Consider the following 125,474-nt stretch of genomic DNA (forward strand, 5'->3'; position numbering starts at 1 on the left):
AATGGTCTTCATTCCCCTTCATCCCTACTCCTCTCCTTGTGCCCTTCATTATTTTCTCAATCATCTGCCTATGCCCCATTACCCCTAGTATCTCTTCCTTCCCTGTTCTCTGAGGTTTCTCCTCCTTGGAATGTCCTCCTTTTTCTTTCTTTCTCCCTTTCATTTTCTTTCTTAGACATCATTTGTACCAGACTTTCTACTTCACAGACTCCCAGCCAGCAGCTTTCTACATTCCTCATCTTTGCTTCTGATAGTTGCTGGGTATTAACCTCTTGGAAAAAAAATCTCTTCTCTCCGATATCCTGTAACCCACTGCATCTGGAAGCTGATGCTGACACAGCTGCAGCCACAGCAGAGACCTCTAGCAAGCTGCCCACTCTTACGGCTACTGCTGCAGCCTCACAGCTGCTACTCTGCTTCCCAACTCCAAGGCTGAGGGGTGTTTTCTTTCTTTTTGTGAGTTAGGATGGGGGTACTTTGAATTTTGCATCAATTGTAATTCAGTGGTTACTCCTGAACTGCTCCAACTCAACAGGAAAGGAAACTAAATGCAACTGTGCTGATCCCGGATTTGCAACCTATATCCTTCAAAAGAAATTTAAGAAGTCATGCGCATATGGCAGTGAAGAACAATCACAGAAAGGGATAGCATGTTACACAGTAAATATTGACAGATATGCAGCAGATATTTATCCCACTCCTTGCTTTTGCTCTCTCTCTTCCTCTCATCATTATTCTATCTCAACAGCCAGCCCTGTTTCTGCTTTCTTCCATCTGGCAGCTCTCAGAATAATCTCACCCACCTGTTAAATGAGAGAACGTCAAGTTAAATTTACAGCAGGGCCTGGAAACAGGATGCTACAGAAAAGTATTTTAATTAAAATCCTCTAATTGAATGCATGTTTCCTTGTGAAAAGGGAGCTGCCAAGAAGGGCCTGATGTCACCACCTCTACTCCCATTTGCCACGAAGGGGGGCAATTGAAACCAGCTCTCAAGGTGGAGAGAGGAAAGAGCATTTCCAGGGAGTCTTCCAGGGTCGTCCCTGCAATGCTGCTGGACGGTTCATGGAAGGCTTGCCCTTGTACCAGAATCAGAGCAGACGATGATACAACAGCTCTGCTTCTTCTGATCATTATCTTTGCAGAGTAACAAGCTGCCACATGTGTAAGGATGTGGGGTGATACCTATGTGAAACCTGAACTCTGGATAGAAATCCAGCAAATACAAAGCCTGGCTCTGACTTGGAGATAACCATGGTGTGAGCTCTCCTGGGAATGTTTCATAATCAGCTTTGTTAGGCAACCAAGAGGGATTTCAAGACCCATCTTGCAGAAGTTACTGGAATAGATGCACAGACAGGGAGCAACATTTTCACACAGAGAGATGGATATTGACAGCAAGAGACAAAAGTCCGGGGCTACCATTGGAAGAGCCTGAATTGCCATGTGTGATAATGGGTGGGGACAGCGGACCCTCATCTGGACACACTGTCAGCATGGGATCTGCTGCAGGATGTTAAATGCGGTGTTAAACTGCAATTGTCCACTAACTGCACAGCACTCAGAGAAGGAAATAACAGACCAGCTATGTTCAAACAAATGAGAGTGGGAGCCAGAAGGAAGTATTTGGGAAGAAGAGGGAATTAGCAAGTGCTGTAGAACTGCGTCACTGCAGTGTAACTCTAACTCTTCTAAATACTATGCAAATCCACTGACATGATATACTTCCTGTAACCACAACACCTCTGGCTTTTCTTTCCTTGTTGTACAGTAGTTAACTGTTATGAAAAAAAAAAAAAAAAAAGAGTTAGAATTAAAAAAATTTTTTAAAAAAAGAGTTAGAGTTAGTGCATAGAATAAACGCACAGTACATGTCTCTATCTGTAGTAACAATTCACAACATTCTGCAATATTTACAGTTTTTTCCATTAAGTTGTCTACAACACGAGGAGGGGAAGTTTGGCACCACTGCATTCCTCTGTCTCCCGGCTGGTAAAGGTCACTTCCCGAGAGCCTCAGGTCACAGAGGAGAAAAGTTCCCGGCGCCTTCAGGTGTTTGCCAGCCCTCCTTCCTTGACAACAGAGAATCCTTTCATAAAACACGTTCATTTTATGTTTTGATATTTTTATGCTTCATTGGCCTATTTAGAAATCGGAAAATCTTACATCCCCTCTTGAGAAATCTGGCAGGCATGTTTGGCTCATGCTGGGAAAGCAAAACCACTGGCAAACCCTCCAGCCTTTGCCAAAATGTAAAATGGAGAGTCCAAGGGCTAAAGGCATTTTGAACATCCGTTGGGAATAGTGGGGCATCATGCATAAAAGACTGAAGACCTAGGGAAGGGTAAAAGATTTTTTTGCACAGAAAATTCCAGGGTGCAAGAGTGACTTTCAGAACAATGGTGCAGCTCCCAAAACCAGTAGGTAGGTCAGGTTTTTAGGGCAGTGGGAACAGAGAAACCAATACTTGTACTTTTTGCCTTTTGAGTGTCACCTACATTCTTGTCAGATGGAGCTGCTGCTGCCTTGAGAAAGTGCTGTTCAGTCTAGAAATGCAGTAGCTCTTTGCACACCAGGACCCATATTTAGCTATTTGACAGCAATTCACCAAATGTGCTCTGGAGAATGCACAAGCATTGATTCATTGATGGACAGCAGAGCTGGTGGACCAGGCGTGCAGATCCAGGGCAGCAAATGTGGGGGTGTTGAGACTAGAGATAGGGGTTGAGACTAGAGATAGGGGTTGGAGAGAAACTCTTGGGATGGTTTGGAAAGAAATTGCTGATGATAGAGTTTACTCTGCCAGGCAGAGCTCAAAATGGGTATTTGTGTACACATAACAACTTATAGAATGCAACATAATAGAAATGTCCCATGAGATGCTTACCATAGTTTTTTAAGAAACACCTTGTAAACATGCTCCATGGTATGCAGAACAATCTCAGTGTTGAACAAGTGCACAAAAATGGAGAAAAGCTGCTGAGGGGCCTAAGATTTCCTATTGCTCTATAGCTGCATTACCCAAAGTGTATTGCTAAAAGTATTAAAAGAACCTGGAAGTGGGATTCAAATCCTCAGCTGATGAAAACATTTCTGTAGTTTGCAAAATTTGCATTTCACTTCCTGCTAAAATGTCTCAGAAGAGTGCAGACACATGGGAAAAAGTTAAGATTCTGCCTAAAATCCTTTAAGTAATCTACAACACCATGAGTGTTCAGCTGTAAACTTAATTTGGAACAGATGGACCTCATGAGTAATTTTGAAGCAATCAGAAGGTAACAGCTCAAGATCAAGAGACAGAAAAATACAGCTAGTGCCATACTTCAAGCTTTGCACAGTATACTCACTTGGAGTGCCAGGAATATCCATTCCTGCCCAGTTGTTATCAGGCTGTTAAGCTGATATATAAAAGACAGTGAGAAGTGTTGTCACTTGCAGCAGGGATCAACAAGGCTGACTGAGCTCCAGAGCAGCAACTATAACTGGAAGAGTCAGTGTCATTTTCAAGGGAGTTTTAGAAGCAGAATAGATGATAGAAAAAAAAAAAAAAAAAAAAAAAAAAAAAAAAAAAAGCTAAAAGAGACCAAGGTTGAAAGGAACTTCCCAGCAATCATTTAGTCTTTCCCTAATGCGCACAGTGGGGAAAACCTATGCAAGACCAGGCTGCTGTTTCAATATAGCAAATATTCACCTGGGAAAAAGAGTGCCCAGCTGAGGAAAACTGCAAAGGGCGGTGAGCTGGGCCAATGACTGCTTGTTTTGGGTCTCTTGTTAAAGCTCAGCCCTGCGCTGTAGTTGGCCTGGAAAAGCAGCAGGGTGGCAATGAAAGGGGTTCCAGTTGGTAGATACTTGTAAGAGACAAGCTTAGCCAGCATGTGGTGATGCTATCTGGCTGACTTCTTGTGGCTTTTGGCAGCCTCAGTAATTGCAGCCAGCATCTGAAAAAGTCGTGGAGACTGAGCTCGACATTCACTTCAAGTTGTCACTCCAGGTTGGCTGTGAGGCCAAGCTGTGTGGCCAGAGCCCTGTGTGGATGTGAGAAGCTGGCCCTGCCTTTGGTTAGCTTGCCTCTGCTCCTTGGAGACATGGCTCCAATTTTTAACTCTGCCAACATGGAATGTCTCACTGCTCTGCTGACCATTTTTAAGGAAAATGTTAATCACATGTATTAGTTACAAAGAAAAGACTCTACAGTCCAAACCACTCAGGTTAGTAGCATTGTTACTGGCACACTGCAGAGCCTAAGGCATGTCTGAGTCATTACCGTCAGCTAAATGAATGTAATATTTTTAGTGAGGGAGTGTTGCGTTTTGCAAACATTAAGGCTTTTAATGGAAGAACCTGTCTAATGTGAGTGCATCTCTGGGGATACCACATTGTCACGTATGAACTGTAAAATAGAGGTTTGGGTTCTCCAGAAGCTAAAAAAAAGGATAGCTCTGGCAGTCACTCACCCAATTATCTGTGTGACACCACTGAAGACCTCCTTTAAAGAGAAAAGTATCCAGGCTTCACACAACAGCAACTGGATGTGTGCCTACTACCAGAAGGTAACAAAGTGCTTGAACACTTTGGGGTGCTTGAGGTCTGACTAGTGCACACGTACTTCCCATTGCTTAGCAGCTGCTTACCCCTCTCCCAGAAGTCTGTAGGAGCTCAAGGAGTGTGCTGGGCCTGTCTCTTCCACTGCCAAGCAGTCAAGCAAAAAAGTCTTCCCCATTTTACTCTTAGTAAAGTATTACTCAGCTAAGGGTTGGTGCGCTCCTGAAAATGCATTCAAACAGGGACTTCTGGAGACAGATCATCTACTCTTCCTGTCCTGTCCCAAAACTGTGATAGAACCTACCTACTCCGAGCCATGCACTAAGCTGTGTAGGCCCACAGCTAGTCAGGGGAGGGGAAAAAATGTCCCACCTCAGGCATTACTACTCCAGGAGTCTGTACCAGCCCTACAACTCCTTCTCCAAATCCCCTTTGCACTGACATTGGTTTAAGCATCATGTAACTAACACACAGCTTTCATTGCTTTCCCCTATTTCTTCATTTTCTTGCCCAAAGGGACAATTTCCCAGCTTCTGACTTGTATGTGGTTGTTTCAAGATCAAAATACATCTGTCAATCCCACATAAAACAAGGGCTCCATTTCCTGTTCTTTTCTTCCCTGGAGAGAGAGGAGTTGCTGCTTTGTCTTTGTGCTTTTACCCCACTCATACTGCATCCCCTTCTACCTCTTCATAGTTCCTCCTTAGCTTTTTCCACAAATTTCCTTACTGCTGTACTCCCCTCCTCTCCTCTGTAGCTCTTTGATTTTCATGTCCTCATTCTGGACCACTCTGCTCTCTGTTTTGCTTTGCCTCTGCATTTCTCTCTGCATTCCCTCAAGTTTACCCATGCCCACTGCATTGTTTTTGGCATCCTCTTCCCTCAGACTCCTTGGGCTCTCTTGTTTATCCCCAGCTGTGACTATAGCTAACAACAGCTCTCCATGTCACTCTCACTCCCCTCCCTAATTCCCTGCCCGCCTTTCCAAGAACCTGCCCCTTTCGTCTACCTTTCCAGGCTCATTCTTCTGTATCTACAAGCAGCCTGCCAGCCTCCTGGGGGCTTTCGTTTCTGGGCGCATCTGGCTGTTGGAAAGTTGTTGCCATCTTGGCTGAGGACCAGCTCAATACAAAGTTACTGGGAATGACTGCTCTGTTAGTTGAGAGCCTGATAGAAAATGCTGAAAGACGAAGCCGTTCTGGGTAATGTGGATTTGTGTCAGCAAATCCTGAGGGGAAAATATCAATATCAGGTAATTCAAGACTCGTTCGATATGTTTAGAGGGTGTGTCCTCTTTCTTGTTCCTTTCTTGGGTTCCTCATTTTCTCCTGAAAGTTGTTCATCCTTTACTCTGTACCTGATGACTTCTGCTTTTCTTTTTTTTTCTATTTTTTTTTTTCCATACCATTTTTTCCTCCCTAGTGTTTAGGTTATAATCAGGGGTAAATTAATTGAATCGACAAGAAAGAAAAAATAATGAGTCTCAAATGAGTCAAGACAATATCCAATCACAGGTACATAAAAATCTGATCTTCAAATACCTGTGAAAATCATGGAAAAGAACTCAAAACCAAACTGCATGTGAAACTGCAAACAGGATGGAGGTAGGGGGGGAGCAAAAGGAAAATGCATGACAAATCCACATGAAGTGTCCCAGACAGCTTTTGTCTGCACAGAAATGGTTTTATGGGATTCTCTGCAGAAAAAGGAACAAAAAAATTAAGGAGTTGAGTTCAAAAGATCAAGTTGCATTTTCATTGATCTTAGACTTGTAAGAGCTACCCCATCAATCACAGTTGCTTAAAAATTCCTATTAATGGTCTCAAGTGCTGGGGCTGCCCATATGGTTCATCTTTGTAACATTTGGGCATCTCCCTGGGAGCAGTGTGAGATCTGTCAGTGTCAGAGCCAGACACTCTGTGCTCATCCCCACATCCCCACAAAAGCTGTAAGGAAAATACTGTCACTGTAGGCCTGAATACCTCCATATGATTCCAGACAAAAGTAGCAGCAGAGAATGAGAAAAGAATAAAGACCAAAGGATTTGTCTTTCATAGATGCTGGGGACTGCTGCAGACCAACATACAAAGACCACTGTCTGTTCCAGAACGTGTATGGGACAGCTTCAAGCTAAGGTTGCCCAGAGAGGTTGTGGAGTCTCCCTCCCTGGAGATATCCAAAAGGTGCCTGGACACAGTCCTGTGCAATGTGCTCTAGATGACCCTGCTTGAGCAGAGGGGTTGGACCAGGTGATCTCCAGAGGTCCCTGTCAATCTCAGACATTCTGTGATTCTGTGAAGGTGCTGCATGAGATGAAGTAAACATGCCCAGGGGTACTAGATGTGTTTTTACTCAGTTGAAGAAGTTGTCTGGCTGTGGGCTTTGGCATATGGACATCCCTATTAATATGGACAGAAATTAGGAATGTGCTTGATGCTAAACACACATTAAAGCCTTTCTGCTATTTCAGACTAACCTATCTAGCCAAGCTGACTCCGAACCCTTAATGTCATCAGTTTTCCCTAGAGGCAACTTACTTCTAAAGCCAAAATTCAACAAACAAATTATTCCTTCTAACAGGCATAAATTTCTCTTGGTAATAGGTTCTCCTTCTTTCTTGTATTGAAGAAATTGTCATGAGGATGCATTTCTGGACTGGATCTTCATCTTAGGTTTGCATGTACATCTTAGGGAAATGTACACTGAAAGTAATTGTGCTGTAGCCTGACAATTATGAATTAGAGCATCCACTTTGCCACTGTTGTCCAAGAAGATGTTACAGAGCAAGTAGGAGCCATTAATATGGCCAGGAGGTCCTGAGTTTGGTCCAGCTTTCTAGAGAGAAACCTACAGTGGTAGGAAAATATTCACAAACCCTACTTCTCTCACGCTCTTGGTTTCCCCAACTGGATCACAATTTGTTTTTAAAAAAGGGAATTACCTGTAGCTAAACAAGGTCAATGCAGTGTCAGAGACAGTGTGGCCACTTCCTCTGCAGGGGGGATGAGAATTACATGGGATGCAAAGCTCAGGTGCTGCTCACACAGGGCCAGGGCTGAACGATGGTCTGCCTCCTGAGGGGCAGGGGAGGTCTAAGCAGTGATAGTATGAATTATGATATAACAGAAATAGTTTTCTGGAGAAGTAGGAATAGAGCTGAGATGTCAGCAGTGTCAGCCTTCCCTCCTCGAAGACCCAATCTGCTGCAACAAAGTATTTGCAAGCACTTTGGATTAAAGTTCAGCTTATTGAATGGAGGCCTGGCTCAGGCCAAGCGTGCAGGGACTTTTTCCTTCTTCTCATTCTTTTTATACACATACAAGTAAGCTTTTTGCAAGCAACAATGCTGAATGACAGTGTAAATTCACTATTTCTCACATTGTCATCTGGTCTCCCTTACGCATCAAATTTTTGAGGGGACAAGAAAAGTGGTCTGCATTTTCTGCACATCTGTTTCTTTCTGGTTCTACAAAGTTTCTCTCTGTATCTTCAAGAAACCACTTTGGTTATTTTCTCCTGGCCAGTTTGAGCCTGCCTCAACTGTGCTCAGAGCAGCAAGAACACTTTTTCTGGTGGCTGCCTTTGGATCCCGGCAAGATGCCATAGTCAGTGAGATGAGAAATGGTGACCTCATGAATAAAGGGAGGGAAAAGAGGGGGCGAGACTGAATTTTTGGTTTTCTACATTTAAATCCCATCAGGCTTTGTGTTTTCATTTCAAATTCTTTCCAAAATACTGTATCTATTTTCCTCCAAGATACTATGACTGAAATGACTTTATGTTTTGCATCTACTGATTATTTTTCTAAATAGAAAGAAGTTATTTGTCTTCAAAAGCATTTAAAACTCAACACCCCCACTAGGAAAAAAAAAAAAAAAGGACAAAACTGACTTAGAAATAAAGCAAAAAACTGAGAAGATGTGAGTAGTGCTGTAGAAACAGGCAGGTCACAAAAGAGTTAAAGTTCTTTACATGTGGCCAAGTGAAGTAAGACCTGGAGGGACACATGGCTCTCCCTTCAGCACCTCCTGGACTCTGGGGTGTGGGCTTATGAAATGCCTGGGAGGCAAAATTGGCCCCCATTGTGTCTTATTTAATTTGGCTCTTTGAAGGACTTTTTTTTTTTTTTATTTTTATTTGGCTTTTCCTATAGCTCTCACACCTTACTTTAACTCAAGCACCCTTTACATTTCAAACGTGCCTTTTCCCCAAGTTTCCATATCATATTATTTGGACAACTGTCTTTTCCTCTGTGCACTTACACAATGGGTGTTGTTGCAAGCGTAGTATGAGAATTACTGCTTGGACTACCAATGCTTGGTGGTGTCAAGCAGCACGTGACAGTCTCTTCCTCCCACCTGACTTAAGTGTTGGAAGTATAAATGAAGCAACATTACTTTTAACGCAGTACCAAACTGGCAGAGGTGGAGCTTTTGTCGTCACTTCTACCAGTGATTACAGTCTTGCAAGAAATGGAGTAGAGACTGGCATAGGGTATACATGGCCTTAGGCAAATCTTTTTTTCTGTTCCTATGGTCTGTAAAATGGGCTATGCTGCCTTGACAAGCAAGGGAGATGCAGAGATTGCTTATTTAAAACCTCTAGGTGCTATGACTGTGGAAAGCAGAGGAAAAATTTTCAAGTGCTATTGCAAACAGGAGGATGTAGGTAGTTTTCTGTCTATATAAAACAGCAAAAAGCCTCTTCAAAGTTACTCACCATAAAATAAAATTTAATAGAAAATCTGTATTAAGTTTTCTTGCTACATGATAATCTTTATTAAGAAATGAATGTTGAACAAGTTTGCTGAAAAGCAGTCAACTCATTTTTGCACTGAAGGAGAAGCAATCTGTACTTGCAGCATTAGAAATGTGTTCACCCTCAAGTAAGTACTTATCTAAAAGGTCTGTCATAGAATAGGCAGAACAAGGCCTAGAGTGGATGAGAAAAGTGCACAAAAGCCAGAAGTGCCAGCTGTTGAGACCAGGCCAGAAGGTTGTGGGACCACATCCGTCCTTGTCACTGCAGACTGTCATTCAATGGTAACTGGGTCAGGAAGCACCATAGTTTACAGCACTTTCCACGTGTAGGGATTGCATCAAGGACAGAACTTCTTTCTGCTTAGTGCCACCAAAAGAGTCCTAGAAAGGAGGTTCTTGCTGCTACACCTCTTTGGAGATTGAACACCAGCAGCCAATAACATTTTTCTTTCTGTTATTGCTATGAAAAAAAAAAAATCCAGAAGGAAATCTGAAAAGTCAGGAAATGGAAATGAATGGCTGGACACTGTGGGATTGCTACAGGCAGCTCTGGTTCAGTGAGCTTTGCTGAGCTGCTGCTTTACTGGCCTGGGAGATACATTATAAGATGATATTTAGAAATCATAAATAATCTCATTATATTGCAGCTGCTAGTGTTCTGGGAAATATGGATAAAAGCAGTGGAGAACTGAATTAAAGAACCCCCCAGCGGCACAATTGTGGCAACAGCTGAAGGAAGAAAAAACATAGATATTATGGATGAATGAACCTAGAGAATTTTTTAGGTTTGGATTCAAGCTCAATTGCATCTCAGCTGCTCTGAGAAATTGTGAACTCCTCACTTTTCCTCTTAGGAGCAAGTCATAGATGCTATATGTTGCTCCTTCTGTTGTAGAACTCTTGGACTAAGAAGTGGAAAACAGCATTAGCATTGGGCATCTAGCTCACAGACCACCCAGGACCACTCCTGCAGTACTTTCCTGAGCTTTAGAGCTGTGACAATTCCACAGCTAAATTCGGCTTGTCAAGCTACTTTACTTGATATTTTCCCTTTCTTTCTTTCTCTCTTTCTTTCTCCCTTTCTTTATCTATTTCTTTCTTTCTTTCCTATTTTTTGAATGTTTAGAGTATTAATACAAAAAATCTAATAGACCGTATTTTTTGATTTCAGAGAGAATGTTTACTTTCAAGGGCTGATTTTTTGCTGATATAATTTTTATTTTTGTAGTCAGAAGCTGAAGAATCACCATTTCCTTTGGACTAGTTCATATCTTCCATTCAAGAGGAAGAACAATTTATTATGTGTTATCCATAGATAATATCTGAGCTACTAACAGATTATCCTTCCAGATTCTATGTCGTCATTTTTCCTATGTGTGCATGACTAGTTCTTTATCATTTTTGATAAGTGCACTTTATTTTTCTTTTCTGTGTAAATTTCTTCAGACCAACAACCTCCTTTTGTATAATCTTTTATTCTCTTACCCCTCCCCCCCCCCTCAGTTCACTAAAATTTGGTGTTGATATTTTCTGGTCTTCTGTAAAGTTTGAGACTTCTCCCATCTTCATAATATTCAAAAAGTAAGAAGTTTAAAGTATTTTATGGATAATACTACATGTAGAAACATGTTACAAAACTGAGCACAAAAGTGTACGAAATTTTTGTGATTTTTATTTAGTTTTCTAAAGGAGGTAACACTGCCAACTCACACACCAGATTCATGAGCTCCAACACGTGCACCTCCAAGTATTATGGGCAGAATCACCTGCATACAAGGGATGATTACCATTGAACCTTCCTTTCATCTTCTGGCTTTCTTCTGGACAGGTCTTTTACACCTTTCAGAATCCATACCCATCATAAATCTTAGATGACATTGCTGCACTTCATCTTCTCCTTCCTCATTTTGGGTAGCTTGCTATTAAAGCTTGTCTTCTTGTTGGTTTACAGGAATATAAAAGTCACACAGTGTGCAGTAGCATTATTGCCACCCTTCCATGGCCAGATTGCAGGTTTTCTGCTGTTAAGTCATTGGTGCTGTGATGCTGGTGAAAACAACACATTCCTCAGTATTTAACAGTTTCACTGCTGTTGATCATGTCCCTGGCAATCAGTATAGGTCATTATCTGAATCTGTACTCTTGTACTTCTCTAGTTCTTTTTTATACACACATCTGCATTCATACTTCCTTTTAACTAATCTTAATATTTCCATATACAGACCTTTGCATAGCAACATAATATAAACTGTGGAGTATAGTGCTGGCCCTGCTTTGGATGGTGTTGGCAGGCTGTACTTAAATTTATGCTGAGTTAATTGCACCACAGCTTGTTCCAGCTTTACTGGGAGAGGCAGATGCAGGTAATTACATCAAGCCTCCAATCACTAGACCATATTATTTATTTAATATATCAAATTGGCTGCAGTTTTTCTTTATGTTCATTTCTGAGCCAGTAACACCATCTTAAAATGCAATGGTATAAATGTGCAATTACCTGAATGCACATTAAGGGAAATGTTATAAAACAGTTCAGATAGGAGAGAAACTAGAAACCATGTCACCCCTCCTGACGTCCTGATTCTTACAAACGAAATACTGGGAAGGCAGTGAGTGCTGCAGTATGTCCCAAGGACTGTCATTGGTGTGATCTGGAGGTGAAAACCCATCCTTTAGTGAAGGCACCTACTGTAAGAACTTGTATGGGCAGCCTTGCCTGAATCAGCACCAGCTTCCTCATCATCCTAAAAGAAGGGCTAATGCTTTCTGCTCACAGCCCCAGATAGGTCAGTTCTGGGTCTCTGCAGTATTGCTGAGTGCAGTCAGCTGGAAATAATGTCCTGAAGTATGCTCAAGGGGATACATGAACTATCAAGAGCCCTGTTTGTGAAAGTGTCCAAGAGGAGCCCACAGAAGTCACTCAATATCAGCAGAGAAGGGTATTATCCAGCTGAATGGCAGAGCTTTCAAAATGCTCTGCAAATTTAGAACATTACTGGGATAAGAACAGCATCTGTAGGAACTTCAACCAGTGTAAAATTACACAGGCTCCTAATCCTTCTCCCCCACAGCATGCAATGAGTTCCATATTGAGACAGAAAAAGACTAGCTCGGTGTTCCAGAGATAGACTATTGCACAATTAACCCTGATGTGGAGGTTTATTGCTCCTCCCTGAATCAGCTGATGCTGACCACTATCCAGCACAGGAGCAATGCTCATCACTGGGCTGTCACAAAACAATGACAACTGCATGCAGCAATATAAGCTGCTGTTTTCCAGTCTAACCCCCCATTCAGGCATATCAGAATTATTGGGGATTTTTACTGTGGACAGGAGTTAATATTTAAAGAGGTATACATAGCATATTGCTCACATCATCTATGTGAGAATTTGAGAGACCATGACTGTATTCTATACAGGTTGCTAGATAACAATTACAGAAAAACTAGAAGGAGCATTCAGAAAACTGAGTGAGCCACAATCCCAGCAAAAGTTTTGTGGGCCAACAGCAGGCTACACAAATCCCTCCTCAGCAGAGCAACACATGTAGTTGTGATTGTCTTAGAAATGGTCCTGTCAATGAACTCAAAATGCTGGGTTAAAGACCTGGCCAAAATGCCTGGGCCTGGAGGCTGATTCTCTAAAGAAGAAAAAATGCTGAAGGAGTCAGCTGTTCCTTGGGTGGAACTGGCTTATTTATAGTAAATAATCCCTTAACCACACCAGCACCCTCCTCACAAAGTTCTGTCACTGCTTTTATAGCTGCACTCCTGGTGTTCCTGTAGCATAAAATTGGCATGCTCAGGAATTCCTCTGCCTCGGGTGCACTTTCATGTTCTTGTTTTGTTTAGAATGATGTCCAACAAGCAATGTTGAAAAAAATTCATCTGCTAGTGCAGGATAGTGTCTAACATGTTCTGGGTGTGTTGAAAAACAAAAACAAAAACAAAAATCTGAATATATTATTATTATTATGGCAAATGACTGTCTGTCATCCCTTACCTACATCATCAGTAAAGCTTCAATTAGTATGCAATAAATCAGCTGCACTGGAAGATAATCTGCTGTAATTTTTGCCATAGTATATTTAATTTATTGTCACAGACTGTGTACCTTAATTTATTTTAATGTCTGTGCCCTGAGTATCTTGCTCGAGTACACAGCACTCACATTTCCTCCAAGAACACTATGTTGCACTGGAGTGCAATGTTCACAGCTGCACTGACTGTGCTCACAGTAATATTTCTGTCCTGAGCCTGTCAGTGTGTTAAGGAATGGAGCTAAATAAGTGTTCAAGGCTTGCTTACAAATCTGCTGCAATTGTTTTTGCTTCTATCCTCTTCATTTTTGTAAAAATTTGCAAGGTTTGCATTTGGAACAACCTGTGCTGTAGGATGAGGAATCTCCTATCGTAGATATTCCCACTATGTTTCTTGGCATTTGGATTGGACTTTTAGAAAAGGGCTCTTCTTCCAATAAGTACAAGATGTTTTGCCTTCTAAATCTGCAGCACCTAACTGGGAGATGCAGACACTTCCCTTCTGCACTGGAAGCCAGAAGCCTGCATGGGCTAAGAACAAATGGGTGAACCCAGGAGCAGTGGAATAAAGACCTCTGGTTTCTGCAGTATTTGGCTTCTTCGTAGATCCTCTGGTGTTTAACAGCATGCATATGCCAAATGAAAATTGTTGGGGGTGCATGCAAGTTTTCTGGGGGTTGATGAAGCTTTAAGCAGGTTGTCTATTCAGGAGAGAGTTATGCTGAGAGGATTTCACTTGTGCACCTGTGCATAACACTAAGTGATTTATTTTAATGTGCTTTAGCCTGTTATTTTTGATGCTGCACTCCGAACACTGCTCTACTTTTGCTTTGTTAAGTGACAACCAAGGAAAGAGTTTATTACATTTTTCCCAATTTCAATGTTAGCTTGTTTTTAATCCTCATAGAAAGTCAGTATAAATTTCACACACAGTCATATTTGCGTTATAACTCTACATCACAGAACATACAACCCTTGCTCAGCTTTTTTTCCTATCCTGTTTCAGTCTTGATGCTGAATATTCTGGTCCTGGGTCAGCAAAACACATCTTCCATATACTAAGATGAAAAAATAACTAAGCTGTCTCATTTTTAATATGTCACATAGCTATATAAGACCTAAATATATATAAAGAAAAAAACTGACCCTGAGGTCAGTAATTTTTGTACTGAAGGCAATTGGACAGAGTAACATTACCTCAGCATGCTGAAGAGCTTGGCAGGATCAGGGACAGCCTGCTCAGTACCTTGAAGGATCATATCATTGAAGAGTCTAGGTGACAATTTTAAAGCTCTCCCAGTGGGTTGCTATTAAAATGCACGGAAACCGGGAGTCTAGTTCTTCATGCTAATATTGAAGGCTGTGCCCTACATCTGTCTTTTGCTTTTTTAAGTTACAATTTTTGATGGAATTCATTCTTTGTTTTAATGAAGATTAGAAACATAAATTTTGATATTGAGAAGGATTTTAATTTGGTCAGATCACATTCTATTATTAGCTGAAAGACAGGCTTACTCATAAAGATTTAAATGGAATAAATATGAAAAAGCAATACTTTGGTCTTGAACAGTATGATTTCTTTCCATGATACTCAAAAGGCTGCACCATCCAGATGTATGAGAAAGTTTTTCAGCTAACTTATTAGGCTGAAAGGCAGTGAATCAGATGGGTGTAAGGAAGGCACTTGAGTGATAAGCTGCCAGCAGCATGCTAGTGTTGCCTGTTACATATTTTGATCACAGCAAAACATTAGCACTGGAGATCAGGTCATTCCATAAACAGCTTCAAAGTTAAAAATTGCTTCTACCACTTGAACAGGAATTGAGCAAACAGCTCAATCAGCTGATTGCACTTGTAGGAGAAACCAAGCTGAAAAAAGTCAGCTTTAGCAAAATTTGTTAGAAAGCTCTGAAAGACTGAGCCAAACAAAGAGAACAGGCAATACGACTGTAATGACATAAATATAAAACAATGGATACTGAAAGAAGACCAAATGTTTCATAAATCTATCTAAAATTTTCTTTAGTTTTGTCTGTTCAGAGTGAGTCTGGATGTGGCAGGGTACACCTCACTAATGACCTAGCCCCAGTGTGAGGCAGCAGTTAATCAGTGAACAGTTCTCTCCCTCTCCCCCCAAAGTCCTGAAGAAGTGAGGGTGAATAAAGGAGGGTTGCAGGTGCCACACCATGCCATATGATAACTGAAAAACTCTCCTGCATGCCATATGCCAAGCTTATACGTGCTCATGGTACCATATCTCCAAACAGACATTGGAATCAAAGAAAAAACTTCATGGGTCAAGGAAAAGCTATTTTGAAAAACTGAGTGTGTCTTCGTGCTCAGGTTGTGAGACAAGAAGCAGAGAACCTTCCTGATCTGCATGTGTGTATCATTCATTATCTTTGGAATGAAACCTTTCACGGTCACGGCCTTCATACATGACTCTCTTACGTAATGCAAGCAGACAGCAGAAGGAATTATTTGTTCACACTACTATTAAACTGTAGAAATTATTGCCACAGGATGGAATCAAACCCCAAATCACATCAAAATTCAATGCACAGAATGAAGAGTATTTCTGAAAGATTCTGAAAGGATTTTAGAACAGTTTTTAAAACACCCTGTTTCTAGTTTAAATCCAAAGTCGATTATTGGGAGTAAACAGAAGACAACAAGGGGATGGACGCATTCTCTCTCATGAGAAGTCCCTACAGCTTTTTTTCTGAAACCTCCCAGACCAGACACAGTAAAAACCACAATACAGTCAGACAGACTAGGCACAGTACTGGGAATGGTATTTGTATATTTATTTTCCCCTGTAAAAATAAAAATGAAGAAATGTTGCAGAATTTATCTTTCAAGATCTTTCTACCTTCCTGGTGTTGTTATTTTTTTATATTATTATTTTTATTTCTTTTTATTCAGAAAGGAAGTTTACTGACACAAGGAAAACTGTAAATTCTACAGTCATAACTCTTACAGCCAGGTCTGTGGGGCTTCAGCTCCCCTACTGCTTTCAGTATTAATGTCTCAATCTCATGTTAGAAATGCAGTGCAAATTAAAAGATAAAAAATACCCAAAAATGATATCTTAAATGAAATAAAAATTATATGATTATTTGTAACTATCATTTTTATATATTAACTGTGAAAAATGGCTCTGAAGAGCTTTTTCTTAGAGTTTAACAATTAAGATAACAACTCTAGCCGTCCTTACGACACACTCCTGTGAAGGCAGGCATCTTACATATCCCAAGCACTCGATTTAAAAAATAAAAACAAAAATGAGAAGACAGAATTTTTACTGTAATAGAACTCCCTGGGAATGTTTGCTCATTTCTGAAGCAGATCAGATCACTAAAAAGTGATTTTTTTTTTAAAAAGTCTGATTGTGAACTGTATCAGGGGTTTCAGTTGTGTAATGTATCATGGCTTTAGTGAAATCTTCCCAGTAAACAGATTTCTGGGCTGGTAGCTGCCGAGCAGTATTTCTGACTGCTCACACTCCTCCTGAGTGGTTGGCTTACAACTTCCCAAACACACATCCATGTACATGCTTGTGCTCCCTTTAAGTGTTGTACCTGGACTTCATAATTTTGTACCATTTCCTCTATGATGTAAAACATGCATGGCAGTACTTTGAAAATGTCTGTCTTTAGAAGACCATCAAGGAAGCCTCATAGGTAGGAAAAAAAATGAAAAAGGGAAAAGAAAAAAAAAAAAAGAAGAAAAAAAATAAAAGAAAAAAACACAAAGGGAATAATTGCAAAGATTTATTTAGCGCATTCTGTGCTTGGCACTTAGAAACAGAGTTCCGTGCATAGGGCAAATCTTTATACACCTTTTTCTTCATACATATTTTACATACCATTTTTATTGCCCTCTTTTATATTCATAATATTGACTCCCCCACTAGGCATATAAATACATTTATCTACAACACCTCACAACAAATCTCAATAATATCTGTATTCTGTTACTTGGTATTTGCATTTTCACACAACTTAAATGCATAGCTTGCACCAAGCTACAATTGTTTTCTTATTTTTAAAGGATTTGAAGAAAAAAAAAAGGAAAGAAAAAAAAAAAAAACAGAAAAGAAAGTTGTCGAAAGGTGATCTATTTTCTATTTGGTTAAACAGAGGTCACATGGCAGGCAGGAGGTTGGAGAATACTCAACCTCATTGTTACTGAAATGCTAATGGTTTTCTATGGCAACTCTTGCATGCAAGGTAAGGGAGGCCAGCTGTACTGCTGCAGAGCAGAGCTCTCGTTTCTCATTGCTCTTCCCTGTGAGCTCAGTCTGGAGAATTTCCTCCCATTGAATTGAGTGCTAGAGGACACATGTTTCCAACAGAGACTGTCATTCTTTTGGTTTGGATGCATCCCTTTGGGTAATGTCAACAAGAGCTGAGCTCTCTCTCCCCCTGTGCATCTTTCCAAAGATGCTTGTGTGAAGCTTCCAACTCTGCTTATGTCTGAGGTTCACTTAGAAGTTACAACTTTTCTCTCTCCTCTCTCTCTCATCTCTGTCTGCAGGCTGAGTGCTGGTAGGCTTGACCCTCACAAGGAAACCAGCTGTCACAAAAATACAGAAACCTTTTTGGGAAGAGAAGCTCCAGTTCAGCAGTGCCAATCCTGTGCTACAGTAGGAGAAGGGGTCACAGGCCACTGATGGCTTCAGAAACAGGCTGAGCGGCTCCAGCAGTGCAGAACAGTTCGGGAAGGGAAAGGCCTTTAAAGCTTTGGCCCCTCATGAGCAGTGCTGCTTCGAGAGGGCAAAATCTTGGGAGACTGCCTTTGTTCAACACCCAGAGAAAGCAACACAAGGACACAGCTCCCTCCACACCAAGAGCTCACACTAGCTGAGAGTTAATGCATAAACTGTATATTTGGTTGCTTCACTCCAGCTTCTCACGAAGTCATGCCCTTCTCTCTGCAATGTCCAGAAAGAGCAGACACTCGATGGCAGCTCCGTAGGCCCTGGGTTACAACAAGCTGCAATGGCTGTCAGTGGAAGCTTTCCACAAGGTTTGGTGGTGCATATCTAGATGGTGGTGTTCTTATTTATCATTACAACATTAGTTCCTCTATAAGTTTGAAGGCAAAAAGGTACTGGGGTGGGTATACCCATAGAAATAATGAAGGTCCAGCTGCCTTCGATGCCAAGGAGAGGCACAGCTTGTTAGACCATGTGCACAGACATCTGTGATGAGGAGCCCTGAACAGCACCGTACTGTCTGTTGTCGCAGGCATTGGCTGTCTGTTGGTTGCCAGAGGGGGGGCTGATCATGTGCATCCCATGCTCCATCCCTGTTGAAAGGTATTGCCTCTCTCCGAAAGCCCCCCCAGATGGGGAAGAGCAGAGTAAAGTGCTTTGGGAAGTGGTGAGTTTCTCTGGGCTTGCCGCCAGCCTTGGGGAAGCCGGGAAATTGTATCCATAGAGGTTGTAGGGATTGTGCAGGGAGAAGGCGTTGTAGGAGCTCTGCTGCATGTGGCTGCCACCAAACATGTGTGAGGAGGAGGAGGTGGACGCAGGGTTGCCTGCTTGCATGACATACTGAAACTGGGAGCTGGGGAAGGACCCCAGCTGGCTGCCATAGGCCTCCATCTTGCTGTTGCTGGGCAAGGAAGAAGGAGTCGGCATTCCTGAGATCAAAGATGGAGTCCTCTGAGGCATGAAGGTTTCGGAGGGCTGTGAGGCAGAAGCAGTGCCGCTCTGCAGCCGGTTGTAGCTGCTGTCACCGAGGCCCGGGTAGCTCTGCAGGGCAGCCATGTTGCTTCGGGCACACGGGGGGTAGTCGGACAGGTTGAGGTTGCAGAGCTGACTCTCCCGGCAGCCAACGTTGAAAGTGTTTGGGGCCAGATGAAAGGCTGGAGGGGAGCAGGATGGAGAGAGAAGGTGAGAGGAAGCAGAGGGTGACGGAGTCCCTGTGCTGGAGGTTGTTGGGGAGGTGCCTGTGCTGCCTCCTGCAAAACAAAACACATGGGAGTATGTTCAGAGCCTGGGATCACATGTGCAAAACAAGACAGTCTCATTAAGAAACAGCTTAGTTTAATAAAGAAACAAGGGTGGTAAAATGGCCGCTGGAAAACTCAGGCTCTCTTGGCAAGGGCCTTCATTTTATTAATAGCATCCCTTGGTCTTTCCTGCTGCTTTTTTTGTTATGATTTTGCTTTTCAATGGGGTTTTCTTTCCTTGTAAAATAGGAGAGGGAAGCAAGCAAGCCACAGAGCATTGCAAGCAGGGGGGAAATCTGCAAGGAAGTACAGCTCCATCAGTCAAGAGATCTGCCTTGTCTCCTCTCCTGGTCTCCAGGAAGACCACCAGTCAGCAGACTGTATGGCCCCACTACAAACATGCTTTATCATCTGCTCTGGGGGCTTGTGGCAGGAAGTGACTGAAAACATGTTGGACTTCTACACTGTTCAACAGCTTTCTTGGATGGTTCGTGATGCCGCGGTACTGATTTAAGCCAGAAGTAACACTAAAATGAATGGACACGGTTTCAAGCTATAGCCTGTTCCATGGAGCTAATGAAGAGGATGTGTCAGGATTTTCACTCATGTTTTAGCTTTAAAATGGATTCCATATGATATATCACTGATGTTAACAAAATATTGATGTATATGCTTGTCTGTGGTTTCTATATATATATAAAAAATACATTATTGTTACAAATGGTAAAGTTAATTATTTTGCACAGCAGGGACGTTCACATGTTCTTACTTGGGGAAAACAATAGTATGTAATACCGCCAGTAACATGGAAGGTATGTGATATGAAGAAGATGATGTCACAATTCTGAATTTGAGAAGAGATAATTACAGCCAAGATTATGAGTTAGAGAAAGTTTCTCTGGTCAACCAGGAAAATCAGTTCTCTGCTTAAGGGAATGATGCTTTCTGGTGTGAAACTTTTTTTTCTTTTTTCTTTTCAGTTGAATGATTCTCTTTGTATGAGCTTCCATTTCTGCATTACAGCAACTAACACTGAAGGTTCTTGTAAAAGGAGCAAAGAGGTTCTGGTGAAGTGAGTTGACTAGTGGATCAGAAGTATGAGTGTAACTAGGAAAACAACTGGTAAGGCAGCATTTTGGAAAGGCTAGAAGATGACAGGTGAGAGACTAAGGGATTAGAAAAGAGTGGGTGACTGGAATTTAACCAAGGCAGAAATTGCACATTGATGGTCCAAAGTAAGGGGCAACTTTATTTTGGGTTGCCTTGTGGATACAAAGCAGGATTTTGAGACCAGTCTAGGTCTGATGCAAAATGGGGAGGAAATGAGAACAATGCTATGTGATGAAAGGAGATGGTGTGATGGTTGGGATGGACACTAGAAGGACCAGTTCTGCGTCACTATATGGTGGTGACAATTATATCTGATTCTTTCTGACGCTTCTAAGATAAAACTTAATGGGTCATTAGGGTGAAAATGTAGCTTTGAGAAATTAATGATCTTTTTTTTTTCTTTCTTTTTTTCTTTCTCTCTCTCTCTCTCTCTCTTTCTCTCTCTTTCTCTCTTTCTCTCTCTTTCTGTCTTTCTGTCTTTTTTTTTTTTTTTTTTTTTGAAACAAAAGCCGTAAAAAAGAAGAAAGGCAGCCTTGGGTAAGCACAGCCTGGACTGGCTGCAGTGACACAGGTAGCATCAAGAAAATGCAAGTTTCTGTGCTTCTAAGTCAATAGTAGTCATTCCCATTACCAGTCACGGGGATGAATACTTATTGCTGACTCTTTTGCCTTTTTCGTCAGAAGCCTAAAAGAGAAACATTGTGTCAAATCTCTGGTAGAATTAAAAAGAAATTTTCAAATTTCAAATATCATCATGAATTCTCTATATTCTCTTCTTGACAATGCTGAAATGCTCAAGCCTGCTACTGCATTATAAGTCCAGAGTCCAAAGATGTTTTGTGTGTTTCTAATTGTGTATTGATTATAAAAGGTACAATTCCCTGGTTAATTTAAAGTCTCTGACAGATAATCTCTGATTCATTTTGTTGTAGTAGGTTAAGAGAATACCTCCTTCAGCCTTTTTCCGTCTCTCTGCTATGGGTAGTCAAAACTGCAACAGGGTTGGCAGAAGGGAATGTGTACCCCTACATAAGCAGTTTCATTATGAAGTCTATTTTAGTTCTGGCAAGAGGGAGGTAAAAAGGAGAGCATCAATGCCAAGGGAGTCTGAAGCAATTGCTCATGGAAAATTATCTGGGATTTCTCATATGAATGACACCACACTAGTCAATTGACCCCCAACCTCCTTTGTCTGAAAGGCGCACATAAACCATACTTTGGACTCCACCACAGTGTACTTTCCTTGCTAATATTTCCAGACATCAGTTCCTGTTATCATCTGCAGAGCTTCCTCCCTTCAGGGACTCTCAGTCCATGAAGTCCTTACCTAGTGCACAGGAGGTGAACAAGCACAAGCTGAAGCTACATCAAGGCCATGCCCTGTACAACAGCAGAGTCTCATCAGACAACTGCACAGAAGACCTTTAGAGTAGTTTGAGAAATTACTGCCCTTCAGCTGATTGCAGGTAACTGCACACATGCCCAGACAATTAGAAGAACAAGTAAACCCAGTCAGTTTAGCCTGCCTTCTATGAAAAACTCTTAAATCTAAACATTGGGTAAAGAGCTTTCCTTTTAGCACCACTCACAGGGAGCTATGCAACACCTGGCTGCTGCTCATCTCAGCTGAGTTAGCCTCTCAGTCCCCTACTCCAACTTGATCACTGCCATTATCTGACTGTATCAGCTGCCTCCAGCTGTTGGTATGGCTGGACTCAGACAGACATAATTCAGTATTCCCTGTCTCTGTAAGGACAGGTGTGGCTGAGGGTTCTCAGAGCCTGTGCCATAACTTTCTAACAAGGGTGGGAACCCCAAGATGCTTTGTCTTTAGGATTTTACAAAGTACATGTACAAAGTGATTCTCTCTCCGAGTGCAAATGCTTCTTAAACAGCTCAGCATGCTTCCATGTATGAGCTACTTTAGCCTAGCAGGTCTACAGATGGGGGTGACAGGTTCAACATGGCCAGCTTAAAGCCTGGAGACTGTACTCAGCCCAGCAGGACAGTGTTTGGCACGCAGCCTCAGCCCCACCATCTTTTTCCCCCCAAATGTGAGCACGGCATAGCCTGAAGGCCAGACAGTTGGGAGCCATCAGTGCTGCCTTAGAGGAACAACAGCCCCTTCTCTGACACACACTTGACCTACTGGTATCTTCACCATGTGATAGGCATGTGCCTGAGCACCTGATGGTGCAGGATAGGGGCTGGAGCTACTAGTCATTCATTTGGCTTGCAGTTCTCCTCCTGGCACTTTGCTTGAGCTAATAAGCCCTCCTGAGAGGCAGCTTATATTCACTTGGGCACAGAGCCATGCTAATACAGCTCTCCAGCTTTCCAAATGGAGCTGGCTGGGAGCTGGCATGTGTCTGGCCAGCATGGAGCACAGACAGGGGAGCCTGCCCATGTAGATGTACCCTAAGTTACTCCTGAAATGTCTGGACATGTACATATACATAAAGTGTTTTTCTAAAGCATAGGAGAACCCAACTCTTCGTGGGTTTTCACAATGTTCTACTCTTGGACACAGCAGTAAATTAATGTGGTGGTATGCATGCAGGAAAACGAATTTGAACAAAGAAGTAAAATTCCTTTCCCATTCTGTGTACTCGTGTGTGTGCACTCTAAGTATAGCTTACAAATCTTTCTCTCCATCTTCCAAGTTCCTGTACCTCTGGTGGAAGAATAAAAATGAAGTTTTTTGTCCAAAGATAGAAATCTGAGATTGTTATAAAGGAGAGATTGTGCAGATTGCCAGGTGATCTGACAGACTGATAGATTATGAGGCCAGAGGGAGCTACTATAAATCAACTGATCTCATGTCCTTTAAGATCCAGGCCTCGCACTAGCCTGGATTTAGTCCTGTTTCACGCATCACATTCCTCAGTCCTGGTTGATGCCTACTTGCATCTCCAGGTGTCTAAACACCACCAAATCAGGTGCCACTCCTGCTTCCACGTTTCCTGACAACTTTTGCCTTGCAAGCATAACTGACACTCTGAGGTCTTCCTCCCATTCCTGTTTTTCCAGAGCTCCAATCTAAAACCCTTAGGAGGACTGAAAAGTCCTCCTTCTTATGCCACCACTAAACTTTCTGAGTTCTCCTGTAACCGCTTTGGAAAACTAACAACTTTGATGTCTCCTCCTAGGTCTCTCACCGAGGAATGGCAGGGCCACCTGGTACATAACATGCTGCAGTCTCCTCTCATTTTTTCCCAGTATCAAGGACTGAAAAATTCCCTCTTCCAGGGGAAGGAGAGCTATTTCTGTCTTCACAGTGTAGCTGCCTTTTTCTCTCTAGAGCCTTTGGCCAATTATCAAATTATGAAACTGCTGGTAAAATCTTTAAGAGGCTCAAAAGAGACCCAAAAGCAATCGCATGTTAAATTGTTGTGTTGGTAGGGGAAACATAAAGACTGCTTTGTACTTCTTTGAGATATAACTCACAGAAAGAATGGTTACAGCAATAGAATTAAAGGGGAAAATATGTATTATATGGGACAAAAGACAGGAATGAAAGGAAACTTTAAGTTCAGTGAATCATAGAGAAGGATTTTTTTTTTTAATAAATTTGCCTCAAATTATGGGAATCACTGGAATTAATGGTAAATCTAGAACAACTGAGAACTATATTTTACTTCTCTTTAGCTGTTATGGATTCTGCAATACAAACTGACCAGTCAGCAAGTTAGAGATACGACTTGACTCAGACATTCTCCAAAATAAAATACTTTCAAGACCTAATGGTGAAAAGCAACACTTTTTTCTAATGTGGATAAACACTATGAAAAATTACAACTCAGGATTTCTGTTTTCAATTCACATTTATATCCAGAGCACCAAGAGAGTTTTCCCAAGAGAGACAACATCCCCTTCCAAGTCCCCACAGGCTAACTTTAGCACAATAGTTTCTCATATAAATATCGTTTGTGGGGCCTGCTCTACACAGTCTCAGAAGACTTGTTGGATGTGACTTTGTCTTGTGCGTAGACAGCTTTAGAACAGCATACACACCATTTTTGTGAATTGAACATCAGTTCCTACAGAAATATTTCCTGTTTCTCTTCCTCAGATATAGACAAATCAGGACTGGAGAATGATGAGACCCCCAGTTTAGCAGAGAAAATTGCTCACCAGTGATTAATAAGCACTGTCTCTCACCTGTACAACTATCATCTGAGCACAGACATTGTTATGTGAGTCACAGAATGGAAGCTACCCCAGAAAATGTCATTGAATTAAAAAGGATGACGAAAAGGAATCCTTATGACACACACCTTTCAGAAAATCACTACAGTAGCAAAAAACATTGCAGAATATGCTGCAACTTTGCAGCTGATATTAACCGACATCATGGTGATTCCTTTTTTGGTAACAAAAGTAAAGTGAACTGAGAACTTCTTCCTCCATTCTTGGTGGAGTCCACTTTGGTCCAACATAGGCCTTGGAAGCTCCAGCACATTAGACAATTAAAAAAAAAAAAAAGGTAAAAAATAATAAAACCCTGGAAGCATAGTGGATCAAAATTTCTGAATAGAGAAAAAAATGCCATGGCATTGTGTCAAGTTCAAAGCACATACCGTATTCTACTTTTAACAAAATAACATGCCACTCTGAGGAAATGGTGCAAGCCTTCAAATTACCTTTGCCTTCCTTAGTTTCATGTGAAATCTGATCAACATTCATAGAATAATAGAGATTTAGGCATCAATAATTAGGCTTCAGGGTAAAAGCCTCTCTGGAATAAGAGATTGCTTCAGGCTCTTTTCAGGTCATCATGGAGTAGCACAGTCTTTGACTCACAGACACTCATGGCACAGCTGGGAAGGTATTTTAATTTATTTTCACTGTGAAAAATGAGATCTTGGAGCACCAGAAACACCCTTTCCCTAAAGAAAAACTGTCTGCATTTCTACCAAGATGGAGCTGGAACCATTTGTTCCCTGTTGCTTTGTTTAAATGAGGCAATATACTAGCCATGTGAAGTATGCAGCAAAAACCAGCACTCCATCCCAATAACTCTGGCAACAACTGCTGTTTTCAATCTTTTCTTCAAGGTCAAAAGAATCAGGAAGATAATTGAGACCAAACCCATACATCTGACCCCTGCCAATAGCCTAGACCATTCACAATTGATTTCAAAAAGGAAGCAGCATCCAGATTGTCTTGGTGGCACTGCTGAAAGAACTGATGGCTGCAGTCAGGAGGCAAGTGGCCAAGCAGATGTATTCATGGGTTCTTCAGCTTCCTTTGACATCAGCAGTTCCACTCTCTTGGGAGACACTATTTTGGGGATCTGGGGTCTCAGACAAAGCCAAAAAGATCTTTCTGCCTTGAAGTGCCTCTGATGTCAAGTTCTGGAGGGCTCAGGCTTACCTCCACTTTACACCAACACACGTTTGTGCATTTGTGGTATTGTTTGCAGATGGGTGCAATCAGGGCAGCTCTCTGAACACTATGCCAAACAAGAACAATATACCAAAGGAGAAATGAGTAACAATCAGTACAGACAAATGTTGGCAAGACAGTGGCGATGCCTGCAGAAATAGGGTAATGTTTATAGACAGAGAAGCTGGAAAAGCAGCAACACCTCAGCTCAGATTGTCTCCCATCTGCTAATACATCATGCAGCCTTAAGGTCTGTCCCAACTGACCACTACTACAAGAAAATACTGTTCTTTTCCAGAAGCAAATAGGTGAATGGAACCTCTTCCACATGGAGGAGAGGGAGCCTTTTGCGTGTATCCTTGTTGGCATGAGATTGCAGCATTACAATGTTCTCTCTCAGAGGGAGACAGTAGGAGCTGCGCTCAAATGCCAGTTTGTACACATGTGCTGCCGTATCCTACCAGAGACATCAAGAGCTCTCCTATGACAGAGGAGCACACCCCTCTTTGCCTCTGCTCTGCCTTATTAGACATATTTCAAGTTTTAGATGCTAAGCTTAACATCCATTAATGATTTTACAGACTGCCTAATGGGTGGCCTACCTACCTGAGATCTCCAAGAGAAGATCAATGGAGATGCTCAACTTGATGGAGAACAGATTGAATGTACTGAAAGCAAGTGGTAGAAGGGCATCAGCAAAGGCAAATGAGGAAACCCCACTTGAAAGAAAATCAAGAGTTCAGCAATTGGAGCTAAGATGTTTGACTCTCGTGGATTTGGTGTACATGTATCAAAACAGTGTTTTAATGGAGAAGTTAAATTTTATGTTCTGTAAACCTGCCGATATAACACATTATGTGACTCTCATACTTGTCCTGAAGTTCTACTTAGGATGCAATTCTTCTCACCAGAACTTTTAGTTTTACTTTTTGCCCAAGTCATCAGCTTTCATAGGAAGGATTGGATACTGATCGCTATTCTAGTATTGTCACAGTGTCTATCTAGTCTCTATGTCCTGGCAAAACTTACAGTCACTGACAGTGATCTGCTCATCTCAACATCCTGTGGGAAACTGTATATCATATAGGAGCCAGCAATGGCTCCTTTTACTCTTGGAAAGTGACACAACCCAGAGTTATTGGAACTCCTATTTTTTTTTCCCACTCTTTCTCTCTCTCTCTTTTTTTTTTTTTTTTTTTTTTTAATGTTCCCTGTTAAAATCAAGAAACTGAGCCACGTATTTTTAATAATGAGAATCTGGATGAGGTTCAATCTAAATTTTGAAAATATATTCCAATTAAAGACTTTAATAGATTCTTGGCTTTCCCCACATCTCATTGCCATGTGTATTCAATAATCCCAAGCCCCCTTTTTCCCTAGTAATAAGTAGTAGACTGCAGAGCGGGTGACATCATTCTGCAGAAGGTCAGCCTCTCCTAAACTGCTGTTTTCTGATCATCTGTAAGGTTTTGTCTGGGGGCACTTTTATATAGACTGGCTGCAGCTCTGCTCTGACTGTGTCAAACATGGTGCTTGTTCTAGTAAACCTGTGATGACTTCTGCATTGCATGCTCCAAAAGAGAGGTTTGGTGCTCAGGTCAGGAGGGTTCACTGGCAGAAATGATGTTCTCCTCTTTGGTGGGGCAACACAGTGACTGTGATGACCACAGACCTGCAGAGGCTTGCTGATGCACTTGGCTACACAGGTAAGAACCTAGAAATTCTGTGATTCTATGAAAGTTTGTGGACCACTAGTGCCCGCCACACCAGACATCTGTGTTACCGGTTGTGGTATCAGACTCTCCAGCTTGTGTGGCAGCTGAAACCTATCATTGTGTAAATTAGAAAGTTATTTAATCCGTGTACAAAACAGCTGCATACAGTGCTCTGAGTATCAATTCTCTGTGTTGCTGTGGCCCTTGCTCAACATATAGCTCAGGCCAAGTGAATGAGCAAAACACTAGGATGCATGTTTAACAAGAGAAAGGGTAATGTGGAAAAAATTATAATACCTTTAGATAATTGTATCATGTGGCTGCATCTGGAATATTCTGTGCAGACTTGTTTTTAGAGAAACGATTAAGGACCTGGAAAACCTCCCAATAGAAGAGAAATGAAATGACTGGCTCTATTCACTGTGAGAAGCACGGAGTAGGGACATAAAAAACCTATAAAACAATTAATTATATTAAGAAGGTGGATGGGAAAGAACTTGTATTCTGCTTATCTCATTACATCCCATAAAAAGGGATGAATGTTCAATTACAGTAGAAAAATCAGAGTCACCTGAATGAAGTGTTTCCCAAAGTTGCACTATAAAAACATGGAAACCTCAGTTACAGGAATCTATCAAGGCTGAGTGACACGCAGCTAACACATATTCTTTACTCAGCAAGATAATATAGGCCCATGAGGGTTTAGCTCTTGATCTTTTTGATTAACTATGCAAAGTGAGCTTTCATTCTCAGGCATATTCTCTAGCCAACACATTATTCTACCTTTCTTTCCACTGAATTAGTTCCCAACCAGGAAATTGTCTCCCAACTTCTTCCCACTTTTTTTTTCCTTCTACACCAAAGATTGCATGTCCCTTTTTATCACAGTGTTACATACATTATCCCTTCGCCTGTGCAGTGGCTTATCCACCATGACCTCCAAATCCTTGTCAGTGTCAATGCTTTCCAGCACACTCAGTAGATATGTACACCCTATGTTTTGTTCCTAGACACTTGATATTGTATCTGGCTGAACTTAAAGCCATGCTTTGTTTGAATATGTGCAGGTTACCAAGCAATCCCTATTGCTCTTCATACCTCATCATTACTGATGACTTTGCAGTCTTTATGAGATTTGCACTTTTTATCAAATGCAGTTTTATTTGGTTCTGGACTGGTTAGTCCAGGAAACAGTCTTTGCAGAGAAACACTGGTACTGTCCTCATCAGATGGTGTTTTCGTGTTTAACATCAGCTTTTACATTTATTAGTCAGCTTTGAGATCAGCCTGCCACTCATTTCTTCAAATACACTAATGCTAACTTTTTCAAGCTGGCACATGTGGCATTAAGTTAAATGTTCTCTAAAAATCCTTCACGCCATTTATTTCTAATAAGCAAGTCAGATAATCAAATCAGATTTATTTGACAAAACTCTTTTAGAAAAGGCAGATAACACTTTTTATTTCATGAAAAAAAAATACAAAAGGGGAAAAGATAAGAATCCATAGCAATCCTCAGCATGTAAAAATCCATCTGGAAAGCTGCAAAGTCATCATATTTATACTACTAAAGTCCCAAGCTTCTGCCCCAGAAAGCATCACTTTTCCTACCACAGTAAGGGGGACTCTCCATAGAAAATCAGGGCTGAATTCCAGAGTCCCTGCAGGGAATCTGTTCCAGAACTCCACTAGACTTCATGTAACTGGAGCCTGTTACTTCTTCTTCTGTCCACCACAGGCAGCGTTTTATTTCAGTGCTATGATGTCCTCCCCCATCCCCTCTCCAGCCTGAATAACCATGACTTGCTCCTCATTGGTAATGTTTCTTCCTAGGCACATGGCCATTTTTACTGCTCTCATCTTGACTCACTGCAGTAAGCATGCACTCCTCTTGAGTTGCAGTGGACAGACACATCTAGGCTTCATGTATTTGTGGTGGCTGTCCCAGCAGTCAGGTATTAAAATAAGGTGTGTTTGTACTTTGGCTTTGCACCAATTGCTGAGACCAAGGGTCAGCATGGCACAGCAGCCACTGGAGAGGGGAGCACTGTGATGCAGGGAGTATTTCTGATGCATTATCTTAAGGTTCTTCTGCTTGGCTAAACGCAAAGCTCAAGAGCACTGTTTTTCAGTAAGTTATTAAGTTTTGAGACCAACCTGTGGACACAACCTTAGATAGGGGCTGCCCTATTCTTAGTTGTCTGTAGTGCAGTGGTGGTGGTCTGCACTGCTCTGGTTGGTCACAGGGTACTGGCTTGCTTCCTGGTTTTTCAGCTGCCAAACTATATTAAAACAAGCTAAAAATACATTAAATATTTTCCTTTCCTAATATTACCTTACCACGTAAGCAAGAGCTGGACTTGCTACTAGGATGTTATCTGATAACCTAAGGGAGGGGAGGGGAGCTGTGCAAGCCCGAATAGGAGGTGAGACAGGCCGGCCAGCCGCCAGAGGAGGGAGGCTGCTTCAGCAAGGGTGATCAGGAGGAGAGGCTGTTATGTTTCTATTTAGGTGGGTGATGAAAACCTTTCTGAATCCCTTCTTTAACCCATCTCTGACCTTACACCCCACCACAAGTGCTCCTCTCCACACATTCCCCTGAGTTTCTGTAAAATATCTCCTGCCCCATGCTGTGCTGGATCTTCTCCTGATCCTGCCTGCCCAGTGGGCAGCCCCCAGCCTCTCTCTGGATTAGACCACGTCATCCCCAGGTGGATGCAAGGTCTGGAGGAAAGCTTTAGTTTGATGTCCAGCTGAAGCTGAAGAGACTGCGGAATGTGCTCTGCTACACATGGCACCCATTTATTTTTGACTCTTTAACCTCACAGGTGTCACATCTAAAGACACTTCGGGTTTGTTTCTTTTGTTGCATTTATACTGGGGGAAAGAAAAAACAAAACAAAACAAAGCAAAAAATATGTTGCACCAATACACTGCTCACAGTGATGACCATGTTTTGAACTAGAAAGAACTGCAATGGAGTCAGTGGGTAAATCCTATCAGCACAAAATAAAAATGGTACTGCAGCCTGAAACTAGAGATGAAAGCCCTGTTTAAGAAATGAGAGATACAAAGGGCAGAAGCTATGAAAAGACACAGTACGAACAACTGGAAAATACTTGGCCTACCCAATAATTCTTCTCAGCCTCATACTAACAGTCTTTCCAGCAAGGCCCCCGGGTTTTGAAAGCAAGGCAGTGTGATCCTGGGGGGATGTGTACAGGGCACATTTCTGGTTTCCTGAAGCTTCCAGAGGACATACACTCCTTCCCCTCGGGTTCCCACTCAAATAGCAAACTCTAATTGTAACATGCCTGACATGCTGGAACATTGCCTCTGTCTCTCTCTGCTCTCTTTGTGCTTACCTCAACTCATGCCATGCGTGTGTACTGGTTCACCCAACACTGTGCTCCTTCCCGATCCATGTTTGAGCTCTGAGGACACCAGGGAAGTGAAGCAGCTGCATCACACCTTACAATGTACAGCTTGCCCTGTGTTTCCTAGCTGACATCCATCCTCTCTGCTCTGTGTCCTTTCACAGACATCAAGAGCTCAACAAGGCATGCGACCCCTCGCCCCCAGCACAAAGAGAGATCACTGCTCTTGTACCCTCTTCCCCTGCTCTTTCTGCGGCTCTTTGTGCAGTTCTTTGCATGCCCTTTTCACGCTCACCTTGCTGCTTCTGCATGGTAGTGAAATCTTCAAAGGTGAGGGTGCGCACAGGGGGCCTCCAGAAGGCGTAGGTCTCCATGATGGCCTCCAGTCCCGTCCTGTGGAATGGAAATAAAGTAAGGAGAGAAGAACATCAATCAGCTGGCAAGGATATTGGCACCAGGGAAGGAGGGCTCTCATCTTGCTTGACAGGCTGCCAGTGGCCACTAAAAGGCCACCGTGGCATCTGTGAATTTCGCAAGCAAGCCTTCCCACACGGGTGCTGGCTGCTAGAGTAAAACAACATTTCCCCAGTCTAAGATTTCAAAAGCTCCAAACAGTCTTTCCGTGGCTTTTTCTTTTTTAAAAGGATCCTAACTTTTCATTCTGCTTGGCAGGTGACAGCCAGCTCCTCAAGGCACACTTTTTCACAGAACTGGCTTCCACACTTTATGGACAGAAGCTGTCATACATGCAAATGTGGGAGACTGGGGATCCAGCCTACAGAACCCAAAAGTATTTTTGTGAATGGCCTTTCCCTGTCACTTCCCGCTTCTGGACACTGTTCTGAAGTGCTATTGGAAGTCATCCAAAAGAGAGTCTTGTTGGTTTTGGATTTTGACTGGAAATGAAGTAAGAGGCTTTTCATAAAAAGGTTGGTGGCATCTCTGCTTCGGGTCTCTAACTCACTGTAGATAAGGTACCAAAGAGAAAAAGCGAAAAATCAAGTGAGAACAAGTTTTCCTCTTAAAGGTCTGGAGTCTTGGGTTTGCTTGTTTGTTGTATGTTTTTTTTTTTTTTTTTTCATTGCAGAACGTTAGCTCTGCTGTAGTGTCTAACTCCACAGGCTCACTGAGGACATAGGTGCATTACCAGAAGATCCCCATGTTCTTTATGAGACAACACACTGTCTCTTCTTCCCAGGAAAGGTTCTTCTCTGCAGACACTGAATTTTGCTCTGTTTCCCATTCCTTGCCTTTCCCTGCATCTTTTCCCGTAGGAGGTTATAGCCCTTGCATGGGCTTAGCACAACTAGAGATGCTTTGTCAAATGCGAGAACATATCCTCTTTCAATGCAAAAGTCTCTAACATCCCCAGAGCCTCTCATCAGATGTTGAGCTGATACTGGAGCTGCCTTTTGCTTCTGAAAATGTCTTTCTGCACGTGCCTCTACTCACTCAGTTAACTTTCCAAAGTCTCCCCGGAAGCTCAGATGCTTTAAATACATTGGAGTTGGCAAACCAAACTCTGTATTTTAAGAGGAGGTTTAGAAGTGAGGTTGTTGCATGGTGTTTATTAGCTGCTAAGCTGTTAGAAGTAGAAACAGAAGACATCTCTGCATAGCAGTCTCACACTAGCACTGAACACATTACAACAAAACTATTTGGTTAATACAGTGGCCTCTGCCAGCTCATGGAGCTTGGAGACAAGGCAGTGCAGAGCGTGAGCCTGTCTGCTAAGCTGGGTTCTGTGTGCAGAAGCAGCTTCAGACTACCAGTACCACCCCCAGGATTTCCTGTGCTCCCCACATAAGGAAGCTGCACATGTGCAGGCTCCGGCTGCTTCTTGACATGCACAACCAGGAAGAGACGGGTACCAATCTGCATCCTTTTGAAACAAACCCCAGCCCAAATGCCGGGGGAGGATTTTCTGTTACCGTAAAAATCCGGAGAATAAAATGCCCTGAGCAAGTCAATGTAACAAGATCAACTGCTGAAAGAATCAGCCTTGATGGTTAAAAATGAGTAATCTGTCCTGAAATGCAAGCTGAAAGCTCTAGCCCTGCAAATCCAGCTGTTCTGCATCTGCCACAGGGGTGGTGCAGGGGAGCAGAGAGGCCAGCTCACTGAAGCCAGTGTTTGCACAGTCTGGTTCAACCATGGATCCCTGTGCACATAGCCTAGCACTGCACCAGCAGCTGACTTGTAGCTCTGTTCTCATCTAGATGGAGATATAAATACACCTTTCTCTTTTGGGTATAGGTAAAAACAGTAGATACAAACATCATTAAACTTCTTGGCCTGGTTAATGGTTGGACTTAATTATCTTGAAGGTCTTTTTCAGCCTAAATAATTCTAGTATATGATTTTGCTCCCTTCCCATAAAAAAAAAAAAAAAAAAAAAAAAAAAAAAAAAAAAAGCTGTTTCGCTGTGACTTAGGGAAACAATAAGCTATTGCCCCTGCCTCTTCTTCAAGCCTGCATCATTCACAGCTCAAATTTAAAATTTCTAGCTCTAAGTCTACAGCTTTCCCTTGTATCAATACAGTTCTCAGAAGAGAACTGTATTTCTAAAAGCAAATATAAAAAAATAAAAAAAAGGAGATAATAAAAGAAGAGATAAAAGAATAAATGAGAAATAATATACTGCTTTCAGGGATCAGACTCCACTCTTTCTATTCCTGCACAGGATGCCAGGGAAGAGAGGGATGCCACCTGGGACCCATCTCCTTCTCCTGTACCTCCAGGGTAGCAGGTCTAAAACAGCCCCCGTGCCACATACATGGCTCCTGGCCCCCCACATCCCCTCTGTAACTGCCAGCCTCACCAGATTCACAGCTTACCCTGCAATGCTCTGGGCAGCTCTACAGCCACCAGTACCTGAAGAATAGCCGCCAAACTCCACAGCAGGCTTAAAGACACCTCTTCACTCTTCCTTCCCCAAGTGAGAGCCCTTTGCTCCCACAGAAGCGTGCACAGAATTGTACGTCTTGAACGTACATGACAAAACACCCCAAGTGCATGGTTGACAGCTCAAAGTTATGTCCAATTCTCCTACACACAAATTTAAGCCCCTCTATAACTAGATTATCTTTTTTTTTTTTTTTTTTCCTCCTTTGTGCAGAAGTAGTGTTCTGGGTGTTTTTGAAATATTACCTGAGCAGAACACATATGTACTGAACTTTCAGATTATTCCATGGATCAGACAAGATCCAAGAGTCAGCAGCCTCATATATTGACCTGCTATGCACCTATCACCCCATTTAATGGAGTCTTGCAGCAAAGGAAAGCGCAGCTGTACAAAAACTTATTGGGTGAGAGTGCACACCACTTTAACACAACTATTTTTGCAACTCTTCAGCAGCAGTCTTAACAGTTTCTTTTGGGCTTTGGTGAGAGCTGCTGGTACCAAGTGTGCTGAACATTATCCATGTGGCATCCACTTTCTCTTCCAAAGAACTGCACTGAAAAATTGACTTCAAACTGTCTATCAGGCCATAAAGCTTCCCCTCTCACACCATCTTTATGAAGGAAGTAAAACAGTATCAGAAGAGGACTCACTGCCAGCTTTATTTTAATAAGGTCAGTCCTTTAAAAGGTATCCAAAATTTGCTCTCTTTTTCATTCATTTTTTTTTATTTATTTTTAGTGCTATAAAGTTTTAATAATAGGCAATAAATGAAACAGTTCCATTGTCTGAAAAATGAAAAAAGATGTACAAGCTATCTGTGCATGTCCATAATCCATCCCATATGGCCGACCTTGCCATTCCTGCTGCATGCAGGATTCAGGTCATCATTTCATAGTTCAATGGGGAAGCCAAGCTATTGGCTCCAAGCATCCTCCTCGCTCTCCTACCCTAGACAAAAGCTCTGAAAGCACTTCCAACACAAACAACTTTTATTCACCTCAGCTGCCCACATCTGAAAGGAAAATGCTGTTGCTTGCCTTCAGCTTACTTTTTTTTTTCTTCCATTACCCTGCTGGGTTTCCAGACTGTTGCCCCTTCTGGCTTCCTCCTGGATAAGGAGCTCCCCTAAGCATCCCACTGTCAAATGAACTTTACTCAGCCTCCAAAAATAGGCTCTGGCATTAAACCTGCACCCCCACTACCCAAACATTTGGCTAGCTGATCCCCATATGTCAAAAACACTGCTTCTCAATCTCTTGAAGCTCATGAAAGCAAACAAGTAATACCTGGCTTGTAAGTACATTGCCCCCTTAAAGAAGTATCTCTTTTATCTAGGTATCCTTTCACCACCAAGATCAGGTCTCTTCCTTTACTTTTACAGATGCCTCATCTAATAAGAGGTAACAGACCAGGCTTTCTCACACAGGCTAGCTCCCTAACCCACCAAGCCTGACAGCTAAGTTGCTGAACAACATTTGTTAGTCTTAATGAGTTTTATAAACAATACGACCCTATAATTTCTGCATCAGGCAATGACAGTGAAACAATATCAGAATAAGAAATGAGTGAAGGAAAATCAACCCTCTCTGTTTCATGGAAAAGCCTCACCACAAAGAAGACAGGCAATGTCTTAGGGAAGAAATGGCCCGAGAGTTCCTCTTCTCCCATCATGCTTTGTTTTTCCCAGTTTTTGCATCTTCTTTTTAATTTGCTAGCAAACTCTAACCATGGCTCTGGTTCAGCAGACCAATGTGGCTGGGATGGGATGCCCTGGAGCAGTCTCAGGTGTTCTGTGGCCCCTACTGCTGCCACACTGTCTTTTTAAGCTTATACAGAAAACCTGGACATATATACCACTTCCCTTCTTCACAAATGGTGCCTTTCTCAAATTACCACGTTTCTTTTTTTCAAAGGAGGCCTACACTTTCAGTGGGATTTTCTCCAGCTACATTCTGATGCTCTGTAGCTGACCAAAGTTGTGAGGATGCAGGAAGCTGCAGAGCATCTTGATGATTACTGTAATTGACCAGTGATTCTGATGAGATTAAAAATTCATTAGGGGAAGCGGAACCATCCAGCACAGCTATGAAAAATACCATTTAGTGAAGCCTTTCAACACACAGCTCGGATCTTAATGATTTTCTCCCTCCTATGTGTACACCTACATACATGTGTCCTCTTTAAAGGCAGCAGCTGAGTGTTACAGTGTCCTCTGCTAGCTGACAGCAGCAGTGCAACCTTAGCCAGACCACTGCTTGTGAGGCAGGCGTCTGACTGCTTATATATGCTTGCAAATACCTTTGCCTGTTTTTTCTTCCGAAAGCCTCAGGCTTCTCTCTTTGATGTGTAATACCTTAAAGATTTTAATTCCTCTTTACATCAGCAGAGAGCCTTACTGAGCCCTCCCCACAGCTGCAGCCGTGTAGCAATTTCCTGCCCTTTCTTAAATCAATGAGCTACAAAGATCAGTAATTCCCAACCTTTTCAGGAAACTGTCCAAATTCACTGGGCTAGGACCTTATTAATGCCTTCCATGTTCATCTAGCCCACCATGTACCTGGAACTGCATCAATCCCTCTTCAGAGCGCGGCTTCCAGGGCAGCTGCATCTGCACACAGGGAAGACCTTGTACAGGGGGCACATGCTATTTCCCCCACACAGGGAAGGAGAGAAGAGTAAAAGGCACATGTGCCCAATGTATCAGAACTAATACAGCAGGGATTAAATGAGGGTGGTAATGTCTTTTCACATAGCTGCTTTAAGATGAGAACAGAGGGCTGATCTAGGAAGTTGCCTAGGTCAGGACATTCTCTTTGTGAACATGGACAGCGTACTATTTAAATGAGTGACTGGGGGGAATTGCCCACTCACTGAAGCTTCCTATAACAAACCATGAATGAGGTAGCAGTCCTGGTGAAAGCACTCAAGAGGACCATGCAAGTAAAGCTGAATTATAATGCCCATGGGGACAGCAAATGAAGGCTGCACACACAATTTACACTCTGGTCTGCATGCTCAGAGCCTTGCTTTACAACCCTAGTGTTCTTGTAATGTAGCCATATATGCCTAATTTCATCATTAATTTAATGTTTAAAGGCTTCGTCATGCTGATTTAAAGGATGCCCACAACATTTGTAAAACTGAAATATTTAGATCTGTTGAACACTGTTGGAGTCATGAATGGCAGAGAAAGTTGAAACTTTTTGTTTGGGCTTTCTTATTCCTTTTTTTTTTTTTTTTATATGTATATATATAACATCATAATGTCTTCTAATAATACAAAAGCTTTTTCAATAAAAGTTCCTGCTTTACTATTGTGTTATTAAAATACAAGTTATTCTAATAATATTTAAGGTATTCCACTTAATCTTTTCATAAAAATCCTGACAAAATTAAGCAACACAAAGTGAAAAACTTTGACATCACAAGAGAAAAACTGAAATGGTTCGACACTAGAGCATTGTTGCCCTTTTATTCCACAAACCTATCAGAAAGTTATTTTCAGAAAGTTATTTTTTCTTCTAATATAAAGTAAGCATTTGTGCTCCAAGTTTGGGAATTTCCTGTGAAAATTAACTAAATCTGCCTTTTAGACAGCATTTTGCATAAAGGAAAAGAAAGAAAGCAAAAAGTAGAACCCCTTTCATAGGACTTTCCATATTTTGCAGAGTATTATCCTAAGACCTATTTGTTTTCCAGTCTATGGTCCCCCATTTTTCCACCTCCATTCATTTTATTAACAACAACAACAAAAAAATTCTGAGAAATACTACAGTATCTTCACAAGTTCCTTCATTTTTCCTAATGCTATAATAATGTGTACTGTAGTGCCATACCAGTAATACATATATTAATAGCTTATCAGAGAAGCTAAAGAACATTTTAATGATGTTCTAAACAACAAATGGAAAAGTTCAGAAGAATGTGACAATAATAGAAATAAGCATATGTAAATACATTATTAAGCTCAGAAAAAAAGTCAGCAAAACATATACAGAAGAAAATAACCTTAATAGTAGCGGTTATTGAAAAGATATAGAGGTAAAAGTGAATATTTAATTAAATATCTGACAACAAAAATACACGGTCACATAAAAAAAAACAACAACGTTGTAAAGCAGTAAAGCAATGATATCTTGACAGGTATGTTGTTTAAGAGTATCTAAAATATTCTCTTGGGGTTTTAGGAATACAGGTACAAAGTTTCCTTCTGCTTCCAGGCAGAGAAAAGAGCAGCACTGGAGGAGACTTCTGAAGAGAAATAGGTCAGTTCAGCCGGATAACCTCAAAAGTATTTTCTAAGGAAGCCATCACTACATCCTGTATCTGTTTAGACAGTTAGACAAAGTGAAACAGTTCTTCTGGTTCTTATAAGAACCAGTCTATAGCAACCTGCTCCTGTAAAACTAAGTACTGAAAAACACCTTCCCTGGCCTTACGTACGTTCCGTGTGTGATAATCAGGGGAAAGAAAGAAGATTGTTAAGGACACACAAGTTCTCCTTACCTGTTTCTCCCAGAATCTCTGAAACCTTTAGCGAAAGGGTTTCTGTCAATTTTTAATCTGGTGATCTATAAAGGAAGAAAAAGAAAATAAGTTAATCTCTCTTTTTTTTTTTTTCTTCAACAAATGAAAATTATGGATGATGACCACTCTTTCTGAAGCCACTTGCACAACTATCTTCCACACTTTTTGCACCAGATTCATGTTGAAGTTACCCTTCCATTGTGCATGACCAGATTATCCATTTAGAAAATGAATGGTGCCACATCAGAAAACCTGTCTTTGCTCTGGGCTCTGAGAACCCACTGGGTGCTGGAACTGAAAAGCTGTTCCAGAGGGAGAAGCACAGGGGACCTAGGACAAAACCCTCAGAGCTACAACCCATCAGCAGTCACAGATTTCAGTAAGCAGGCATACTACTCAGGTTTGCCTAGTATCTGCAATATCCCAGCACTCCCAACACTCCCAAATCCCAGCAGCTGGATGCATTCATGGAGCTTCAAACAATGCTGAGGAGAAAAGGCTGAGCAAAGCACAGGCTACAGCCTCCAAAAGACAGCAGCTGGCCACCTCGTCACGTGCACAGCTGCTGTTCTGCTCAGCATCTGGGTGGCCCTTCAAGAGTTTTCTGGTCTGGAAACCATTTTTTTTCCCCTCCTCTAAACAAAGAAGAAGATGGCCAGACTTAGTGTTTTTTTGGGGTGCGGGGGGAATCTTCCTTCCTGCTTTAAAGTTTAACATAAATTCCATGTTGGCAAGAATGGAAAATAGTATTGATATGTTGACTTTGCAGCCTGTGCTGTCGTGCTCTTCCTTGGCCACTGCTTAGCCTGCTACAGCATGACAGCTTCCCTGTGTCAGCCTCGCCTCATCCCAGATACTCTGCCTCTGGGGTGAAAAGGGACCAAGACGCCCCAGATCATGTTGCATTTAAGGTGATTTTGCTGAAACTGCTCAAAAGGGATGAGTCTGATACAGACTGATTTGAAGTAGACTTGCAGGTGGTTTGCTTCTGTCGGAATAAAGCCCTTACTCCTGGATATTAGCCTCAGATCTGGAATGCAGCTCCTATTTTTGCAGAAGCTTAATTTGTGAACTTAATTTCCGCTAGCCTGACTTTGCAGCTGTCCAGGGACTTGTGTGTACAGAGACAGATATGTTCTGTGGAGTATGGAGTTACAGCAGAGGGAATCCCTGTGGTGGATTTGCTAAAATTTTATGACTGTTTCCAGGGACACTTCTCCCAGTAAGGCAAAGTTTTACAACCACTGGAGGGCATGCATGTGGATTCAGGGGATTTAAATTTATTTTTAATAAAATAGTTTTTCCAACTTATCAGAATCTCCTTTACTGATGTTATAAAAATACCACCCCAAAATATTTTTTGGGAAAAAAAAAAAAAAAAAAAGAAATTCAGTGCTTTTTTTACAGTAAGGTGTCTTACAGAGATTTCTCCTTTAGCATCCTACTCTTTACCTGTGAATTTTCTCTTATAGGTCTGGTTATTAGGGAAGAATTACAGACTTTAAAAGGCTGTCCTTTTTTATCCTTTCTCTATCCTCTTTCCATGTCTGGTCTACAATTAAAAGTTTCTTCAGTATTTGTATCAGAGAGGAGAGAGGAGGGGCAAAAAATTATAAAGTGCTGCAATTAAAATTGCAGTTAAAAAATTATAAAGTGCTGTTTGTCAGCACACCGACCATTGTAGTAAAATATTTTTTAATTCTACTTGAATAATTTATTCCATTTTGTATCCTGACTAAAGACAGTTCAAGGGGACTCAGAAAAAATTAGGACTAGGTTGAAGCAGTCACAGAAGCACCATAAGCATGTGTGCTCTCTCTTATATGTAACAAAATACAAACTCTATAACCACTCACTGACTAAATGTGACAATCTGCCCTGAGTTCACCTGACGTGGCTCGGTCCAAGAATACCAAGTACAATGATGTCCACCAAACTCATGAGGGAATTCTCCAGAAGCTCAGATGCTGTCATGGAGAAATGTTTACCTCCTTATTTTTGATTCAAGACTCCTGTGGAGTTTGTGGCAGAAAACTGCATAATGTATTTTCCTAGCAGACTTGTTAAGTTATTCTTCTAAGCTGGTTTCTGCCATCATTCCACCTCATGACAATACCTTGCGCTCTCAAAATGGACACTACATTATTAACACAGCAAAAAGCTTCATCAACTGAGATTTTATTTGAAATGGCTGGAAAAAAAATGCTTTACACAAACCTTATAATGCTGTCACAACCCCATATGGAGGAGGATGGCAAGAAAGAGAAATAGGATGTGCGAAATGGCACTTCTCACCTGAGGATAAGATAGTATGCTGCACAAACAAGGTAAGAGGAGCATGCTGAGCCCAAAGCATGGCAGAGGTGATGTGAAGACTAGGGGAAATGTACAGAGGTAATGTGTGATTATGTGGGTATCTCAACATACAATTCCTATAGAAACAATGAAACAGGCCATGTCCTTCAAAGACCAGGACATCTTTCAAGAGGCCACTGAAGGAAAAGAGGGAGTAAACTTGTGTAATCCACACAAACCATTTCCCAAACTTCTTTCTTTGCTAGTGTCTCAAATGCTTACGTTTTCAAATGCTCTCATTTTCCTGACAACTGTTTTCCTCTCAAGGATATATTATCTTTTGAGAAGATAGTGATAGACAGGGAATTCTGTAAACTAACGCTAGTGTGGACTAAATTTACATTTTGGGTGCAAAGAAGTCTAGTTTAAGAAAAGGGGCAGATCAGTCACAAAGATCAGTAGCCAGTGCCTCTGCAGATAGGATCCCACTGCGGCAATATCTTTTCCTTACATCTATAGCCAACAGTAACACTCTCCACTGGAAACTGTGCAGGATCTGAATCAAATCTGAATTATGCATGAGAACTTCATTTAATGTGCAATAGATAGACTGCTGTTGCTTATATTCAAAGGCTTTTTTTTTTTTTTGTCAGCAAACTGACGACACTCTTCTTTAAAATTTCTACCTTCATTGAATTTAAAAAAAAAAAAAAAAATATATATATATATATATATATATATATATATATTTTTTTTTTTTTTTTTTTTTTTTCCTCTGTGAGATAATGGATCTGGACTGGTGGTACTGCCATAAAATCACAGTGCAGTCAGGACACTGGGGTTTGTACCACAAGGAAAATTAGCAGCAAGGAAAAGTGAACACAATGCACCTCTTGGTGGATGTTTTCACCTAGTTATTTTGGGGAAGAAACATCAGTCACCTTACCTCCAGGATGGTTTTCTGGCTAGATTGACTACTCCATAGCAAACATTTTCTCTTTGTACAGAAAAACACAGTGGGCTTGTGGACAATGTAGCTCACTTCTTGAGCTACATTTCTTAGAAAAAGTTAATGTCTCACAAACACAAAGAATACACTGATATCTTTATGAACACCCAACACAAAAGGAGCTTGAAGGCACACAACTTTACCTGTTGATTTTGGTAGGCTGTCACAGTGGTGAAGACAGTCTCTGGGAAGTTGAAGGTTTTCACCCCATCTCCTGAAGGAACTGGCTTTGTAGGAGAAAGGTCACTGCTGAAATCCTTTCGGATGACATGAACACGGGGCTGGTACTTATGCATTGAATGTAAGATTATCTGAAGGGAAAAAAAAAAAAAAAAAAAAGGAGGAAGAAGAGGTAGTGGGATTTTTGTTTGTTTGCTTGTTTGTTTGTTTTGTTTTTCTAAAATTTCTGCACTACATCCAGAAGTATGAGGAAGCAGGGAAGGATTAAGGGCTAATGCAAAATAAGTTACTCTTGTCTTACAAGTACATATGAGACAAAGTTCATGCTATGTGCAGATGCTGCGTCAAAGCAGACTTTTTGGAGAGAAAGGGGATTTACTGTGTTAGAGGGCCAAGCAACGTTTTAAAGAAAAGCACTGAAATAGGAAAAAAAGCTCAGCCATGGAGAGTATCAACACATATGCGTGGCAATCAGGGCAGAGGAGCATTAGAGCAAGAGCAGCACCCTTCTCAGTCTGGGATGAGGGAAGCTGGGGCAGGAGGTGCTAAAACTAGCTTCTAACTTACATGGCCTTGATCATCAAGTTCATTGTTGGTCAGCTTGAGCTTGTCAAAACTGACCACCTGCCTCATCCAAGTGTCTCCAGAAGCCAGTGAGTCAGGGTGGATGTAAACCCTCGGGGGCACTGGGGAGTCAGCATTGCCAGCCACCATCCACTTGGAGCTGTGGTACACGTACCTGAAAGGAAAAAGGGTGATGGCTAAGGAAAGTTGTCACTCACTCACTAGAGGAACAATTTTAGGGCTTCTCCTCCCCTGCCACCCTACCGCACACACCTCAAGCTCTCATTTGCAGTCAGGGGGGAATGTGCTTTATTGCAACCTCCTACCTTCTAAATGAAAGCCAGATTACCCTTGAGCCACTTGTTCAGACCTGATTCATTATTAAAACCACCTTTGCAGTTATTTTCCCTGTAAAACTCTGCCACATGTGCCTTCTCAACTCCTTAACCCTCTCTAAGCCAGAGGCTAGAGAATACTGGTAAACAAAGTCCTCTCTGAAAATTTATTAATAAATGCCCCATAATTTCTGGAAATCTGCACTGGATGCCATATCAGACTGTATAAAACACATGTGTTCATCCAGACAGGACAAAATCCTATGGATACCACAACAACTGATAAAACAGAATTTCTCATTTAAAATGTTACAAAATAGGAAATTCCATTTAGTGTTGCAAAAGTAAGGATTAGAGGAAAAAAAAAAATCTTTTGTGTTCTTGACCTAACCATCCAATATGTGCCATAAATTATTTTACTACAGCTTTCTCTGGAGATTTTGTTTTTCTTTCTGTCCTGTGGCTCCTTCAGCTTAAGGTATTTCACAAACAGTCCTGTTAACACTTCTAGGTCGTGCCCTACACTGCCCTTCCTTGGGTCTCTACTCAGCTCTGTGAAGCTATTTCAGTCCTTACCTACAAACAGTGACTCATTTCCTGTATTTTCAAAAGAAATGCAAAGAAATAAATCCATTCCTTTCAGTGCTAGCTTGTTCAATGTGGCTGAATAAGCTAACAAGGACAGAAACAAAGTATAAGACAACATACACATTTTCAGTTTTAGCACTGAACCATACTGAGAGGGAGACAAAAAAACTGTCTGGGTATCAGGTACCACCCTGATACCTCCCAGGAAAATCACTTTCCTGAGAAACCCCCTGGATGATCTGAGAGCAAAATTAATAATATATAAATAAGTAATATTTAGCATTTGAGGCATAGTTCTTGAATCTCTGAAGTTTGGTACAGTAAAGACTATTTGGGGAAAAGACTTGCTCTCAAGAGTCTTTTAATGAGTCTAGATAAAACACCTCTGTCTGGATAGTATTCTGGGATGCAGACCACCATGAGTTTTCCAGCATACTTTTCTATGATGCAGAGCCCATTAATACCAGAGAAATCTCCTCATCCCGTCTTTCAGTTAAGTGGTGGCAATTCACCAGAGGTTTTCCCAACAGCTCCATGCTGTAGATCAGGATCTTCAATCCCAGTTGCTGCTGTGCTGGACAGTAAATGCTTTTAAAACAAAAATCACCCAGTTTGGTTCAGGCTAGACCTGAAGTACCCCCCATTTGTTCATTGTCCACTTGCCCATTCTTTCTTGCTGAGGTAGGTAGTTTTAGAGGATCCAGACTCCAGTGACCAGGTCCCTCAGACAGTCATTGTTAATTGTGTTGTTAATAAATTCCCATTAAAATCTGATTACTATTCAAAACCATAGAGCATGACCATCTAGTTCCAAGGCCCCTGGCTTAGACAAGGACACTTTCCACTAGACCAGGTTGTTCAAAGCCCCATCCAATCTGGCCTTAAACAGCTCCAGGGATAGGGCATCCACTCCTTCTCTAGACAACTGGTTCTGGTGCCTTCCCACACTCTTTCTTCCTAATATCTAATCTAAATCACATTGCCTGTATTTGTGCTTGGGATTACCCCAGCCTAGATGCAGGACCTCACACTTGGCCTTGTTGAACTTCAAGAGCTTTGCATGAGCCCACCTCAAGCCTGTCAAGGTACTTCTGGATGGTATCCCCTCCCTTCAGTGTGTCAACTACACAACTCAGCATGGTGTTAGCAGACTTGATGAAGGTGCACTCAATCCCACTGTGCTCGTCACTGACAAAGATGTTAAACAGCACTGGTCCAGTACAGAACCCTGAAGATCACTGGATCACCACTCTTCACAGGTCATCAAGACCTAGACATCAAGCTGTTGACTGTAACTCTTTGAGTGTGACCAACCAGCCAATTCCTTGTCCACCTAGAGGTGTAACAGTCTCAGATAACAGTCCAAATGTGCAAGAGAGTATATTAAACCTCTGTATTTTTTTTGTCTTACAATTCTGGTCAAATCAATTAATGGTGTAAACAGAGTGTACTCCAGCATACCTTTGCAATAGTGTGTAATGGCATATATCTTTCATATGCTTTCATTGACACTGATCCATCACAATGTTTCTATCTTTACGCCTAAAAAGCTTACCTGTATCTCTTGTTATCCACAGGCACAATATCCATGGCAATATAATACTGCTGATGGGGATCCAAACCTGTAATTTTCACTCTCATGGCTGGAAACATTCTCCTAGAAAAAAAGAAGAGTAGAAATAAGGGAGAAAATAGTGAATAAAGAAGCTGAAGGGGCTCTTACCCCTCTCTGACACCAGGAGCATGCTACTTTACAAAACCCTCTTCTTGGCATAACTCCTCTGGGCCTCTGGGTTCGGTGTAGTTAGCAAAGATTGTGCTGGTTGTGCTATGTATCTTTTTTTTTTTTTTTTCCATTTTTTCCATTAAGAAAAGGAATAGCAGGATAACAACCTGTGGGTTACAATAATCACTTCCAGTCGAGCAGTCTCTGCTCCTGACTTGTAGTAGACAGTTCTGTTACACTCCGCACAAATTGTCCCTCAGGTCAGGCCTCCTCTCTAGGTATTTCAGTACACAGATGGGCAGTATACATTCTTAGTTCTGCTTTTCCATCTAGAATTATGCTTTCATGTCATACTAAATGCAGGATCATTTTTGTTCTGTGTTTTTGAGAAATTCACATTTCAGTATGGACTTTGGTAGTTCTAGAAAGCAAAACCATCATCCTGAAAGATCCTCTTGCTTTTATGCTTACAGATACTTAAAAAAAATATAAATAAATAAAGTCCCTTAAATGAATCTGCTTATTAGGCCTATATTTCACACTTAACAAAAAAAAAGGCATAATCACCATGGTTTCCTTGAATTCTAGTCAGTATTTTGTGAAAAACCTTTTTTAAGTGCTGTCTTTTCTGTGACATATGATCCGGTTCTGTCTTAAGATTTTTTGCCTGATAGGTAAGTTATGAAACTTTTCACCAGCAAAAATTAGTGTTGCTAGACAATTATTTCAGAAGACAATAGCCAAGAACAATGTTAATATCAAAATATATCAGTATTGATGTAGCTATGTCATAATTTCTTCTTCTTCAAAATTCTCTGGTTGCCAGTAATATAGATGCCATTCTATACTCCTCAACCAGCATGGTGAGTAAATCATTTATGTCATGTGTTAGAAGTTAGAGATATACACATGCCTGCAGGGCTATGACCCCATTGACATTATGGAGACGTGTTGGAAGCATGATTGATGTGAGGTTCCTATGACCGAATCCCCATTTTTAAAACGGAAAAAAAAAATAAATAAATGAAAGACCCAGGGAACTACAGGCCAGTCAGTCTCACTTCTGTGCCTGGCAAGATCATGGATCTTCCTGGAAACTAAGCTAAGGCACATGGAAAATAAGGAGATGATTGGTGACAGCCAACATGGCTTCACTAAGGGAAGATCATATCTGAAAAAATCTAGTGGCCTTCTTATGATGGAGGTACAGCATTGGTGGATAGGGGAAGTGCAGCCAACGTTATCTACCTGGATTTGTGCAAAATATTTGACATGTACCCCATGTCCCCACTGTATCTAAATTGGAGAGACATGGATTTGATGGATGGACCACTCAGTGGGTAAGGAATTCGCTGGTTGGTCACAGTCAAAGAGCTGTGGCCAACAGCTCGATGTCCAAGTGGAGATCAGTAATGAGTGGTGTTCCTCAGGGATAAGTATTGGGACCAGTGCTGTTTAACAAATTAGTTGGTGCAATGGACAGTGGAATAGATTGAAGACAACCCTACTGATAAGGACTTGGGGGTATTGGTGGATGAAAAACAATACAAACTGTCAATGTGCATTTGCAGCCCAGAAAGCCAACCCATATCCTGGGCTGCATCAAAAGAAGTGTAGCCAGCAGGTTGAAGGAGGTGATTCTCCCCCTCTATTCTGCTCTTGTGAGACCCCACCTGGAGTACTGCATTCAGGTCTGGGGCCCCCAACACGAGAAGGACATGGATCTATTAGAAAGAGTCTAGAGGAGGGCCACAAAGATGATCAAAGTGCTGGAGCACCTCTGCTATGAAGGGAGGATAAGAGAGCTGGGGACATTCAGTTTAGAGAAGACTTCAGGGAGACTTTATAGCAGCCTTCCAGTACCTAAAGGTGGCCTACAGGAAAGATGGGGAGGGGCTCTTACTCAGGGAGTTTAGTGGTAGGACAAGGGATAATGTGTTTAAACTAAAAGAGGGTAGAGTTAGATTGGATATTAGGAAGAAATTCTTTATTATTAAATATCATTAAACTCATGATGAAAAAAATCCAGAAAAGTGTACAATAAATCTTTGTCCCTTGTTTCTAGGGGGCCTCCCTAGGAACAGTCACGACATTTTTCCTTCTATTTAGCAAAGAGTAGTGAAATGTCTGAGAAGATTTACATCACCTCCCAACATTTTTGTTTCTCAAAGTATGGACACAGCCTGGAGGAAGGAAATGGGAAAGTTTGTGAACATCTCCAAACTTGTCTTTCAAAAATGTACTCAAGGGATGCAACCATGAGAAGTTATATTATTCTTTCCCATCTGGACCACATACAACCACTTGGAGAAGAGGGTGGGAAGGAGGAGGTCAACACTCAGCATTCACCCTGCCCATAGCTCTTCCTTTTCAGGCCATGGAGAAGCAAAGTTCTGATCTATTAGTAACTGAATCTGCCTTGGAAAAGGACATTCATCGAGGGGGCAGTGAGAACATCACCCCACAGCTGCCAGCACATCGCTAGCCAGAGTTATGAGAGACATAAAACTGTCAGAAAAATTGTCTGCAGAAACCTTTCAAAGACAGACATTTGTATAGACGATGGTGTGAGTTTGCTAGAGGAACAATTTAGAGGGGAAGAAAGGAATAATGGATTAGTCTTCAGTGGCTTGAGGACATTACCTTGTTTCTACCACAATGGCTCATTAAATCTACCACGCCAAATGGGTACATGATGTGGCATTTTACAATCCAGCTCTCATTAATTGGATGGAGGTGGCTTGGGAGAAGCTTAAGAGGTAGGTTGTGTTTCAGAGGGTTGATGAGAAATCCAGGATTAATTCTGAGTCTCTTTGGGTCTAAGTCTGTGTACTGTATTTGGAAAACTGAACACTGTGTGTTCCCAGCAGCTCTCTCCAAACCCTGTGTAATGTTGCAGTATAGCTTATGGGGTTGTTTGCTTATGAAATACCTTGTAAAAGATTACCACAGACCATTCAACAGGCTTAGGGGCTAATCTCTAAAATGATCAGAGAGAGCTCAGCTAATCCCACTGCTTTCTCTAATGTTTAAGTGTATTTTAAAGTTTTCTAAAAAATTAAGGTTTCGTTTTTCTGTGGGTGTAAACGTAACTCGGGTTTCTTTGACATAAGGATGTGACCTGAACCTATCACAGCTGGTTTCCAGCAGCACTGCTGTGTGGAAAGGGAAAAATGGAAAACGTAGAGATAAACAGTAGTGACTGAGTGACATACGTAGAATCTGGGATAAGTCCCAGTGCTCTGTTTTCTGTTGGCTGACTCTTTGTCTCCCTAGGCACCAACCCTATAGAAAATAGAGGGTTCAAAGGTTTGGAAGGAATTCAGGTCATTTGAATATGGCTGTATTCATAAACAGTCAAGAACCTTTCATCCAGAAAAATATCAGTTGTCTTTATAGTCAACAGCTCAGACACGAAGGCCGTTAGTTTTCACAGGGAACACATGATGACATTTGATACAGTTCAGGAGGAGGTTTTATATCAACAGCAGTTTGGGATGGTCAAGTTATTTATATATTAGCTTTACCACTCAGCAGGAAAGCAATCTTCCTAAACTTAGGCTGGAAATCTGTACACATATATACAGTACCCATTTAGGGGAAATATGACATGATATGAAATAAGTTATTTCAATTGATTTAGAAACACTTAGAAGAATTTTAAAAAGCATTCTTGTAAGAACCATGTGCCTCAGCCTACTCAATCCCTTACTTCTTCCATAATGAGAAAGAGGTTTATTAAACTCTGAATGCAAAGAAAGTTAACAATACATATAGATCTTTTCGTTAAAATATTAATTGCTAGCACGGTAGTGCAATGATTTTAAAAAACATGTTTGTGAATTTGCAGAGATAGAAAGAAGTTGGATTGCAGCAATCAGCTTTTTTTGTTCTTGTTGAAACTTTTCATTTAACATGAAATCATAGTTTTCATTTAAGGAAACTGTTCAGAGAAAATTTATGTGTACATCCCCAAACTGGATTCTTTTTCCCAAGAAAATAATCTTCAGTTTCTAACTCTTAGGAGTCTCAAAAGAGACAGCCCCTAACCCTGCCCAGGGAACTAGCACATGTAAAGCTTTTGTCAAGTTGGATCTGTCTACAAAGTTGGCATGCTCTGAGTGGCCTCATGGACAAGATTACCTCCAAGTATCATTTCCAACATGAATTCATTCTCTGTTTTACAGTTAAGTTTTAGAGACGGCACCACTCATTAGGTGATAAGACACTAATGGGTACCTGGCTGGTTTTCTCAAAATACAACTGCAGTTCCTTGAAGCTGTTTAGACACTGGAAATACACCTGTACAGACAGCTTAGTGAGCTAAAGTCAGAAGACAATTTAAAAGGATCAACACAATTTACTTTGCAGCTTTTGTGACTGTTCAACTGAATGATTTACACACCATGTAAACAAAAACTTAACTTAAATGGGATTAAATTTGCTTAAGGGTTACATCTGCTAAATGTAAACCATAAAATGAAGATGTGTGTTCTTCAATTGTACTAAAAGACTGTTTATCTTTTGGTACAGACTTATTGACAAAAACAGAGAGATTAGTCACTTCCCAGTCATAAAAAATGGGACTCAGAAACTCTGAAAAATATTCAGGCTGATTTAGGCTTGCAGATTAAGTGTGCATAGTGTTTACAACGTACCTGAATTTACAGTGTTACCTGAAGTTATAGCTATTTTTATAACTCATATTTCCTTGTCTTTATGTCTGGTGCCAAATGTATATTTATTTATAAAAACAAACCCGTGGAAGTGAAAGTGAGGGACAGGAATGGAAGGGAAGGCAAGAATGCTTCGTTGTTTCCCTCTGCAGTGTGAGAATATGTAGAGAAGTGTTGAGGGGAAAAGTTGATGCAAGGCTGGGAGAAAAAGGATTTATTATAAGGCAGAAGCAGTCCAGCAGATCTTCCCAGCAGCTCCCCAAAGAGACATTTTCTAGAAGCTGGAGAAAGCTTATCTGGTCCACTGGGCCAAGACCTCTGGGCAACAGTCTGGTAGCTGCATCCTGCCAGCCCTTGCTCTGAGAAGTCCTCTCCACAAGTCCCTTTCGTATCAACAAATCTTTGAAACAAAATCCCTGGTTTTGACTCAACTGAAGAGGACCATGAGGCCCTTCCCTCCTTCCTTCCATTGGAAATAAAACAGCCATTCAGTAGTGTAAACAGCCCTAAGTACATGTTTCAAACAACTCTGGCTCATAGTTTCTGGGAGGGAAAGAAACTCCAGTCAAAATACCATTTAACCTATCAGGAGGCACTGAAGAGTCAGGAGATAGCAAGGCCACCTCTTCCATTCACTCTGTTGTGTTTGTTGTTTTTTTTTATCCCCACTGTTTTTACTGAGCCTGGCCTCAGCACCCAGGTTTGAGCAATCCCTCAGCACAGATATGATAACTTTGATAAGACTCATGCATTCATTTCCCTCATTGCTGAGAAGAAATCCTGAATTTGCTACAAGCAGAACCTATGTCCCAGAGGAATAACTCCTGTCTGTGTTTGTGTGCTCAGTCACAATCATCTCCATGAGAGGTGGCATTTCCCTTCCAGAGCAGTACTCCAAACATTCACTGTAGTGGAAGTGCATCCCTCCCTCAGTAAAAATTGCAAATTTCTTTCTCATTTGGGCAGCACTTCTGTCAGCAGTTAACTGTTGGAGCTGCAGCTCAGATGACCATGGTCTTTATCTAGATAATGTGGGGAGGGATTCAGATTCCTGTGCTAATGTTGCCAGCAAGCATGAACGCATGGTGGAGAAGAGTAGAGAAAAATAGTTAAATATGTTTTTAGGAATAGTTGCTTTAAATCAGTATGACCTGGGGCTTAAGGTGAGTTCATTTTATTTTGTACAGTCTAAGGCTGCATTTCGAACAAAAAATAGATAAAAGAGATTGCAGTTTTGAATGCACTGCAGCTGACAAAAAGCCATTTGCATGTTTCGCACAAAGAACAAAGGACTCTTGTTAGAAGAATCTTATTAAATTCTGAATAACAGAGTTCTGATAAAAAGGAAGAAGGAAAAAGTTCTAAGAGAACTTTATGAAAACAGAAAAAAAATACAGGTTTATAGAAACAGACCAAAAAAAAAAAAAAAAAAAGACATCATACAGTATCAAGAAAGAAAAAAATGAAGCAGAATTAAATGTGAATGGGAGTGGGAGTTTGAAAGCTAAGAAGTGTAGTATGCTGAACATAAGCAGGATATAGCTCCAGAAATATGTTTGAAATGAGAATGTAGGTTAGAAACTAGATTTAAACAGTAGGAGTAAAAAGACAATGTGAGGTCAGGCAGGAGCCAAACAATGCCTTACCAGTCACATAAAATTAAGGAGCAGCTGTAGTCATAGGCAACTGAGTCTGTAATTATAAAGGCCTTGAAAACAAAAAGACCTTGCAGGACTCAGACAGGGTTTCTGTAGGGAAAGCGGCAAGAACAGAAAATTGTTCCCTTGGGAAGGAAAAATTTGCAAAGAAGCTGCACATCTCTATTTCAGTAAATAATAGGAAATCCTCAGGAGATAACAATTCAGCTCTCTTTGCCAGAAATCATGCAATCTCATCTACTGGATATATCATGTATCATGCATTCCATAGAGAGAAACAGGACTGCTAGACATCTCTCACCCATCACGGACACATCCTCTCTGAAAGAAGGTTTAACTAAAAAAAGTTAAACTTTTAACTTGTGCATATACATGTATTTTTTTAACCTATAAGAACTGTCACTAATAAATAGATGTACTAAGTAACGAAATCATTAAACTTTGTGATAGTTAAATAAGAAATGTGGTCTGCAGAAAAAAAATCCCTTCCCATACTGTTAATCTAACCTCTGGAGAAGAATACCATCAAACAGAAAAATATATATATGGTTAGTAGCTAACATAGAGTTTGTGTGGGCAGCCAGTGATGAGCCTGATGTCCATGAGGACTAAAGTAATAATAAACATCTCCTTTCAGGGTGAAAGAATATGATTTATGTTTGTAATGAATATATTATTTGCTCAGTAAGTTAAGCTCCGTATTGTGCTACAAGTTTTTTTATAAGTGGAAAAATTGTCAAGACTGGAGCTTGCAAATGCTCTCAAGCTTGGCACTTGAGAATGCCATTAATGGTGTTAAAGAAAAAAAAATCTTGAAAAAATAAATATTTCTTACAGTTCTTACATATTTCCCTGCATCTATTCCCTACATATATATATATATATATATATATATATATACATTGTTTTGGACTTCTTAAAATAAAGTTAGTGTCTCTGTCTTCTTTAACATGTGCTGTTAAACATATCTGAAAGGTGGCTAAAATATAGACTTAGATATTTCATCAGAAAATGCAACTAAACAAGGCCTTCCCCAGAGCTTGTAGACTTTTCTTCAAAAGCATGAAAATCAAAATATTCGAGCCAAAACTTAGAAAACTAAAACAAAGTATCTTATATGGGACTTGTTGAAGAAAAAAAAATCAGGTAGGGGAAGCGAATATGAATATGAAGTGAGATGCTTCTTCTCTAAATGAAAGCCTTTTTCCCGGCATGAGGTAAATGGAATTGGAATTGCAGTTAACTGGATTTGTTGTTCAGCTGCAACATGGAAGGAACTAAGTACATCTCACAATAATTTTTAATCAGCTTCCTGTTATTACTGTGCAATTAGGAATATGTATCTATTGTTCATTATGATGATATGCAATGTGGAAAACTGTATTTGTCAAACAGAAAGGCAGCATGCATGACAAGTTCCATGAACCATTGCTGACATGAAACGTCTCAATTCATAAATGTCAAAACAATAGTTTTATATCACAAGTGTCAAAATACATACTTGAGACTGTTCCAAGCAACAAAATAGTAGTTTATAGCTTGAAGACAGCAGAAGAAAATTTTCAACAAAAATGTTTTCCTTTTTTTTTAAACAAAAAGACAGCAATTTATTCAGTATTGCAATTTTTTTAAAACTTTGTAAGAAAATATATAGTGTTTTTTTCATATGTGTGTACCAAGCAGACCTAATAGAAATTCTTCTTTTTTTGTACTGATCCAAAGTATTTAATGTAATTATTTGGTATTTCCCCAGAATATTTCAGTGTTTGTTTGTTTGTTGTTTGTTTGTTTTGTTTAGTTTTTCTTCCATAAATTCTTCCTTCTCTAAAACCTCTGCAAATACTCTCAAGGCTTCTGTGAGAAGGTGTGTTGAAGAATTTGTAAAACTGCAGTGGCATTGATGTTTCAACTTTTTTGGTTACTTGTAAGAGTGACAGAGCACTGGAACAGGTTGCCCAGAGAGGCTGTGAAGTCTCCTTCTCTGGAGATATTCAAAACCAGTCTGAATGTGATCCTTTGCAATGTGCTCTAGGTGACCCTGCTTGGCAGGGGGGTTGGACCAGATGATCTCCAGAAGTCCCTTCCAACCTCAACCATTCTGTGATTCTGTGATTCTATGATCTTCATATCACTATGGTTCTGTTTTTTTTCCTGTGCACTGGTGTTGATGGGCTTTGAGATATTTATGCTGCTCTGAAGCCTATACACTCCACTTATTGTAAGAGAATGAACTATAATTAATCCAGCAGGTAATGATATATTCTTTTCATTTTCAGATGCAGTGTAGTGCAGGCAACAGGAAGGAGGGAGGTGATTGTCCCCCACTACTCTGCCCTTGTGAGGCCCCACCTGGAGAACTGTGTCCAAGTTTGGGGCACCCAGCACAAGAAAGAAGTGGACCTATTAGAGCAAGTCCAGAGGAGGGCTACAAAGATCATCAGAGGACTGGAGCACCTCTCCTATGAAGAAAGGCAGAGAGAGCTGGGTATGTTCAGCCTGGAGAAGAGAAGGCTCAAGGAAGGCCTCATTGTGACCTTTCAGTACATGAAGGGGTCTTACAAAAAAGATGGAGAAGAACTGTCTACTCAGGTAGATAATGATAGGACAAGGGGGAATGGTCTTAAACTAAAGAAGATAGATGTAGACTAGGCATTAGAAATAAATTCTTCATTGTAAGGGTAGCGAGGCACTGGAACAGGTTGCCCAGAGAAGCTGTGGATGCCACATCCCTGGAAGTGTTCAAGGCCAGACTCGACGGGGCCTTGGCCATCATGAACTAGTGGGTGGCATCGCCGCCTATGGTTGGGGGGTTGGAACTAGATGATCTTTAAGGTCCCTTCCAACTTGAGCCATTCTATGATTCTATGAAAACAAACTCAGAACCAATAAATTTGGTTCCTCCAGTGTCATATTTAATGATGCTAGACAGATTATTTAACCTGTTTAGGTCTCAATTTCACCCTCTATGAGAAAAATGAAAATTAGTAGTTTTCTTCCCTTCTGTTTTGACTTCATTAGTGAAAAGATGTTGGATAACAGCAAGTGTTATTATTTCTTTGCCTTTTCCATTTGAGGCAAAACCAGCAGCCCATTCTGTATTGATTCAAAATGTTTCATTTTCTAATGAGACGGCACTTACAAAACCAGGAGTTAATCTGGTTCTCATAATCTTTGGGGATATCTGGGTTGTTTGTTCAAGAAAACTTTCCTCAAATTAACTGAACTTCCTGGGTCTTCTGAACACTAGTGACCACTTCACAAGAACATAAAAAAACAAGTCCAGCAGCTCTGGCAAATTCTGAGATCACTGACATGAAACTTAATTATGAACAATCAAATACTGAGATTGGTTTTTTCCCCACAAAACTATGGAAAAGTTGCCTTCTGCATTTCTGCAGAAGGGGCAGAAAAACTCCTGTGATAGCCACATGGTTTACTCTCTTTAATCAGCCCTGTCCATGGTGCTGACTTTCTTCGTAACAAGATTATTAGGAATTAAAATCTCATTGGGTGGAGGTAAGAATCTTTACATTAATGCAAACATGACTAAACAATTTGGGATCTTTAATAGCTTGAGGGATCTAGAAATTTTCAGTTTTCTTCAAGTTGTGTTTTGCTGAGCAGATTTTTATCCATTATTTAATAGTAGAGATCAATTAGGATGTTATTCTCAGCTAAGCATTGCAGTGAGTTTTATTAAAAAAAAAAAAAAAAAAAGGCTTATTAGTGGCTCTTCCTAACTGCAGTTGGCATGAGATTAGTTGCAAGAGCAGAGGGAAACACTAAACTTGCACATTTTTGATACAGGAAGTCATTAGCATTTTATCTATTTAGAATTGCAGGAAGACATTCCTTTGGTGCAAAGGTGAATTTGAATTAAGCTAGGCATGAGATTAAATCAACTGGCTCATGAAGTGCTATGGGAACTTGAAAGGAAAATCAAATGGCTCTCTCCCAATTCATAACTCAACAAAAATTCAGTACAGCCAGCAGCACAATGATTATTTCCTGTTTTATTTGCTCTAAGGAGAGTCTATCCTCAACTACTTCCTGCAGCTGCCAATTCTCCTTTGGAGCTACTGATTTAAGTAGTAATATGGAACTATTTTATCTTTAAAAAGATGGTAGGACATACAGCTGTGAAAATGTGACAACCATTCCCCAGCCACCCCCCACTCCCCGTATTTATTTCCATGGACATATCAAGAAGAAAAAAATATTTATTTTTTCCTCAAGAAAAAAAAAAGGTGTTTTTTTTTAACTTTTTTTTTTTTTTAATCTAGACAGAAAGCCAGATATCTTACCTGCCTGCTTTCGTGATAATCATCTCTGTCCCAATGTCATGAAATCTTTTCCACAGGTCAGCACACTGCAGTTCTACCTGGATCTCTTCCATGGATGAAGGTGGAGGAGGCTGAGGACCTGTTCCACCAGATGTAAGGTCAGAATGGGAGCCAAATGAACAGGATGTCCTTTCTGCCAACACCTCTGTGTCTGACCCAGTGCTCTGCTCTGAGTCTGTAAAATAAACATACCAGGTAAGATACTGTGGTTCTACCTACTGTAAGTAGAAAAGGGAGGGAAGAGGAAAGCAAGTAAAGGAAGTGCTAAAGAATAGTACAATTGGCTTTGGTGTATATATATATATAGAGAGAGAGAGAGAGAGAGAGATGTATATGGTTTGTTGTGATTTATGAGCTGATTTTTGTCTTTGGGTTTCCAATATGACATCTGGCATTTTTATAAAGTTTTAGAAACAGCTGAAAAAAGACCCTCAACATAAAATATAAATAGCAACAAACACCACCACAATGCCAGGAACAGAGCACAAAATATAGACGTGAAAAAAAAAATAAAAAAAATAATAATTCAACCATAGTTTTAATCCAACATTAAATTGTCTCACTGGAAAGCTATATTCCATGTAATTGAACATCCTCCCACACTACTATTGAAGAATTGGTTATGTTTAAATATTTTTCCCCTTTTAATACTCTTGTCATCAAAAATAATGAGCATTTTGTATTTTGCTATTTGGCAATACCATTTTGGAAATGTGTTTTATTTGCTTTTATAATAATTTTTTGGAAAAATTACATTTCCTGGGAAAATAACCATGCAGCATTTGGTGAGGCATATGCTCTAGGCTACTGAAGGACAAAAAGGAAAGATAGTAAACATATGGAATATGTTACCAAGGAAAGTAATTGAAACAAACCACATAAAAGACCACATGAGACAACCACCTCCCTCTATGGGGGAGAAGAAGAGAATGTTTTGCTTAAAAAATAAGCAAACAAACAAAAAAAATGAGGTCAGACTAGTGTAAAAGCACAGGCGTGTTGAGCCAGGTAGCCATTTCTTTGCCAAAATCTCTCAGATACATATTTTAGATAGGTATGGTATATATATAAATATATATATGTATGTATGGTCCTAGATCTCATATGATAGGGCTATGGTGGAATTTTGCAAATAGTAATGCTACTTTGCAACAGGGTGCACACCTGAATTACATCATTATTCACAATACATTCTGCAAAGCAATGCACTTACATTTGGAATTTGATTTTTAACAAATTGGCACCAGTATTGAATAGATGATTGACAGAACAATAAAATGGTGTGAAGTGTGCAGTCAAATGGATCAAGAGCTCTGTAGCTTTCAAAAACAGAAACAATGCCATGGAGTGTCCTCACTGATCACCTAAACAAAAGCATCACAGTGAACGAATAGAACAGCTATCATACAGAAACTTAGGAAGATAAAAAGTAACAATCTATGCTACAAATGTGGTGAAATCACCCCAGCCAAAATTTCTTCCATATCAAACAAGTGCCAGAAACTGTCCAGTAACCCTGAAGTCATGCAGGTTGGGTCTCAGATTTACAATATCTCCTGGAGCAGCTTGCACACTAGTGAAGAGTGCCACAGTTAAGAAGAAGCTGGTGAAGGTGTCACCTGCAGAACCCCAAGCCCCAACTCCTGCCATGTAGGAATGTTTTTGGAAAATTTGTACTGCTGCAATGGCACGGACATAAACTGTTTGGCTGAAGGTATTTGAGAAACTTACAGCCCCGAGTACCACCAGGAAGCCTTTATCCTCTAGAGAATCCTAGGAGAATCTGACACTGCATAACGGACTTGCTTGAAGGACACTTTCAGTAAACTTTGACAAGAAGTTTCTGCATGTATAATGTAGAAATTCTATAGGACATTAGAAAGGTTTGGTATACACTGCTCTCAACCATTTTTGAATATGTGGTCCTTTATGTCTCCCACTGACATCTAAGATGGGCTGAAGCTGTAAGAAGTCCATCCCTTCTAAAGAGTAGCCAACCAAGAGAGGACTATTACATGGAGACCAGTACTCCATCCAAAACTGATATCAAAGATACAGTCTAAGATAAGATAATATGAGATAACCTGCTGGGGTTCTGTGCCCACAAGCTAGAGGATCAATCTGAGATTAAGGAGTCATTGATATTTGGTGCCTGCATAAGAAGCCCAGTGATGCAGGAGCAATGTGATACTTACCTGCTTTCTCTAGCTCAAATGATTCATCCTCAAAGGGTTGGAGGGGATAAGCCTGAGTATGTATCACTGCACTAAGGATATTAGTTTTTGTAGTGATGGTTAATCACTCTATCCTTTAAGAAGAAGCAAGATAATACTTCTCAAATAACTCTAAGACCTTTTTGTATGATTACTCATGAAATGAATCATTAACAATTGTCATATCTTCTTTAAGCTCCTAAGAAAGTGAAGGTAAACTACCATGAGGGTCTGAAGAGACTGAACCTAGGGAAAAGCTTCCATTATGGAGTCCTCCTCCTGCAATGATGTACTCAACTAAGGGTTCTCATATAGAGAGACTATTTTAGGTTACACCATCTGTGCTTGGTTCAGGCACTCACAAACTCTGTATGTCCTCTGAAGTAGTATAGTAAATGGCCAACAGATGGCACCTGGCTAGATACTGTCCCAGAATCATTTCAGCATTTCCCAGACAGCCTTTCAAAATGGGCATGTGGATGGAGTCCCAGGGATCCCTGAGAATTGACTGGAATTGCATGCTGCAGAAAACTAAACATCACAGACCTAAATCCCCTCTCGCTGACTTTATGCTGATATCACTAAACTGACTGCAGCAGTCTTAGGAGACTTTTCTGGTAATGATGGAAGTGAAAGGAGAGTCACATCCTTGAATATGAATTGCCATGTTGGCATGAGACAATAACTGCAAAAGGAATTGCCTAATTACTAATATGTCAATATCTACCCAACCATGCAGTGCCACACACAGGAGGGGAAAATAAAATTAAATAAAAAATATATTTAAAAAAAAATAAAAACCTTTTTTGTTGTTGTTCCAAGCTTGACTATTTTCTGCCTTGAAATGTTATCTATAATTACTGCCGGATTAATGCTCAGAACAGCAAGTACCCCTCTTTACTCCAATTCTGGAAATGAAAGAGATGGAATCTCTAGGATTGCTGCTTTTAGTTCAATCTCAGTAGCTCTGTGGCTCTTAACTGGAGTCTCTATGTAAATTGGGATTCAAAATTAATGAAGAGACAGGCAGCAACATCTGTAAGTGAGCAACATGCAGAGGGGTGCAGAGTGACCCAGTCTCAATGCCTCATACTTTGTGGTGGTTGGCAGCTAGCCCAGCTCAAGCCACTCTGCTGCACTTGCAATAAAGCAAGACAGGAAGAAGATTTGAGTTTTGTTCTGACAGTCAAACTTGGAGCTTAGTTTTCTTCATGCATCAATTTCAATGGGATGCAACTTCACTAAACTCAAAGGCACTACTTCTACTTTACATTGGTGTAAGCAGGGGGGAAATAACGAATAGCCCCTGAAGTTACAAATAAATAAATAAATAAATAAATAAATAAATTGTCTGTGAACTCACTGAGGAACAGGTTGTGGCTATTACTACATATTGTGTTCAACTGAAGGACAAACAGAAAAAAATAAAAATAAAAAATAATAAAAAATAAAAATAAAAATAAAAATAAAAATAAAAATAAAAATAAAAATAAAAATAAAAATGAAGAAGCTTTCTATAGCTTCTTCTGGCTCCAAAGGAACAAGGGGACAAGATAATATTCCTTGACTTTCCTTAACAAAGTGCCTTGTAAAAAAGACCATATTCTGAATCCAAAGTCTAGTCATAGGGAAATGCAGAACCAACATGGACTGATTCCCTTCAGAGTTAGGAGACGACTTCTGACTGCTACCACAGGAATTCTGGTTCTCTGGTGCTGTGACAGGTTGCAAACTTTGTCACTTTTGGCATATGTTAGGGAAATGGCATTTAAAATACTTCTATCATTTTCTCTTGCTAGGATACAGTACAGTCCATGAAAAAGGATGCCCCAAAGCCAAGCTCTTCCACTGATTGTAATTAGCAAAGATGGGAGTAGATGCAGCTGAGGTTTCTAAAGCTACAGTATTACACTGGACTTTCAACTGAAATATTCTCAGGTCTATATGTTCCTTATTAATTTTATGGGCATCCATGAACTTCCACCTTCTGATCTTACCTTTCTCTTCCAGCTCCTTCCTCTCACCTGAATGCTCAAAGAAGGACCCTTCCTGCTGCCCCATAGCTGTTGAGGTGAACATCTCCAAGCTCCTGCTGACTGAGCAGTTCACATCACTACCACTTTCATTTTCCCCTTGTTGTACATCTCTTTCAAAATCTTCCATCCATTTCCATTCCTGGTGGTTTTTTTTTTATAATTTATTTATAAATATTTTTTATTCTGATGTTTCTGTCATTTATTTCTGCTCTTCTGTGGAATGATACGTAGCCAGAAGAAAACACAGCCATTTTGGTCTGTGTGGAGAACAATCCTCTGATCACAGAGGAATGCCAATGATCAACCCCTGCAGACTATATCACTCTCCTCAGAGGTGATACAGAGTAAAGTTTATAAAATATTGCCCCTTGTTACAGGCAGCTTGCTGGACAAACAAGCTGACCGGATAGTTTTGATTGTGGGACTTGACCTGATCTGTCAAAAAGATACAGATTCTAGCAGGCACTGTATTTCAAGGAGCTTCAAACTATCTATTGTGACACTACTAAAAAGTTAGGGGAGAAGTCTCATGTTCAAAATAACTTTCTAAGACCTGAAGCATAGCTTTCTCTCACTGCCACTCTGCTCAAGGCTGTTCCCTTTCTATTGCCCTGTTGGATGGCTTCTTGTTATCTCTTGTTACCTCACTAACCACATATCCAGCTGGGGCAATTTAATAGTGCTGAGCCTAGAGGAACAGAAATTTCTTGGCACTTTCAGCAACTTGGAGTCTATCAACAAGACCCTAGGGTCACTTTCAGAGCCTGCAGGGATACAGTGGCCATTGCTGAGATTATATAGGAACAGCCAGTTCAGATTTTTCTTTCTTAATCCTTTTCCCATTTCTGCTATCTCCAGATCACCCTGGGAACCGTCAGCTTATGATTTCTTTTGTTCCACAAATTCCCAGGCTTCTTTTTGGCAGATAGGAAGGAAAACACCATTCTCAAAAGCATAGTGACTCTAAGGTCAGCATCCCTGCTGAGTGTCCCAAGACAATGGCCAATAACCCCAATCAGCTTCCTGCACCAACACTACGTGTCATGGGATAAAAGCTGTCTTATACAAAGCAGTAAGCTGCTACTGACTGCCTTATTTTTACAGTTCAGCTGCCTAGTATTCCTCATGTGAATTCCCTCTATCTTCATCAGTCTGATACAGGAGGCAAACTGGTATGTGAGACATTAAAGACATTAATTTTCTAAGCAACTTCATACTTGGATCTTCAGCAGAATTTTCTCTGCAGCTGGAACACAGCAGGGATACTGTGCCCCATATTTAACCACTAAAACAAAAAGAGTTCAGTTTAGTCCTTGACCATATCATGCAGCTCGTGCACTCAGCACATGTTTTACTCCAAGGTATCAAAGAATGTAAACTACAAGAGTGAGAACAATGGCAAAAACTTTATATACATAAAATACCACCTACCCAGAGAAGCCCAAAAGTCTTATTCTCTTTCTCTGTTTCTCTTTCTCTCTGTTTCTTTCTCTCTCTCCCACTCTCTCTATCTCTCTCTCTCTCAGTTCCCCCCTTCCCAAATTTATGTGTAGATATCTGATGTAGATCCTGTCAGATTCCATTAGCATAAAGATTTCTCTTGAGTGGAATGTGGCAGCTGTTACAAGCTGTTAGAGTTTTTTTTTTTTTTTTTCAACTGTTTATTTTAGTTTGCAAGGTTTGTGAACGTTCAGTACAACAGGTGGTCCTTCCCTCACTCCTGCAGTCAATTTTCTGGCAACCAGGATCTGCAGACTACAGAGATGGTACAAAATCCCGGACATGCAGAGCCAGAAAAAAATTGGGGGTTGACACTTTTTTTCTATGAACTCAGCCGAAATATTAGAGAGCTTTGCTCTTGCAGATGCTGCTGCCACCCAACAAAGTCAGTAGCGTGGGAATTATACATATAGAAGTATGAAATTACTGGAATCTGGATACAAAATGTCACAATCCTATGGAAGTGAAAGTATAGAAACACTAAGTCTGAACAGTCCAGAAGAGTGGAGGTTGGCCTGGCCATGATATGGTGGTTGCTGGTGCAATGACTTCAGATATACAGGTGGCTTCTCCTTTATAACTAACACTTGGGTGAAAGCTAAGTGAAGCCCCCAGTAACCTCAAAGTTACACTAGAAGCTGTGTAACAGCAAAGGCAGCAGACGCTGCAGAAGTGAAGCAGGCTGGGGTTCAACAGAACTATTCAGATTAACACGATTGCATTTTACACAGGTGGTCCAACAATAATACTTGCTTCAGGCAAATGATTCTAAACCATTTCTGGGTGATTTTAACCATACGCACATGCTACACTAAGCAAATAACACAAAGATAATTCTGCAGGTGTCCTTACACATTGTCTTATCTCCCTGAATTTTTTTCCAGTCTTTCACCTCCCCTACCATATTAATTGTGCTTTCTTTGAGTAGCTAGAACCTGTAACATTTTTATTACTGACAATACTAATTTTTTATTACATTGTTGATCACAAGTTGAAATGAATTTCAGGATTTACCGGTCTGATGGCAGTACAAACATGTCCAAACTGAGAATTTCGTTGATGCTAATGCTACATTGCAATCTCAGACAGCCTAACACTGTATTCAAATAATTCATTTCCAGACTAAGATCCTTTTATGAAACCACAGCAAGACAAAATGGCATTAACATCAGGAAAAAAAAAAAAGCACACACACACCAAGTCAAAGCTAGAAGACAGAAGTATTTTTTCATTGTATGGATGGGAAACTGTGATATAGACAAATAAAGAAATCTGATGTGGTCAAAAATGAAAACAATTAAAGACAAGCTCGTTCTGAAGTGAAGAGTTCCACTGACATTTCGACCCGAAAGCTTTCTTCATCCTTCTAAATCATAATTTTAAAAGGTGTTTTTATAAGATTACCTGAGCCAGCAAAGCTTGTGAAATATACTCAAGCTAATGTCTCTCCTTACTGAGATAAAGACTGAGTATAAGGCCTGTATGACAGGGAATGATTAAATATATATATGTTTATCTATGTCAATCACTACTAGTAGAAGACTATAAAAGCACACAAAGACAAAAAACACAGTGGCTTTGGCTCTAAAAGCAAGTCTTGCATCAACTTGACTTTATGCTGCCAAGAACAGACTGCCTCTTCCTTGGCTTATTCCAATTAAGACTCAAAAAAGGATACAAGCCCCAGCAAAGAAAAAATCACCGTGATTCACTGGTATGCTCTGACTGTTCTACTACACTCCAGCAATGCAAAACAGCTGTAAACTTGGTTTAACCAGCAAGTTAAATTGGGTTTATGGCTTCTCAGTATTGGCAAAGAAGTACAAAGCAGCTGGAGTTTACTAGTACACTTAGCCCTGGGGGTTCACCCTCTAAAGTTAATTCTTATTCCAGCCAGGAAAAGGAACATCAGTCACAGTTGAACTTTAAAGTGATTTTTAATCTCACAATCCATTGTTTTGTTTTGTTTTGCTTTGTTTGTAAGTTTGTTTTTGTTTTTTAGGATACAGAGATAAAGCATATTTTGCCCACATGCAGTTTAGGACCAGGTAGTCAAAAGTCCAGTTCCAGTTTCAAGCTTGATCATCTAAGGATGGAGATGTTGGCTGCTGGGCTCTGAAGTCATCTTTGACAAATATAAATTCTAATTAGGGAAGTGTAAGCTAGGTGACCAAGACTGTTCTGAGTAGTGTCACAGCATAGGATTTCTTTCAATACTTCTCACCCAGTCCAAAGAAATTATCTTAAGAAAACTGCCAACAACTCGTCAGTCTGTGCTTTAGACTGTCCATTACAAGCAAAATATCCCATTGAATAGATGTCAAAAAAAGTCTGTTTTATTAACTCTCCAATCTCTGGATTGAGCTATCTTGTTTGCTTAGAAGTATTCAATAAGCATAACCTTTCTCCAGCAAAGGTTTCTGGCAATCACTTATCAGGAGAACAAACACCAGTAGGTAACGAAACTTGACCTGACACATGTTGCTGTATTATTGTATTCTAGAAAACAAAAATTAGCTTAGGTATCGAGTATCTCAGACTATCTTTGAAGAAAACGTAATTTGAAATTTTGGTATAGAGAAACCAAAAGAATCCTAAAAGTCCCTGAGGAGATTCTCTGAAGCTGTCAGTCAGTATTTCCTTAGCACAGGAAAAAACCAGCACAGCTTCACAGAAGACTGCTCAGTACCAAACATCCAGAAAGGCCATTCATAAAATGGAAAAAAAAAAAAAAAAGTATGAAAAGAAATAAAAGAAATACAATTCAGCTAAATCAATAGATAATATAAAAGAGCATAAAATTCAATAAAATTCAGAAGAGCACAGAGAACAGCAACTTTAAAAAAAAATGTAAGAAATAATGGGGAGAAAGTGGGATTATTAAAAGAAGAGGGAGGTGAAATCGATGACAACTTTAATCTGGCCAAGATCCTGAACTGTATACACTACAAAGAATTTGTCTGGCCAATGTCCAAGAGTTTGTATAAAATTAAAGAGTGAAAATGCACTTGAAAGTTAGGGAGAGCTAAAAACATGAGAGACCAAGCATTAGGTATATTATATGCTGCAGCCTGTAAACATAGAGTCATTATTCTTATAAATAAAACCATACAACAAATGTTTAGAGACCAGCCTAAACCAACATGTTGGCCCTGAATAGCCACAAATTGTGCAGGAGTTTGAAACTAGATCTTAGCCCTATGTCAGGCCCCTCCCTGATGGGAACCGGCACAAGCTCTGGGACAGCCTGTTTCTGGATTCTGTGGCTTGGACTTCTCTCTGCCAGCCAGGAAAAAAAAAAAAAAAAAAAAAAAAAAAAAAGAGAGAGAGAGAGACTGAGAGAAAATCATTTGTTAAAAAAAAAAAAAATGGCTAATGGTGCCCAGCCTGCTCAGGGCACCATTAGCAAACAGAATTAATGCTTCAGAGGTGTCAATTCTCTCTGAGACCAATGTGATATTGCCAAGAAATCTAAACTGACTGTGAAGTCCCCGAAGTATCAACATCTTTTTTGTAGGTATGAATATAGTACAAAAAAAAAAAATGAAGACTAACATTTTAAATATATGCTAGCTGAAGGTATTTTGTGGCCTACTAACCACAGAGAAAGAGACATTACATATGTTTCCCTATACCATGGTGGTTATCATGACAGCAGTATCAGGGATCCAGCTGGCAACTTCATAATGAGAAATGTCCAATCTTTTCCTGAGTCCTACTGAGCTACTGGCACTGTCATCATACAGCAGTGAGTTCCACAGTGTAATTATGCACAGAAGAAGAGAAAGAGTCCTTTTGCACTTTAAAAATGCGTTGCCTTTTTAGTTTGACTGTCCTTTTGCCCCAATGTTATAATGAGATAAATACCACTCTATGTATTTCTTGTATTGCCTTTCAGAAGGAAATAATTAGGAAATTTCCATGGAAATGGTTCTGCAAAATGCAGCTCCATTAAGCTGAAGTTTAGAGTTTAATTTGTTTGCTTTGTGCACAATATAGAATTTTCTTTTGGGAAAACTAATTAGCAGACTGGTTCTGTTGAACCTATGTTTGGATTTGTAATAGTGCCACAAATCATTAAACTCATTTTTTTCATCCACATGCTACATTATCCAAGCTTTCTTTCAGACCACTTACCTACCCACATACTCCTTTCTGAACCAGACTTTATTCCAGGCACTCCAGGACAATATCTGCCCTAGTGCAATTCTGATTACCCTCTATCTAAACTTCTCAACCATAATCCAATATTTCATTCATAAGGGAGTATTTCCATAGCTCTTACTATTTTAATTGTCCACTCTCTGAATCCGTTCTATTTTTATTAGATACTCACAGAGACAGGTAAATATGTGTATGGGGTTGGTTCTTAAAAATGCATTTGGCTTTTAAGTTAGTGACCTGCCACTGGCTCACAAGCAGAAATTATAGTATTTTCATCGTACTTTATAGGGATATTTCTTGCAACCTAGCATTCTGTTCACTGTTTTCATCACTTCCTCAGAGTGACCAGATGTTTTCACTGAACTATTCACAATGAGCCTGGGTTATTTTTTACAAGTGATAAACATATTCTTCCTAATGTTTAAGAACTTCTTAATGATTAAATTGATGCAGAGATAAGCAGAAAGACAGATACAAGTAGCATATTAACAGCAGCCATAGTTGGTAGAAGACAGGTAAAGGGATGCCAAAAGTGACCTTGGGGTAAGAGAGGGCAGATGAGTTGACTTCCATACTGTGCAATTTGACCAGTCAAAATAATCCCATGCAATTCTGGGCAGTGCATACAGAGACAACAATTGAGACAACATGAGAGCCAAGATGTGGCTCCATTTAGCAACCAAAATGTAAAGAAACCCTGTAGCTAGAGACTGCCCTTTCATGTACAGCAGAGGAAGGAGGCACTGAGTTACATTCCTCCTCAGTCCAACAGACAGGCAAGAAGAGGAAGGGAGAGGGAAGAGATAAACACAGGCTTCATGCCCATGCCCAGAATGCCAGACAATACTTCAGAGGTGACCCAAAAGCAAGTGTAATCTGTTCCCCAGTAGAGCCACAGCGCAACAAGGTCATGTCTGAGAGAGACTTCAGGCCTACCACAGCTCCACTGCACCAAAAGCTTGGAGGCAAAGAAGAGAAATGAAATAAAGTTTCTTGCACTGATTAAGTAGAAAACAAGGTGAAGTTTCATCTCTCCCATCTGTGCACCTTGTGAGGTAGCACAAAACACATCACCCACACTCAGAGATTATCATCTCCCAGTCAAGCTTTTGGTGGGCAACTATCCTTCACAAAACACAGGGGAGAATCAGGATGGAGTACTGCATGGTTTTTGAGTACTTTGCTCATTAAAAAAAAAAAAAATGGGAAAAACAACAACAACAACAAAATGTTAAGAACACAGGCAGAATAAGTTTTACGGACTAAATATATTTCTTTTCATAGGAACCAATTTAAGGAATTAAATGTCCAAAATAAAGATGGCTTATAAATGATTGGCACACATAAATACTAAAGGTAAAGAACACCAAAGGGGCAAAGAAAGACCAAGACTTTTTTTAAGAGGCTATAATCATTTTGGGAGTGTATGCCTACACTAATATTTCAGTTCAGATCAGGAGAATGTTTTTGAAGCCAATTTCATGATCATTCCCAGTCACTACTCTTCAGTCCACATTATGGAGTGGTCTTGGAGCAGATGATATTAGTTCCTTCTGGGTGAATCTAAACAAAAAGAGGTCCTTCAAAAGCACCCAAAGCATCTAATGCTAATTTGCACCGTCTACAAAAACAATTAGAAACAGTATAAATTAACCCTCCTCAAAAGTCATACAGCACAGATATCAAGTCTTGAACACCAAGCATTTCACCCTGCAGATCTACTCCTCTCTGTCTGCATGGGCTGTTAATGCAGATATTGCTAGTAACTGAGTTCTGTAGAAGACCAATATTCTAAAATTCCATAGCTTCTATGTAGTTCCATGGGGAAGTAGCAGCACAAAATTCGTGTTTTATCCTGGAGAATAAGTTCATGCAGTCTTTCCTTTTCCTTTAACATCCGTGCTCCTTGGATGTGTATTTGTGGCTTGGCTTTTTCTCTTTTCTTTTACTGTCTTCAACCCAAACTCCCTAAGTCACATCCTGACATACTCTGCCAACCGCAGTCCCACACATCAAAACCCCTACATGCAGTCAAACTTACTGATTCCAGGAAGTGCACACTGCTGTACTTTGTTGACTTCCACTGAGCCACCCTGATTTACGCCTGCTGAAGTTATGGTCCCGAGAGTAATAACACCTACACTGCACAGTTGTCCCCCATGTGTATATGCTATTATCCCTACAACAGATGCACTATCATGCATGCATACACATATCCCAACATCTGGCAGTCACAAGCTAGCTGTAATAACTCCATGAACTCCATTCATCTTTACAAAACTCACAAACACTTCATCTATATGTGCACTAAAGAGGTGCATAACCTCTTCCACTTCACTGGAAGAAGTATGTGCTCTTAACCTGGCATTCGCAGTCACACATGCAGAAATACAACCAAGCACTTGCACTTAGTCTTGAAGCACACTTTTAATCTTTCTGAATAACATGGTATGAATGGCTCTTGACATAAACACTTCACAGATGTTGCACATAATGTACATACATATATACCTCTTTATTTCTCAGCCATACCTGTACATGTGCTTACATGACCTTACCTTCTATGAGGCTCACATTTCCACTTTCTGGCTAGAAGTCATGTCAGAATAAAACTGATAAAAGGAAATGAAGAATCACTTGCAAACATCCAGATACAAATTAACTTAAAAACATCCCACTGCTTAACACTAAAGCTGGTGCTTTCATTATTCAGAATTTCTGGATGTTGAAAATTTCCAATCTGTTTTACTTTGCGTCTCCCATCCAAATCTAACCTAAATGATATATTCAGGGAGAATGTGGGCAAAATTTTCTGGTAGTTTGGGTTAGTATTTTATTAAAAATACTTTAATTCAGAATACCTTTGCCTGCTTAGATGTAAATTCTCTGGACTGGAAACAATGGGATGTTCCCCTGTGATGTTCTCAATAAACTCTAAGTTACAGCAAAATAGGCTGGACAGCACACAGTCTGGAAGCAATGAAGTTGTGAAGGTCTCAGGTTTGCCCAATTTCCCCACCACCAATGTCAATGCATAATAACCTATTGGCTTCTGTGACCTCAGATAGTATCCTTTATGGATGTCACAAACAGGGATAGTAATTTTCTGTGTGTGTGAATACCCACACAATTTCAACCATGCAGAACTAAACTGTTTCAGAACCCATTCTTTTAAAACCTTTAAAAGCATGTACTACACTTTGAAAATTATATGCATATTTTGAGTTTATTGAGTTTTTTCCCAACCATCTTCTCTCTAAAAAAGTTAATCTTTTTTTCACAGTGGGAATAGCTGGCTGTATCTTGCTGCAGATGAGAAGAAATATGCATTTTACTGATTTATTTTTTTTGAATACAGCTGAGAAAATGAGGATGAAGTTTTCATGTGGAAAGTAAAAATTCAAAATTCTCAAAATGTTTTATGTCAACTACAGATAATAAAATAAATATTCCATTTATTTATTTTTTTTTAGAAGAAAACAACAAGAATTTCTGTCTTCATTAACTTCTACTTTAGCCTTCAAGGCTTGAGTTTAAAGTAATGAAGTTTCCAGGCCTCAAGTCTGCAAAGGTCCTTTCCAGCTAAATGAATGTAGTCCAATATAACAGCAACTTCTCAGTATTCTAGGCATCTTGGAATATCAGCTCTGAATGATGTGATTTATTCCACATATCTCACTTTGCTGTTATCTATGAAAATTAAGGGTAGGTTTAATGATAATTTCAATGACTATTTCACTAATTAAGAGATATCCAGATAATGCACTGATTTTGCAGTTTTCTTGCACCTTTCAAAATTCCCTGTTTGACCTTTGGCCTCACTCTGCAGTCCAGCATTAGAGCTTGCACACTGAGAAACTCATTATGTGCTTAAAAAAAAATAATAATAATTCAAAATATTTCACTAATTCAAAATAATAAGCCCAGAGGTGGAACAATAACCATGGACACTAACACACCAAGAATCCTGATATCTACCAGTCCTATGAGTGCTTGTTACCATTTAGCATATTCATTTTGAAAGATCTTAATGAAAAAGGCATGGTTTTCTGATATACAGATGATCCCTCACATCCTTCTCAGGTGTTGCTGTAGATTTGTCTTATTGGTCAGCTCAAGTGTCTCAGAAGAGCAAAGAGGAAAAGGAGAGTTTTAACTGCCACTGAGGTTTCATTATTAGTGGAGTATAAGTGCACAGGCAGCCAATTACTGCATCTCTTTTCAGGCCTCTAAACATATTATTTCATCACTCAATTTATTATCTCTGCTGTTCTTGTGCATCCTCCCATGTCCTCCTTATCACTGAAATGCTGTCATCTGTGTCTCAAAAGTTCCTTTTAGCCCTTTCTCCCCTATAGCATGCAGTGGTTGGAGAGAAGCACTAAACTACAATTTGAGATCCATCAGTTTTCATGGAGAAGAGAGAAGGAAAAGACAGTCTCAAAACAATGTACTTTCCTCCCCATCTCATCACCTTCTCTTCAATCATACTTCCACCATCTTCTTCTTGTGTGGTAAAATTTGATGTGAAAAGCAGCCCAAGCTTGTCTCTAATGCTGCTGAGCTTGACCATGTGGCTACAGGAGGAGGTAGCAATTTCCTTTCCTAGTGCAGTCACGAAGCCCCACAGTGATGCTTCAAAGCAAATCTGTGACCCACCACTTCCAGCCTAGAGCCCAGCGGGGTCTGAGAAGCAGCTGGGCTGCTCTTCAGTGAAATGCATTATGGAAGGCAGGGAAAGAGAGGGAGCGAATGGAGGAAAACAAGGATAAAACAGAAGTTAAACAAATGTACAGAGTAAGAAAGGAGAAGGAAGAAGTTGGGGTTAGGATAGTTTATTGGAATTGTCTTGTTGACACTGAATGATGTAAAGCTTAAAGAAAGGATAGTTCAGAAACCATTGCAACCCTGTACCTTACACCTTTTTCACAACCAGGATAATGCCCTTAATGCGATACAATTCTTTTTTCCCCCTTTCTAAGGTGTTTATCAGACAGTCTTGTTTTTTATTGGTGCTGCATGTCTGACTTGTTCAAGCAGATCAGATCATTTTCTGTTTTGTATATCATGTAAGAAGGGACCTTGCAACCCATCTCAGCAGCTGGCTTGCCTACTTCCATTTCATGTCAGAGGAACACAAGAACAAAATAGTGAAATGTGGGGTTATTTCAATAGGTTTCCCTTTGTTGTAGGAAGTACCCAGATCCTGGCTGGTGGGTCTGTTCTTTGTTTAAATCTTACAGTGTTTAGGTGTAAAGAAGCCAGCACTAAAAAGCCTTTTTCCCATCTGCAAACTCCCTCTTCACCCAGCTCTGAGCAGTCAGGATGTCACAATGCTTCTCACTAGCAATATGGTGCAATGTAGATAGGTTCTACTGGGGCATGGAGGAAGCAAAAGCAACAAGAATCAACAAGCACAAACAACAGCAATAACGAAACAAAACAAAACAAAATAAAATAAATGTGGCTGGCTGAAATTAGATGGTTATTTTCATAGCTGCATCTCAAGGTGTCTTTGCAAAATGCCAGGTTTGCAGCCACCGGTATCTTTTTGCTGCTAAAAACAAGTCAGCATATTTAGAGAAAGGTAAAGTAATGCACTTTGTCTACCTCCTACTTGGAAAGTAGGAGCAAGAAGTTTCCTCCAGAATGCAGCAAAGCAAATACAATGTTACATCCCTTCTCTGTATGATTTCCTCTGCAACTGGGGCAAAAGCCACACAACACTATTACAGCAAGTATTTTACATAAAGATAGCTCAACTTCCTTTTATGTGTCTTATTGTAACAATGTGCTTTTCTTGCAGGGAAGACAGAGCTGGAGAATAACGGACTCCACTGGTTACTGCGTGGGAGGAATCGAGAAGGTCACATTCATGAGACATACTTTGTGTAATAGTTCTGGTGTTTCTAAATTGAGAGGCATCACCAGATGGCCATGTCCATGGAGGCTTTTGTATTACTTAGGTAGCAAGCATGATGAAGGTTTTTGTCTGTTTGTTTTTGTTGTTCTTGTTCGGTTTGGTTTAGTTGGTTGTTTTGTTTTGTTTTGTTTTTCTTGAGTAAAGGAGACCTTATACTGAATGGAAATCACAAAAATTCGGTAAGAACCTTCCATGCAGAGAAATCCCTCAGAGCACAAAGCAAGTATATTGCTAGAGCAAACTGAGGTGCCCTTCCCATTTCCATCCATCCCTGCATTCATCTACCCTCACAGCCTCAAAAATTGCACAGCCCAGGTCTCTTCTTCCAGCAGCAAGCAGCCATTCTGCACTTTCCTGCCCTGAGGGAGGTGGCAGAGCACTCCCCACTCCTTGACATATCCAGCACACATTGTCCCCCTCAGTGAAACCTGAGCCACAGTGATCCCCTCCTTTGTGCATAAAGGCTGACATAAAGAGCTTTCCCACACCCCAGGAAAGACGATGGTCCTCTCTGCGAGTAGCATGGGACACAACGCTCCCTCTTCCACTTCATGCTGCAGCACACCCCTACACAACCAGCCAGTAATGGCATCATGCTGTTCCCATGGTACCATGCACCTAAACACATCATGCAGCAATAAAAGCTGTCAGCTGAACACAGAAAGAAAAGGAGAATGTATACCAGAGAGTGCTACAAAACAGCTGCTCCTGCCATTCAATAAAGGCATTAGTTATTTGCTGATTTGCAAGGCTCTCCCTCGTTTATGAAACTCATACAAAAACTTCAAAGTCCTGCTCAACAGACTTCAGCAAGTCCACACAAAGCTTTGTTCTGAGGTCCACCACAAGCTTGCTTCTTACCTCTCTGCCTTGATACCCAGTAGGTGTCTCAGTACTATCAAGAAGGAACCACGGAGAGACTTAGTAGGAAAAGGTATATTGGTATATTAAAAATTCACCATAAGAATTTGCTCTCCAAAACTTTTCAGTGGCATAGTCTACATAGTTTACTACCTCATGAAATTATCATGTGAACAGCTTTCTGTAGGCTCCGCATCTGTCGCAGAGCAATTTTGGCCCTGGTAGGAGCTCCTATATGAGTGTCTACCTGGAACCAGGCAACTGAGAAGCACACAGAAAAAGAGCATCTCCACTTCAGACGACAAGACTGGCTAACTGCTTTGTGAAATAGGAGGAGAAACTGAAACTCATCAAAGTCCTCATAAAGAGGGACTAGTGTGCATGTAGGAAATGTTACTCCCTTTGAGCTGGGCTTTATACAGATTCTGATGTGCTGATTTAAGACCCTGCAACCCATTAGCTACATCCTGAAGGCCTACTGATGCTAATGTTCTATCTTCAAAACTGAGACTAGCTTTCTAGAAAGAATTCGACCAAACCAAAGCTGAGATCTTAACAGCCTACCAAACATGGTCTTCCATTTTGTCTGCATAACTGACAGCATCCTCTTCAGGTCCAAATACTGTTTGCCACATCCATAACCTTAAATGGACACTGCACATATGCAAATAAAACACCTAGCACAACATTCACATATTTATGGGGAAAAGAAGGAAGGAAGGAAGGAAGGAAGGAAGGAAGGAAGGAAGGAAGGAAGGAAGGAAGGAAGGAAGGAAGGAAGGAAGGAAGGAAGGAAGGAAGGAAGGAAGGAAGGAAGGAAGGAAGGAAGGAAGGAAGGAAGGAGGGAAAAGCTAATAATTACTGCATTAATATTACACTTTTTTTTTTTTTAAACATAAATATACATTTCTATGAAACTCATGAGGATGGAAAGAGTAGAAGGGCCTGAAGTCAAAATGTTTATACTTAAAGACACTTTTATATAAGTCTTAGGGCAAAATGGATGTGAGAGCATTACATAAGAAGGATGTTGCTACATTTATATGCATGGACCAACACTACTTTCTGCAATAACCTAAGAACAAATCTGCTAGTAGAAGATAGAAGGCATCAACTTTTTAGTTTCTATCCCTGGTCTAGTACTTAATGCCAAAATAAGTAAGCATAATAATGTCCTGTTGAGGTTGCCAGTTAAGAGTTCAAAGAAAACCTCTAGATTTAGAAAAAAAAAAAAAAAAAAGCTCAGGTCTATCGTCTGAGCTGAAGATTCGGTTGCTTTTCACAATGCCATAAGACTCGAGAAAAGTCATGTGTAAGTCAAATTGCAGAGGATAATACACAATGTTAATGGTTATTAGATAAGAATATAATTAAATGAAAATAACCCCCTCATCTGTAATTCTCATTCTAGAAGACTGCATAAAAAAAAAAAAAAAAAAAAAAAAAGAGACTGAGCATTGCTAAGATACCTCAATTTATGTCCAACTCTGACAGGTGTCCACCCTGCCTGTGAGATATGTGTTGAGCCATTACCAGAGGTTACTCATAGCTAGAGGTGTGAGACCAGGCTCATAAGCAGTATTTTCTCTTTGAATTCGTTTCTTAAAAAAAATAAAAACAAACAAACAAACAAACAAAAAAATACAGTCAGTAACCTTTCTGTGCATTGTGAAACTAATGCTGAATGAGCAAAATCTGTGCCTTTTTTAATAATAAATGCATAAGTTTTGTTAGTTTTGGCATTTTGCTTATTACAAAATCATTTTTCCGGTGACCTAACACAGTCTTGCCAGAGTTACATTTGTTTACAACACCACTGCAAGGATAAGCTTCCATTTGTCATCTGATCCCTTTGCTGCATCACATCTCTTCACTCTACTCCCCTTTTCTATAACTCCATACCAATATGAAAAATCTTCACCTCTCAAGGACCTACTCAACCTTTTCTGTCCTCACTCTATATCTACAGAAGCCATTAAATGACTCAATGCCAGCATTTATTTCCAGCATGCTATGGGTCTCAGAAAGCATGTCTAGGCCTATTTTTAAAACACATTTTGCACAGGGGAAGAAACATTTGCACAGCCAGGTCATCACTTACCCTTCAGCTCTTCCTTCAGACTTGACTACACCATAAGGACTTGAAACCCATGAGATCAGTTACAGTACTGCTGTGCTCACGACGATCACCTACTGAACTGATCAATGTCATCTAATGGGGCAAATCCTCTGGCATAACAATACCACTTGTAATTATATTCTAAAGTTATCTCAGCACAGTCCTACACACAGCCATGCTCACACCAGAACAACTGTGTCTTTTTTTGGCCTAGTTTACTTGTCATTTCCATAAACACACATGTATGCAAGCAAGTGTAAGTGCATAAGATCAGCTGGAAAAAAAAAGTAATCACCTCATCTCACCAGTTGACAAGTGACACGGTGATTCTGGGGTCACACTGTAGTGCACAGGCACCAGGGGGCAGAGCTGAGACCAAGCTTTAAGATTCGACTCTTATTTTCTGCCTTTCATGCCCGTTTCCCTGTAAACTGATGTAAAACCACTATTTGCTTGCAGGAGGTAATTTATTTAAAAGATGAGAATAACTTCCGAGTTGCCTCGAGTAAGTCAGGAGATGCTCCACAGACTTCAGCATCCTTTTGTGGTTTCCCCGCTCTCTCTTTACACAGGACTGCACAGAGGAACTTGGGAATCGAGCAGTAACTCCAAACACGAAAACCTTACTGCAGTGAATACTTCTTCTGTCCCATCCCCAAACACTGACCCACTGAATGAGTCCTGTAGACTGCCGATGAAAGGACTGTGTACTACTATTTCACACTCACAGCAAGAGTGGCACAGCACTCGACTTCAGAGGAACTAGAGTATGTGTACCTCCACCTATAAAATGTTTGTTTAACTGCTATATTCAGCTGCTGGAGTAGAGCAAAGCAGCCTTCATGCCGCTTAGCACCTGACCTACTGTTTTTCTGATTTTGTTATATATCTTTAACAGTATCATTGCTATTTCACACTTTATTTCTTTCACAATTCTTACACTGTCTGTGCACTCCTGGTGATTTACTGCTTGTGATTTCCTCCCATTTATTTATGCACTCAAATACTCCACAGCTTTTTATTTCAAAGGTTTGCAGGGCACTCAAATGAATCTGGCAGAAACGTACAGCTCTTGAGAAAAAAATTCATACAAATCAACCATACAGGCCAACACAGTCTGCCTAAGAATGAACAGAGCTTTCAAACTTTATAGGCAACATGTTTGCCTTGATAGTGCAAACCACGAGGAAGCAAAAACCCCTGTAGAAACACAGGCTGTTTTAGTGCAGGTTCCAGTAAGTGCTTTAATTTCTGCATACGACTTAGAGCAATTCCACGCAGAATTTGTCACAGAGAAGTATTATATTCTGGCTTCTTCAATGAGCTCAAGCACTTTCATACTTATTTTAGCCCACCACTGGTTTGAGAGGACTTCCACTAGGGCTTCACATTCCCAAGCAGCGAAACAGACACATTTACTTCCACGCAGTGACCTTAAACCCCAGTCAGGCCTATTTCTTTGTGCCTGTGCCAAGAGTGTCCTGAAGAAGTCCACGCTGAATCACACTTACCAGAATTGCTCAAATCTGAGCCATTCCCTCACAGGGGGCTATGATTAATTCACAGCTGCTACCTCCCAAGTAACAGTAAATCTATTAACATTAACCATCATCCAGACTGCTTTCCTGCGTAAACTCAAAACCTTCTCACAGAAGGCAGAGTTAGGCTTGTTGACAACATGTGGGGACTTGCACAAACCTTCTCAATGCTTGCAGCATCACTATCAGCATTACAGGAGATAGAGCTGCCATATATTCACACAGCAGCTTCACCTTGTTAATGCTGGCACCAACTCAATACCTTTTGCATCCATACATTTTCAGGATGTCCTGCCCTGCACAGGACTCTCCTGGGTGTGAAAACAAAACAGGATCCAAAGGGAAAGTGATCTGAAGGCCACAGTTGACAGGAGGAGCCTGGGTAGTAGATCCTCCTCCCAGCCTGTGTCCCTTCACACTCTTCCCCAATCTCTTGCAATAAACAACAGCAAGTGGCAGCTGCTGATGCTGCCTAAGGCTGCAGGCTACCTGAGCACTCAGCAAAGAAATGAGATGGGAAGTTTACTTGCTCTGCTCCTAAAGTCAGAGCATCCGGCAGGGGCCGTTACAGGAGAAGCACAGGTGAATTTTAGGTCCAACACAATTACAGTCTCAGTTAACATAACCTTCAAACTTCCTAAACTGAATGCACCATTTTGATATTTAATATCTTAAAAACCTGTTCCTTACAGTCATGTGACTCTCTCCTTGGAGCACTTTTTAAATGAAGCAAAGTACGATAAGGACAATAAGGGCAAGGAAAATACAAAGAGAAAAAGGGTGAAAGAAACAAGATGGGGGTGGGGGAAGAAAAACAAAACAAAACAAAAAAAATGCAAAGACATAATTAAAGAAAGGAATAGAGAAAAAGTAAAGCAAAAAGAGAAAATCTGCCCACACATACACAAAATAATTCAATAACTGCAGACTTGCTAACCAACAAATTGAATCACTGAAAACATTCTCAAGAATTTCCTATGTGGCTTGGAAGCCAAGTTAAACAAATTAGGAGCCACCTCTCCCGCACAGGGAAGACTACAATACTTTCTGTTTACTGAAATTAAGACTTTGACTACAGGTTTCACTAAGAGATCTGTTGGCTTGCACACACACACACACACAAAATAAATAAATAAATAATCTCTTAATACCTTCCTGAGTCTAGAGGTTTTCAGAAGAAATGGGTAGAAACACAGCAGATGGCACAGAAGTAAGGAAGAGGAAAAAGCACGAGAGACTGGAAGAAAGCTACAGATATCAGGGGAAGAAGCCACTAGAAGAAGAAAATAAAGTGAAAACTCTACAGAAAAATATTACAGAACTTAGCTCAAACAAGGAAGAAAAATAAACATAAAGACATGAAAATGACCTTAGAAAGACATATAAACGTGAAGACATAACATAAAGGGGGAATAAACTATGGAAGCTTATGACTGACACTGCTAGATAGATTGAACAGCTTCCCAGAGTTCCCCAAGTATAATTTCTATGCTTTCATGAGATTCCCACGTTGCACAATACATGCAATGACGATAGGGTGGACATAAAGCCACATATGCTGGATTATGGAGGAAATGTATGAAACTCCTCTAATCTCAAATCTTAACCCACCGCTGTATTTCTCTGTATACATTTTACTCAGTGTGAAGTAGTCCGGTTCTCTTCTGAATCATAACAGTTATATCTGTCAATTTTGGTGGCATTTTTCCTTATTTTCAGTGACAGTAGAGATTTATAATCGTTCTCCATCATGCTGTCTTTTTGCACAGGTCATAGCTCCATTACAGAGACAGCAAACCAAAGGAGAAAAGCTCTCCAGTGTAATATCCAGTCTCAAGTTAGCAGGCTGTTGCAGAGAACCTACAAAGCCAAGACTTTAGCTACTGTCCTGTGGAAGCTCAGGTAGAAGCAGTTATGGATTTATTTGGAACATACACAAAGCAAATGTGCAAGAAAACAAATGACAACATGAAACCACTGCCATACCATTGGTCTGAAAGTATTGGATGCTGGATGTTGTGCCTTCCCCTTCTGCAATCTCTGTGCCCAGAAGAAAAACTATGAGGAACAATTCAGAAGAGTTCCCTCATGGTCCCTGCATGGGAGCCTACTGGCACCATGCTGGCACCCAGAACTGACCTCTGCTGTGCTGAACATGGACAGGTTGAGGGACTACCAGGAGAAGGCTTGTCTGGGACCCATGGTCCTGAAGAATCTTTCTCTTGAAGAGAAGCCTGTAACCACACTGCCTTACCAGGCTTCATAATTGCCCCAGACATCTTCATGTTGCACCAGTTGGGAACTCTCAGTAGAAGAGTTTAGGAGCATTTGCAAAATGAGGTAGTGACTGAAATTTCCAGGATGCATCAAATGATCTCTTTATCCAAGCACCTTCAGCATGGTGCAGAAGCATGCAACCATGAACTGCAGTGGCCTTGCTTACCCCATGTAGCTACCCATATAACACAGTACCAAAATAACTTCAGAAGTCCTGCCCTGCCTTTGAGTGGAAAATGTGAGATATGTATCTGACATCTGATTTCTTCTTTAGCTTTTCACTAAGCTTGGGGAAGAATTAGGCAGGGATCAGGTGACATTTCTCCTGCAGTCCCTCCTCCTGCTGCCTGGAGAGGAAGGTGGAGATGGACCATGACACAAAGTTGGTGGACCATGACACAAAGTTCCTGTCATCAAGCAAGACAAGAAGCTGGCTGGTTATCTGCTGCCCAACCACAAAGATTTGTGTGTGTGTGCACTTATTCCTACAGAAAGGGGTCCTCTGAGAAAAGGAAGGCAATGGGGAGGCTGGACATTCCTGAACCCTAATTTGTTAATACACAGTGTCAGCACTTTTATTGACTCTTTGCTGTTCTGGTCCACACAATAAAGTGATGGTAAACTGAAACTATGACAGAAGGTGGTCAAAAATGCTGATGAAATAGTGTTTCCTCAGAAAATGCAACTTTTTAAAAGAAGAAGCCTGTCATAGAGTTATAATTATTATTCCTAATGGAAAATATGTCAAATTCCCCTTTTAATTTTGATGATTACAGCCCTTTTTGTACTGACATTTGCAAAAATATCAGTATTATCATGTCACTATATTTTCCTAAAATGTCTTGTGTATTCTCACATAATAAAATATTTTACTCAGTACTACACACAGTGATGTAGGAAAGACAACAATACTGTGGAGTACGAATAGACACCAGAAACGATCCTACAGATGGAGGGAAAGGTGAGCAGCTCTTGTTCACTTTCCTCCATAACATGATTTTGCAAGTACCCTGCTCTGCTGCAGGGAGTCTATGTGGACACACATTGGTTAGTGTGAAATGTCCTCAGAGAACATGACTTCTCTGAAAAGCTAACACAAACAGAGGCAGCAAGGGCACCTGTGTTCCCCAGTCTTCAATGATTCCTCATTTCAATCCATTAAGTTTCTCAATTTACCAGAAAAGTAAATCTGGGAAGGTTTTTTTTGTTATTATTTCTCTTGATTTTGGTGGTGTTGGTGGTGGGGTGTTAACCTTGTAATCTGGCCGGCTGAGTTCCTTCCACTGAAGTGGATTTTATTCTTGCAATTGCAGCAACACTTTTCCTGGTGGGAAAGCAATCTCTCTCACTTCTCTCATAACAGAAGCTCTCCTGCAGCAGTAGAAGTAGGAAGATACAAAAACACTTTTTTTTTTTTTTTTTAAAGAAAAATAAATTAGACTAAGAAAAGATCTGGTTCTCCACAAAATAGAGGTATTTGAACCCAGTGCTCCTCGAATTACAACAGATTGGTAATTTTAGCACACATTTTTGTTTATTTGTTTGCTTATTTGCAGAGGTAAAATTTATAAGCTGCAGTTCTGCCCTCTGACTAAGAATCACTCTGAAATGGCCTTCATGGCATAACCACAGAAGTAAACAACAGTTCAGAAAGTACCAAGTCATTACTCCCCAATTCCTGTAAAAACCTGTATGCAAGCATAATCTTGAGATAAACAGACAGTCCTCTCTGTAAGGGTACACTGATGTAACCCAAAGTCTGAAGAAAAGCACTTCCTTTGCCATTAGCAGTAAAATTCAGCATTTCAGTGCCATTCTCTGTCATTTCTTCAGAGTTCCCAAAGCAGAGAGCCGAGAGAATCCAGCAACTCCTCCTATGGAGCAGGCAGGCACAAGTCAGCCCAAAGGCGATCTCCTGTACTGCTGCCTTATTTTTGTTTGAGTTAGTGAGGGTTTTTTTTTAGCATGAGATTCAACGGAACTGAAAATATCTCATAGCACAAACTCTGCAGCATGCTGTGAGTAATTTACAGCTGCCAAAACCATCTAAATCAAATCCCATGAGGGATTCTTCTTTCTTCAACCCATGCACGTTAGAAAACAAAAATGGCCAGCAGCCATCCTCCTCCTCTTTCGCTGAGCAGATTCCTGCAGCTGGAGCAATGTCATTAGAAGCAAGGCGTAGTTTAGCAACACAATTTTTCTTTTTCTTTTCTTTTCTTTTTTTTTTTTTCTTACCAAAGGAAGGGAGAATTTGAGAGGTGAAGTATGTGGTCTAAATTCTCAGTATTGAACAGTATCTTGGCTATACAATTACTTGCAATTGCAATTCATCCAACTGCATGCAAAGTCAGCTCAGACCTAAGTTAGGATTTAATGTCTAACCGGTGTTCTGTCTGTACATTGTGTGTGATTGTGTTCAATTAGAACAAGGTTTTAATGCAAACAATGAGAAATATATAAAACACAATGCAACTCAAATAAGCACATGAAGCATTTCAGGTTATTGCTCCAAAATAAGCCACAGGCAGCTTCAGAAAATGTGCACCTTGATTTATTGATTGAGGAAGTTGTTTCTAAGGAGGCTTTTTGCCCTCATTTTTCAATTTTCAGTTTCCAAAGGGAAACCTCAGGACTATGTATGAAGGCTAGTGCATGTAAGGTGGGGAGTTCACCTTCCATAAAGTTCTGGATAACATCCAGGTGAAAACCAGGAGAAGAGACAAAATACTGGAAGAATTCCTTGACCATACAGAAGATAGATACAGCAGATATTATCTAAGCTGACAAAATGCTGGCTGAGGTAGGTTACCAAATGAAAATAACAAACCAAAGCAGAAAAGCAGCAAGAAGAAACAATGCAATGAGAGGCATCAGGAATAAAAATTTGATTTCAGAAGGACTTGGTGAACCACAAATGTCACGCTTCATGACTTGAGGGCAAAATTCCCCACCCAGTGCCATCACTGGGCTTGCTCAGTGCAAAAGGAGCCCAAGAGGAGACGTGCACAATCTGGCTCTGCGTGGGGTCCTGTGGCAGAGCAGACAAAGGTGGCAAGGAGAACAAACAGGGACTCTACCAGCAGGGCCTCCTCAGATGCTGCTTGCTAGAAAAGGGGCTGTGGGGACTCGGAGGAGAAGCTTCACAGTAGTTCCCAGGGTTTCTTCCCTTCATTTCTCCCCACCCACTGCTCAGGCCAGGTGCTAAATATGGATTTAAGCCCCTGTACAACTTCTTTACAGCAGTTACTCCAACTAGCTTGTACTCCTAATTAAAGTTATTTTGTGCATGCTGACAAAAAAAATATTCTGTTCTGAAAATCTACATGAGCACTATGTTGCACAGCCTGGCTCTCAACTCTTACTTTCCTGTTTTTCCAACATCATGCTCTTTTCCCCAGCTACAGCGTGGTGGGGCAGGCTCTCCCTTGTATTCTTCCTTTTCTGGAGGGCAGAAGGATTTCAGCCTCAATCTCTACTCTGTCTTGGAAGACTGGAGCAGTGACTGGGTCCTGCAGAGCAACTTGTGACAGTTTGCTTACACTTTGTGTTCCCCACAAATGCTGCTGCCAGTGAGAAGATACCCATTCCTCTTCCAATGCATGTTGTGAATGGACAGTGAGAGACGTTGGCCAACTTTATGTGGGGATTGAGTCCCATAACCAGGTCCTGTTGTCAAACTTTTTTTTTTTTTGGAGGAGGGGGGCCGGGGGGGGGGGGGGAGGATGTTGTTTCTGTTATTGTAGTTGTTGTTTTTTTATTTTGTTTTAAGAAGCTTTTCATTGTCTTTGGAATCCCTCAAGCCAAAAGCAATTTACTCCAGAATTCTTGGTACCACCACCCGCATAGCTTGTGGTAAAAGTTCATATACTCACAAGGTTCTATTCAGGGATATTTTCAGTGCACCAGAAAATGAAAAACAATTTAATAGATGAGGAAAAAATTAGCAACATATTAGCTAAAACTGACATGCAGTTTAGATACATCAGCAACTATTGGTATAGTTAGCACAGAACACATTTCCAGTTCAGGTTTAGTTTTGCTCTGTAATTCACTCTTACATAGTCAATATGACCCAAATCATGCCTTCTTAACACTTTTCTCATACAGGAGGAATTTTGCTCTGCCATCTTCTCAACCCCTTTTCTTCATTATATTTTTGGCTACATTATTTTTTGTACCCCTCTATATGAAGTGTATGATATTTTTTTTGTTATTTTTTCAGCATGAAAATTCTGTACATGTTAATTACAGTGATTTTCATGCCTCTGATCCTTCATCAGAACAGTAAAATGCACTTTCAATAGAAGGGCTTTCTGATGAGTGTCTCATGTATCCTCCTCCCTCCAGTCTCAATGCATTCTGAGGAGGTTTTTATCTTGCCTGTATTAGCCCCTCTTTTATCACCAGAAGTTTGCCTGGATGTGATCTGTACTTGAAGAATCCCTCCTTTGGCTTTAGAAGGGATTTATTAGAAACAATCATATAACTAACATTAATAGACAAGGCAAAATTAAACTTTACAGAGAACTCTCCAACATATGTAAAGAGTATTCTATTTCCCTTTACCTTAAATCTACTCCTTATTTTTTAAACCAACCTCAAGAAACCTGATTTAAACTGGAAATATATATATATATATTTATGCTGCTTTAAAACTTATCATCTTTACAAGAAAGCCTCTGCAAGGGAGTGTCTATACAAAGACATTGAGGGAAGTTATACGGAACTAAATGAAGTTGTTAATTTAAAAAGAATTTGCTGAACTTCATTAAGCCATTTATGGGGCTGAGAATTAAGATGATCCTGATCTGATTTTACCTGTTGTATCTCTAAAGACAATTTACATGAGATTTCCATGTAAATTAGTTAATATATTAAAAAATAAACCCAAAAACTGTACCACAAACACACTGCTTTAACCATGACTATTTCAAAGAATTCTTAAATCCTGTCACCTCTTGTGGTGATTATAACTAATTATGAACTAAATGCATGGGATGCAGAAAGAAGACTGGTCAAAGAAGAAGACTGCAAGGTGGTAAGCTGCCAAAACAGGTCATTTCATCCACAACTCACTCCTTGCCAAGGTCACAAGGATCTTTGGAAATGCAACAGCAGGGAGGGATTTCCAAACAGAATCACTAGATGTTCTGATGGTCCCCATGCAGTCAATGACTTCCATAAATTGGGCTACCACTTCCACTATATTTCCCACGTACCAATCCCTTTGGGTGTGCATCGTGCCTGCATGATTTCTCTACAGAAGGCATCAGACTTAGTCTGGCCATGCATCACACTAAATCCACATCTAGGTTTTTGTGCCTGCTGTCCCACACTCCTGACATTTGGATATCCAACTTTTTTCCTGATCTTTCTTGCTGTCTTTTGCCCTGCTTGTTGTCCACTGTTACTCACTCTGGCAGACTTGGAAACCTTATAGTTTTCTTGATAGTGTAAGGATTTTGTCTCTTATGCTACAGGAGTTATACACTATAGCTGCAATAAGTGGCTGTAACAGCTAAGGGAGTTAAGAAAAGCTCTAGGTTGTGCTGTATTCATGATTTATGATGAAATGCTGATGTGTGTTGTGAAAAACTTATGATTTGGATCAGTTTCACATTATGCTGTTTTCTAAGTGTATTGGGTCTGGCTGGAATGTTAACTTTCCCAGCAGCAGCCCATACAGTGCCGTACTCTGTACTTGTAGCTGGAACAGCAGTGTTATCACACCAGTGTTGTGTCTGCTGCTGAGCAGCAGTGGCACAGTATTAGGCCTTTCTCTAACCCTCCTAGTGGGTGGGCAAAAGGTGAGGAGAGAAACTTCACTAGGGCAGCTGGCCTAAACCAATCAAAGGGATATTCCATACCATGTGATGTCACACTCAGCAATAAAAGGTGGAAACAGGAAGAAGAGGGGAGGGCTGGGCTCTTGTTTGGAAGACGTCGGTCCTCCTCTCGAGCACCGGCTGCGTGCGTTGAGGCCTTGCTTCAAGGACGTGGTCAATCATGGCTCATTTGTGGGAAGTAGAGAGTAATTTCTTTCCTCTGCACTTCCTTATAGCCTTCATTTATTTTGTTTGTTTGTTTTCCTCCCTTCTTTTTATTTTCCCTTTTTTTCCCCTCCCTTTCCCCTTTCCCTTTTTATTTTCCCCTTAGTTAAATTGTTAGTTCATGGTAGTCTTTATTTAATTATTATAATTATTTCCCTTTAATTAAATTATCCTTATCTCAACCCGTGAGTTGTTCTTTGCTTTACTTCTCCCCCTCCTCATCTAAAGGAGGGGGAGTGAGAGAGCGGTTGTGGGGTTTAGCTGCCCAGTACGGTAAAACCACCACACTAAGGTGAAATGAATGCATTTGAGACATACATGTATGCCCATTTCTAAAAGGGGGAGGGAGGGGGGAGCTGAGGTGTGTTGTTGAAGTGTGTTTTTCATGAAAGAAAACTGGGAAGTATTTGTTTTTTAAAGAAGTAAAGGAAACAAACTCAGAAAATCTACTTGTTTCCCTATATTTTGTTTTTCTGTGCACACAAAAATGTATGTAGATTCATATGCAGTGACACAAACCTCATTTAAATCAAATAATGCAAGGGGTGCTCTGGTATCACCCATTTCCTTTACTCTAGATCTTGCCTTCTCTTACAAAAAAGGAGAATCAGCAGTAGTTACTCCCTGCTGCAGCTGCATCTTCCAGAGGAGGGAGACTGCTGTTTCTGCTGTTTAGGACCTGCAAGTTGCTTACTGAACCCTCACCTTGCCCATACAAACAGCTGAACCATATCTCATCCAGTTTTGAAAAGTAAATAAAATTGCCCTTGGGTTAAGAGCAAGCACACTGAATTTCAGAATTCACTCACATTTCATACAATTATATATCCACATTTTAAAACACTTCTTGTAGGAAAAAAAAAAAAAAAAAAAAAAAAAAAAAGCTCTACAGTACATGTTTTATGCACATTTTGTGTTTTTTTGGTTTTTTTTTTTGTTTTTGTTTTTTTTTTACTGCAAAATTACCTGGGTTTCCCAGTTCAGTCATGATCTCTGCTATAAGCACCAGGAATTTTATTCTTAAATCTATCTCCCTCTGTTAGAAGCTGTTACTAGAACCAAGAATTTTCCTTTGGTATCTTATTATCTTTTCTCTCTAAGCTGAGTAGTTGCAGTTCTCCAGTCTCTATGCTTCTAAAGACTTCGAATGTCAGAAATAATTTCTGTTGCCCCAAAACTGTTTTTTGCTTTTCTTTTTTTTTTTTTCCCCCTTCTGGTGGGGTGCTGACCAAAATGAACATGCATCCCCCAGGTGGTTGTCACTTGTAAGTGAACCTTCTCCCTATTTCTTTTCTTCCTCTGTCATCTTCCTCTAACACTGACCCTGAAGAATAATGTTTCCCTCCTACTGGCGTATAAATATATGCAATTATAGTGATACTGTTGCCCAGACACACTGAGGCAGGCAGGATAAGCAAACTCAAGAATAATTCAAACTTACAGAAACCACTTTTGGTTCTGCAAACTGAGCAATCAGGATCTCCTCCAGAGCTTGAAGACAGAGGCAGCACTCTGCTATACATCATGGGTGATGTACACTGCCAGTCCCAGGTCACCAGTGCATGTGCAGGAGCAAAGAATGAAAGCCCTGTGCCCCTATGAATGACAGCAGGACCGAGAGCCCGTGGTCCAGAAGCAGCTGCAATTCTAGTATTACAGAAAACTCTTAGCATGCACCAAAGCTTCCTGATGGCAGGTGTGACTGCTTCCATCCAGATAATCACTTTCATAAAAATAGTTTGCTTGAGGGACAGGGCAGAAGATTAACACTTTTTGTGGTTAATAGTTTAAGGGTCAAATTAAGTTGTCAGGCATGACTGAAATCTGGTTAGAACTGCACAGGTATTTGTATTTAGAAGTGATTCATTCTAATGTCCCAATACAGTTCGGATTTGCACAGAAAAAAAAAAAAAAAAAAAAAATAAGAGTCCATAGGAACAGATAGCATAAGTGAAGCAATGGGCAAAGGAGGTGATTTTGGCCAGAGTTTTAAATTATCTGAATGAGTCAAGGGTGAATTAGCCAAAACCAGCAAGGAAGTCTGCATTAGTAAGTAAGTGTTAAATGTATCAGGGAATTTACAGGCATAACATTCTTCACCAGAAGACAGCAATAAATACTAGCTGATAGCCTATAAAACTGAGAATGTTGAATTAATAAGATCAACACACTCAGATACACTTATAAATACAAAATAACAATTGCTTATGCCTGGGACTCAGAAGTAAGGCTACATCATTTAAAAATGATGAAGAACATTTATTTTTATTAGTAACAGAGGAGGATGCTAGATAAATTCAGATCAGTCCCCTAGGAATAAGTATTTTCAACTTGGCAGGCTGAGACCACTTGTGCACAACAATTCTAAATGATTTGGCTGAAGAGATCTCTGGCCTGCTGTGATGGACTTGAATGCATCTTGCAAATGCAGGGGAATGCTAAAAGACTAGAATAGTGTTGGTATTCAGTGAATGGGATGAGAGGAGTGTCTCTGGTGACGAGCCTGGTATCACTTCTGGGCAGAAGAATGCTAAAGCTGGTAAGGGGTCCCATTCATAAAACAACCAAAGAATGAAGATATAAATAAAGCTATATCACATGATTTGATGGAATATAAATCTTGTCAAATAGGGTATGCTAAAACAGGCGAATGCTAAATTATATATTTAGGAACAAAGAATGAAAGCCAAACCTACCAAGTGAAGACTGTTTTGAACAGTGCTGTGTCTGGAAAGAGTTTGGGGTCACAGTGACAAGAAACACACTGTAGACACACAATGAAATACTCTGCCAAACCAACAATGTTTAAACTGGGTAAGGGGAAGCTGAGGTAGTTTTAATCATGAATGCAGTATGGTGTTACTACTTCTGGAATTCTGTATGCAATGCTGTGCACAAATTTTCCAGAAGATATTTTAAAAATTAATGGGATGGAGGGAAAAAAAAAAAAAAAAAAGAGCAAAATTACTTTAGGTCTGGAGAAAATACATTACAGAGAAAGATACAAGGATCTCTGCCTGCTTCACATACCAAAGGATGACAGGACAAGTTTATTAAAGTGCAGAAATAAGCTTACAGAATAAAACACAAAATAGAAGAGAATTATTTCTGTGCTGAAATGCCCAGTTTCTGAAGTTTTCAGGTGAAGCCTACATGCTTTTCTAGAAGACACTCTTTAGCCAAACAAAAATGTGACTAAGATATTGCAATCTGTGATACATGGAAAGGTAATGAAACAATCTAATGGTCTCTTTGGTCCTTACGCATCTCAACTGCTTCTCTCTCTTATGATTAGGAGGTAGGTACATCTCCTAATTTTCATTAAAATAACAAAGAAAACCATTAGGGCCAAAGACCATTCTTTATTCCATACTAAGATACCATGAAGCTACAGACATCTCAGTTCTTTATGAGTCCCTGATGACTTCAAGGAGGCTTCATGGCCTATTTTGAGCGAGGCTTTAACCCTCTTAGTATTAAAAGAAAAGAAAAGAAAAAAAAGGAGAAAGAGAAAGAAAATATTAACTAAAAGTTCTACATGCATTTTCTCTAATGCCATATAATATCAAATATAGAAATGGTGGATATTGCTTTGTATTGTAGAGGAAGCTGTTAGCATTGTTTAGTGGTTGAAAACAGTAAAATAAACGAGCTAGTCAGGAAAAAAAAATAGAATAGAATAGAATAGAATAGAATAGAATAGAATAGAATAGAATAGAATAGAATAGAATAGAACAGAATAATTAAAATAAAATAAAATAAAATCCTATAAAAACCACTATGTTTATATAACATATGTTTATATGTTATTCAGCCCACAATGTTTTCTGCCTGCAGCATATCCCTGCTGTTAGTGAAAAAGGTTTGAGGTGCAGTATTAAAATATATTATGCCCTTGTCCTGGTTTTGGCTGAAACAGAGTTAATTTTCTTCACAGTGGCTGGTAGGTTGCCTTGTTCTGGATTTAGAAGAAAAATAACATTTATAACATAGTGATGCTCTAGTTGTTGCTGAGCAGTGCTCACAATAAGTCAAGGGCTTCTTAGCTTGTTCTATGTCCCAGCCAACGAGGAAGTGCTGGTAGGGGACACAACAAACACAGCTGACCCAAAGTGGCCAAAAGGGATATTCCATACCATGTGGTGTCATGCTGAACAATAACACTTTGGGGAGCTGGCAGGGGGAGGCAGCCACTGCTCAAAGACTGGCTGGTCATCAGTCAGCAGGCAGTGAGCAGTTGCATTGCACATCACTTGTTTTGTACAAATATATATATATTACTTTATTATTACTGACGGTGGTGGCATTATTATTTTTCCTTCCTTTTCTGGCCAACTAAACCGTCTTTATCTCAACCCGTGAGTTTTTACCTTTTTTTTTTCCCAATTCTCTCCCCCATCCCACTGTGGGTGAGTGAGCGAATGTCTGTGTGGTTTTTAACTGTCAGGTGAAACCACAACACCTGCGTTCATTTGTATGAAAAATAATGAGTCTTTACAGTGAAAGAATGTTATTAAAGCTAGAAATACAAAAGTTCTCTTTAAGTTTCACTACAAAAAAAAGAAACAGGAGGGATCAGTTATCCTACTGAGATTCTCTGAGCTTCAAAACCAACAAGAGTTTGAACCAGAAATAAAGCTGAAATAAAACTGGGAGATAAAGCAGGTTCTTTTTCCTTCAGTGCAGAGGGACCAAATTCTACAATGTCCTTCACCTTCTCCCACCAGTGACATGAATCCAGAGAATCTCTGTTGATAGGAGAGGTGTTAATGGTAGTTTTCATATATTGATATGAAAAAACTGCAGCAAAGCCTGCAAGAGTAATGATTGCATAAAGTCCTGGATTTGGTTGCTTTGCTACTCTCCTTTGCATCCCAGAGCATTTATTGTTCTAGCTTGTCCTATACTCTCCTCTGTAGGCCCAGATGGAAAGACCAAAGAGAGGTATTTTTCTACTTGTACATTAGTGGGGCTTTACATCTTGCAATGTTTATGGCTTTGATGTGACTTTTTAAGCAAAAGCTTATAGTGGGCTTTGCGTGGGCAAATTTGCCACATTCTACCACTTCATGATTTCATCTAAACCATACTCCAGAAGCTCTGGTTTTAATATCCTATTGCATTTTTTTAGTTCAGAATCACAGAAAAATCAATGCACAGGAAAACAACACCCTCAAAGTGTATAGAGTGCCCCTGTTAAATCACCATCCTCAAACTCTCTTGATCAGGTCCGATTTCCTCTTTAAACTCTTTTAAAATCTCTTATGAGCCCTAGATATCACTGTAGAGCATATCCTGCTTTCAAACATGCTTTCACAACAGCTCACAGTTTCAAGAGACTTAATAACAAGCAGCACTTCCCCCGTCTGGGCAGCAGAAATCTCTCTAGCGAGGCAGGGTGCCTTCCTTGCCTTGACTTTCAAAGAGAGAAAAAGCTTTGGGGACACCCAAGGTATTTTGTGCTGCTAAGTTACCCCGGATGATGAGGCCCCTTCCATCTGTAGGAAATAAAACTCTGAGAAGACACCCTCCTCTTGGCAATGTGCAGAGACACCATCTTGGACCGGGCACACAGCCACTTGGGTAAAGGCAGCGCTTTAAGCCATGTCCTTCGTTTGATTTGAAAGATACAGCTGCAGATGCACAGGCGAACAGCTGCAACTTGTGTAGGCTGTCAGGCAGGACAGCAGACAGCATGCTGGTCAAACCAACAGAGCTTTTAAAATAATGATTCCCTTCTGACCCTCGTATCTCGCTCCCCTTTTGCAAGCACCTTCCACTGTAGTGTTCAGTACATTTTGCTAACAAATAATTTCCGCTCGCTCTATTTTGCAATTGTGCTAGGACTCCAAAAGGCACAAGATGTATGTTTGGAGATCTGGGAGGGTAGTAATAGGGCATTTAAGAGAGAGATGATGGACAGGAGAAATTCAGAATGATTAGCCTGCAGCTAAGTGAATAGTACACAGTAAGAAACAGAGGATGCAAGAAAGTAAACCACATATACTAAGGAGCCTGAAAAGTCATCTGAAGTTTTGTCATCTTCCATAAATAAGATGGGATATCTGCAATTGCAAAGGATAGGATTGATTTGGTTATAAAAGTATCAGCTCAACAGAGTAGAATAACATACTTAAAGTATTTTAGAAAAGCAGTGGCTGGAAACTTTGCAGATGAACCAATTCAAATGATATCATTAAACATTAAATGGTTGACCAGCTTTGGGAAAAGAGAAACAAATGAAAATTATAATAACACTACTGTGCAATTACAAGAACCTCCTTTGCAGACCAATGATGAAAGCTGCTTGAGATGCAATATGAGAACAGATATCATATTGCTCCTCAAGCCATCAAAAGGAAAAGGGGTGGCAGTTTTATTAGTCAAATATCGTCTTTTCATCCTAAAAGAGTGGTGTTTGAAGATGGTAGATATATTCTGATCAAAGACTTCTGAAGGATAATTTTAAAGAATGTGTACTCCATACCATTCCACCCAAGGACAACTTTCTTTTCCTTCCTTCCTTCCTTCCTTCCTTCCTTCCTTCCTGCCTTCCTGCCTTCCTGCCTTCCTGCCTTCCTGCCTTCCTGCCTTCCTGCCTTCCTGCCTTCTCTGCCTTCCTGCCTTCCTTCTCTCCATTTCCTTTCTTTTCATTTTTTTTAAGAATATTTAATTGAAGATAGGACAGACAATTTTAGTCAGTTCGTAAATCCAACCCTTGATAGGTCACATTGATCAGGATTTACCCAGAAGAAGGTAACAAAGCTAGTCACCTTGTTAGATTCTGATGATATTGGAAGGTGGTAATGCTCATAGCTCAGGGGATATCAATTCAGTGAGTAAGGGAGTGTGTAAGCTCACTTATTATCATCAATCATGTTATCCATTTTCCAGAACTGATGTGTTCCCTGTCACAAAAATCTTGTTAAATCATGTTACCTTGATCTCCCTGGAAGTAGTCAGTAAATACCCTCCCTCCTTGTGCACAGTTTTTAAGGACTGTATTTTAAAACAAATTATATTAACTTCAACTGGTTACAACTCTGTTTATAACCCCAGCAAAAGAAATATTTCAGTTATCTAGCAGAAAACATTAAGCACATTGAAATAAGAAAATTCTGTGACATGCTTATAAAGCAAAGATTAATATTAAAGTTACCAGTAAAAATTTAATCAAGCCAAGAACCAGTGAAGAAGAGGGCTTGATGAATCCCTTTCAGTCTGAGATAAACAGAAAAGTTCTAAAAAAATTTGTAAAAAAATCTAAATGGATTGGAGGGACTGGATTTCCCACAAATCTGTAAAACAGAGCCAACCTAAAGACAAAGGTAAAAAAAATGCTATGTAAGGGAAAGATGGTGGACTTTTTTTTTTTTTTTTAAAAAAAAAATGTAATATGACAATTCCTTTAAAGGGATGGCAAAGGACATTTGGTAACATGTTGAGAAGAGACACTGGGTGATTTGAGACCAAAACAGTTATTGACTACAGGTCAACTCTCCAAGATCCAACAACTTCTAAACCACTTGAAGGGCTTCTGTCCTACAGAATCACACAAGACATACAGAATTCTTGGATAACCCACTTAACAGATGGGAGGTAGTAATATTATTGAAATTCTGAATGTAAAAGAGGCAGCAGAAACAGAGGGGTTATGACCAAATATTGTGTCATTAAACCTATTTATCAAGTTTGTGCAAAGTAGAGTCCATCTTCCAGAACAAACAAACAAATGAAAAACTTAAAACACAGAGAGCTGTAAAGCTTAAAAATGGTATAGGTTGGAGATCTTATCTCTGGGTATAGAAGTGTATTGGAATAAATATAATGGGAATTTATAGTCAGATCATTAAAACTATGATTTTGAAAATATGTTGAGGATTTGCCTTATGCTTGATAAAGATCCTACTGCTTGTCTATTCATGGATTGGACGTCTTCAAGGGGAAGACAGTTGACAAAGTCTTGCCAAAAGCTCACAGCTGCTTGCTTTGGCCACAAGGCCCCAGTCAGAATTCTCAGAACAAAACAACTAGAAGATGGATCAGAGGCAGGGTCTGAGATAACCTTTTGTGAAACTTTCTGTGCAGGATGCCTTATAAGCAGTATAGTTTGGAACATGCAAGTATAGCTCAGCTTCTATACATAAAATTGTTAGTCAAGATAAAAGTGTTGCATTTCTGCATTCCCCCCACCCTGAAAAAGAAAAAAAAAAAAAAAGCTCAGATACGAAACTATTGGGCATTAAAGATTCAGTGAGATACCTGGATAGTTCAGGTCTTTTACAATGTAATGCTATATTAATCTGGTCCAACATATAAAGTTTAAAATAAGCTAGATTTTTTAAAAAAGCTTAAAGAAATAGGACAAGAACGGAGATTCCGAGATTCCTAAGATGGGCAAAAAAAAAAAAAAAAAAAGTGAAAATGAATATACCCCCTCACTTTCTTTTCCTATTTCATTGCTTACTTGTGTGTATCAGACATCACTTTAAAGACTTGAAAAGCTGTTGTCATGAAATTCATCTGGCAATACACAGAGCCAAAATCCAACAGCTTGGTACTGTTGAGGCCTCCCACAATGGGAAGTCTTACAGGCCTAAAAGCGTGGCATATTATTTCAGAGCTCAGTTGAAATAAGGAACCCAGCTGAAGTATGTTTTATACTTGTGGGCAAAGCTATATTCATAGATTGATGCAGAATGAGAACAGCATGAGGAAATTTCTGAGATTACTGCTGCATAAGAAAGAGATTAAGAACAACAAAAAATTTATAGTTCTTTATTTGGCCTACCTTGGTATACACAGATAAATAGGAAAAAAAAAAAATTAAAGTTAAAAAAAGTTTCCCTTCATCTTTTTACATTTACCATCTTGGTTAGAAATAAACCGTTCTTCACTCAATCTAATGTATATATCCCTTTGCATTATGACAGCTGTCACCCATTTAGATTAACTCTTTCTGAGAAGGGTGTCAAATCTTATGAAGAGATTTGTGATAACAAAGTAAGAATTCCTCTTTTCTATCAGTCATAGCCATCAGCAATAACCACATAAGAGTTCTCATCTGGCATTTTTGCCCTTCTGAGGAACTGCCATATATGAACTCGAGGAAAAAAAAATGAATGAATTGAAAATATTTGTAATTCTAATGAAGAAGTAGATACATCAGTAGATAGATCAGCACAGAGAATGAGTGGGGGAATACATAGGCTATTCATCTTGCCAGTATGATTTGCTCAAAGAAAACTTTAATAAAATATACTTCTGCATTGAAGCAGTAACAGTTCAACATATATTCTGTAATGGTGGCTTTTCCCACTGGAGGACCTCATGTGAGACGTGCTTCTTTTCTGCCATCCTGGTTTGTACCAAACCCAAATATTGTGAGTGGACCTAACAAGAGCCCTAGTTCCTGTGGTAAGCAGCAACACCCCCTGGACATTTTGGGCTACTCCTCACATTGAGTCCACCTTGTGCAGAAGAAAGAGAGGATATTCGTCTTGCTGCAAGACCCTAAGTGTGAAATGATCAAATGTGGAAGATACCATTTCTCCTCCTTTAACCAGTACTTTCCCGCTTCAAACTGCAGCCTGCTAATTCTGGAAGACCTTGGTAAGAGAGATGGAGAACGCCATCAAGGCCACATTTCTAGAAAGGAGTCAGAAGAAGGTAAGATGTTTGTAAATACAACTTCAACTCTTTGCTTACACAAAAGGCAGAAAATCACCAGGTAATGAGTCCAAGTCCCTAACCAGTACTTTTTTTTTCTTGGCCATTAATGAATAATACTATTTATGTATGAATTATTATATATGCATAATAAAATATTATATAAGAAATAAATTATTCATTTTGCATGTGTGTGTTTTAATGTTTGTTAACAGGCATAATTTTTACCTTATGTGAGTTGTATCATGCTAATGCTTTCATGAAGCTTGAATATTCTGTTTTGCAATTTCTGTTTGTTGTTGCTGTGTTTTGGTGTGTTGTTTTTAGTTGTCTAAATAAAAAATTGTCTTTATTTTTGTTTAATGGAAGGTAAATATCTGAGGAAGTGCCTGGCCTAAAGATTATGTGCCAGACAACATCTGGACAGAATTATCAACAGTAATGTTGCTGTAGGCAAGATGGTCTAAGAGTATGGTGAAAAAAGCAGAGAAAGGGAGATCTGAAACAAAAAGGAGACACTGGCCTTTTAGAGAAGAGATACTAGGAAACCAGCTGAACAGAAAGAAGCTTAAATTGGCCAGGAATAAGCACAAAGGAGCAGACCAAATAAGCTGTTTTAATAATGGATACTTCTTCCTAGCCAGACAGGCACATCCTTGACAAAATGGATAGGTCTGTCCAGCAAACATTTTCTGGGCATTTCATCCCGTTTTTCTTCTCTGCCAAACCTCAGGATGAGTAGAAGTGATCCTTTATTGTCTTAATAGACTAAGAAACTAAAATACAGTAGATGTGCTAGGTCAGATTAAAGTCATGTCTCAAGCTCTTTTAGATTACTGACAGGAAGTCATAGGCACACAGAGATGCTGCAGAGCCTGACCTCATCTGTATGGCTTGCACTGTGCAATTCTTGCTTTTATTGAACAAAAATAAAAGGAATTTATCTCAGATTACACAGATAATGCCTATCTCACTGCTGTTCTGCCCAGTTGGCTACTGCTTTCATACTTCTGTCTTTCTGGGTCAGTCTCACATAGTGTCAACAAGTGAAAATTCACTCAGGTCACTGGAATTGATTTATAGCCACAAGAATGTGGATTTTGCCTTTGTTTTCCTTTGTACTACTTCCCCACTCTCCTTTTCATCTTACATTTTCTCAACAGTAATTTTTTAAAGATTTCTTTCCCTAGAACTCTGAGGCTTCATGTGCCTGGTAATGCAAAGGCAGATACAACTGAGTTCAAAGAAAGGCCCAACTGCAGAAGTGACTTGTGTTGTATGGGTCTGGCCTGCTGAGTTCATGAAAGCAAAGTTTCATCTGTTTTTTGGATTGGGCTCTTGACCTGCCATAAAAATAAATGATATCTTCTACAGTTATTAAATGGTAGACTGTTTCTTGTTACTACTGTTGTAGAAGTGTCTCTTCCATATGCCTGTCATTAAAAATAATAAATTGGGCTCCCTTATCTTATGGAGATCTCTTACTTTACCCACTTGTTTTGGTCTCTTGTTCATTTCCATTTATTGTTGCTGACAGACTTGCACAGTTTGGATTAAAACAAACTGCGGCAGCCCTTCTCCCTCTTACAGAAGAAACACTACCAATTCACACCTTCTTCTGATGTTTGCTTTATCAACTGTGCTCTAGGAATGTGTAGTGGGAGTAATGTAAAAACTCCTGCACAACAGGGAAGGACTTCTTACAAAGATGGTATTCTCACTACTCTTCACCATTGTTAGAGCATTGGTTTCTCTTTTAAAATGCAGTGTCGCTTTTAAAATGCTGTCATTTTGTGTTACTTTTTGCTATTTAATTCTTAAATATATATATTATATATATTTATTATATATTCTTAATATGCCATGAAACTGCAAATGTCTATTCATACCATGCAATAGCTAAGCAGGGTCTTGAGTGTTTTAAAGATTGAACACCACCAATAGCAAGGTTGCTGTTCTGAAATGACTAGTTATCAATTATCACTAATATTTTCCATGCAGTCACATTACTGATATACAGCTGACACCTAATAGCAGTCTTGGTCCTCTAGATTTAGTTCTTATGCTTCCTCCTACACTGAGCTTTACCCTTCATAGTGACTGCACAACAAGACACAGAACTCTTTTTGATTATTCATCAAATAGTTGCAACAAATTCAGCAGGCCTCCTTCAATTCCAACATGTAAATTGAAAGAATTTCTTATTTTTAGGCTGGGAGATCACAGGTCTTGCTGCACCAGAGAAGAAATCCTTTACCATATCCCACACCCAGATGACAGCTATTAAGAATATTAGCATTAATTTCCTTCCAATAGACAACTAAAAGCCAAGTGCTGCAAATACATTAATGAGTATGGTGATTTTGGTGATTACTCAAAATAACATGGGAGCAACCTATTCAACAGGCAGTGTGACACTTTGCACTAATATCAAGGTCCACAGAGGTCCACAAAGACACCTTACACACCCCATTGATGTTACACATTTAACTCTCATGGTTAAAAGTCACTTGTGCACTTTTCTAGATAGGAACTCATCCAAAGACACCTTTCATCTTGAATTTTTTTCCTTTCCATCCTTTTGTTGTGGTTAACTTAGTCACTTTTTCCTAAATTCTTCTTCTGTGAAGAAAAAAAAAAAAAAGTGATTTTTAAAGCCCCTAGTTCCTTTCTATTTGACAAGGTGCATTAACCTATATTTTAGATTGTCTTCTTAAAGTAGCATCATGCTATGTTTTAAATCAAATTTGAAAAGTAAAGCTTCTCAGGGTATATAACTGATCACTGTGGTCATATTTTTCTTTCGTATTAGCCACTATGATCCTATTTTCATGTCAGGAATTACACTGTTTCTGATGTTATGCTAGTCAAATATTAAAATGCTCTAGGAAGTCATGTTGCAGAGTACAATACAAATGCATTAGTCACTTACATGTGCTGAAATGTTTTCCAGGAACATTTCCCAACTTCTTCTATATAATTGGCCACCCAGACTCCTCAAAAAAAAGAACAACTAATTCATGGACCAAACAAATGCAATCAACAACAGCTTTCCCTTACAATCAAGTAAAAAACAATCAAACAAACAAAACGACAAAATATTTTACTTCTATTTATTACTTTCATTTTTTACATTCTGCTTTCTTGCTCTCAGCTGTAGTTGTGTTTTCAGTGTGTTTGGCAAGTGATCCATAAACTCAGTCCCACAGCTATTGAATATAAGAACTTAATCTTGCTACCATTAACTGGAATAGGTGTGGAAGCTGGCTTAGTTGCAATTACATGGACAGCCATTTGAAAACAAACAAACAAACAAAAATGTAAATTAATATTATCCATGGCTTTAGCTCTGTTTATATTGAATTCATCTGCTGAGCATTTCTTTACATTTCCTCTGTGGCATTTCCATGCATTGTTCCACTCTCTCCCTAGTGTTCAACCAGAAGGACAATAGGAGAAAGTAGTTCCATATTTCAGCTCTCCGTACACAAATGGAACCAGCCCAGGCATTTTATTTATTTATTTATTTATTTATTTTTATTCCCCAAAAAGATCCCAGGGCAGGAAAGGAATGCTGGATCAGGCCTGTCCATAGTCGTGTGTTCCCGAGCATCCCACAGAGGGATGTTGTTGCTATTATTTTAACAGCAGATCTTTGCTGTTGTTGCTATTTTAATGGCAGATTTTAAAGCTTCCGCTGACATTGGTACAGACCCTGAAGCTCAGCTAGAGAAACAGAGGTGGTGAGCAGATGGTGATACAAAGGAGGAATGTTGTATCTATAAATATTCTGGTGAAATTCATATCCAGTGCTCCATGGAGGAGCCAACAAACTGCACTAAACCCTTAATGCAGGGTTTAAATTAGTCTTATGTGGTAAATGGGTTCTTAATCTGGGTTTCCTTGCCAGGGAGATTTTCACTCATGGGATCTAGCTATTTATAGAAAACCACCGGGAAAAAAAAAAATGCAAGTTTATTCTGCATTATCATTAGAAAAATGTTAGCATTTACCAAATAAGGGGAAACATTTCCCTCTGACTTGTCAGACCATCTAAAGCATCCCAAGGGACAAGGCAGTGGTAAAGGCACATCCATCTCCAGGAAAATGTTCCTGAATGGACTGTCTGAGTCTACATTAAGACAATGTTACAATGCATCAGTTGAATATGTGACAACTCAAACCTTCTCCCAGAAAAAAAAAATAAGCAATTAAAATGACATTCAGTAAAACTCAAGACTGTTTTAATGATACAATTTAATACACTGAACTTCTCAAAGCAAGAATTAAGCCTGAAGTACTGCATTCAGATGGTATTCTTAATTTCACTGCATTTTAGTACATTTTAGTTATAAGATAATGGGTCATACATGCAGAGTTTTACTTATCACTTATTTATATATCACTGATGGAATACTCAAATGCTGCCTGAAACAAAAAGAACATGTTCCTATACATCTTGGCTTGGGGCTGACAGATCAAGCAGCCTGTAAGTGGCAGGACCTGAAGCCAAGCTCAGCTCCATGCTGTCCTCACCCCCCTTCACCCTCGCCATCAGGGCATGCATCTGGGCAGATCTGCAAGACATGTTATGGACACCTGCGTAAATCTGCAGAACCTAAAATAGGAATAATGAGTTTGGGCATTTTGTTTATATCTTCAGGTGCTGATTTGATGGCTAATCATGGTATGCTGCACTTCATTAACTATTTCTGTACTTGCCAAATATTATGAAAGGAGATCAAATACTGTAAAAAGGAAATAATTTGTTCAGAAAATCTATGTCAGGAACAAAAGGTCACAGACACTCAGTGGGTACCCTTTTACCAGCAGTGCATTAGCATTATCCAATTGGTTTTGTTTCCTAAAGTGGCACTCAGATCTAAACATTGAAGAATGAATCTGCACAAACAAAAGCTGTGTGGAAGTGTGAAATTTTTTTTTTTCACTGTCCTTTCATAAGCACATAAAATAACTCTAGCCTAAAGCATCTTCTTTGAACACTCAGATGAAAAATCTAAGAGGAGAGATTGTTCATCTATGCATCAAATATTTTGGTTATATTTCTTTGGAAATGAGGCTCAAAGCGTTCCATCAGCTGGCCAGTTTTCCCTTTCCTCTTAATTTTCTGGACTCACAGGTCCAGACTGACTCACTGCTCAGCTTCAAGCAAGTTTGACAGAGGGACAGAGGTCTCAAAGGGATACAATTGCTGTAAATTCTGTGAAAATCAATGGTTAAACCAAGAAAAAAGAGAACAAATTAACACCCCAGCTGCAAGACCGTCTTAGCTTCTTGCTCTGTGTACTCATCTAGGCAGGACACACCGAGACAGAGAAAATGCTTATTTTACAAGGTCTAAATACTAATGTCTTGTCTGTGTTCTGCAAATGGCTCTCAATAAAACAGCTGCACTACTACACTAGAAGAGACAACTGGGCATAAAGATTGCTTCATTTCTCCATAAATTTCCTGCAAATGAAGCCCAAAAACTGTGTAATGGCAAAACTCCTTTCCTCAGCTTTTATCTCAAGTTGATACACAGAAAAAAAAAAAAAAAAAAGGAAAAAAAAAAAAAATCCCACCTAACATCTCAGTCCCCGATTATTGCTGATTGTCATGTTGGGTCTGATGTAATTTTGTGCGCTGTCTGTACCCAGATCTGCTAGATGACAGCGGGTTTACACTCAATCAGCTCTAGCATGGTTTAAAGTTAGTATGCTGGACTAGAATTTTGCATTATGGTCATGTATGCCAGTATCATACTTAATTTTTTTTTTCAATTTCATATGCAATTTAAGCTTATAGCTTCAAGTAAATGCATAAATTGCATCTGATGTATTTTCCAGCTCCCAGCGACTTTAGTGAGACAACTTTTCTGAGTAAGGACATAGGACTGGACACAGTTTCACTTTGCTTAACATTCTGTCTTGTGCTGCCACCATGGAAGGTTTATAAAAACTGGCAGTTTCTAAATGAACTTAAGTTCCTGCATCAGAACTGTTAAATATGCAAAATTATATCACACACCAAGAGAACTAAAATCAAGGTCCCACTGGTGTTCAACATCAAGCAACAAAAGGGCTCAACAGTTTTATGTTGAAAGGAAAATACAGAATGAAAATAAAGGATCCGATTCCTCACCTCACAGCTACAATCATTTCGATACACACCATTTTAATGGCTAGTTCTGCTTAAAACTATATACTTACAAGATGAAAAATTACATTCCTCTCTGAAGGGTCTGTCTCTTTCTATAGTTACACATCACATCTAGAGTTTCTATAATTTAAGAATTAAAGAAATATATTTCACTCTACATCCTGTATTGCTTACTTTGTGCCACTGACAGAACTCTGTGCAGTTTCCATTTCCCCTACAATTAGGCGCTGATCCTACAAACACATAAATATGAGCTCACCTTTCCTGCTGGGAGTGATTTCAATGGGAGACTCTCAGCAATGAAGGACATGAATACATTTTGGCAGGATCAGGGCCTCAGATATCAAGGAGGAAACTGGCTAACAGAAACCACCTTTGCAAACACAATGAGGGGAGCAGGAAAGATCCCAGGAAAGAAAATTAAAGTTTAATACACTTTTAAATGCCAGCCAGTGTATTTAAAGGGAGTGTTGGCGGAAGTTGGAAGATTTCAGAACAGATCAGGCTTTCTTAAGTGCAAGTCAAGGGTGTCCCTTTAAGGATTTATGGTATGGCACAGACCACGGTTTGCTTAGTTTGGCTTTTACTAAACTATTATTTTCTTTTGCTAAGAGATTCAGCTACTAAAAGCATAGCTTTTTCTTCTTCACAGCTGTTTGCTCCCATACCATTGAATATTTTCCCTCCAGCTTTTGCCCTTGCCTTGCTCAAGGGATGTAAATGATGCAGGAATTTCTGCTGCTCTGCTTCAGTTTAGCCGAGTGATAATCTTAGGCAAACGCTTGAAATCTGTCTTTCATTAAAAGAGGTTTTTGCACTTCTGTTTAACACGGGGAATTTTTTGAATTGCCCTTCTAAGAGAGAATTTCACCCCCACTTTTGCCTTGAGGGAAACCCTTGCTGCTGCGAATATATCTGCTGGATCCATGGGAATACTGTTGTTGCTGAGAGGCTCCCACTAAACACAGCAGACAGTTTGACATTCATGTCCTAGGTCCTTACTTTAGTTACTTGCTGCAAACTAAAATGGATAAATTGATGGATAAAACAATGCTTCTCCCACTGAAAAACAAGGCAATGCTTTGCTGCCCTAGACAAAAACAGGTGTTCAAATTCCACAGGAAAATGAATGCCATTGCAGGAAAGAAATGGAAGTTGCTTTCATTACCAAATGCCTGAAACTTCTTCCAGAGTAGGAGTCTCCAACTTCCAGCCATCAAACATAGTACTAGTATTGAATAGTTATTGCCATAGTAAACTGTAAGTGCAAAACAGGAACATAAAAGATAGAGATCTCTAAAATGTTTAAAATAAAAGTTGAAATCCAGGACTTTACTCAGCCCAGAAAATGATTAGCCTACAATCTTATTCAAACATATACATAGATATACATTCAAAATATTATTAGTATAATATATGTAGTATCTAATATTAAACGTCTACCTATATAGAGAGACTTGCAGACTACTTAAAGAAATTGTATGACAAGTAAAATTGTATGTGAACCCAGATGATTTGCTGTTCACTCTTGGATAGTCACTTTTACTGAACTGGTAAGTGCAGCAAGAATTTCTTTCATGCAAAAAATTCCCAGTTCTTAACAAAAAGAAATCAGAGAGAGAGAGAAAGAGAGAGAACTGCATTCGCTAAATATGGGTAACATTAGGTATTTGGAAAAAGTCATTGCCACTGTTAAGCTTCTATTTAAATACAATAATAGAATGGGCTAGAGTTCTCAGCTGTTTGCTGAATTTAGCCCAAAAAAAAGAGGCATCTATGAATTCCTCTGAAGAAAAACAAAAGAAATGGAAAATTTAAAATAAGTTGTGCCCTAATAAAAAAAAAATAACCATTTTATCTGTGCAAGTGTAGTCAAAGTCTAATTGAAGAGAACAAAACTGTTAGATCTCCAGTTTTGAAAACACTGCGTGTACAGGGCTCAATTACTGACTGATTCCTACGATTTTCTTACTAAATCAGGAAGCATTTGGGGCCAACAATTTGAATTGGGAATTCTGTTACTTTTAACCAAAGAAGGAACATGAAGAGAAAGATATAACGGAGCTCTGCAGACTCAGCCCTCTTGCTTCAGATTGCTCTCTGCATTCACAAATGAGAAATTACTGCTTTCTCTTCCCTTGCTAATTTTTAAAATATATTAGATGTAACGGTTTTTCTCCCAGCGTTCAAGATAGATTAAGGGGAAACATATCTCAAGAATTTTCCACTATATTTCACAGAATATTCCTTTATAAAATGAAGATCTAACCTATGATTCATTGTGCACTGAAACAACACAAGACCTCTGTTCTACTTCAAAAATCTGTACTTTCATTATTTCTTCATTCTTCACTTAAGGTTTCCCCTGAGCTGCATTCTGAGTTCTTGCTCCAATATCATCAGGGGTCCCTTTGAATTTTTTATTAAATGATGTCAAACTCAGCCCACAAGTAGAATAGTGACAAATTCTGGTTGAAGTCCCCGTTCTCCTCATGATAGAGATAGCAGGGAAGAGTTAAGATCATTTGACATGCTGTGCTCAAAGCAGCAAAGTCTGGCACACTAAATGAAGATCACATCTCAGTATGTACATGGGAAAAAATTTAGCCAACCACAGTGTAAACGGCTGGTGTAAATGCTGTCTTATTAAAGGAAGGTGACTAACCAGCAACACCTTCAAAATATTATTCTTTTTACAACTGCAATGTCCAAAAGCCCTCGATGTGGATTGACACTCTACAGTAATGTTAAACGCAAGCAAAACAGAAAATTGGGCTGTTCCAAATAGTCAACAGCCTAAGTATGTGTAACATCCCAAATGCTAACAATGAATCATCTCTTGCCTCACAAATAATGTGAGATAAGCATCCCGATTTATACAAGAAAAAGTGATTTACGTCATGGCTCAGACAAGTCAGAAAATGTTGACTGTGACTCTGCCATAAAGAAAAAGGGAAGGGGAAAACATGGGAAAAATTTGTAAGGAGAAACACACTTGCATTTTTCAAGAAAAAAAAAAATCAGAATAACTAGTATATGCTTCATTTGATGACCATGTTAATAATAAGCTTTTCCTTCCCATTTATCTGTAGAACAAACATCACTGTGTCATTGCTATAGTGAATAGCAACTGTTTGGTTCAGGACTATCAAACATTTTCATGAATACTCAGCAAGTGACTGAATTTTCATAAATAAAATAATTAAGGGTCAATTCTTGATTAAATATTTTCATTCGGCTAGAAATCATTGTAATAAGAAAACTTTATTGCTATTCATAATTCTTCATTTAGATTATGAGGCCCTCATCGGTCTACATGAAAGAGCAACATTTCCAATAAATTCTGCTGCAGTACAAAAAAGATGCCTTCGTCCTCCCTCCACCCTCACCCCCAGGAAAAACACACAAATAAACACAATAACAAGTAGAAATTCAGAGCAGAGGGAGAGTCTGAATTATCTGTAGTAGTTGATTGTCATAAGTTTAATTACTTCCTTAACAATGATAAATGCCCTACTCATAATTTAATTAGCAATCATAAACTGCCTGTAGGTCTATCAATATAGTAAGTAGCATTGCAAGAATGAGTGACACATTCTGAAGGGAACTGAAAACTCTTCTGTATGCTGATAATTTAAATGTGAATAATATAAAGAACAGAAATATCAGATTTTTATACAAAAATAAAATATTGTTCAATATTGTCAATATTGTACAGCCAATGCACCAGCATGATAATGTAGACCTAAAATAATTTCATGTGAAACATATATTGATTATAAAACAGGCTGAAGTCCTAAATAAAAGGAATAAGCAGGATTTAAAATACTATTCTAAAGAAAACTCCTATGGAGTTCACTGTAAGGGAAAATGCCTATTTTAAAAGCATTAATTTTCTAATTTCTCCTGAAACGCCTGATTTTTTCACATCAAAACATGGTGAACAATGACCATGAGAAGAAAACTTAATTGGTTGTGTTAGCTTTTTTTGTTTCTTTCTTTCTTTCTTCACGAAATTTTCTGCCTCTTTGAGGGGTTTTCTCTTTTTCCACAGGCCTCTTACGTATCTAAGCTAACCAAATGATTGCACATTTGTCTGGTATAATATATTCAGTTGCTTTCCAACGCCTTCAGAAACTCTTTTGGACCATAACTGTATATTGCATCTCAAGGAGCTATGCCATTCAGTATTTTGGGGGAAGAAAACATGAGACTACCCACATGCAAGCAGTAAGTCTGGAAAGTCTCTAATTTCTCCTCGTGCCGCAGCTAGCTGCTGGGGTAGAAAATGAAACCCTGAACACTCCCTTTCTTCCTCTGACCTTTTCTGCCTTGTTTCTCTCTCTCCTTCCCAACAGCACTCCCTTTTTCTACCATTTTTTCCTCCTTTGCTGCTGTTATCTCCTCTCCCTTATTTCATGACCATTTTATCCCTGCAAAGCTCATGCACAAGCACATCTCGGCACTGGAAGGAAGCGGCCACCAAGTCCATTCACTGGCACGTGACATCCCTTGTGCCACACGGCAAGAGGACAGAGGAAACAAACACCCCAGGCATTTTCCATTCCCTTTTGGGACTCATACGCTCTTTGGTTAAAGGCTACAACTGCACCAGGTTACTTGCTAGCGTGCCCTGTGTGTAGTCAACCCTCTCTCCATTTTTTAAAAAATCAATTACTCCCCAATTACTCTGGATAAATGATGCTCAGCACCTTAATGTTACTCAAGCAATCAATCTTGAAACACTCTTAATAACATGCCACCTTACAATCAAATCTTTCATTCCAAGGAGCAGAAGGGGATTTTTTTCCTCAAGCTTCGTTATACGGCTGTATTTCCACAAAAGCTATTAATTATTGACCATTTCTGTAGCTGCACACTGCTGGCAATCTCCACGGCCACCCTCCCTTTTCCCAGCCCAGGCGCAATTTCCTGAGTCCTGGAATAAACAGAATTGCTATGTATAGAATAATCTCAACAGTCTCTGCAAGGGCAAAGCAAGCTTTCTGCCACTCAGCCAGGGCTGCAGGGACCTGCACAACAGCACTCTGATGTTACACTCATGTGTGGGTAATGCTCTGCAGCACTGAAGTGAGTAACGTGACTGCCTTGCCACTAGGCAGATGGAGACTTTGCTGGAGCTGTTTGATGATAACTGAAGACTTTTTTTTTAATTTGCTCCAAGGAGCCTGGCACAGGAAACCCCCAAATCCTACCATAATAAATCTTCTATTTGTCTTTTAAATTCTGAAGTGAAATAAAAACCATTAGGCACCCACAGCCATGCGTCGTATTCTACATTTTCCGGTCTTTCTGCACCCCTCCAGCACAAACAGATGAAGTTTTCTGAAGCAAAAAAACAACTTCTCCATTTAAAAATAACACCCTTGCCGCCTTGTATGGAGCCCTACTGTATTATTACACAACAAAAATGCAAGAACCCTTAGAAATTGCAAAGACAGGCATAATCAGAAGCCTTTATCTGATCCAGCCTGACAGTGTTCATCCCATCAAATATTTGAAGGAAAACTGAAGATGAAAGGAAAACATGGTCCTCCCACAGCATAAAAGTGGTCATCCCGGCATTAACCTCACAATCACAATTATTTTATTCTAACGGACAGTGGCAGTATTCCAACAGACGAAGAAGATGCTCCTACTCATAAGACACAGTGATCCCAGTCCTGACAGCTCTGGTGTGGGGAGGTTGCTTTCTGGCCGTGACTGCCCAGCTTGGGCATCCCAGAGCAGAAGAGCCAGAATGAAGCTGGGGTTTCAGATCTCCATGGCCATTGCACGTTCTCCGTGCCACTGAAAACAAGATCACAGAAGCCGAGCTCTCAAAAGTCAGCACCATAAAGTGCTTTGAAATGTAGATGCTGAGCATCTTTCAGGATTTAGGCCCTAGTTTACCAACTGCCTAAGTCTGCTTCCACATAACCTGTGCATTATTATATTTTGCAGTGTCATAGGACATTTCCAGTGTCTTTGTTCACAATCTGGCAGATACTTGATATATAAAAGAACAAACTCAGGGACGATTACATATTTGCAAAAGGATGAATCAACCAGAAATTTAGGATCACCCAAACCAATTATTGCACGATATTTTATTACAAGTTAGGGCATCAGCAGCAGAATCCAGACTTCATAGACAAAGCCTGCTTTTTTTTTTTTTTTTTTTTTTTAAAAAAAAAAAAAAAAAGACAGCAGGAGTGTTTTTGTCAAGGTCTGAGCAGGTACAAGGGAATACTCAACAGGTCTTCCCCTACTGCTTTTTCACCCTGATAAGAATGACTGCTTAAAGCACAATAAAAATACATTTTCATTTCACCAGTGCAAAGAACATTTACATGCAAAGCTGACAAAGAGATGGCAAGGCAGCTCTGGGATATTTTTTTCATCAGACTAAGTGATAATAATAAAAATCATGACAGTAGCACCTATGCACAGTTAATAACTGATCTTTTAAAGAATCACCTCAGTGGGATGGAGGACTGTCAAGTGGGGTAGATTGGTGAAAAAAAAAAAACATCTGTGAATCTCTCCGTCTGTTCCCAAGGTCCCCTCCTCCTCAGCAAATCCAAACCTACAGAACTGTTCTGCACACATTTCTGGGATAAAACAACAAGAACCTGTTTTTGAAGTCTCCCTGACCTATTCATCCTGCGCACCGTATATCACTAAAGATTACCTTATATTTCCTCAGAATTATTTTCTCTTTGTAAGCATCCACACAGTCAATAAACACTTTCGATATCTTAATCAGGAATACTGCTACTAGCTGATGTAGTTTCTTAAGATGTCTCTGATACACAGTTCTTTACTCTCATTAAAAGCAAAGGCAGTCTGGTGTCTTCAGTTTTCCCTTCAGTTTTGGGGTAGATTTCTGATCAGGCAGTTCTCTATTTTCCAAAGCTTCAAAAATTACAGGCTTGGTTTTGTTAATTCATTGGTCATGGGAAAAATGTTCATACTAGTCAAGAGTGAGTCCAGTAACAGCATGGAGTTGCAGAACTGTAAGTCATTCATAATTATTCTATGTGCTCTGGCCCAGTGATTTTCAAACTATTTTTGCTGTGAATTCCAATAAAAATGCTATAGGATATAGCACCTTTATATGTGATATACATGATTTGCCCCACGTTTGTTCTTTTATTTATCATGTATCTGTCAAATTAAGAACGAAAAGCACTGGAAGTGTCTTATGACATTGCAAATTCCTGTAATTTGTGTCAGTTCTTAACCAGCTGGTTAAATACTCTTCCCAAACTCTTTTCCAATAACTACATGTGTGGACACCACTGAAAATGTCCATTTAACAATACTTGACTATTTTCTATCTTTCACAAAAAAACAGAAGCCTTAAGAAGAATGAGCAGGTGCAGATAAACCGCAGTGAAACTGTCCACTGTGACAGGGACTGAATTCCACACTTCCAGAGTTTAGCTGGACTTTTTTTTCTTTATTACAGTGAATTGACCGAGAAAATGTGTCTTTGGAGAAATTAACTTATTTGTGCAGAGTTTGGCAAATAACATTGTTAAGAGAAGAAAAACTGGTAAGTGGTTTAAAATGCCCAAATGCTTGATTTCATTATTTGTTAAATCAAAATGTCATATTTTTCAGTTGCAAAATAATTTTAAAATTTATTTTTAAATGTTTTTTTTTTTAAATTAATTTAAACAAGGAGTTTTGGAGAACCATGTTAAAAATTGTTGTATAATTCAAAAATGTGAAGCAGTTTGATTACATAAAAATAAATTTTTAAAGATTGACCAAAAACTGAATTTTTCTAGGAAGGAAGGAAGAGAGAAAGAATGAGAGAATGAGAGAGAGAGAAAGAGAGAAAGAGAGAAAGAGAGAAAGAGAGAAAGGGAGAAAAAGAGAGAATTTTCACTTTCTTTTAGTTCAATCTCCACATGCAAAATCCTTCATTGATTCAGCTCCAGGCAGGAGATCCCCCCCTGAATTCCTCTGGTGCTGTGAATCAGCGTGTGTGCTGACCCAAGACATTTGCTATGTCCAGCCTACCCTCTTGCAGCTGTAATTTTGCACTTACACATATACAACAAACATTGGACAATTTATTGTCACGGGTTTGTTTCAAACAGTCCTTTCACCATCTTCACAATACTTTCAGATAGATAGCTCAACTGAGCAAATGGCAAATGGAAATATTATTGTAACAAGTGCTTTTGTCACTTCTTGGATTGATTTACTAATTCATTGTATTCTGATCTAGCAGAATACGCAATTAAAAGATGCCACTGGCATGAATATTGTTGCTGGAACTTGAACTGGCACTGCATTTCCTGTCAGTTTTAAAATTTCTTACTCGGCTTCCAAAATGATTTCCATTTAATGTTACCATAACACCACTGTATCTTTCCATAGCCCTCTTCACCAAAGTGTGCTATGGCTATTGCCACAGGGAACACTTTGTATTCTGAGAGAGCAGGTGCTTAGCAAGCATGAAGGTTGGAGTTGTCACCTATTCTAACCTGCGTTGGAGCTAAGCAGCAAAGAGCTACATAAATCTATTTGATGAAGGAAAAAAACATGAAAGAAAGGAGAAAGGAAAAAAAAAAATCTCAGCCTTACCCTGGGCAAGGCTGGGCACCAGAGCTCTGCGGAGCCCCCAGCTGCTTCCCCGTGCACCACCACTCCTCCCGGGGGGACAGAGCTACCACATCCTGATCACCTGCCTGAAAATCCGCCGTGCTTTCTCTGTCTGGATTTAAGCATAGCTTCCCAGCCCATTACTGCAAAGTAACCACATTGTTCAGTGAGATGTCAGAAAGCTAAGAGCTAGTACAAAATCCTGTAATTCCCTCAACAGGCACTAGCGAGCTTAGCCTGTCTGGGAAACTATTGATCTCTAAAACTTTGTCAGTTTTAGAAAACTTAAGCCTCTTTTGCTGAGCTCGATTTTATGTCACCAGTGCAAACTACAGATCTCAATACGCACTAGGGGTGATTTAAATTGCACATGAACAGATTTTACTTACAACAGGAACTGATGTAAACGCCATATGATCTGTTCTCAATACACCCAGAAATTTTCCGAGTGCTCTCAGATTGATTTTAGTACATTTTTAAAATACTGTAAGCTTATTAATCTAGACCACGATGCAGAAAAAAAAAAAAAAAAAAAAAAAAAAAACATTAAAAAAAAAAAATCTTTGAAGTTTGAAGACATAAGACTGCAAGCATAGAGTCATACTAGAAGTCAGCTGATTAAAACAGGAATACTGATCTCTGTGAACAGGGGTAACTTAAGCGGCACTGACTGTGTTGTAAAACAATGCAAATGCTCTTTCCTGGAAGTAGCACTCTTGGAAGGTATCTTTCGACATTTCCATCTGAAAAAAGCATCAGTTTTCTTTAAAGACAGATATAGATAAAGCAGGACACTTCTGCCTGAGGAGAGGCTAGCCGGGCTGATATTTGATATAAGCGCTCGGTCCCAAGTGGGAGGAGGGAGAAGTGATTGATGGTTTGTAAGGAATTACTTGACTTTTGCTTGTAACAGAAGCTTTTTGGATTCTCCCAAAGTTCTTGTCAAAGACAAGAAATGTCTTTGGAAATAACAGCTTTCCCCTTCCCCGCAGATGGAACAAACCTGCGTAAGAATGGTGTAGATATAAAATACCTCTAAAAGAAAGGGAGGCATTGTTTGACGTGCCGCCTCTTCTCGAGTACTCTGCTGCTCTGCCAGGTTTGTCCCCGGGATGCTCTCTCTCACGGGCCGCCCGACTGCAGGGCGGGCAGTTCACCTCTTTGCAGGACGAGATGAACAGACCCAGCGGCAGGAGTTCAGCGATTCAGCAGGACGCGCACCGCCGCAGAGCCCAAATCCTTCCCTCCCGGTGGCTCCTCGGGCTCCCAGGTCAACGCTGACCGCACTTGCCCGGACCTCGGACCCCGGCCAGGAAGGGCACAAGCACCAGCCCTGCGGCCCGGGGGATTGACAAGGGTCGGGTTTTCACATTTCCTACCATGGGATGCGCAGATACTGCCCCTCGGTACCCCCTTTTCGGGAGGGAAGCCCAGCAGGTGGAGTGAATTCACGCACACGCACGTTTGATAGAAAGGCGTCGGGTAAATAAAGCCCCTTCTCCAGCATTTCTGCCCAAAACTAAGCTAAAGCTCTCCGACTTACACCTCGGGGGTAGGGAACATTTCTCATCAGTGAGTCTCAAGCACCGCAATTTGATATTAAATTTGGTATTATTGATAACACCAAATCGCCCCACCGCAGGAAAGAGGTGACAAAAAGCCCTCTGCCAGCTCTTGAGACCCTCGCCCCATCCACCGAGCACTCCAACAAAAGCTTCAGCGAGAAGCTACCGAACCTGGCCGCTCCCTATTGAGCAGCCACTGGTCAAAAAACTGGGGGTTCATCAACACGAACCTTCAAAAGCATGTATATTTAAACAACCAACCAAACAAAAAACCGCATTTCTTCCACTCTTCCGACGCGCCTGCCCTCTCCAGCGCCTGGAGGGCTCCGGGCGCCCCCAGCCCCGCACCTCCGGGCGCCCCCGGCCCGCCGCCGGCCCCCGCTCCTGCCCCAGCTCCTCTGCGCAGTGCGGGAGGAGCGGGGCTCCGCAGCGGAGTGCGGGCAGGGCAGGACGGCCACTTCTGCCTCACCTCTGGGCCGAGGCAGAGCTTCGAGCCGCAAGGAGAGGAGCGGAGGGCTCGCTCTTGCCAGCAAGGCGAGGCTCGCTCAGGCTCTCGGACCTCGACGTGATGCTGGTCTTACGGATGAGTGGCTGTGCTAAACACGTTGCAGCTCCTCCCGTGCATGCCGGATTGTTTCCCCTCGCTGCAAAGCCTCGCGGCAGTTGATTAACGGCGCTTCGGACGACACACGGAACGAAAAACCATTTGTAACGCGATGTCTTCGCAGACCGACAAAAATAAAACTCTAGAAAATGTGCTGTGTTTCTTTTTTTTTTTTTTTTTTGTAAACCGCGTGTTCTTTTTTTTTTTTTTTTTTTAGCACGCGATAAAAAAAATAAGGATGGGGTGAGTGATGCGAAGGCTGGACCGGCGAAATTCGTTTCCGTGCACACCGCCGGGTTTCTCCCTTTGTGCGGAACGTGAGGGCGAGAAACTGTGTATTTTTATTCCCCACCCTGTGCTCTGTGCCCCCGAAGTGTGTCCTCTCCCCACCGCCCGGGAGAGCAGCCGCGCTTCGCGGGGGGCTCCCCTGAACGGGGTCGGGGTCGGGGGGTTTGAAGCCGCCGCCATCCCGCGCTCCTTTCCGCGGCTTCGTGATTAAAATCCGCACACGTGATTAAAATCCGGCTTTATCCTCCTTTTTAAACGAGCCTCGTAAAACAGCACGTTAGCTCTGGTGACGAGATTCACGGCCGGGGCGTAAATCACTCGGATGTGCTGGAGATGGTTTTTTTTTTACAAACCTAAGCCATTTATTCGCTCGCTCCTCTCACCTTTCCCCACGCCACCCCCAGCCCGGCACCTTCCCCTCGCCTCTGCCGGGAGGCTCCCGGCCCCCCCCACGAGCAAAGCGCTGCTCCCTGCGGCCGTGGGGCGTGGGGAAACCCGTGCGAGACGTGGCAAAGGAGCCGGAGCCGTGCCGGAGAGAAATCTCCACACCCGGAGCAGAAAGACGAGGACGAAGCCTTCGTCTTCCTCGGATGGGGTTTGGTTCCCTGGGGCAAATGAATTTCGGCTTTGCGGCCCCTCGTCAGCTCAAATCCAGTTTTGGGGAAGGGTTCGATAAATCGGGCTGGACCGATTTGTTGTTTCCCATGCAAAATCAATCCCTACTTTTCCAGTGGTCCCTGTGATCCATGGGGCCCCTCTGTAAACCCGCCCGTACCAATAATATCTCCAGCATAAAGAGCAGCCCTGTGGTATTTCCTACCCAGAGCAGCGATTCTGAGTTTCGATCGTTTGGGACGCTAGAAAAACTCCCCTTTCCAATTTTTGGCATATCGCTGGAGATTTGGCAAGTTTTAAATACTTTAGGTGTAAAGTTTGTTCTTAATTGGGTCTTGTAAAGATGGAATTTGGTGGCCATTATATGGCCGCTAATCAATTTTCACCCAGCAGCAAACGTACGCTGCGGAGGCTTTGGGTTTAATGAAGTGACTGCGCAAATTACAGTCGGGAACTTTATTTAAAGTCTATCAACCTCCTAAAAAATGATTTCTCAAACTGTTCTTGATTTCCTTTGCTTTATGAAAAACATCACGTTTGCTTTCTAAGGTTTCAGGCATTTTAGCAGCTATTCTCTCCCGCTCTCCAGTCTGGCGCAGGGGGGAGTTTTCCGTTCCTTTTTTTTTTTTTTCGAATTTATGGAGAAATTAGAAAATTAAACTTGTAGATCAACGAAGAAAAAATATATCCCGTAGAGGGTGGCAATTAATGAGAAACGATTCTAAAAATAATAATAATAAAATAAATAAAATGAGGAAGACTAATGCGCCTGCCTGCTCTGTTATTGCAAAGCCGATTTTTGTCGTTTCGTTGGTGTATTTATGATTTTGGACGAGGAACACTTTGAAGCTTTTTTTTTTTTTTTTCTATTTGGCGTTTGCTATTTTGATCCCTTTTGTCCGTTCTCCTTCATGCCCGTCGCTCCGCTGAGCGAGGGGTACCAGGCGGAAGATTTTACCTCCGTCTCCTTACGATATGCACGGGGAAGAGCTGCTGCTGTTACAAGCAAAATGAAATGCCGTTCCTTGAGAGCGGAGCGGGCCGAGGTCTCCGCAGTTCCCGGTCTTTCGCTCCCTTCAAAAACACTTAACAGATTTTTTACAACAGCTTTTTTTTTTTTTTTTTCCTCGTCGATCTCTCTGTTTTTCACGGCGGGTTTTAGGCAGCTGGTACAGTAATGTCGCGGGGAATCTCATGCAAAAATAACATATATATAAAATAGCATATATATATATATATATGTATATGTATATTAAAGGTATTTTCTTCTCCGAGTGCGGCGGAGTGGATTTGGGGCGAGTGGAGGAGACCGCTGCCCTTTCTCTTATGGGGTGGCGAACAGAAATCGCTTGACCTTCCCCCCCCGCACCCCAACTATAAAAAAAGAGGTAAAGAGGAAATATTTGAAGTCCCTTTTTCTCCGCACACTGCAACTTGCGGGAGCAGCGCCGCTGGCTCCGTCCCGTTTCGCAGCGCTTGGGAGCGAGGCCGGGGACCGGGGGGCGGCGGGGGCAGCCCGGGGAGAAAAGGACAGGGGACGGGGGGGGTGAGCAGCTCTAGGGCTTTGCTCCAGCCAAATGATCGCTCCTCGCTACCAGCTCCCTTTCAAATAAAATAGTAACTTAATTTATTTTTATTTTTTTAAGGGGAGTCTCCTGCTCTGTCCCCCCAAACATCTTGCAGCCGGACCAGGGTCCGCGGCCCCGGCGCTGCTCCCCATGCCCCGGTTCCTCCCTCCCCCGTCGCCACCGACCCCATCCCGGCCGCTGCGCTCAGCCCCGGCGAACCCGATCCCAGAGCTGCGGGAAGGATCGGGCTCCCTCCCGGTGGGGTTTGGGGGCTGTGTCCCCCGACCCAGTGGGCACCCAGCCGGTCGGGGAGCTCCGGGACAGGGCGAAACGCGTGTCCCGGGACAGCCGGGAAGCACCACCGCGACCCTGCAGGCGCGGAAAGGGAGGAGAAAGGGAGAAGGAGGAGGCGGGGGGGTGCGCTCCGCTCCCGGGAGATCAAGGAGTCGGGGGGGGAAAGAGCCGCGGTGAGGAAGAGAAAACTCCCTGTAAAGCTAGAATAATATAACGGTAATGATAATAACAAGAAAACCCGAGAAATCGCCGCAAAACGGGTCGTCCCGTCCCGCAACCCCCCCCCCCAGCCCCGGATGTTCTCGTGGAGCCGCAGCCCGGCGGAGCGGGGGCAGCCCCGGCCCGGGGAAGGGAGAGGGGCTGGGGGGGCACTGAGAGCAGAAAGGAGTTGCACTAACCGGGGTTGAGGTCCAGGCACTGAGTCGGGTCTTCATTGTCCCCTAGCTGGCCATTGGGGCTGAGGCTTTCCATGGACAAATCCAGCCCCTTGTCCTCCCAGTCTCGGAGTTTCCTCTTTTTATTTGTCCCAATCAAGGCTTCTACCGAGAAAGCGTGCGCTCGGGAGCTGAGGGCCACCGCCGATCTTCGCCTCTCACTCATCTTATCCCCCAGCCCGGACCCTTGGGCAGATGAGCAACCAGTGGCTGGGAGCGCAGAGCTCGGGGACCAGAGGCAGAGCCTCTCGCCTCTTTCTCCCCCCACCCCTCCCCAGCTGCACCCCCAAGAAGAACCAGCCCTCAGTCTCCTGAAGGAACTACATGAGGCTGCAGATACTCCGTAGGCAGAGCCGGGAGGGTGTGCACAGCCCAGGTCCCCAGCACTTGCTCAGAGGGGCTGCAGGCTGGATTTCATCTTTTTTTTTTTTTTTTTTTTTTTTTTCCTTCTCCCCTTTCCTTCTGTCTCTCTCTGATTGATCCAAACTTCTGTGTTTTTTTTTTTTCTTTCTTTTTTTTTTTTTTTCCTCCGAGAGTTGGGCAGGCTGCGTGCGCCTGTCAAGGAAAAAAAAAATAAAAAAAATGTCCCCGGCCAATCGGAGAGAGAGATCGGGAGAAACCCAAAAGCTGCAACCCAATGGGGAAGGGAGGGAGACTCGGGCTTCGGGGCTAGGAATTTTGGCCATCTGAGTCCTGGAGCACCGGCCGGGAGAATTAACTCTTTGAAGAGCGGGGAGCTGTTAGGAAGCACATAGCCCTAAACGCAGCGAGGGAACAGCTCCGGCGCTTCTCTCCGCCGCACCCACGTTTCCTAGGGGCTTCTGGTAACCAACCCCCCTCAAATTATGTACGTATATAAAAACAAACAAACAAACAAACAAACACACAAACAAAAAGTACTCGAAAGGGGCTTGAAAACCTGGGGGTGTTTTTAAAGCGTCATTCTTGCTGTGTTTTCCGAGAGCTAGCCGGTGTTTGGCCCAGCAGCGGGGACTTTTGCGTGTGTTGAAGCGAAACTTCAGCACGGTGCGTGGCCGGGCTGCGGGGGGGCAGACACCCAGACCCGGCACCACCGGCACGGGGAGCCTTTGGAAGGAGGGGTCGTGGTCTTTTATTTATTTATTTATTTATTTATCCGTTTCTTTTTGCCACTTCAGCTCCAGAGAGAACAAATCCTCTAGGTACAGATCCCGGGCAGCTGCCTGGATGGTATCCAACATTTCTTTTCGGCTCCCTCTGTTCGCTCTGCCCCCAAACCCTTCGGGCTGCTCACACACCCCTGGGTCGTGCGGGGCGCTGGGGGATCGCGGTGAAAAGGAAAACCGGGGCTGCGTTTGGAAAGGGGAAGGAAGCACCGCGATCGGACCACCAAAAAATACGTGAAGCCAAGCAAAACACCGTCCAGGGAAAACGTAGCGGGGAAAGCCGCCGGGAGTTAAATCGATCCCAAGGACCGAGTAGAGAGAGGTTCAAAATAAACAATAAATAATGATATAGCAAGGGGCGGAATTAGTATGGATCGAGCGACTCTGAAAAAGCGGGAGAGAGCGCACGGCAGACTGAGGAAAAGATTATTTCGTGTCGGTGGCTCCCAAATGCTCCCCGGAGGCGCGGGGGCATAGGGGAGGGACAGGAGGGAAGGGGGCATGTGGGGGTCAGTTCGTTTACCCCAGCCTCCCCACTGCGTTTGCGGGGTGCTGCAGAGCCGCTCGGACGTCCCCCCCGGCCTAAAGCGAGGGGTGGCGCAGGCACGGCCCCAGCCTGCCGGGGCGAGAGATTTTGCGGCGAGAAAGGAGCGATTTCTTCGGGAAATCCCGAGAAAGCTGAGCGTCGTTATCTAGGCCGAGGAGCAGGTTTTGTGCGTCCCCATCACCCGCCCTACACTCCCCCCGTCCCCCCCCACCCCCGCCGCTCCTTTCCCCTCCCCTCCGGAGCATCGCCTTTGACAGGTCGCTCGCAGAGGGCTCGGCGCAGGGCACGGCGCCCCCCCGGCACGGGGGTGCCCCCCAGCAGGGCCGAGGGGAGCCCGGAGAGCCGGGGGAGAGGGGAACGAAAGAGAAAGGCACTTGGAAGGAGCCCGCGTTTTAAAGCGGGCCCCGGGACCGGCCGAGGAGCGGGGAGACGGGGAAGGGCGCACGGCTTTCGCCCCGGTCCCTCGGCTGCGTGTCCCACGGCGAAGGAGTGTCTCCCAAACAAAAACCCGTTTCTCTATTTCCGAAAGCCTCGGAAACACCCGCCTGGGAGACGGGCGGCGAGGGAGGCTTTTATAGAGGCTGGAGGGAGAATTTAGAAAGGGAGCCCAAGAAAACAGAGGATTATTTATAGCGTTTTAGCGAGAGGAAATGGTGTTGGAAAGGCAGGGCGATTTAAACGAAATTCGGGGGCTGATGTATGAGCTCAGAAAGACAATTTTCCCGGGTTTAAGTGTGGTTTTACGGGTCGCCGGTTTAAAGCAGCCCCGAGCCCTTTTCGCAGTCTCTTACCGCCGGGCGCTGCCGTCCGTCCGTCTGTCCGCCCAGCCGGGACGGAGGGACGGACGGAGGCTTCGCAGCAGAAACGCGACCGAGCTCCCGTGCCAACACGCCCCCTGACCGGCCAGGCCCCAGGGAGCAGATCCCTTTGCCGGGGGCTGGAGGGCAGCTCCCCACGGTCCCGGCAGCGGCGGCCGGGGGCGAGCCTCTCCCTCCCCGCCGCAGCCCGAGGGCTCTCCCGCCCGCTGTCGGTGCCGGCGGGGCGAAGGGCAGCGGCGAGATGCGCCCGGGGAAGGGACGGGGCTGCCCCCTCGCAGGAGATTTCTGCCCGTGACCCCCCGCTGGAAATCTGGGGTCGGCCTGGAGCCGGCCCGGGCTCAGCCGCGACGCTCAGATCCCGCTCTGACCCCTGGAGAAGAAAGCACCCCCTTTGCCTGGCCTTTCTTCCAGACCCGCACTCGCAGGGGTAGCTCCCATTAAATCCAGGAAACTGCTCCCTGGAATAAAGTGGCGGGAGCAAGGGTCGCAGGGCCAGGCCCTGGGGTTTATAAAGAAATCATTCACTCCTGCTTCCCGGTTGTCGCCGAGCGAGCCTGAAAATATTTGTTTATGTATGGAAATATTTGCAAAAGAGAGAAATAAGGGGAGCCGGCTGCGGGGTGGGAGTGCTGTCCAGATGTTCTGCTCGCAGAGCCTGAGCGGAGCCAGTTTCAAGCCCTGCCGCACAACAAGGGAAACGTTATCGAAGGTCCTTTAGCCAGATCTAGGGGATTTTTTTTTTTTTAAAGTTAGTAATTGAAAACAATGTTAAAACTAGTCAGCGGGTGCGGGCTGAAGGCTGTCTGATAACGCGAGCGAGTGATTTACTGGACTTTAACGCAACGCCGATCGTCCTTTTAAAACGGACCGGAGGATTTCGGGGCTGGCTCTCTCTTAAGAGGCGAGTTTAAGGCGAACAGAGTGGCCGCCTGGAAACGCGAGCGAGGTGATGTTCCCGGGCTGCGCGGGGTCATTTACTGCGACTGCGAAAAAAAAAATGCGCCTGCAATTTATTTTTATGGTCTACACAAACGGTATTGTTGCGTATTATTAACTAATTCATAATTATACCCCCATTACGCCGTCGATTCGTTCCCCTCCCCTCCCGTTTCCCCGGTTTTCTCAGGCTTGGAGAATTGAACCACCGCAAAATATTTACAGTCTCGAGTGTTTTTAAATGGGCTTTGTTTGTGTTTTACAGAATAAAAATCTCTATTAGTGTTTAAACAAACACCATGCCAGTCTCTTAAGCCTTCCAGATGTTTGCAATAAAATGTCAGGTTTTGCCTTTGGGACTCGAAATAAAATTTAACTACCTTCACCCTGTAATTATTCTCTTAGCTCTCCCTTCATAAATTTATCTGCTTTCTATCAGGAGAGAAAAAAAAATCCGATTATACACTTGGGTTGTAAAAAACAGCCACTACTTTCCCTCCATTTTACCAGGACTTCTCCCTCGCTCGTTTGGGCACCCCAGCCCAAGGCGCGTTAGCATTATTTCTGGCTCTCCTGCTTTCCGGGCGGCAGGAGGAGAGCAGGCAGAGCAGAAAAGCATCGCCAGCTTTCCTGGGCGTCAGGCAGCAAAATGCCCCGTGTCCCTGGGCCTGCCACGCACCCCGACCCAGCCACCGGGCTCCGGGAGGGGACAGGAATGGGGAGCCCAAAGTGGCCCCGGAGTTCCTCCAGCTCCAGGCGTCGCTTCTTCGCGGGCGCTGATTGCAGACCTGACTGCATTTCGGAGCCTCCCCGTGGAGCTGTTTGGAAATAGGCAATTACGATGAATAATTCAAACAAAGCAGGTTCCCCTCACAAAGGCGAAGGTCCCGGGTAGGGAGCCCTCTGACTTGCTAGCTACTAACTTTGAACAGCGAACGCAGGGTTAAGAGCCGTGCATTTTTGTATTTACCACCCTAAACTTCAGAACAACCCAGATCGATAAGTGAGGCTCCTGATATTTTTTTCTTTCTTCATTTTTTTTTTTTTTCTGTCTACAAGCCCTCTTCGTTCGGCTTTCGGGGTTTCGGAGTGTCCGCGGCTTTCAGCTATTGCTGCTCGAACAAAAAAAATCCCCATTCGCTTCCCCTGCTCCTCGCTCCCGGAGCTCTGCAGTCCTCGGCACAGCCTCGGGGCGCACCCTCCTGGGACACCCCGCTCCCACCCCACAGGCGACCCGGGGGTGTCTGCTGCTGCTCCCGCTGCCCCTTATGTTTTAATCCCCCCACCCTCCTACTCTTTCCTCTGAAGATTTTCTACCTGCCCCGTGCTGAGGTCTCCCTTGGCAGGTGAATTCCCGTGGCCGCTGCTCTCGGGTGGCGAGAGGCCAAGGGCAGGGCCGGGGACAGCAAGCCCGGGGGGGAGCGGGGGTCTCCCCTCCCCGGGAAGGCTGCGGCGCAGCTCCCGGCCCCTCCGAGCTCGCCACCCACCTCGTTACCTTCCTGACACTTTTATCTCTCCCCCCGAGGAGGGCTGGCACGGCGGGGTGAGGAAGGCCCGGCGCAGAGGGGAAGGGGAGGCTGGGCTCCGCGGCCTCTCTACTCTCCCCCCTGGCCCCCCGACCCCATCCGCAGTGGGTCTCCGAGGTTTCCTGGTGGCCTCCCATTCCCTGCCCCTGCCCCCCATTTGCAGGTGTACTCAGGGCGGGAAGGGACTAAAAAAGATCTCAGAACGGTCCTCGGTGTTTGTTTGGTCGTTTTTCTTCCTTTCTTTCTTTTTCTTTTTTTTTTTCTTTTTTCTTTTTCATATTTTTTTCCCCAAGAAATAAACCGCCCTGGCGGGGATTTGGAGGAGAAAGCCTAGAGGGTAAGGGAACCTTGGAAAAAGCAGAGGAAAAACCGGCAGCGGGGCTGAATCTGGACAAGATCCTGACCTAGGAGCTTTAGCCAGATTTACCATCAGAGCCAGGACACGCGAGCCGACCCCAGGCCACCGGAGATTTTCCGCTGGGGCGGCCCCCGGGAAGGCTGCGGGCCAAGAGGCGAGCATCTCCCAGGGGCCGGGGGGCTTAGCACGGCTACGCCGCTGAGCACGGTCCCGTCCTGGGAATGGGGCCGGGGCTGCCCAAACGCAGCCGGCGGGGAAGTTTCTGTCCCGAGGCTCCCGGCCGAGCTCTGCTTTACCGCCGTGGCAGAGGGAAAGAAAAAGGGGAAAACCCACGCCGACAGCAAACAGCATTTTACACGGCAGTGCGCTGAAGAGCTACAGGTTATTGCCGCTATTACAATTTTGGCTGGATTTTTTTTTTCATTATTATTTTTCCTATTATTTTTTTTTTCCCCCAGCGCCATGCACACCTCGTCTCCCAAACCCACAGGCACAGGGGACTCACTGTGGTAGGTAGGGAGATGCGGTGCTTCTCCCACGCGTGGGGTCCACCAGCACCTCGCAGCCACCCCAGCTGCAAGGGGACGGACCAAGCGAGCTTTCCCCTCACCTGGCAGCCGCCTTCCCCCCCGTCCCCACACCTAGCACACGCCGAACAGACGGCGACCCCAGGAAACGCTGCGGGTCTCGCACACAATGGCTCTCGTATGGGGCACCGTAGGCGGACAACCGGCCCCTTGTTACCGAGACGGGATCCGAAGTCCGCTTTTCCAGGGAAGAAAGCCGAGCTACGCAGAGCATTTCAATGTGTGTTCAGTCAAAAAAATAAATATAAGGGGATTATGTTTTTTCTTCAAGGCACAGCTCTTTGAACCAAGAGAGGTCTGTGCGCTCCCCTACCTCAGACATGGTGTGTTATACTGTAAACAATCCCGTTTAGCGCCGATCCTAAAACTCGACAGACTTTAATGGGGCTATTCAAAAGAGCGGGGGGGCTGAAGGATGTGATCACTCTACTGTCGAAAGTAGGCATTTTCCGCGCCGTGCTATCAGCGCTAGGCACGGCCGCAAAAGCAGGAGAGCGGTCACCGGCCTTTGCTTCGGGCAACGTGTGCGGCACAACCCTAGATATTCAGACCCCGCTTCTTTCCGTCCTTTTCCACGTGAAATGCGGCCGCTGTGTAAACCAGGCACGCCAAAAACCCAGCTCCGATCCTCACGGGCTGGCCGTGGTCCGTCGGGGCCGGCCGGGACGGGGCGGGAGGGAAAGGAAAGTCCGCGGTGCCCATCACCGCCGCGCCGGGCCCTAGCCCGGGCTCCCCTCCTGCACCGCAAACCTCGCTCCGCGCCCGGAATTTACCCAGGTTTATTATTATTACTCGAGCTGTGATTGCCGTTTTTATTAGTTTCCAGTCACCAAAAAGCTGCCGGGGACTGGGCTATCCGGGACGAAACCCTGGGCTATCCCGGGGCGGTCTGCTTCTACCGTTTGCAGTGTGGCTTGCCAGCCGAATAGGGAGATTTTTATCTATTATTATTTTAACTTTTGTTCCCCCGATTGGAAGATCGAAACCTTTGAAACGAAAGGAGAGCGAACCTTTCCTCCCCGCGGCAGCACGGCCGCTCCCGGGGGCTCTCAGCAAACGGGGAATCCCGCTCGGTGCTGGTTATTTTTCCCCTGGGTCATTTTCTATCACCGTATCGGGAGGATTTATCTTCTCCTCCGTCTCCCGGAGGAGGAGGCATCACCGCAAAACTGCGACCCCGAGACCCCGGAGCGTGTGCGGCCGGCCCCGGAGGACTCTCCCCGCTTCAAGGCCTCTCCCTGCCCCCGTGCACGCTCCCTGCGCGTCCCCGCTGGCAGGGCACGGGGTCACCAGGGACGTGTGGCAGCACCGGAGCAGGGGCAGCAGGGGTGAGACGGGGAGCACGGAACCCAGCCTGCAGAGGGACCCCCCCCTACCCGCGGTGCAGCCCTTCAGGTGCTCGGCAAGCAAGGTTTTGATGGCGGGAGGCAGCAGCCAGCTGCTGACCACCGGGGCCAAATGCTGAGACCCCTGCGGCGGGGAGAGCGAAGCCCCCCCCGGGCAGCAGCGGGGGGGCAGCCCCGGAGCGCTTCCCGAGGCTGCCTCAGGTGGGCGCAGCCGTCGGGGGGATCCGTGAGAGGTTGGCTTCAGCAGCGGGGGGGGTGGCTGGGGAACTCAAGCGCTGGCTGAGGGCTAGGTGGGAGATTTGGGTGGGACAGAAAGGGCACAGCGATTTTAGAGGGGAGGGGGCGACAGGAGCCCATCGAGGGAGACCTGGCTGCGGAGCTTGGCCCCGCTGCCCGTGCAGGAGGACGTTCAGCCTCCCGCATCCTTCGTGCGAGGATGGCAGGCGGGCAAGAGGTGCTGCCGCCGACTTTGGGCTTCGGGGAGCCGGGATCTGCGCGGCTGGAGCTGCCGCACAGCAACCAGCCAAAGCCAGCCTGTGCCACACTGCAGCCGCGCTCGGGGAATAGGAGCCCTGCCTTCGGAAAACAAAAAAACACAATAGCAATTAAACGCTCGTCTGAGTGTGACTGCTTCTTTGGCAGGGGCTGACCGGAACCGGGAGGCTTTCCCTCGCCAGCACACACATTTGCCCCCCGCTCCCCCCCTGCACCGTGGGCCGCCCCGCCAGAGAAAAGCTCTCCAGAGGCTGGGAAGAGCCCCAGGCCCTGGGTACCCGCAGCTCCCCCGGGGGGAAATGCGCAAGGGGGGACAAGCGTGCCTTCGTCTTTTAAAACAGCAGGGCCGAGTGACAACCCGAGTCAAAGATGTCCCCGTAATAACAAGGAATTGAAGTTTTCTTCTTTACAGATGTGTTGTTGCAGATCAGACTATTTGCTAAGATCCCCCTGTGTCTTGATAATGCTGCCCTGCTGCATTTGCTCGCTGTCCGTTGATGTGGTTTCTCTTCTTGCCTTTCAGGATTATAAAAGTCTCTCTCTCTCCCTCTCCCTTCTCCTCTTTTCTCTCTAAAGCCGGGTTTCAGAGGAATGTTGGCTAAACCTCCTCATCTGCTGCTTTCTTTCCCCTGTGATGGCAAAACCGGCGTCATTTGTGGACTTGCCCAATGCAAACATTGCATTAAGAAGTATTTCAAGGCATTTTATTGTTGCTCTGCAGTCCTTTGATGTGGTCTATAGGCACCAATTGTTGATGTCTCCCTACGACTCCTCAGTGTCAGCATCTCGTTTCTGTCGCTATACCCCCACCCCCTACTTTATCCCCCCACTCCCTGCCCCACTTCTCCCTTTAAAAACAAACACATCGTTTTGTACGGTCCCGACAGATCCCCCCCAGCCTCCCTCGCCACTTCACCCGCTGGTCAGCGCTGTCGCACCTCCCATTTCCCAGAGGAGGGCCACCTCTAGCGGTACCGGGATGCCTTCTCCCCCTGTAGACCAAGGATTTCTTCGCTCGTAGCTCCCCACCGAGGCTGCAGGGGGGGACACCCGTGCCCCTGGCTCCCCGTGTCACGGGACCGCGCACGGCCGCAGGATGGCAGAGAGGTTTTCGTGGTGCCAGCGGCTCCCATCGGTCCAGGCAGCTGGCGGGGGCTGCTGGGGTCCAGGAGGGAGCATCCTCCGCGCATCCCGAGCGGGCAGGCGGGGAGCAGCCTCGGGAAACAGCCCCGCAGGGGCACGATGAGGGGACTGCAGGGAAAGCGGGGCTGAGCCGAGCCGACACCTTCGGGATGGAAAGGCAAACCAAGGGCAGAGACTGCCCAGGTAGAAAATCACCCGCATACTGGCAGGGTTCAAGACGAGCAGAGCTGGCACTGAACCGCCGGAGAGTCGGCCCGGGGGGCCGGCGCTGTTTTTGAGATGGCAGAGTGGCTGGACCAGCGTCTCTGGGGTCCGTCCCTGCTTTTTCCTCGAATTTGATTTCCCTTAGCCAAATAAACGCCCGCAGCCAAGCTCCGCACGGGTCGGTCCCTGCCCGGAGCCAAGCCCTGGGGCAGGGAGGGGACGGCCCGAGGAGCCCCCAGGCCCTCCCGAAGAGGCAATTGAGAGTCTCCTGCTGCCGTCCGGGAACGCTTAGCGCTGCCCCTGGCCGGAGGGACGGGGAGGTTGCCAGAGATGTGATGCTCGAGGTTTTGTCTGGGGCGACCGCTGCTGGGGAGGGCTCACAGAGGCGGGCACGCACCAGCGACAGCAAGGGGCACCCCCAGGTGCTCTGAAGGAGAGGGGCTGGTCCCCTCTGCCGCCTCGGGTGCTGGGCCTCGCCTTATCACCCCCGTTCCCGTGCTGTTCCCCGGCCACGCTGCCAAGAGCTGCTGGTGCCGGGCTCCTGGCAGCTCGACGTGCGCGCCCCTCGCCGAGGCATCGCGAAGGGAACATCCCTCGCACGCTCCAGCCAGACCCATGTGCACTGGCAGAGACTTTTCCCTTGTGAACAAGCGTGGATGTAAAACTTAGCCCTGAGCAGATGTTCCCGCAGCCAGGCTCGTTTGGAGAGCAAGCCCCCTTCCTTCCCTGCCTCCTCATTCCTGCGCTCTCGGCATTTACTATCTGCCTCCCCGCCCCCTCCCCAGCGCTGCCCAATGACCTCATTCCCTGCATGTTTGCCATTACGCGCCGAGCTACCCAACCATTTTTTAAAAAATTAAAAAATATAAATTGCTGCTTTGTGAGATCAAAGTAGAGATTTCTGGTGCATCTGGAGACTGGAGAAAAAAATTGGAGCAGCAACAGTTGCACAACTTCAAAGTGTTTTTAACAATGATTTTTCTCCTTCCTCTCCTCCCCAATCTTTCAAGCATCAGATAAAGACAATGGGCTCCGTGGCTGTTTTCCAAAGAAATAACCTGCCTAAAGGGCCATACAAAATCTCAAGTAGACAGGAAACACCTTACACGGCTTTCTTCTTTCGATCAAATAGAAATAATACAAGACTCGTCTTTCTGCTCGCCCCAATCCCTTCGCTACCAAACGGCGTCTGCGGACTGTGTTATAACGTGTAGGGAAACGAGTTTCAGGCTCGGGCTGCGACTGAGTCTTTATTCTTTTATAGAGGCTTCTAAAAACCCTGCACATGCCCCATATAACACAACAGCCGAGTGTAACCCAATAACTTGTAGGAAAGGAGCACAAGGGAGGATTTCACCAGCAGACGTCGTCGGCCCGACAGGGGATGCAGAGGATGGAGACTGGGTGCAGCGCAGGGACTTCTGTTCCCTTCATTACGAGGGATTTGTCTGCCCCGGGACCCTCGGGATAAGTGGTCTTAACACGGGAGAAAAGGGAGGATGAGCAAACCACGCTCTCCTCCTGCCAGCCGCGGTGGCCTCTTCAGGGGCTCGGTGGCCTCCAGTGCCATCCCATTAGCCCATTTCCAATCAGAAGATCCACGACACTTTTCTGCCCCGCTAATCCTTCCCCCAGCGTCCCTTAAACCGTCGTGTGCCGAGGCCGGGGACTGGAAAAGCCGAGGCCGAGAAGGGCAAGCCCGCGGAGGCCTGGAGGCTGCGGTGCTGCCCGGGGGACCGCGGGGACACGGCGGGTCCCCCCTCCCTGTCCTCGCGTGGCCGCTGCTTTCCACCGCCCTTGGCTCCGGCCATGCGGGTCGGCCTGCGCGATGCCGCTCTGGCACCACCCGCTTTTATTTTACGGCTTTAGCTCCTCTGGTTTCCGCGGTTTTGTGTTTTTTCTTTCTTTTTTTTTTTTTTTCTTTCCTTTTTTTTTTGATTTTTTTTTTTTTTTTTTTTAAGCGCACGTCCCGGGAGGACGCGGTCCAGCCGCGCTGTTACGGGATTAATCCTCCTTGCTGCTGGAAAGATTTCACGGCTCCCTGTCCCCTCTTTAGGTTTCACCGCTCGGTTTCCAGGTTCGCACGGCGCGTCCCAATAAGCCACGCTTCAAAAGGCCTTCTTTTCGTTTTAACCCCGGACTGGAAAATAAACTCGGCACACGCT

At 42.0% G+C, this 125,474-nt stretch overlaps 1 protein-coding gene and 1 long non-coding RNA gene across 2 annotated transcripts; both read right to left on the reverse strand.

Moving 5' to 3' along the window:
• Positions 1-17,102: 17,102 nt before the first annotated feature.
• On the reverse strand, positions 17,103-114,536 carry TBX15 (T-box transcription factor 15). Its single transcript, XM_068698781.1, has 8 exons — positions 114,169-114,536; positions 55,661-55,874; positions 44,852-44,953; positions 42,377-42,548; positions 41,773-41,940; positions 38,305-38,369; positions 31,189-31,286; positions 17,103-19,312 (listed from the first exon to the last, which is right to left on the reverse strand). The coding sequence occupies exons 1-8, from the start codon at positions 114,368-114,370 to the stop codon at positions 18,528-18,530; spliced, it is 1,806 nt and encodes a 601-aa protein (XP_068554882.1). The 5' UTR covers positions 114,371-114,536; the 3' UTR covers positions 17,103-18,527.
• LOC137864581 (uncharacterized) lies at positions 80,531-85,209 on the reverse strand. Its single transcript, XR_011101554.1, has 2 exons — positions 84,664-85,209; positions 80,531-83,957 (listed from the first exon to the last, which is right to left on the reverse strand). It is a non-coding gene; the product is annotated as an uncharacterized lncRNA (long non-coding RNA).
• Positions 114,537-125,474: the final 10,938 nt, after the last annotated feature.

The sequence above is a fragment of the Anas acuta genome, chromosome 1 (genome assembly GCF_963932015.1).
Source record: "Anas acuta chromosome 1, bAnaAcu1.1, whole genome shotgun sequence".
NCBI classification, from domain to species: Eukaryota; Metazoa; Chordata; class Aves; order Anseriformes; family Anatidae; genus Anas; species Anas acuta.

Excerpts from the sequence above, each read along its gene's own strand:
- TBX15 (XM_068698781.1), bottom strand. The coding sequence starts at position 114,370 with ATGAGTGAGAGGCGAAGATCGGCGGTGGCCCTCAGCTCCCGAGCGCAC. Across the intron at positions 38,370-41,772 it reads CAGCCTACCAAAATCAACAG|ATCACCAGATTAAAAATTGA; the intron begins GTAAAGTTGTGT and ends CTTCCTTTATAG. Across the intron at positions 19,313-31,188 it reads TACCATGCAGAAGCAGCAAG|GAGGCAGCACAGGCACCTCC; the intron begins GTGAGCGTGAAA and ends TTTGTTTTGCAG.